At 40.1% G+C, this 143,469-nt stretch overlaps 3 protein-coding genes across 4 annotated transcripts; 2 read left to right on the top strand and 1 right to left on the bottom strand.

Annotated features, from left to right (window-relative positions):
• The first annotated feature begins 44,154 nt into the window (after nucleotides 1-44,154).
• Nucleotides 44,155-100,838, top strand: MORC4 (MORC family CW-type zinc finger 4). Of its 2 annotated transcripts, none has more exons than XM_063083398.1 (17): nucleotides 44,155-44,508; nucleotides 44,627-44,699; nucleotides 49,968-50,100; nucleotides 55,631-55,848; nucleotides 56,633-56,780; nucleotides 59,184-59,316; nucleotides 59,675-59,803; nucleotides 66,386-66,505; nucleotides 68,084-68,184; nucleotides 77,334-77,432; nucleotides 83,319-83,447; nucleotides 87,733-87,801; nucleotides 88,194-88,245; nucleotides 89,592-89,767; nucleotides 98,266-98,959; nucleotides 99,268-99,513; nucleotides 99,861-100,838. In XM_063083398.1, exons 1-17 carry the CDS (start codon nucleotides 44,383-44,385, stop codon nucleotides 99,939-99,941), a joined length of 2,727 nt encoding a protein of 908 aa, XP_062939468.1. In that variant the 5' UTR covers nucleotides 44,155-44,382; the 3' UTR covers nucleotides 99,942-100,838. The 2 variants fall into 2 exon arrangements, with proteins under 2 accessions (XP_062939468.1, XP_062939467.1); XM_063083397.1 differs by having other exon boundaries at nucleotides 99,268-99,551.
• An 11,751-nt stretch (nucleotides 100,839-112,589) lies between these two features.
• On the bottom strand, nucleotides 112,590-113,282 carry CLDN2 (claudin 2). The gene has a single exon (XM_063085121.1). It carries the CDS (start codon nucleotides 113,280-113,282, stop codon nucleotides 112,590-112,592), a length of 693 nt encoding a protein of 230 aa, XP_062941191.1.
• A 22,501-nt stretch (nucleotides 113,283-135,783) lies between these two features.
• On the top strand, nucleotides 135,784-138,434 carry RIPPLY1 (ripply transcriptional repressor 1). The gene is made up of 4 exons (XM_063084856.1): nucleotides 135,784-135,929; nucleotides 136,841-136,916; nucleotides 137,555-137,619; nucleotides 138,182-138,434. Exons 1-4 carry the CDS (start codon nucleotides 135,784-135,786, stop codon nucleotides 138,432-138,434), a joined length of 540 nt encoding a protein of 179 aa, XP_062940926.1.
• The last annotated feature ends 5,035 nt before the right edge of the window (nucleotides 138,435-143,469 follow it).

Raw genomic sequence — 143,469 nt, 5'->3', positions numbered from 1 at the left:
AATAAATGTCTGTTGCTTATAAATTGCCCAGTCTGTGGTATTTTGTTATAGCACAACAAAGGGACTAAGGCAAAACCCAATGTCTGGGCTTCTCAGGGACAGTTTCTGTCAATTAATTTTTTTCCTTTGAATGGCCATACTTTTTCGTTTCTTTGCATGATTTGTGATTTTGTTGTTGTTGAAAACTGGACATTCAAATATGTGGTAATTCTGGAAATCAGACTTTCTTCCCATTCTCCAGGGTTTGTTGTCCTTGATTTTTAAGGCTTAGCTTGTGTTGAACCAGTGTTTTGACTAAGATTTCCTTGAATGCTAGGAGCTAAAAAACAAAAAACAAAAAAACCCAAACCAAAAATAAACCTTTCCCAGTCGTAATGGATTGGCTCTGTGCTGGACCCTTCTTTAACACTTAGCTAGGCCATTTACAACTCTACCTCAGCCTTCACTTTTAACTTGCACAGCCACAGTCTTGTCAGGTAAGTGTGGTCCTGTCCTTGGCATGTGCATGGCTTTCCAAATTCCCCAGTATGCAAGAGTGCTTTTGACTGCCATTATTCCCAAAGAAACTCCCTGCTTTTTCCTCCCAGGCCTCAGGTGGTCTATTGTATGAGTAAATCATAATCTTTTGTCCTACGTGGCTGCAAGTTTTTCAATTACTTACAATGTTTACAGGCAATTCCTACCATTTTTTCACTCTGCGTGTGTTTTGATATAGGCAAAACAGGGATGAGTGCCTTGCATCAGTCCTTCAGGTAGCCCCCAGGCAGGTTAGAATAGACAAATATGATAATTTGTGAATAAGGTCTTCTCTGTTCCTTCTGGAATGAGGGACTAGGGTTCCACATTGAGAATATTGGCTGCTGCCTTCAAGACTGCTGTTGAGACAGAAAGGGGATAGGGCAAAAATAAGTAAAAACACCAGAAAGGATTCCTAGCATTTTAGTTATCTTTTTCTTGATTCAGTCTTCGATTGGTTGATATAAACTTTTGACCACTTTCCAGAGTTCTGACAGAGTTCCTTCTGACAGGTATGTGTTGGGCTTTGTTTGTTTGTTTGTTTAATGTTTCTGTGGATAGGCAGGTGTTTGGAGCTACTCACTCCACCAATTTGCTCACGTGTGAATGATTCCCTTTAATGTTTCTTGAATTGTTGATTGACTGGTAATATATTCTTTGAGCTCTAGTAGGTCTGTAAAAGTTTTTATTTCACTCTCATTTTGAAAGATATTTTGTTTAGGTATAAGCTGACAGTGCATTTCTCTCAGTACTTTAAATATGTTGCTCCTCCCTCTTCTAGCTTGCATTGTTTTCAGTGAGAAATCTGTCATCCTTATCTTTGTTCTTCCCTAAGTAATGTGTCTCTGTGTGTAATGTGTTCTCTGGCTACTTCTAAGATTTTCCTTTTATCACTGTTATTAAGCAATTTAAGATATGCTTTGGTGTATCTTGAGATTCATTGAGCTTTTAGGATTTGTGGATTTATAGATTTCATTATATAAGTTGTCCCACATAGTCCAATGATGCTCTATTAATTTTTTTCAGTCTTTTTTTCCTCTGTGTTTCACTAAGGATTTTTCTTTTGCTATGTCTTCAAATTCACTAATCTTTCTTCTCTGATATCTAATCTGAGTTAATCCCATCTAGGTATTTTTCATCTCAGAAATTGTATTTTTCTGATGAACTTTACTTTGGGTCTTCCATATCTCTTCTTAACATGTTCATACTTTCCTCTACCTTTCTGAAATTTGAAGAACAGCTATTTTAGCTGTTTTAATGTCTGTGCCTAGTAATTCTATCATATGTTTCTTTAGTGTGTCTTTCCTTTTTTTCACTTTTATCCTCATTATGGATTGTATTTTTACGCTTCTTCTCATGCCTGGTAGTTTCTTATTGGATGTCAGCCATTATGAATATTTTGTTGATGAGTGATGGATTTTTTAAATTTCTTTAATTTTTTTGAGTTTTGTCTAGGGTGTTATTAAATTACTTGGAAGTCATGTGGTACTTTTGAAGCTTGCTTTTAACCTTTGTTAGGTAGGACTGGAGCAGTTTTTAGTCTAGAGCTAGTTTGTCCACACTACTGAGATAATACCTTTGTGGTTCCTGATGCCCTGGAATTATGGAGTTTTCCACTCTGGCTAGTGGGAATGCAAACTATTCCTTGCCCCAACTGAGCTCTGAGGATTGCTCTTCCTACTCCTTGCCACTTTTTCTTCTATCCCCCCAGCTTCAGGTAATTTCCTAACATGCATAATTGGTGTTTAGCTAGAGATTAAAGGGAAACTCTCAGCAGATCTCCAGAGTGCTCAGGCTTGGGATTTTTTTCTCTCTCTTACTCTGTTTCTGTCTCTCTCTCTCTCTCTCTCCCCCTTCCTCCTTCCTACCCTGTCCTCTTTCCCCTCTACCTCCTCCTCCTCTTTCTCTCCCTCCCCCCCCAATCTTCTGCTCTCTCATCTTCAGTAGAGATGTGATTTTCACATCCTAGGTGTCTTGGTCTCCTTGAATTCTCTGTATCCTCAACTCAGGGATACTACCAGGCAGTAAGCTGGGGATATTTAGGGCTCACCTCTTTTTTCCCTATTGTCTTGGAGATAACTCTCCTGCACTGCCTAATGTTCAATGTCTGAAAACCATTCTTTTGTATATTTTGTCCAGTTTTACAGTTTAAGGTGGAAAGGTAAATCTGGCCAGAAGCCCATTGCCTGGTCTATTGGTTTTTATTTCGTTTTGTTTTTACATTAACTTTGCTTAAATTATTCCAAAAATTCTGTGGCCACTTTTGATCAAGTTCTTTCTATTTTTAAAGTACCAATCTTATAAACTAATAACTGAACTCTTTACCAGTTAAGAGGATTTACAGGGCAATATTTCCTAGTTTTCTAGGGGTGCTATAACAAAATATCACTGACTGGGTGGCTTAAACAACAGAAATTTATTTTCTCACAATCCTGGTGGCTAGAAGTCTGAGATCAAGGTGTTGTTAGTATTGGTTTCTTCTGAGGCCACTTTCCTTGGCTTGTAGATGACCACCTTCTCCCTGTGTCTTCACATGGTCTTCCCTCTGTACCTTTCTGTTTCAAATTTCCTCTTATTTAAAGGACATCATCATATTGGAATAAGGCCCACCTAAACCTCTTCTCAACTTAATTACGTCTATAAAGATTCTACCTCCAAATAATCACATTCTGAGGTTCTGGGGGTTAGGACTTCAACATACACCTTTGGGGAGGACACAGTTTAGACCATAATAGGCAATAGCATAATGCCCAACCTAAAGTGACTTAAACAATAAATGCATTTATTATTTCTTGTAATAAGAAGCAGAGATGTGTGATGGTTCCTGGGTTGGTGCAGCAGTTCAATGGATGTCATCAGATATTCAGGTGCTCTCTATCTTTAAGTTTTGCCATCCTCAGTGTATCAGTGATGTCTTCCTTCATGATCACAAAATTGTTACAGTAGTTCCACCGATCACACGCAGATATGATCACTTTCAGCAAAAAAAAAGAGTTATTTCCTCCAAAACACCAGTGTTTTCACAACTCACTTTTGGCATTATCTTGTTATTTCATCCCATGTTCCTATCCTGGAGGAGAACATTCCCTCATCCCCTAAATTAAATCCAGAGAGTTTTAATCAGCAGAACTCACTAGTACCCAAGGTCACTACAGCCAAGCGGGTGGCTAGTGCAACCATCTCTGCTGCAGTCACTGCCACCACCAGCACCACCAGATAGCAACAATCATTGTGCAAGCAGTCTGCCACCACTGGAACCACTGCTGCCATGCAGGCAACCCACCAAAGCCGCCACCACCACAACCACCGCCAACACAAGTGTAGCCTGCTACCACAGCAGCAGCCATAGCAGCCACTGCAGCTGTGCAAGCAGGGAGCCAACGACTCATCTGAATTGACACAAGAAGACCACCAGCAGAGTCCAGGGAAAGAGAGTAATAGAAGAAGCAACTGCTCTTCCACATGACTAAACATCAACATAAGGATATTAAAAATATGAAAAAAAAAGAAAATATGAGTCCACCAAAGGAATATAATAACTCTCAAGAGCCAAATCCCATAGAACAGGAAACACTTGAAATGACTGAAAAGGAATTCTGTGTAAAAATCTTAAGGCAATTCAATAAGATACAAGAAGACATAGTTAGATGACACAATAAACTGAGTAGAACTATCCAGGGTATGAAGGAGGAAATCCACAAAGAGATTAATACTTTAAAAAAGAATGTAGCAGAACTCATGGAACTGAAGGAGTCATTCAACAAAATAATAATAAAAAAAAAACCCACAACAGAAGGCTTAAGCAACAGGATAGAGCAAGCAGAAGAAAGAATTTCTGATCTTGAAGACAATCTCTTTGAAATAACTCAGGCATACCAAAAAAAAAAAAAAAAGAAAGAAAGAAAGAAAGAAAGAAAGAAAGAAAAGAAAAGTAAAAAGAATTATAAAAATGAAGATAATCTAAGAGAATAGCAGATAACCTTCAGTGTACAAACATCCAAATCATAGGTATTCCTGAAGGAGAGGAGAAAGGAAAAGGCACTGAACATATTCAATGAAATAATAGCAAGAAACTCGCCAGGTATAGGGACAGACATGTACCTTCAGATTTAAGAGTCACAAAGAACCCCAAGCATTTTCAATCCAAAAACATCCTCTCTGAGAAACACTGTAGTCAAACTATTCAAAGTAAAAGACAGAGAGTATTAAAAACAAAAAGAGAAAAGCATCAAGTCACATATAATGGAGTCCCCATCAAGCTAACATCAAACTTCTACACAGAAACTCTACAAGCCAGAAGAAAATGGGAAGATGTATTCAAAATACTGAAAGAAAAAACTGCCAGCCAAGAATACTATATCCAGTATAGCTATCATTCAGAAATGAAGGAGAAATAGTATATTTCCAAGACAAACAAAAACTATGACAGTTCACCACCACACGACCATCCCTACAAAAAATCATCAAAGGAGTCCTGCATCTGGAATCCAAAAACTGACAATGACTTCCATGAATACACAAGAAAGAACAAAACCCATAAAAGAACAAAAATGCAAATGAGAAACAAAGAAATTGTATTTTACCACTTCAAAAACCAAAAACACTGAAGAAAAATAATAAAGGATGAAGAAAGAAATATGAGATATTCAGACATCCAAATGAAAACTGGTAAAATGCTAGAAGTAACACAATACTTTTCAGTAACAGCCCTAAATATAAATTGACGAAATTCCCTGCTCAAAAGATACAGACTGGCTAATCAGATTAAAAAGCTAAACTCTATATATGCTGTTTACAAGAGACACACCTCACCTGTAAAGACACACAGACTTAAGAGTGAAGGGATGGAAAAAGATATACCACACAAATAGAAATCAAAAATGAGCAGGAATAGCTATTCTTACATCAGATAAAATAGTCTTGAAATCAAAAACTATAAAAAGAGACAAAGAAGGCCACTGTATAATGATAAAGGGATTTATCCAACAAGAAGACATAACAATCATAAATATATATGCTCCCAACATTGGAGCACCCAGATATATAAAGCAAACACTATGAGACCTAAGGAAAGAGATAGAACCCAATCCTATATTAGTAGGGGACCTAACCCCCCCCAACATTGGACAGATCATCTAGGCAACAAGTCAATAGAGAAACACAGAATTTAAATAACACTTTAGACCAACCGGACTTGGCAGATATCTACAGAACATTTCATCCAACAACTACAGAATACACATACTTCTCACCAGTTCATGGAACATTCTCCAGGACAGACCACATGTTAGGTCACAAATCAAGCCTCAAACAATTTTTAAAAATTGAAATCATTTCAAGTATCTTTTTAGACCACAATGGATTAAAACTAGAAATCAACAAAAAGCAAAACTCTTAAAAAATATACAAACACATAGAAACTAAACAGCATGCTCCTGAACAACATATGGGTCCAAGCACAATTTAAACAGGAAATTAAAAAAATTCTCAAAGCTAATGAAAATAATGAAACATCATACCAAAACATGAGGAATGCTGCAAAAGCAGTTCTAAGAGGGAAGTTTAGTGCATTAAATGTTTACATGAAAAGAATAGATAGTTTTCAAATTAACAACCTAACACTACCCCTCAAAGAATTAGAAAAACAAGAATACAATCCCAAATGTAATAGAAAGAAATAATCAAGATCAGAGCAGAACTAAATGAAATAGAAACCCAAAAACAATACAAAAGATCAATCAAACAAAAAGTTGGTTTTTCAAGAAGATAAATAAAACAGACAAATCGTCAGACAGACTGCCTAAAAAAAGAAGAGAGAAGACCCAAATAACAAAAATTAGAGCTGAAAAAGGAGACATAACAACCAATACCACAGAAATACAAAGAATCATTAGAGTCTGTTATGAACAACTATATGCCAACAAATTTGAAAGCCTGGAGGAAATGGATAAATTTCTGGACAAATACAAACTACCAAGACTAAAACAAGAAGAAATAAAAAACCTGAACAGACCAATAACAAGCAAATAGATTGAAGCAGTAATCAGAAGTCTTCCAACAAAGGAAAGCCCAGGATCAGATACTTTACTGCTGAATTCTACCAAACATTTAAAGAGGAATTAATACCAATTCTTTTCAGACTATTCCAAAAAATTGAAACAGAGGACATCCTCCCCAACTAATCTATGAGGCCAGTATAACCCTGAAACCAAAGACAGACAAAGATTCAACAAAAAAAGAAAACAACAGGCTAATATCCTTGATGAACATGGATGCAAAAATCTTTAACAAAATATTAGCAAACAGAATACAGCAACATATCAAAAAATATATACACCATGATCAAGTGGGATTCATCCCAGGGATGCAAAGATGGTTCAACATATGCAAATCAATAAATGTGATACAGAACATCAACACAACCAAGGACAAAAACCATATGATTATCTCAATAGATGCAGAAAAAGCATTTGACAAAATTCAACATCCCTTCATGTTAAAGACTCTCAGTAAATTAGGTACAGAAGGGAAGTATCTCAACATAATAAAAGCCATACATGACAAACCCTCTGCCAATATCATCCTGAATGGGGAAAAGTTGAAAGGTTTTCCCTTGAGAACAGGAACAAGACAAGGATGCCCACTCTTACCACTCCTATTCAACATAGTACCTAGCCAGAGCAATCAGGCCAGACAAAGAAATAAAGGGCGTGCAGTTTGAAAAAGATGAAATCAAACTATCCCTTTTTGCAGATGATGTGATACTATATATAGAACAGCCCAAAATATCTACAAAAAAACTCTTAGAGTTGATAAATGACTTTAGTAAACTTGCAGTATACAAAATCAGCAGCATTTTTATACTCCAACAATGAACTAGCAGAAAAATAAATCAAGGAAGCAAGCCCATTTACAATAGTCACCAAAAAAATAAAATACCTAGGAATCAATTTAACCAAGTAGGTGAAAGATCTCTACAATGAAAACTACAAACCACTGTTGAAGGAAATTAAAGAAGACATGAAAAGCTGGAAAGATGTTCCTTGCTCATGGATTAGAAGAATTAACATTGTGAAAATGTCCATACTTCCCAAATTGATCTACAAATTCAATGCAATCCCCATCAAAATACCATTGACATTCTTCACAGAAATAGAACAGTCTTCACAGAAATAGAAAAAACAATCCTAATGTTCAAATGGAATAACAAAAGACCCTGACTAGCCAAAGCAATACTGAGCAAAAAATAAATAAATAAATAAATAAATAAGTAAATCTGGAAGGATAATACTACCTGACTTCAAACTATACTACAAAGCTATAGTTACCAAAACAGCATGCTGCTGGCATAAAAACAGACACTTGGACCAATGGGAACAGCAAGAGAACCCAGAAATCAACCCACAAACTGACAGCCAACTGATCTTCAACAAAGGCAACAAAAACATACACTGGGGAAAAGACTGCTCTTCAATAAATCATGCTGGGAAAACTGGACATCCACATGTAAAAGAATGAAACTAGACCTGTACCTCTCACCATATACCAAAATCAACTCAAAATGACTTAAAGACTTAAATTTAAGACCTGAAACTATAAAGCTCCTAAAAGAAAACGAAGGGGAAACACTTCAGGAAGTAGAACTGTGCAAAGATTTTATGAATAAAACCCCCAAAGCACAGGCAACAAAAATAAAAGTAAACAAATGAGATTATATCAAACTAAAAAGTTTCAGCACAGAAAAAGAAGCAATTAACAGAGCAAAAAGACAACATACAGAACAGGGGAAATTATTTGCAAACTGTGCGTCTGACAAAGGATTAATATCCAGAATATACAAGGAATTCAAACAATAGTAAAAAAATAACAATAAATAACCTGATTAAAAAATGGGCAAAGGAACTGAATAGGCATCTCTCAAGGATAGATATACAAATGGCCAACAGATACTTGAAAAAATTGCTCAACATCACTCAACATCAGGGAAATGCAAATCAAAACCACATTAAGATACTATCTCACTCCAGTTAGACTGGCTATCATCCAAAAGATGGAGAATAACAAATGCTGGTGTGGATGTGGAGAAAGGGGAACCTTCCTACACTGTTGGTGGGACTGTAAATTGGTGCAGCCATTATGGAAAATGGTATAGAGATTCCTTAAACAACTTCAGATGGAATTGCCATATGATCCAGCAATTCCACTGCTGGGTATATACCCAAAGGAATGGAAATTATCATGTCTAAGAGATACTTGCACTCCTATGTTTATTGCAGCTCTATTTACAATGGCCAAGAGTTGGAACCAATGGAAATGTCCATCAACAGATGACTGAATAAGGAAAATGTGGTATATATGCACAATGGAATATTACTCAGCTATAATAAATAATGAAATATTGCCATTTGCAGCTACATGGACAAACTTAGAGAAAATCATATTAAGTGAAATAAGCCAGGCACAGAAAGAGAAATACTGTATGTTCTCACTCATAAGTAGGAGCTAAAATAATAAACATATAAAAGAAAGAAAGAAAGAAAGATATAACATTCACAGTCATTCATTGAACTTTCAAAAGGACAACTGAGTTTACAAGAAGTGGGAAGGGAGGAATGAGTAATGGGCCACAAATAGCAATGATAGTGTATATTATTGAATATAACAATCATTCTGATGTGAGCATCACATATTGCACACGAGTATTGATGTTCAATTCTGTACCCCACAGATATGTACAATCAACTTTGTTACAATAAAAATAAAATTAAAAAAAGATTAAGATGTTGATGCTATCTTTTACAAAGCATACCAACAGGCTATTGAAATTATCTTCAATGAAAGGTTTAGGGCCATTTGTAGCTCCCAAAGTGTAGGTCACTTTTCTGAGTAAGAAATTGAAAGCTTGGGGCTGCCTCCAAAGACTGAGTCTATGGTGGGGATCAACCCTGTGGTCATGGCAACTTGTCAATGTTCCAACTAGAAGTGAGACCCAGAGGAAAGGATAATGAACAGAATGCACGCTAAAGTGGCTGATTAATGGAAAAACCCAAGGTCTTCTAGCAGAAAATATACACGCTATCTTCAGAGGAGTAAACATTTTGCTTGAAGAATAGCATAAATGAGTATTGATTAAAGGTATATTATACTCTGTGCAAAGACAGTAGAAATAACTGATTATACCTCAGGAATGCTAGTCCCATAGTTTTGAGAGTTTTACAAGATAATATTAGCCATTTGAGGAGGGAAAGAACTATAGGCATAGGACCTAAATTGGAGCTGAAGATGGCTAAGGGCATCAGAGTCAATTGTGAAACTTCTACTCTCTCATTCATGAAGAACATTGCCAACAGAACGGCTTCCGTGGAAGCCACTCAAAGCCTAACACACGTAGAGTTGGTAGCTGTAACCTCCTTACTATCCCTTGAATACCCAAACGGAGAACATGAAATATATTCCCAAAAAGACAAATATTACTCTTAGCCAGAAGAACAAGAAGGAAAGGGTTTCCCTTGCAGGAGAACTGGAAGTAGCTTTTCTACACCATGCAGCTCATCCTGCCTTCTCCCTAACAGGTGCGTTAAATCTATGTCTTGATTCTTGGAGCCACCTTTCTTCTAGGGAATTTTTCCCCTTTGGAGTCATTATCTTTTCTTTCATTTCTCCACAGGCTCCTCCTGCTCTTAAATCTCTCTGTTTTCCTTTTCTGAGTGCCTACCTTTTCTTTGCTTCAGTCTTTGACTCAAATTATTTGTTATCTGTTTCATGTAGTTCTTTCATTGAAGATGGAAAGGGTTTTTAATCCACATAGATGGAATATGGGATGAAGGAAAGCCACCTTCATCAGTTTAGCATCACTCCTATGAGTTATTATGCTAAAAGAGTCCCAGTCTCTGTAGTCTGTTTACAATTGTGTTTCAAATAGCCCCCTTCTACTATTCTAATTTCTACGTATTTGTGACTTCAAGCCCACCCAACACACACACCATTTTATGGAAGGATCAATTAAATCAAGAGAATACAAAGATTTTACTATTGCTAAAGTATAATGGGAATTTTTATGTTGGCTGCAGCCAGTACAATGAGTTCCCTGTCTACCCTCCACATACTAGCTTCCATTCATAAACTATGAGAGGTTTTTTTATTTTAATTTTTATTTATTTATTATTATTTTTTATTCTTGGGAGAGAAACCAAAAGAAATGAAGCAAGAGGACAGAGGTGATGATATAGGATGTGTCTGCAGCCCTGTGGACTGAGTGACCCCTTGTGGTTAAAAAAGGGTGAGAGAGCCATAAACTGCAGGGAGCATTCAAGAATGTTTCTGAAACACTGGGCACAGCAGGTTAGTTTTAGATCCCAGGCAACACAGCGTGTCACAGAGTAGAAAGCCCTTTTCTTTTTCTTCTTCATGGGACCCCGTATAGGTCTGATACTCTAAATATTGGGCATTTTAGAAGCACGCTACAAAATTTTAATGACAGAAGCTGAAGCAGATGTAAACAAATGGAAGAATTAACCAAGTTCGTGGATTGAAGAATTCAATATTGTGAAGATGTCAGCTCTATCCAAATTGATGTATAGATATAATATAGTCCAATCAAAATGTTCTTTTTTTTTTGGTTGAAATTGACAAGCTGACTCTAAAATTTATAAAATAATGCAGAGTCAAGAATAGCCAGTACCATACTAAAGTAGAAGAACAAAGGGAAGATTAACACTATCGGATAGCAATACTTATAAAATTACATTAATAAAGACAGTGTGGTCACACACATATGGACATTTCATTTCTAATAAAAATAACACTACAGAGCAGTGAGAAAAGGAATTCTTTTAAATTAATTGTGCTGAGTCAATGGAAGGAATGATAAAAGAAATGAATCTTGTCCCCAATCTCCCACCTATACAGAAATAATTTCAAGGTGGATTTTAGATCTAAATGTTAAAGGTATAACAATAAAGTTTGTAGATCATAACATTATTGAATACATTCATGACTTTGGAGTAACAAATATTTCTTACATAGGACACAAAATCATAACACTAATCATTAAAGGAAAAGACTAATAAATTGGAATATATTAAAATTAAGAACTTCTGACAATTTATTTATACCATTAAGAGAGTGAAAAGGCAAGCCACAGAGTAGAAGATGTTTGCAAAATATGTAATTAACAAAGGACTTAAATACAAAGTGAAGAACTCCTATGAATCAGTAAGAAAAAAAATGGAAAACTATAGAAAATGGGCAAAAGACTTGAAGGGCACTTGGTAAAAGAAAATATACAAATGGCCATTACACATATCAAAAGGTGTGCAATGTCATTACTCATCAGGGAAGTTCAAATTAAAAACACAATGACAAACCACCACACACCCACCAAAATGCCAAAATTGAAGTGACAACAGCAAACGATGATGTACAGCAATAGGAAGTCTTACATATTACTTGTAAAAATGTAAATTGGTACACCCAATTTGGGAAAACTTTTGTCAGTCTCTACTAAAAGTGAACATGTGAATATTCTCAATGTATATAAAAAAGGCTTATCAGTACAGTCATATTTCAGTAACATGATGTGTAAAATATATGGGAATAATCTTTTGGGGATAAAGTACTTTAAAAAGCCAGTAGGGTGAGGGAAAGATTCTAACGAAGCATGGCTTCTAAGAGTAGATTGTTGTTCTCTTGCTTCTGGTCGCCATGTGATGTACTTGTACCTGCTGGCTGCCTGCCGCTTTCTACCATGAGTACAAGCAGCCTAAGGCCCGTGCCAGATGCAGCTGTCCCAGAATCAATAAACAGGTGATGTCCAGCAGGGGAGGTGGGAGCTCTGTGGGGACCACACGGCCGCTGTGTGATCCAGCAGCCCAGCCTAGTTCATGCAGAGTGGGGAGACGTGCAGCAGGGGAGGCAGAAGCTTTGCAGAGACCACACCGCTGCTGCACAATTCAGCAGCCCGGCCCAATGCATACGGAGCAGAAAGACGTCCAGCAGGGGAGGCGGAAGCTTCATAGAGACCACACATACTGTGGGGGGACTGCCGCCACATGACCCAGCAGCAGGTAGGCTTCACTGCTGCCACCTGGCTCCATCCCAAGCCTGGCCCAGTATGCACAGAGCAGGGAGACATCCAGCAGGGGAAGGGGAAGCTCCACAGAGACCACACACTCTGCGGTGCCTCCACGCATCCCAGCAACCTGGCCCAGTGCATGCAGAACAGGGAGATGTCCAGCAGGGGAGGTAGAAGCTCGGCAGAGACCACACACCCTGTGGTACCACCCTGTGACCCAGCAGCCCAGCCGAGTCCAAGCTGACCAGAGAGGTGGCTCCCTGGAGAGGCCCAAGACCCGAGGCAACCACAAACGCAAGGCACTAGTGGCCAACTGAGTAGTCACTGAGGTAGCCATACCAAATTGGCAACCACAGTAACATCTTAGTCAGACAATAGTGTCAAACCTGTGGACTGTGAAACTCCCTGCCACAATTAATAAACATCAAAGATACCAGAAATACGAAAAATCAAGAAAGCACACCACCAAAGGGTAATAACTCTCAAGTTCCCATAGAACAAAAAGCTCTTGAAATGTCTGACAAGGAATTTTGAGTGATAATTCTAAGGAAACTGAATGAGATACAAGAAAACTCAGCTAGACAACATTATGAAATGAGGAAAAGTATACAGGACCTGAAAGAAGAAATGTACAAGGAAATCAATGCCCTGAAAAAAAATGTAGCAGAGCTTGCTGAACTGAAGAATTTATTTAGTGAAATGAAAAACACAATGGAGACTTTAACCAGCAGGCTTGTGGAAGTTGAAGAGAGAACCTCTGAAGGTGAAGATGGGCTGTTTGAAATAACACAGGCAGACAAAAAAAGAAAAAGAAAAAAGAATCAAAGGCATTGAAGAAGATCTGAGAGAGATATCAAACAACCTTAAGTGCTCAAATATACAAGTCATGGGTATTCCAGAAGGGGAGGAAAAAGGAGATTGCAATGAAAACATATTCAAAAAAATAGTGGCAGAAAACTTCCCAGGTATAGGAAAAATCACAGATTTCAGATCCAGGAAGATCAAAGATCACCAAACGTATTCAACCCAAAAAGGTCTTCTCCAAGACATGTTATAGTCAAATTGGCAAAACTCAAAGACAAAGAGGGAATCTTAAAAGCTGCAAAAGAGAAGTGTCAAATCACCTATAAGGGAGCCCCAATCAGACTAACATCAGACTTTTCATCACAAACACTAAAAGCCAGAAAGAAATTGGAGGATATATTCAAAATACAAAAAGACAGAGATTGCCAGCCAACAATACTCTACGCTGCAAGGCTATCCTTCCAAAATGAAGGGCAAATAGTATATTTCTCAGACAAACAAAAACTGCGGGAGTTCAGCACCACATGACCACCCTTACAAGAAATTCTCAAGGGAGTACTGGGTTTCATACCTGAAAAATAACTACCACTGCCATAAAAACCCAAGAAAAATCAAAACCCACTAGTATAATAAAAATGGCATTCATGAAGAGAAAACAAACAAACAAAAAGGCTATCTACAACCCAAGGAACCAACAAATACAGAAAAGAAACAATACATCAGAAAGCAAGGAAAAAAAGACACCTAAGACAACCAAACAATAAACAATGAAATGCTAGGAATAAATCAACACTTTTCAGTAACAACTCTTAATATAAAAGGCTTAAATTCCCCAATCAAAAGACACAGACTGGCTCACTGGATTAAAAAGGAGGACCCAACTATATGCTGCCTTCAAGAGACCCACCTCAGCCATAAAGACTCACATAGACTAAGAGTGAAAGGATGGAAAAAGATTTACCATGCAAACAGAAAAGAAAAATGAGATCGAGTAGCTATTCTTATATCTGATAAAATAGACTTTAAACTAAAAACCATAAAAAGAGACAATGAGGGACACTACGTAATGATAAAGGATTGATCCATCAAGAACACATAACAATCATAAATATATATGCACCCAATGTTGGAGCAGCCAGATTTATAAATCAAACTCTATTAGACCTAAAGAAGGAATTAGACACTAATACCATAAGAGCAGGGGACCTGAACACCCCACTGTCAATATTGGACAGATCATCTAGGCAAAGAATCAGCAGAGAAACACAAGAGCTAAACAACGTTATAGACCAATTGGACTTGGCACATATCTACAGAACATTCCATCCAGCAACCTCAGAATATTCATTCTTCTCATCAGCACATGGATCATTCTCCAGGATAGATCACATATTAGGTCACAAATCAAGTCTCAACAAATTCCAAAAAATTGGAATTATCCCATGAATTTTTTCAGACCACAATGGATTAAAATTAGAAATCAATAACAAACAAAATTCTGTAAACTATACAAACACATGGAAATTAAACAGCATTCTACTTAATGATGTATGGGTCCAAGAAGAAATCAAGCAGGAAATCAAAAAATTTATTGAAACTAATGAAAACAATGATACATCATACCAAAACCTGTGGGATACTGCAAAAGCAGTACAAAGGGGGAAATTTATTGCATTAAATGCCACCTCAGAAGAATGGAAAGATGGCAAGTGAACAACCTAACACTTCCCCTTAAAGAACTAGAAAAACAAGAACAATCCAAACCTAAAGTCAGCAGATGGAAAGAAATCATTAAGATCAGAACAGAACTTAATGAAATTGAAACCCAAAAAACAAGACAAAAGATCAATGAATCAAAAAGTTGGTTTTTTGAAAAGATAAATAAAATTGACAAGCCGTTAGCATGGCTAACAAGAAAAAGGAGAGAGAAGATTCAAATAACAAAAATTAGAAATGAAAAAGGTGATATTACAACTGATTCATCTGAAATACAAGGAATCATTCGAGACTACTGTAAACAACTATATGCCAACAAATTTGAAAATCTGGAGGAAATGGATAAATTTCTAGACTCACGCAAGGTCCCAAAACTGAGCCAGAAGATGTAGAAAATCTGAACAGACCAATAACAATAAAGGAGATTGAAGCTGTTATCAGAAGGCTCCCAACAAAGAAAAGCCTAGGACCAGATGGATTCACAGCAGAATTTTACCAAACATTCAAAGAGGAATTGACACCCATTCTTTACAAACTATTCCAAAAGATTGAAACGGACGCAATTCTCCCAAACTCATTCTGTGAAGCAAACATCATCCTGAAACCAAAACCAGGTAAAGATATAACCAAAAAAGAAAACTACAGGCCGATATCCTTGATGAATCTAGATGCAAAATCCTCACTAAAATACTAGCAAACAATACAGCAAAACATACATAAAATTATAAACCACGATCAAGTGGGATTCACCCCAGGGATGCAAGGTTGGTACAACATACGCAAAGCAATAAATGTGATACACCATATTAATAAAATCAAACACAAGGACCATATGATCATCTCTATAGATGCTGAAAAAGCATTTGATAAAATTCAACACTCATTCATGACAAAGACCCTCTATAAGTTAGGTATAGATGGAAAGTATCTCAACATAATTAAAGCCATGTATGATAAACCTACTGCCAATATCATCCTGAATGGGGAAAAGCTGAAATCTTTTCCTTTAATAACAGGAACTAGACAAGGATGCCCACGCTCACCACTCCTATTCAACATAGTGTTGGACGTACTAGCCAGAGCAATCAGAGAAGAGAAGGAAATAAAGGGCATCCAGATTGGAAAAGATGAAATCAAACTGTCCCTGTTTGCAGATGACATGATCCTATATATCGAACAGCCTAAAGCCTCTACAAAAAAACTCTTGGAGTTGATAAGTGATTTCAGCAAAGTAGTAGGATACAAAATCAACACACAAAAATCAGTAGCATATCTATTCTCCAATAGTGAACATGCAGAAAGGGAAATCAAGAAAGCTGGCCCATTTACAATAGCCACCAAAAAAATAAAATACTTAAGAATTGAGTTAACCAAGGATGTGAAAAATCTCTATAATGAGAACTACAAACCACTGCTGAGAGAAATTAGAGAGGATACAAGAAGATGGAAAGATATCCCATGCTCTTGGATTGGAAGAATCAACATAGAGAAAATGTCCATACTACCCAAAGTGATATACAAATTCAATGCAATCTCCATCAAAATTCCAATGACATTTTTCTCAGAAATGCAAAGAACTATCCAGACATTTATATGGAATAACAAAAGACCATGCATAGCCAAAGCAATGCTGAGCAAGAAAAATAAAGCTGGAGGCATAACATTACCTGACTTTAAACTATACTACAAAGCTATAATAACCAAAACAGTATGGTCTTGGCATAAAAACAGACACACCGATCAATGGAATAGAATAGAGATTCCAGAAATCAACCCACACACCTACAGCCATCTGATCTTTGACAAATGCACCAAGCCTATACACTGGGGAAGAGACTGCCTCTTCAACAAATGGTGCTGGGAGAACTGGATATCAATATGCAGGAGAATGACACTAGAACCATACCTTTTACCATACACTAAAGTCAACTCAAAATGGATTAAAGAATTAAATATACATCCTGAAACAATAAAACTTCTTAAAGAAAACATAGGAGAAACACTTCAGGAAGTAGGACTGGGCACAGACTTCACGAATATGACCCCCAAAGCACGGGCAACCAAAGGAAAAATAAACAAATGGAATTATATCAAACTAAAAAGCTTCTGTACAGCAAAAGAAACAATTAACAGAGTTAAAAGACCACCAACAGAGTGGGAGAAAATATTTGCAAAATATACATCTGACAAAGGATTAATATCCAGAATATACAAGGAACTCAAACAACTTTACAAAAAAAAAAAAAAAAAAAAAAGCAAGCAACCCAATTAAAAAATGTGCAAAAGAGCTAAATAGGCATTTCTCAAAGGAAGATATACAAATGGCCAACAGACATATGAAAAAAATTCTCACCATCACTCAGCATTCAGGAAATGCAAATCAAAACCATACTGAGATACCTCTCACCCCAGTTAGGATGGCTAAAATCCAAAAGACTCTGAACAACAAATGCTGGCAAGGTTGTGGTAGAAAAGGAACTCTCATACATTGTTGGTGGTACTGTAAAATAGTGCAGCCTTTATGGAAAATGGTATGGAGGTTCCTCAAACAATTGCAGATAGATCTACCATATGACCCAGCTTTACCACTGCTGGGAATATACCCAGAGAAATGGAAATCATCAAGTCGAAGGTATACCTGTTCCCCAATGTTTATCGCAGCACTCTTTACAATAGCCAAGAGTTGGAACCAACCCAAATGTCCATCAGTGGATACAGAAAATGTGGTACATCTACACAATGGAATACTACTCAGCTATAAAAACGAATGAAATACTGCCATTTGCAACGACATGGATGGACCTAGAGAGAATTATATTAAGTGAAACAAGTCAGGCACAGAAAGAGAAATACCACATGTTCTCACTTATTGGTGGGAGCTAAAAATAAATAAATAAATTCACACACACACACACACACACACACACACACACACACACACACACACACACACACACAAACCGGGTGGGGTGAAGAACAGATAACAATTGCAATTCCTTTAAGTTGATATGACAAGCAAACAGAAAGGACATTGTTTGGAGGGAGGGGGGAGAGGGAGGAGGGAGGGAGATTTCAGTGATGGGCCACAATAATCAACCACATTGTATATCGACAAAATAAAATAAAATAAAATAATAAAATAAAATAAAAAAAGAAGAAAAGAAAAAAATAAAACATCGTTCAGTGGTTTCCCATTGTCATTGGATAAAATCTAAAGTCATTAATACTGCCTATAAGGCCCTTCAAGATTTAATTACGCTCTGTTACCCAGCTGCATGCAAAAAAAAAAAAAAAAAAAGAGTAGATTGTTGCTTCTTGACTGATCACTAGGCTTTTCTTTTGCAAAATGGGGTGCCAAGATGAAGCTAAGAGTTGGCTGTCTCTGGATAATTGGAGTAATCTCGAAAAATAGATTCTATGAAAAAAGGAGAAAGGATTATTATATGAGTGAGAATTCATCACTGAAAAAGAGATGTTTGACAACTATCTTTATGAGTTCCATAAAAATTTATAATACAAACTCTTTCCCTGGCTTGCATCTATTTAGAGGATGCGCTGGTGGACCTGGAGGAAGAGCAAGGACTGCCCATGGGGATTCCATCACTTATTGGTAGTTATTATTATTATGCCAACCATATTTTAACAAGTATTATAATCCTGTTATTACTGAAAGTTAAGAGCCTATAGCTTGAAAGTGGCCCTTCTCCCTTAGAGGCTCCAGCCTTGAAATTGTCCTGGGAAAATATCACAGTATCTGTCCTTCCAGCTTTCAGCTGGTGGAGCAAAGGCAGTTTTTGAGAATCAAAGAAGTTCAGGAATAACACAAGACTTACAAATCAAGGAGACTCACTTTCAAAGTATCAGAAAAAATGTACTGTTCGGGGAAGTGCAGAGGCTGTAAATTCAACCAAAAACAGTTTTAATGACCAGATTAATTATATACGGCTGGCTGGTTAGCTCACTTGGTTAAAGCGTGATGCTGATAAAAACCAACTGACATTAAACACGTGCCAAAGGGAAAAAAAAGGCCATTTGACAACAGCAGTTCACTGTGTGCTTGAAAAGTAGCCAAGTAGAACTCAAGGGGGACAATTCTGAGTCCAAGGTTGTTGTAAGGTGTGATTATAACACAGTGTGATTGTGGAAAGATTAGAGTAAGTTTACAGAGTAATAGTGAAGTGGAGGAAAGGGACAGTGCATAGGCGGAAAACACAAGGAAAGAAAAAGATGCCTTATAAATATCATGTATTATAAGATTCTATTTTCCTTTCTGTAGGAAAAAGTAAAAATAGCTCTGAAAAATTGCTGATAAAGTACACAAGTAACCATGACTTTGTATTTAAACTTATACACGCTTTAAAATGTGGTGTAGGGGAGACTCAGATGCCTACTTATTCCCAAGGAATGCCAGGCTCATTACGGCAAACAACCAAACAACTTTTCAAGACCCAAATATGATCTGCCACTTAACTTTCTGTTCGGTTGTGTTTTCCATTTTTAAATAACAATTGTGCATGTGTGGGAGGGCAAGCATTGAATTAATACAAGTTGCCTCTCTTATAAACCAGGAAAGATAATATTTATTTCATTTTGACACATATATCTGTAGTCATATCACATTGGTATGACTTGTTCCATTAGCCTCAGGATCATTTTGACATCAACCAAACTTATTTAGTGAAACGGTTTTTTGAGATGTATTTCACATTTAAAAAATTCACCCATTTAGAGTGGACAATTTAATGTTTTTTAGTATACCCACTGGGTTGAGCATCTATCACCACAATGGATAGAACCTTTTCATCTTCCCTAAAAGGGGCCCTATACCCATTAGCAGTCACTTCACTTTTTCTTCCATTATAACCACTCACCGCTGAGCTACCACTAATGTACTTTCTGTCACTATAAATTTGCCTATTCTGGATATTTCATATAAATGGAATCATACAATATGAGGCCTTTTATGTCTGGCTTCTTTCTCTTAGAATATTTTCAAGGTTTATCTATGCTATAGTATATATCAATATTTCATTTCTTTTTATAGCTAAATAATATTCCATTTATAGATATACCACATTTTGTTATCCAATCATTAGTTTATGGACCTTTGTTTGTTTCCATTTTTGGCTGCTATGAACATTTATGTACAAGTTTTTGTGTGCACATATGTTTTTATTTCTCTTGGGTATATAGTTAGGAGTAGAATTGCTGGATCAAATGATAACCCTATGTTTAACTTTTTGGGGAACTGCCAAACTCCTTACAAATGTGGCTGCACCATTTTATATTCTTATTCACAATTGACAGTTTCAATATCTCCACATCCTCATCAATTCTTGTCAATGTCTGTCTTTTTTATTATAGTCAAGAAGACCTTCACACCTAGTGGGTGTGAAGTGATATCTCATTGTGGTTTTGACTTACATTTTCTTAATAACTAATGGCATCACCCACCTTTTCATGTGCTTACTGGCCATTTGTATATCTTATTTGGAGAACTATCTACTCAAAGCCTTTGACCATTTTTAAAGTGGGCCATCTTTTTATTACTGAATTGTAAAAGTTCTTTATATATTCTGGATACAACATTCTTATAGATATATAGTTTGCAAAAATTTTCTCCCATTCTGTGGTTTTCTTTTGACTTTTTTAGTGTCCTTTGAAGAAAAAACGTTTTAATGTTAATGATGTTCAATTTGTCTATTTTTTCTTTTGTCAGTTGTGCTTGTAGTGCTGTATCTAAACATTTCCTAACCCAAGGTCATGAATGTTTACTCCTATGTTTTCTGGAAAGAGCTTCATAGTTTTATCTTTTTACATTTAGATCTTAGCTCCATTTTGAGATAATTTTTGTGTATGATGTGAGGTAGGGGTCCAAATTTATTCTTTTTTTTTTTTCTTCAAACATTGAAAGGATAGTTTTAATAATTCACAGACAAATCTTCCAGTTCAAGAAAATCTGGTATTACTTGATACTACATTTATCAAACTTACTGACCATTGCCTAGTCTTCCAATTTATATTCTCTCTGTAAAGAACTGAGTTACAGACAAAACATTTCTTTTCTGTGACTCAACTTTAGTATTCTACCTCAAAAACTCTATTGAGGCTTCCTTCTTAAAAGTCTACTATATTTGGCATGTTCTGAGAACATGTAAGCTTTTTCTAAGTTAGAACCTATTAAAATTTTAAATGTATACAAGTTTCTAAAACTACAGCTTTTTATGTAACTTAACATTCATAATAATTTACTAAAGTTATGTGCCTGTAGAACATATCTTCATATATTCATGTTTCAGATAGGTCAAGTTAATCCACCTAACCTAGTATTATCTAATCAATTCATTTCTGTAAAAAATAGTAAGCATGTGCAAAGATTTATTCAAATTAATACTGAGGGAACCAGCAAGATGATAATGCTGATTCAATGAGACATTGAATTTAAAATAGTCAGTGAAATAAAAGGTATGCTGAAATAAAACGCTAAGTTAGACATAAAACTGGTAGTGTCCTAAATAGCAATAAAACCACTGTCTTTGGGGTCATCTTTTCCACTAGACACTATTACTTTGCATTTGCATCAGAAAAAAGTCATTTGCAACTTAATCTTCAACAATTAACATCTAACTTTACAGAATCTGGGTCCTAATTAATAATAAATAGTAAATAATAGGTACAAATTACATTTCCTTTGCGCATCAGATGACCCTTAGGAAGGTTTGTTAGGCAATGCTCTAGAACAGGGGTCAGCAGACAGAGCCACATAGTAAATATTATTTCACTGAATATCGTTCCTATGAATGTGAATATCCAGCTGTCCCAGAACCACTTGTTGAAAAGATTAGTCTTTCCGCATTGAATTCTCTTGGTGTTCTTGTCAAAAACCAATTGACCATAAATGTAAGGATTTATTATTTATGGGCTCTCAGTTCTATTCCACTGATCTATCTGTCTATCTTTACACCAGTACCACACAGTATTACTGTAGAAGAAGCTCCATGTATTTTTGTCAAAATATAAACTGCATTAGCTTTTCTAAAGCTCCAGGTAAAGTAATAAATAACTAATGTTTTATAACTATTATCTTAATTATACATTTTAATAAGACTATGCTTTTAAAATTTATTTTTATACATTAAATAGCATTAAAATTTAAGTGTTAAGAATAACTACATAGAGTGTATGTTAAAGTTAATGAAATATTACATATGAGAGAAAAATCACAATAAATGAGGAAAAATTGAAAAGCTTTCTTAAAAGAATAAGAAAAATAATACTATATTTCCCTATCCTGTTCACCATTCTATGTCTCTGTTTCTTTCACTGTCTTCCTTCTCATCAAATCTTCAATACTTCCTTCTCATCCTCAATCCCAGCTAGTGATATTGCTTTCTATTTCACTAAGAAAACAGAAACATTCAGAAGAGAGCTGCCAGTTAAAGGAACATTTATAAAGCAATTATCCACATAATGACCACCCAGAACAAGAAATAAAACACCTTAATAACCCCACTCTCCATTCCTCTGCCCCACTGATAACATTCCTCCCCACATCCTAGAATTAACTGTATCAGTCCGTTTTGTGTTCCTATAATAGAATACCTGAGACTGGGTAATTTATAAAGAACAGAGATTTATTTGGCTTATGATTCTGGGACAGCTGCATCTGGCACAGGCCTCAGGCTGCTTCTACTCATGGCAGAAAGCAGCAGGCAGCAAGCAGGTTCAAGCAGATCACATGGAGAGACGAAGCAACAGAGAGAGGGGAGGTTCCAGGGTCTTTTATACAACCAGCTCTCACGGGAACTAATAGAATGAGAACTAACTCATTAAACCCCCTCCCCCAGGGACAGCACTAATCCATTCACGAGGGATCTGCCCCCATGACTCAAACAGCTTCCAGCACTGTCACACTGGGGATCAGATTTCTGCATGAGTTTTAGTGGGTACAACACATCCGAACTCTATCAGTTAACACCTATCCTGACTATTATGATAATCATTTCTTTGCTTTTCTTTATAGCTTTATCTTCCATATAAGCATCTCTAAAAAACACAGTTTTGTTTTACAGATGTTTGAACTTTATATACTGGTAATTTTCTATGTGTATTATATTGTGACTATGTACTTTCACTCCATATATTTCATAAGATTCCCCCATGTTGTTGCAGATAGCTGTAGTTGATTCATTTTTATTGTTGTACAGTATACCACTGTATGAATATACCAAGGTTTTTTCATTGTAGCTTTGATGGACATTCTGGCTGTTTCCAGTTCTTGATAGTTATAAAACAGTGCTGCCATGAATATTCTTGTAGATGTTTCCTAGTGTACATAAGCACTTGAATTCTGTTTGAATGATTTCAGAGCTGGTAGCTTGACAGTCCCCTGGGTCCAAGTTAACTATGGGCTTTGGTTTGTATTCAGAAGGTTGAAAAGGAAATTTTCCATCTGCCACCTGGGATGAGAGTGGGAGGTGAGAAGAACAAAGGGGGAGGTAAATCTGCTATGACCTTTTGCTTCCCTCTATTCTGCCCTGCTCTTCACCATAGCACAGTCTTGACACCCTGAGGACCAGGATTAGCCACCTCTTATTGTATGGGAGGTAGTGTGTATGTCAGTTAACTGTGCAGAATACCTAGAATTAGAAAATTTGAGTACAGTTCCCTTCTCCAACTCTTCCCACCTGTGTGACCTTGAGCACAACTTAGTTAACCTAAGTCTCAGTTTTCCCATCTTAAAATGGAAATAATATTAATTATTTAAATTGGGTTGTTGTAGGATTAGATGAGTTGGGACCTGCCATATGCCCAACATAGCCCTTGGCCATGGTTAATGTGCTATTTCTACTTCTAACATGGATTAAACAGAATGTACTAAACAGTGAACTTATCAAAAAGTATTTTTGAGATCTTTGACTTTTATGTACTTCTCTTTGATTACTTTGAAGAGCAGAGATTGACAGATAAGTAATTCTGTTTAGTTGATGTCAGCATTAATAGAACTAATGATACCTTTTTTGGTCAGGACCCGTCTGGCTATCTGTTGTGAAATGGGTAGACTTGCACATATGGGTCATGGTTTGTAGGAGTCAGCCTTATTTTCGGTTGGTTGAGTATGGATTCTTTGCACTATTTTTTCAGTTACTAATTTCTGTATAACAAAGAGCCCCAAAACATAGTGTGAAAATAACCATTTATTTGCTCATTATGTTGTGGCTCAGAAATTCAGGCAGGGCTCAGAAGGCTGTAACTGCTCCACATTGTGTCAGCTGGGGCAGCTCAATTGAGGCTGATGGATCCAAGATGGCCCCACTCACTTGTCTGGGATCTTGGTTCCAGCTTATAGGTGGTGTGCCTTAGTTGTCTTTCATATAGCTTTTTTTTTTTTTTTTTTTTGGCAGGAAAGCTCCCAAAAGGGCAAAAACAGAAGCTACTGAGTTCTCTTTTGGCCCAGTCTCAGAAATTACACAACCTCACTTCTACTGCATTCTATTTGTCAAAAACAGTCACAAGGCCAGCCCAGATTCAAGGACAAGGAAAATAGACACTTCTGTTTAATGGGAAGAGCAGCAACATCACATTGCACATTGGCTTGTAGGATGGGAGGGATTGCTGTGGTCATTTTGGGGAGCAATATACTATAGATAGTTTATAAGCCTTTGGACCCAGAACTCAGTTACCTTCGTTAGGGATGCATATGGCTATATCTCCAGTTGCTAGTCTCAGGTGAGAAGGAAGCAAAACCATCATCAAGTTTGTTTTGGGCAAGAATGTGTGGGAGAGATGAAGAAACCAGTGAAGGAGACTGAGAAGATACCTCCTGGGAGGGTGGAGGAGACCCAGGGAAGTATGGAGATCTGGAAACTAAGTGGATAAGTGTTTTAAGGAGGAGGAAGCAATCAACTATGAGACAAATGCTGCTGAGGAGTTGAGTGTAATGATTACTTTGTTTGTGGAAGGAACTGTAAGAAACTGATAAAAAGTAGTTGTCCTTGGGAACAGGGGCTGGAGGAGGGAGTAGGGAATGCTTTCACTTATCATAACCTACTTCCTCTGTTTGAGCTTTCTAATCTTGTAAATGAATTATATTTTTTCCCAGTATGAATTATCTCGGAGGTAAAATTACAGGTGTTTTTTTAAAAAATCTTTTTTAAAGGGTCCCTTAACACCAACTTTTCTCACTTTCCAACTAAAATTAGACAATAAGAAAATTCAAGCGTAAGAGTGCACAGGTCAGTTAATGTTTCTATGAATTCCTTGCCAATTTTTCTCTTGAGTGTCATTTATAATTTAAAATGAAGCAGACAGAAATCTCTGACATGGAAGTTCAATGAAGTTTTCAGCTTTTAGTTAATGTTTTAAGGTCTCTGAAGTAAAGTAAACACAGTGAAGTCATTCATGGATGAATCTAGGAGAAGGGAGAATTGGTCTGTTTGAATGCATAATTCTTAAAGCTATGATTATCCTCAGGTTGAATTTCTTCTCAAGAGAGGATGACCTTGCCTCTGCACAGCATCCCACTGTGAAATGTGGTTTGAGCCTTCAGAGTGTCAAATCTAGTTTCATTAGCATTGGATCCCAAGTCAGGGTGCTACACTATGAGATAGCTCTGCAGAAATTAGAAAGCGCTGCAGACATGACTCTTGACCCCTTTGGGCCCTTGGCACTCTGCTGCTCCTCCCCTTCTCCCCACATCCATCAGTGGAAGGCCCCAGAGCAAGGCCTATTTCTGCACACCAGGCCCTCACCAGCCTATAACTTCCTCTTCTTCTACCCACAGCTCCTGACTTCCAAATGCTCTGTACCTTGTCCTCTGCCTCACCCCCATCATTGCCTCAGCTAGACCTGCCTGCCATATGAGCATCCCCACCTAGCTATGCCTTACCTTCTCACCAATGCCCCATCACCTACCCCACAGCCCTGCTGACAGGGCTCTAGCCTGCTCCAACCCAGGACTTGGCAGGGCTTTAGCTTCTGCTCACCCTACCCCACAGATCAGCCAAGGTGGCCATCCCTGACTGAGATCCATACACACACACACACATACACACATGTACACAAATACAAACATACACAGCCTATGTATATACATGCACATATGCCTACATATATAGATATAACAAATACACACACAATGCTATGGTCTGAATGTTTGTGTCCCTCAAAGATTCAGAAATGTTAAAACCTAATCACCAAGGTGATGTTATTAGAAGGCAGGGCCTTCGGGAGATGATTAGGTCATGAAGGTGGAGCCCTCATAAATGAGATTAGGCCTTATTTAAAAGGCCTGTGGAGGCTTATTATCCCCTTTGCCCTTCCACCATGTGAAGACACATAGAAGGCACCATCTATGAGGAACAGTCCCTCACCAGACACCAAATCTGTTGGCATCTTGATGTTGGACTTCCCAGTCTCCAGAACTGTCAGCAATAAATTTCTGTTGTTTATAAATTACCCAGTCTAAGATGTTTTGTTAAAGCAGACTGAACGGACTAAGACACATGTGTATGCACAGACAAACACAGAGATATGTGCACTTCAGTTGGGGCCGTCCTTAGGCCAGCACAGTACATTCATATAAACACATGCATACATATACAGATATATGCATAAACATACACACACATACATATATGCATATGCATACACACACATGGAGAGGCCACTCTCAGGCCCAGTGAGAGCACCAGCTAGCCATAGAGAGACTGTGTGTGACTCTGATGTTATTTAGACATGATGAAGGATTCCAAATTGCCCACCACGGCATCATGGAGGTCAAGTGGTAATTTTATTTATTTATTTTTGTTTATTTTATGTTTTTATTTTGTGTGTGTGTTTTTAACTGAAGCATAATTGATTATACATATTTGTGGGGTACAGAATTGACTATCAGTATTTGTATATAATATGTGATGATCAAATCAGGATAGTTGGCATATTTGTCATTACAAAAAGTACTCATTCTTTGTGTCCATTAACCAATTTCTCCCTAAACTCCCTCCCCTTCCCCCTTTCCCCGCAATAACCAAAATTCTGTTCTCCTTCTGACAGTTCAACATATTATTTTTCTTTCTTTCTTTCTTTCTCTTTCTTTCCTTCCTTCCTTCTTTGTTTATATTTAGCTTCTTGCCAAGTATTTTCCATATATCACCTCCTTTTATTCTCACAGTAACCCAATGAGAGGGGCCATAAACACCATGCTATGTTGCCTTCCTGTTGCCTTCCTCCTCAACACAACACAGGTGGCCTTACCACCTTTTGGTTTCCAAAATACTTTCATATGCACTACTTCAACTTAATTTTGAGTCTCACAATAACACCATGAAGTAGGAAAGTGGTATTGTCATTCCTATTTTGCATCTGAAAGTCACACAGGTTAAGGAACTTTCTTAAGTCTATAGCAACTAAGAAATATAAGCCAGATCTTAGCCCTCAATTTGCATACTCCAGTTCCAGTACATTTATTGTTGTGAGGCACCCTACCACACGAAATGCACTTACACGCCACTCGTGCAGAAAAGGGCAGTTTATTCACTCCAGCTGGCCAGCGACCATCTCCCAAGGAGCAACCAAGGAAAAGCAGCCTTGGGCCTTAGTCTTGTAGGGTTTTTAAAGGCAAGAACTACATCCCCTTGGCACACGGGTTTGTCCAGGTGCACAAAGCAAGCTAGGGAGCTAGGTCACAGGGGCCAAGAATGAGCCATTCGAGCAATCAAGCATACAACTTTTCATTGTGTATGTTCCTGTTCCCATGTAATAATTCACTGCGTATGGCTCCAGTTTCTATGCAATTGTTTTTGTTTCTATAAGAAGGTCAACGGTTTCTCATGCAGAAGGGGGGGTAGTCTGCATGTCAGGCAGGGGGCAAAATGGAGTTACTTAAGCAATTCTACAGGAGCAGATAGCGTACATTATGAGGGTGTAGGGAGCACTATTTCATTATATACTTATTCTTTTGTTCATTTATAATAGATTTATGTTCCTATCACTTTCCAGAGACTGTACCAGGTACTATGAAAACAAAAGCTGAATGTGGCACAGCCTTGACTTTGAAATAACTGGCATTCTAGAGGGGATGAAAGACCAGCAGAGAAATAGATCATACTATCATATGCTGGATGCTGGGACAGAGACTTGGAAAAACTGGGTAGAATAACTGGTTCTGCTGAAGGAGCCAGCATCAAATGGAGGCCACGTGCCACAAACAACTCCAAGGCCATGCTTTGGCCATGGCGCTAGACTGTCTACTTGTCTGGATGCAGAAGATGGTAGTGAGGCTGGCTGGCCTCTGAAAAACTGTGAAGTCAGCCATGTTCATCTACCTTTTCCATCTGCAAGGTATGAAAGGCAGAAGTCATTAATTGAAGTATAGTTTCTAAGCCAATGCAATATAAACTCATCAATTATTTAGGGACCAATAGGATTTGTCTTTGTCACAGATAGCTAAATTATTATAGGCAAGAAACTACATAATGTAATGGGTCCCTTAAAACTGGTTGTGTGGTTCCCTAGTTATTTTAAAAAGTGAGTTACAGGTGAGAAAATTCAATCCCAAATAAGATCAAATGTTACCATTTGCATGGGGGTCTTATGGGGGGGTTTTTGTTTGTTTTTTACTTTTAATTTTTAGATGCCTTTTAACTTTACTTTTTCTGTTTCTCTCTCTCAACATTTTATTACAGAAATTTTCAAACATGCCCAAGGGTAGAGAGAATAATATAATCTATACCCATCACCTAGTTTCAACAATTATCAACTAATCTTCTTTCATTTATATGTTGGTACAGCCACACATTTTTTTCTTAAGTGTTTTAAAGCAACTACAGTGTTATTTTTGAGAAAGGTTTGAAGGGGTGTGAAATTAGAATGAGAAAGTGTATGTCCTTTTAAAGTGTATGTCCTTTTAAGTGTAGCCCTAATTAAATTGCCAGCATAATTTTTTTTAATTTCATTTTTAGTAAAATCTCTCTGTGGAATTAGCTCAGCTAGCAACACACAGCTCAGCTGGAAAAGGTGTCTTTTGGCCCTTCTTCTTTTAAAAGAGTCTGCCAGAACAAACAAAATGGAAAAGTTTTTTGATTGAATGCTTCAGATAAGAACAAAGCACAATGCAGAAACAGATAAAGAAGAGTTTGGGCTAAATTCTACATAAATGATACCATTGTTGTTACTCTTGTGGAACTTCGGTATATTTGGGTTTTAGGATAGCCTGATTGTCCTTTCTGTCATTGGAGCTATGATTTCACTTGTATCCTTGTCCCCTATTTTCAGAAGAGCTGCTTCTTAGTGGATAGACTTAAGATATCATGGAATTCACTGTGATGAATTATAAGGTAAAAAGTTATGAATACCTTACTGGAGTGTAGTTATCAGGCAACTACCACCAGCATTAGAAATGGGAGATCATTTCAAATTCAGATCATTTTATTCCCAAAGATATAAGTTTCAATGTTACTTTTACAATAGGAACAACTTAAATGTGAATAAAAGCAGAATAGTAAAGGAAATCAGAGTGTAGCTATATAAGATGGAATGTTATAAAAACGCAGTTTATCAGAAGTTGCTTATTTTATCACATTACATGATAAGAGCAGTATATAATAGTATACGTCCAGGATGAGCTCAATTATGTAAAAAGTGCATGGAAACAAATAAATAAATACACAAAAAAAACCGGGGGGGGGGGGGAGGAGGGAAGAAGACACAACAATTACAATTCCTTGAAGTTGATACAACAAGCAAACAGAAAGGACATTGTTGGGAGGGAGGAGGCAGAGGGAGGTTTTTTAATGGGCCACAATAATCAACCACACTGTATATTGACAAAATAAAATAAAATTTGTAAGGAAAAAAAAAAGTGCACAGAAACAAAATTAAAAGGTAATATACCAAAGGTTAACAGTGGTTGCTTCTGAGTGGTAGCGTTATGAGTGATTCTTCTTCTGTTTCTTTTGTACTTTTCTGTCTTTTTCAAATTTTCTACAGTGAGCACGTAATTACATGTATAATCAGAAAAACATTTTTTCTAAATAAAAGGGAGAAGCAAGTCTCATAATCCCAGTGCCTAGGAGCAGATCAGCAATCTGTTTTGAATGTTTCCAAGGCAGTGAACCAGGCAAGAGTAAGAAGGATGATTTCAGAGTCCCCAGGGGAGACTTGTGTAGTTAGTTCCTAGGAAACCAGAAGTTTTAGCCACTCAAAACACATGTAAGTTTTTTTGGTGTGAATCAAAACCTTCCATTAGACATAATTGCAGCAGCAGCTGTTACACAACCTGAATAAACTATTTTCGGTGTGAACCAAAATTTTAACAACATAGAAACTCTATTAACTATTTCATGGTCACATATGTGTAAACCTCATCCACCACTGGCCAGGTGTAGCTGCCTTAATATAGGGGAAATTGCTGATACTCTGGTGGAACTGGCAGTAAAGGCTTAGCCAAGAATTAAGACAGCTCTCCTAAATGCTGCTTTTTCTTCTGTATCTTATTCTTATAAAAGAAAAAAAAAGGCAACTTGAAAATGGATTTTAAAATATACTGGGTTAAAAAAATGTCATCTTGTAATAAGAATAACAAAAGTATATAGATAAAGATATATTCTCATTTCTTCTGGTTCCATCCACTTGGGATAACCAATATTACCCTGATGTGTATCCTTACTTTTTTCTATGCTCATATACTATGTACAAATACACATATACACACACTCACACAAACACACAGTTTCTCTTCCCCTTTTTTCCTTACAAAACCGAAGTGATATTTACACCCAAACTTATCTGATCATAGAATTGCCTTGAGTATTTGTTAAAATGCAGATTCCTGGGCCCCATTATAGGCTTACTGAATCTGAGTTTTCAAAGAACTTTAGTGAATCCTATAATCAGAAGAGTTTGACAAGTGCTGCTCTACACATTATTCTGCAACTTGCTTTTATCTCTTAACAATATACCATGGTTCCTTTTCAGGTTAATGCCTATACATAAAAGTCATCATCTTTTGGTAAATGTAGGGAAAGATTAACAGATTCAATTACAAAAAAGTGAATTCTTTTGCAAAAGACACCATAAACAAAGTTAAAAGACAAAAGACAGACTAAGAGAAAATATCTACAACACATATAATAATATTCTTAACATACAAAGAAATCTTACATATTGAAAAGTAAAAGGAAAATGGGCACTATTGTAAGTAGGAAGCACTCTGAGATGGTGTTAGTGAGCAGGATGTTAATTAGGAAGTAGCCTTTGGAGCAACAACTATAAAAGAGAGAAGGAAGCAAAAGTGGTCAGAGGGAGAAGTTGATCTGTGACACAGGCCCAAAGATAGTCTCAGCTAGAATGGCCCTCCAGAGTTGCCCCGCGTTACTTTCTTTCAAGGCTATCATGAGTGTGGCTGTAGTATGTCCGTCCATTTTCGGCTTACACCCATACACCAGGGCAATCTATCCATGAACTAAGTTCAGGCTTTTCCTCCTTTTTCAGATGACCACAGGGGATGTTCCCATATACCATAAGTATGAGCTTAGGAAGAGATTCTGATGAAATAGTGGTGGATGACATGGGGTCTGGGTCACCTATTCTCATAGCTACTTATGTATTCTGGTTTTGCTTGGGCTGGATTTATCTCTTCCTTATAATAGCTATTGTTAGGCTCATTTGACTTAAGGATTTGATGGGTCTGACAGAACCCAGCTCACGATGAGCAGTTGTGGCCACATGCTCACTTGGTGTCCTATCGTCAGCTTGTTCCATTTATACCAGGATCGAAAAGCATACCAGAAGTTGCTTTTCAAAGGCATATAATTCTCTTCTGAAGATGGCATGGCCTTGCTCCAAAACCCCAAGGGTCTGTATTGTGATTATTCCATGGGGTTTGCTATAAACTCCATGTAGCATCTTTTCCTACTACCTTTAATACAGCAGGGTATTCTGGTCATATGGGCCAATCAGCAAGGCTGCTTGCCCTGTAGTCTAGTCCTGCTGCAGAGTGCTTCCTGCTTTGAACCCCACTCAAAGCTGTCAGTCATTCACATCATCCAGTGTATGGATCAGAGCAGTATCCCCAAGCTCTGTCTCCAGAGCCTAAAGAGGCCTACCAGATGTTGCACTTTCCTTCTTTATGGTGAGAGGTGCAAGGTGCAATAACTTGTCTTTTCACTTGGATGGGATTGCTTGATGTGCCCCTAACCAATGCATACCTAAAAAAATGAACTGATATGTTAGGTCCCTTAATCTTTATAAAGTTTATCTCCCATGTTGTAAGTGATTGTGTACAAGGGTACTTCAAAAAGTTCACGGAAAAATAGAATTAAAACATAATACAGATCTTTCCATGCACTTTTTGAAGTACCCTCACATTGCCAAGGCTACCAATGTTCAAGCCACTTCTTGCTCATCTAGTCTGATTAACATGATTTCTTTGCTACAGTGGATCGATATGATGTTCTGTGCGATATCCAGGTCTTCTCAGACTATATTATGACAGAAGGCAAGAGATGTAACATAGCCATGTGGCAAAAGTACAAGTGTATATTTTTCTCTGTCCCATGTAAATCTGAACTTTTTTTGATCTGCTTTTCTGAAAAATATGGAAAAGAATACATTCGCTGAATTAATGGCTGCATATCATATACCTGAGGTTGTGTTAATCTACTCTAGCAAATATACCACATCTAGCACACTGGCAGAAATTAGGACCAATTGCTTGGCTGAGTTTACAGTAGTTTGTGATTTTCCAAGATCTCTTTTTTCCCAGTGGTCAGTTTGGTGAATTAAACACAGATATGACAAGGTTTAACACCCCTGCATGCTTGCATCTTCAAGAATGACACTAATTTCCACATCTCCCTGCCAAATACGATAATATTTTTTCCCAACATTTCATTATGGAAAATTTTCAAACTTACAAAAAGTTGAAAGAACTGTACAGTGAACATCCATATAGACACTAACTAGACTATAAAATTTGCATTTTATTATACAGTCATGCATCACTTAATAATGGGGATACACTGCGAGATATGCATTGTTATTGCATTGTCTAACATCATTTTGTAAACATCCTAGAGTGTGCTTACACAAACCTAGATGGTGTAGCCTACTACACACCTAGCTATATGGTACAGGCTATTGCTCCTAGTCCACAAACCTGTACAGCATGTTACTGTACTGAGTACTGTAGGCAATTGTAACACAGTGGTATGCATGTATTTAAACACATCTAAACATAGAAAAGGTACAGTTAAAATATAGTATAAAATATTAAAAATGGTACACCTGTATAGGGCACTTATAGTGAGTGGAGCTTGCAGGACTGTAAGTTGCTCTGGATGTCAGTGAGTGAGTGGGGAGCGAATGTGAAGGCCCAGGACATAACTGTACTCCACTGTAGACTTATAAACACTGTACTCTTAGGCGACACTAAGTTTATTAAAAAAATTTTTTCTTTCTTCAATAATAACTTAACCTCAGCTCACTGTAACTTTTTTACTTTATAAATGTTTTAATTTTTTAAAACTTTTTGATCTTTTATAATAACAGCTTAAAACACAAACACATTGTACAGCTGTACCAAAATATTTTCTTTCTTTATATCCTCATTCTATAAACTTTTTTCTTTCTTTAAAGTTTATTATTATTATCATTATTATTATTATTTTACTTTTTAAACTTTTTCATTAAAAACTAGGACACAAACACACACATTGCCCTAGTCCTCTACAGGGTCAGGATCATCAATATCACTGGCTTCCACGTCAAGGTCTTGTCCCACTGGCAGCACAGTAGGCTTGTTTACACCAGCATCACCACAAACATGTGAGTAATGCGTTGAGCTATGACATTAGGATGGCTACGGTGTTACTACGTTATAGGAATTTTTCAGCTCCATTATAATCTTATGGGACCACTGTCATATATACAGTTTGTTATTGACCAAAATGTCGATATGCAGCTTCATTGCATACTTCTAAAATTTTCTATCCAGGTCCGGCCTGTGGCTCACTCGGGAGAGTGTGGTGCTGCAGATAACACCAAGGCCACGGGTTCGGATCCCATATAGGGATGGCCGGTTAGCTCACTGGGTGAGCATGGTGTTGACAACACCAAGTCAAGGGTTTAGATCCCCTTACCGGTCATCTTTTAAAAAAAATAATAAATAAAATAAAAAATAAAAATAAATAAAAATAAAATAAAATCTTCTATCCATCCATCAACCCATCTAATTTTTTGATGCATTTCAAAGTTGCAGACATCAGGACACTTGCCTTGAAAGACTTCAGCATGGATATCATTATAAAGATCAATGTTTGTTCACAGTTCTTTTTTTAGGTAAAATTTTTATACAATGAAGTACATAAATATTAAGTGTGCCATTTGATGACTTTTGACAAATGCATACAATCCATGTATCATACCATTTAAGTGTCTCCCCCCCAGCAAAAAAAAAAAACCCACACAAACGCCTGGGACGAAACTGCCTATGTGAGCTAACTTATCTCATCCTTTATGCACAAGTTAGTCACGTGCCTTCTTCCGTCTGTACACCATGTACCCAGGCAAGACATCTCCCTGACTTACTGCTGAAGGCTGGCACCCGAGGTTAGCTGGCACCAAGAGGAAGGACTCCCAGGGAAAGTCAGCTTCTGGTGAGCTAACAACGCACTCCTGCCTGGTCTGGAGCACACCCTCCCCCACCATTGGTGACCCCTTCCCATCCACTGAGGTAGCTGCAGTTTCCCTCTCCTTCCACCTGAGATGCTCTGAGATCTTTGTCAGGAAGGAGCCAGGAGGTGGCCCACCCAGATTTGTCAAGATGTGAACACAGAAACCACCGAGCACACATGCCCTGTGCTCAGCCAAGGCCCAAGTCCCACTCAGTGGATCCACTCGGGGCCCTGGTAAGACCCTAGGAAGACAAAGAAAAAGTGTTTCTTTAAAAACAAAACAACCCCAGGCAGGAGAGTGGCTTCCTTTAGGAAGTCTTCTGCTTAGCACTGAGCTGGAGGAAAGAAGCCTGAAGGCCTGGGAGCTCAGCTTGGCCTCTGTGGTGGTTTCCTACCAACTGGGAAAAGGGAAGGAGACCCGCAGGCCTGGGTGGGGTGCAGGGGCACTGGGAGGGAGACAGAGAAGGTTCATTCAACACTTTGTTCCTGTCATCTCCCTCCCACTGGCAGGTACACAGGGTAAGCCCTGGCTCCTCTCTCCCACAAGCTTTTGCAACCCCCCCACCCCCCGTTTTCAGGGCACACCTTTGCCCACCCCCACTTAGGCCTGAGCCTCCGGCCCTGATGTGCCCTCCTGGGCCTCTCCTACAAAGCTCCCTTGTCCGTGGTGTCTCCTATCCAGGCCCTCAGCTAGCCCTACGGTGCCCAGCCCCCTCCTTCCCCACAGGGGATGATGTGAGGGTTCCACGTCTTCGTCATGCCTAAGTGATGCCTTTCCCTGCTCCCCTCGCTATAAAACAGCCTGACTCATTGAGCTCCCTAGATTTATTTAGATCTCTAATTGATCTGCCAGCTGGGGAATATATTTCCTCCACCTCTGCCCTTTATTTTTTGAGATCTGTTTGCCTTCTCTGAGTCTTCACAACTGGAACTGAAATTAGACCTGTAAAACACACCATGCCAGTGGCTACAATGAAACTGGTTTAAATCTCTGTTCAAAATGCTTATTCATATTATATTTTGAATGTTCTGATTTGTGTACCAAAGATTTTCCCAGGAGCAATGATTCATTAGAGGAATAAGTATTCAGTGCAAATCAAGTTAGATCAGCCACAGGTCCCATTCGAAGTCACTGGTCAGAACAGATAAATCCAACGAGTAAAGTGGAAAGGGATTTCCTTCTAACTGGGAAACATGCCTTTATATATCCTCTCCATAAACATGTTTTTGTCTTCCTTTATATCTTATATGTAGTAAGGAAAAAGTAGCGAGAAGATGGGAAGGTTGAAAAAGCAAATTAAACAAGTTTGCAAAGTCTAGGCCAGTGGTTTGCAAACCCAAGCCTGTATCAGCATCATCTGGGGTGGGACCTGAGAATTTGTTTTTCTAGCATGTTCTCAGGTGGTGCTGATGCTTTTGGCCTGGGGACCACACCTTGAGAACCACTCCTTTAGGGGCTGTGCTGAGTAGGCTTGAAGGTCAGGGGCTCTGGTCCTGGAAGGACTGGCACAGAGACAGGGACTGCATTGCATGACCTGGAGGAGGCTCTAGGTTGGGTGAGGCCGCCTGTGGGCAGAGCTCAGCTACCTGCTCCTGGGGCCCCACAGTTGCTGAAGAGCACCGGTTCCCCCCAAGGCCTCCTGGGAAAAGCCCCATCTCTCCTGGGGTTGTCTGCCTCCTGCTGCCATGCCTCCCCCTTCTCAGGTGGGGAGGGTGTGGTGGAGGGAACTGAGGCACCATAAACCCCAGAGCACGTTGCCCGAGATGAGCCCCGAGCCAACCCTGAGCGTGTGTCACAGTCACCTGGGGAAGCACACAGATTGCTGGGACACCCCAGAGATTCTGATCAGCAGGTCTGGGGTGGCGGTGGCTGGGAAGGGGCATTCCCAACAAGGTCCCAGGTGATGCCGACTGATGCTTCTTGGCAAAGGGAATAAAAGGGCTTCTGTGTTCTTATGTTCTTATGACTGAGCACAGAGAACTTGGCCACTGAAAGAGATGCAGACCAGGGAGCAGCCTGACCACAGATTGGGAGCGTATTTGGCACCAGATTAAAAATTCTGAATGACCTGATTTTTCTTAAGGATTAGCAAGAAAAGTATCAAATTATATACAAGGGTATTTCAAAAAGTTCATGGAAAAACAGAACTAAAAGATAATACAAATCTTTTCATGACTTTTGGAACATCCCTCACACAGAATTTATTTGTTCTAAAATATTTTTGAAATTAATCACCGGATGATGTTGTTTAGTTCAGCTACTTCAGGGAAGGGAGAAGGGATGCGAACCAACATTTACTGAGCTGTACTAGGCACTTTACCTATGTTATCTCCTTGGCTTTTTGCAACAAGCATACGAAGTAGACAATTAAAGGAAAAAAGACATTCCCATTTTTTCAGATGAAGAAACAGCCTCAGAGAGCTTAAGTGTCCCGCCTAAGGTCCAACAGCTTGTGAGAGCTGGACCTAGGATTTCAACACAGCCCTTTCTACTATACCCTGCTCATGAATGCATAAGAGACACATCCTTATTAAAGAGCGGAGGAAAGGAGGGGAGAGCACGATAGAAACCAAATGTCCACCATGGAGAGAAAGAGAGTAATGAGAAAGGAGGCTGATAGGTTGGGGCTAGATGATAAAGGGCCTTGAAAGTCACCTAAGGAATGTGCGCTGTGTCATAGTCAATGAGGAGACACTGCAAACAATTCAGAAGGGGCGGGACATTCAATGGGATGTAGCTTTTGAGGAAGGGGGTGGTGGTAGGAGCAGAGGGGATGGCTGGTGACATCACAGAGCCCTGGGACTGGAAGGGGTCCTAGAGCTCATCCCAGTTGCTCTTCTTACATGTGAGAAAACTGAGATTCAGAGGGGGGAGGTAACCTGCTGATGCTGTGGGGACTGCCTGGCTGTGCCCCTCCCATTTAGTACTGAAGCACTCATGTCCCCAGCAGTAGAGTGCTGGTGGCCAGCAGTGCACAGCTGAATCCCTCTCCAGGAATGGCCCTTGCTGAAGAGAGCCACCACACCTAAGGTCATGCACCCTGCCCAAGTGGTGGCCTGCCTCCAATGGCGGCTCGATGCAGGAACATAAATGCCTGGCCCCTTGCCGCAATTCAGGACATCTCTGAGCTTCCCAGGGGATCTGCTGAGGCCTTTGTTGTGGCTGCATGGCAGTTCCACTTCCGCCTCTGCCCAGTCCTGCTTTCTGCGCTGCCCTGCAGGTGCTGGTCCTCAGACTGCTCCCAATAAACCCCTGCCCACAAAGCTCTGTTTCACAGTCTGCTTCCCTGGGAACGTGGCCTGTGACACTTCCCCAAGGTCACAGGCCTATTCAGGGAGGAGTCAACATGGGAACTGGTGCCTTCTGACTCTCCACCTTCCTACCACACCTGGCTGACTTCCCACCCTGACACCTCTTAGGCTCTCTGCCTGTCACATCCATCCAGGAACTTGGGACAAATGACCTTAGAGAACGGGTCAAAGGGTGCTGGGAGAAACAAAACACACACACACACACATAGAGCACCCTGCATGGTAATGATTACATGCGTCTGTCAAACAATCAGAGCTAGCAAGGAAATGCCCCATGCCTCTGTGGCTCCTCCAGGGCTCTTCCCTTCCCAGGGTGAATAGCGAAGGGAACTCTGCCTGGACCAGGAGAAGGGACAGCTTGAAATAAAAAAGATAATGTAGATGGCTCATTGCTGCAAACCCGAGGCACTGGACCAGGGGGAGGCTGGCCCTGAGGTCTAAAGCTCTGCCTGAAGACAGAGGCGCGCTAGGGATTCGCAGAGGGCTCCATCACACCTGCTGAAGCAAGTGCCAGCTCCTCAGTTTGCAGCAACCTGGGGTTTTACAACTGGCACCCATGCTGTGCCACCTGACAGAATCTGGTCACTGGAATCCTCCTTCACAAATGTACCAGCTCCTGCTGAAGCTTATTTGGTGGTGAAGTATGTGGAACCCCACGTTATGGCCTTTTCATGGCCCTGCGGAGCCACGGTGACGGGATTTGTATGGATTCATTTGCTGCTTTTGTTTTTTGCTGTGCAGTGGCGTCGAGGCCTGGAGCAGGCCAAGCCCTGGACTTTCAGCAGCTCCCTTGGCCCCTCAGCATTGCCTCTGTCCTGGGGATTTGGGGAGGGGCTGAGAGGGGCCTCTGGCCCCGGCTGTCAATCAGGAGGCCAAACACTTGGGAGGGTGCAAAGCTTCTGTTTAAACACCAAATCCCACAAGTAGTGAACCTGCCAATACATAGTGTGGCAGTCACAGTGCCCAGCAGCGGGTAGAGGAGACACGGACCCCACTAACACACCTAAGAAGACAGGAGATGGGCATTTCTGGAAGTTCCAAGTCTTGAATCAAATAAGAGAGGGGCCCTAACAAGGTTTTCAAAATGCTGTGCTTAGGGAGGAAAAAATGGCGGTGGGCCACTCTGTAAGGAAGTGGGTTCTCGTTAAAACATCTCCAGCATAAACATTTATTGTTCCCATCTATTTTTTCCCTAGGGAGACCATGTTCCTTTCACTATTTTTATAACTGCACTTTAGGATCCTTTGGCTGCTTCTCTGATCTTGCCAGTCATGATGATTACTGCATCCATCTGACTGTATGTGGTTAAACTCAGCCATAGGGTCTCTATCGTTTCAGAGCCCTACAATCCCCACTGCTACAGTGAGCCTAGTTGTAAGAGCCTCTCACTCTGTCAAGCCTAACCTGCAGAGAGCCACCACTGAATTTCTTAGTGGTATTGGTGACCCTCTCATTAGCATATCCCTTGTGGTCTTGGTAAGTGGTGTATCCTGTGCCTTTCTGTTCGAATTTTCCAGGCTTGTTTGGTATGTCTACTCCAACATGCTCACTTCTGAATCTTTTCATCCCTTCTTCTATTGCCACAGCAATGCTGGCATCTAAACCACATTTAGCATGGATTATCACTATTTTGTAATTCTAGGAATCATCTAGTAGTGAGTTTGCACCATCTCCTGTAATCCTTGCCAAAGTCTTAAATCCTACATTCCAGGAGAGTGCACCTATATTGATAAACCCTTCATCATTCAACCTTATAGTCCAGTTCCCTTGATCAAGCTCTCAGAATCCAATTCCATGTGAACCCTTTTAGCTTCTGCCAATCCATGCTGGCTAAGTCCTGCTTCTTGGGGTATAATCACTCTCCTCCCTAAACAGGCCTAGCATGTTCATGCTGTGCCTTAGCCCTTGTTATAGGCTTAGTGACCAAGAGGTGAGAGGAGTGCACATGTTGTCTTGTGTGGGAGAAGCTTTGCATGTCACCAAGAAAGGGAGTGGGACAGGGTGAGGGGCTATCAGTAGGGAAGGTTGGCCAATGCTACAGGCTTAGCAGGTTTAGGGAAATCTGGTGATTCAAGATTTTGGGGGCATCAATCTAAATACCCCCAAACAATTACATCAGGGTCCTATTCTTTCCCAAGCAGCATCCTGATTTTAACATAGCAGACCTATCTCCATTGGGAGTTTAATCTTCTTTGGAGCTCAATAAACACCAGATTCCATTGGTCTTATAGCTATTACTTTTTCCATGTTTCTCAAGCACTCGATACATCACACCAGATAATACATTCCCTTCTACTGGTATATCATCCCAATTCACCACCTGTGGAAGTTTTAACAATAATAGCACTGCCACCTTGTGGCAGGGGGCTATCTATGCTTCACCTACCCCCTGTGATGTGGTCCTCATTGACAACTAAGCAGTGGGTGATCTAGCTCCCAAATATGATCTTAATGCTGGCTTTCTTGGATCACTCCCGGTTTCAAGGTTCACAGTTTGAGTTTCCCAAGAAACACAGAACAGAGCTTAGTGTGCAGGGTGCTTATTAAGAGGTGTTCTTGGGATTAATACTTGTGGAGCAAAGACGGTGTGGGCAGAGGGGGAGGTTGAGCTGCAATGCAGGCCCCAAAACAATATTGGCCAACCCCACAGAGAGATCTGGAGTTAGAATGACCCTTCAGAATTGTCCCAAGTTGGGCTGAGACAGGCCTTTATACCCTGACTTTGGTCAGTCGCTATGGGCTGCCCCATAATACTGTGTGACTGTATTAGTCCGCTTTTGTTTCTTATAACAAAATACATAGAACTGGGTATTTTATAAAGAAAAATGAAATTTATTGCTTACAGTTTCTGAGGCTGGGAAGTCCAAAGTCCATCTGGTGGTGGAGACAGTGATGGCAGAGGCAGAGAGAGCAGAAAGAGAGACAGATTCTCCTTTTCTTTCAAAGCCCTCAGAACCACACCCCTGACCACCATTTTTAATCCATTCACTAGGGCATGGTCCTACAATCCAATCAACTCTTCAGTGCTCCACCTTGAAGACTCCACCTCCTCCTATCATAATAGGATTCCCCACCCTCTTAACAGTCACAGTGGGGGCTAAGTTTCTAGTACATAAAATTTGGAGGACACAATTCAAGCATCAATAAGTTTTGGTGGGTTATAATTCAATCCACTACCTGACCCTAAATTAGGTGGAGAGTACCTGAGGTAATTCCTGAAGGGGTAACAGCTGATGGTAGTTTGTGACTATTTCTCCCAGCAACTCAGCCAAATCCTTTACTGAAATGGGAGATGGGCTGGCACATCATTGTATCCACCCCAGGCACCAACTCTTTACTCTAAAAACTGTCAATTAAAAAAGTTAAGCATTTATCCTGTCCTTCCTACATGAATTGTACTTCAGCGTAACCATATAGCCATGGTTCATGAGGGTAAGTACTCTCCAGAAGGACCCAGTTAGTAAATTAGAAGAAATGATAGGATTAGATTATCATAATTTTGCAGGCATAATAAAATATTTTGTCGGACAATGAGCATCAGTTGATAAGACCATAAAGTAAAAGGTCGATGGGAAAAATTATAGTGAAAGCTTCAGGCTGCCCCCACCTGAACCCACTGAGGAATATGAACATCTCTAAGTGTTGTACGGTATGTATCTGCTGATGCGACGCAATAGGAACTCTATGGCTCCATCTATAAGCATTACTGATTTAAAAACATTGTACTGGAATCTAATTAAGCCTTTAGAGCCAATTTATGGTTTTTTACAGTTAAGTTTCACTTATTCCTGTAACAAAAGGAGCAAGTTAAGTGACAACATGAATAAGCGAACAGACAAATGAGGATGTAGAGCATTCAACAGTACAACTCACTCGGTTTCTTTAACAGCTTAATACCATGAAGTAAAAAAATAAAAATAAAAAAGAGGGGGGACTTTTAGAGTAAAATAGATTTAAGAGAAATAACCAAGTGCAATGTGTGCATCTTGTTTGAATCTAGATTTAAACAAACCAACTGTAAAAGGACATTTTTGAGACAATTGAAAAAATCAGAATATGTCCTGGGTATTAGAGGACACCAAAAAATTATTATAAATTTTGTTTGGTGTAAAAGTGGCATGGTGGTTGTTTGTTAGACCATGTCCATGTTTTAAGAGAACACTGAAGTTTATAAGGTAAAATGACATGATGTTTGAGATTTACTCTAAAATGCTCACAGAAATGAAAAAAAAAAAAAGAAAAGAAAAGAAAAGAAAAGGATATCTGAAGTGGGTGTCTTAGTTCAGGCTGCTATAACAAAGTACCACAGACTAGGTGATTCATAAGCAACAGAAATTTGTATCTCAGTTCTGGAGACTGGAAGTCCAAAATCAGGGTGCCAGCATGGTGGGGTTCTGGTGAGGGTCCTCTTCCAGGCTGCAGACTGCTGACTTCTTGTGTCCTCATGTGGAGGAAAGAGGACAAGAGAGCTCTCTAGGATACCTTCTATAAGGACACTAATTCCATCACAAGGGCTCTACCCTCCTGACTACCTTCCAAAGGCCCCATCTTCTCATACCATCACTTTGGGGGTTAAGATTTTAACATATGAATTTCGGTGGGACACAAATGTTCAGTCCATTGAAGCAGGTGTGGGAGTCAATAAGTTTCTGCATCTGAGTAATCAGTATATGGGGATTCATTATATTGTTCTCTATACATTTGTGTATTTTTAAAAATTAAAACAAAAAGAGATAACAAAAAAAGACAAGACAAATGCAAAGAACCCATGGGGAAAAATGATTCTCAAGGGATATAAAACAGGCATTTATAAAAAAGGAGATGCAATAAACATTTGAAAAGATATTCAGCCTTACTGGTAATCAGGGTTATGCAAATTAAAACAATAAGGAGATACTATTTTTATCCAAAAGACTGGCAAAAAGTTAAAAGATTGGGAACATCTAGTACTGTGAATGTGGCAAAATAACTGGCTGTTGCTGTAAAGGCAAATCACCTCCATCTTACAGTATTTATTAAGATTAAACCACACACATGCTATTAGACACAGCAGTCCCACTTTTGGCAATTTATCCCATAGTAATAATAGTACTAGAAACTAATAGCCTGTACATGAGGGTGTCTGAGGCAGTACTTTTTGTATTGTCGAGAAATAAAAACAATTGAAGACAACCTAAATTATCACAGAGGAATGGTCAAATAAATTATGGTTCATCCATACCATGGAACATCATATTTTTTAAATTAATCTTTTTTCTATAATCAGCATATGTTTATAGTACAACAGTTAGAAAATACAGACAAGAAAAAAAGGAAAAAATTCATAATCCCAGACCAAGAGATGCTATCAATATGAAGTGTTTTTCATTGTGGGTACATTTGGATGGATGGATGCATATATATGCATGTGTATGCACGCATATGTATGTATATATGCACACACATATGCTTGTTTTTCCCCCCCAAAAAGTCTCACACGTTACACAGTATGTTGTAACCTCTTGTGTTTCCTTAATTCCCTCATGAATATTTTTCCACATCAATTTTCATCTACAAGCATGGCCTTTAAGAACTGCATAGTATTTCATTTTATGGATACTCCATAACTTAACCAATCTCCTATTTGGCGGTATCTAAGTGAATCCGATTTCTTCTTTTATAAACAGCCTCCCTGCACACTTGTAAGGAGACAGTTTGCCATCCACCTTCTAAAAAGTTCTGGATGCTTCTGGAAGAATTTGAGGCCGAGTAGTCAGAACGCTCTCTTATCACGCGAGTCTGCTATCTTCCCAGATAACAAAACTAGTCATTAGAACTTGAAAGACTTGTCTTATCCTGCCCGTTAGTCATGCAGCCTAAGTGGGACTTGCTTCCAGAAATCTCGTACACCCGCTCCCTCCTCTTGCCTCACTCCTGCCCCTCCCCCGGCGCCCCCTTCCCCCACCCCCCGGCGCTTTCCCGCTCGGCAGCCTGGCCTATGGCAAACGCCAAGAATTAATTAGGGGCGGGGATCAAGGAGCGGTTCTCAGGAGGTCGCCATATTTCTGTACGGCCCTGAGGCAGCCTCGGCAGTCGGTGGGTCGGGAGAGGTGCTGACAGGGCGGGGCCGCCGCTCCGCTCGGCCGGCCTCACCCCTCCCGCCCGGGACAGGTGGCTGGAGCGCGCCCCGCCTCCGCCAGCTGCGAGTGGGAGCGAGGGAGGGCCAGTCCGGGACGCCGCCGCCAGCTGCGAGTGGGAGTGAGTGAGGACTGGTCCGCGACGGCCGGGCGAGGGGTCCGGCGGCAGCAAATGAGTATCGTGGCGGCCAAAAAAATGCTCCTGTACCGAGGGGCCCCGGCGGGCCCTGGCGCGCCGGGCTGCGGGCTGGCCCGGCCGGGGGGCGGCCCTCAGGCCTTCGGGATCCGCCTGAGCACGGTAGGTCGGGGGCACGAGGGGGCGGACGCGCGCTCGGGCCCTGGGGCTGCGGGGGGCGCGCGGGGAGGGCCCGGTGGGCCGAGGCCTCACGCGGGACGGGACCTTCTCTCGCCCCCAGATGAGCCCCCGCTACCTACAGAGCAACTCCAGCAGCCACACGCGACCCTTCAGTGCCATCGCGGAGCTGCTAGGTGAGTGGCGAGGGCGGGCCCGGCCGCGGTCGCCCGAGGCAGCGGTGCCAGCGTGGTGCCGCGGACGCGAGAGGAATGTGCCGAGCCGCGTCGGGCGGGCCGGGGCTGGGGTCGGGGCCTCGAGACCGGCCCCGGCTCGGCAGGCGGAGAAGGGGGGACGACTCTCTCGCAGGGGACGGGGTTCCGCGAATAACGCTGAGGAAACAAGGTGTGTCCGAAGGGTTAAGACTCCCGTGTAGTTTTTCTCTCCGGCTCTTGATGTTCCGGGCGCTTTAGGATAGCTCAGTTAATAATCAGAAGGAGATGCTTAAAAACATCGGGCCTCGAGGCAAGTGGGTTCCATAGGGGCTGGTGACTTACGGAGGACGCCAAGCTGGCAAAGGAGCATTGCAGAGGAACGGGTAGGGTCATGGGGAAAGGTCTGGAAAACGGAGTTTTTTAACTTTTGATACACGAACGTCTAGGAATGATGGGACATCTCTTAAGAGATGACACGAGTGCATTTGGCTCCCTGTGACTGCGGAGGGCTGGGTCCGTGGTCCACGAGCGCCCTCACACCGCTGGAATGAATACTGAGGACTTAACCTCTCGCTCTACCGGTGTTTGCTTTTAAAGCGTTTTCGGTTGATCCTTTGAAGCCCTGTATACCAGTTTTTGCAGCAGTGTGCTAAATACTGTGTGAAAAGCGAAGGAGAAAAGCAGTCTTGCACAAAGTGCGCCAGTATACACAGCACGTTATAACTGCTTCGAAAATTGAAAGACGGGAGAGAGATTTATGGGGCAAGGTATCTCAAAACAAAATCTTGAAAATGGTTTCAAAGCTCTCCAGATGAGCCCCAACCTCCGTTTAATCTGTCGCGGTGGCCATGCCCTGAGAGTTTGGGCAAGAAGTCTGTGGGCAGCAGGAGACAGTCGGGAGAGTTATTTGTAAGGGTGGTAGAGAATTTTGATGATTAATTTGACTTTAACACCTAGTGTTTTACAATATGTATGACTTAATTAGAAGGCACAGGAAAAAAGTGGCATTGATGTGTTTTGAGTGCTAGAGAACAGGGTTTGTATCTTTAAGATTTGGCACTGTACCTCAAGTCAACCTCTGCAGAGTGGAATAAGATCTCTGTGCATGTAACTTACCAAAAAAGACAAAAAGAGGGAAAATTAACAATTTACGTAATGGGAGATGGGAAACATATGTGTTGTTCCCTCACAATTGCACTATGCAAAGCCATCTGTATCCATGGTGTAGTGTGCGTACTGTACTTCATAGGTGATTTAATGAATTTTCAGTTTATAATTTTGAATATATATGATTTTTGTCTTAAGCATTAACTTAAAGGACCTAAGCCTGGTCCAAGAAATCCAGTGTGAGTATGAGTATGTATGTATGTTATACACATACCCATACCTGCATGTATACATATATGCAAACAGATTTAAAAACTAAATCACAACTATTTGTGATAATAATAATAATAGGAAAAAAGGAGAACAGAATGATAGCTGGTAATGCAAATCATTTCATTTTGGATTTTCCTTGAACAGTTTTCTCCACTTATGTATTAATTTTCTAATGAATCTTTCATTCAACAAATATTTATTGAGCACCCACTGTGCGCAAGGCCACTGTGGTACATACAAAAATGAATACAACACAGATTTACTCTTCTAGTATGGGAGATAGAACATGCAGAGAAGGTTTATGCTTTGTATAACAACAAAAAAGAAAGTGATATAACAGAAAAGATATACACAAGTGCTGTGGGAGTTCAGAGGAAGGAGGAATGACTTCCAGTTTATCAGGAAGAGGAGGGTTAGGAAAGGCTTTGTGGAGGAGGGGACACTCGAGCTGAGATTTGAAGGACTGGGACATGTGGAAATGGGGAGGAGAGGGTATTCCAGGCAAAAGGAAAAATTTCATGAACAAAGACATGAAGAATACTGAGTTACTGAGTTTAATTAGAGCATAGAGTTCACAAATAGTAAATAACAGTAGGTCCTTAGAGAGTTTACAAAGAGCTTTCACAAATACCTTTTTAACTTTACTCTTTGAGGTAAACAGTATTTTTTTTTTTTCATCCTACAGATGAGGAAACAGGTTCAGAAAATTTAATTGACTTTTCCATTACATGTCTAGTAAGTAGCAAATCCAGGATTCAAACAGAGGTCTTTTTACTCCAAGTACCAAGTAGGAAATGAGGTTAGAAAGGTGAGCTGGGACCAGGATGTGACTGGGAGGCTCCAGTATTTGGCCTTTTAGTCTGAAATCTTCTAAGCAGGGGAATGTCATGATCAGAGCTGTGCTTAAGAAAAGTTGATCTTGCAGCAGTGTATAAAATGGATTGGAGAAGAGTGAGCTATGGATTTGAAAGACTAGTTAAGAGATTATTGCAGTAATTCAGATTAGAGGAAATAAACTCTGTAAGAGAATGACAATGGGGACAGAAAAAGCAAGATGTGAGTGAGAGAGCCCAGAGATGTATAGGGCAAGGAAGAGGGAGGGTTAAAAATTGACTTCTGAATTTTAAACTTATGGTCATTTGAATGCTGACACTGTGTGTATGGAACAGAGGAAGAACAGGCTGGTGACAGAAGGGGATGATCTTACCTTTAGATACTTGCAGGATGTCTCTAGGGCAATATCTCTGCCTTGGTGACCTTGCATAGGCCATCCTCCTGGAGCAAGAGAGGATGGGAGCTTCATGATCCTACTGAAACATTAAGGGATAGGAACAGGAAAGATTTCACTCATTGTCCTACCTGTTCACAGGCCAGGTGAGCCAGGCTATGGGAGAAGATAGATTACCTGGGATCTGATAGCATATACTACATGTTGGTAAATTTTTGGAAGGTTAAGCAGCAGAAGTAAGATTGAAACCAGCCATCAGATTGGTGCCTTATATAAATTATAAGTTCATTTGTCTAGGCTGATATTGTTATTATTATTATTATTATTATTTCATTTGGTGAGGTCGAGCAAAAGACCAGGTAAAACCAAAAGTAAGTGCAAAGTTGTGCTTGCTGGGGCTGCGCAGCCCACCCATCTTTCTTTCCCTGCTGCTCCAGCTGACCCTGGCATACTGTGTGCCCCGCCCCCACCCACCATATTCCATGAGCTTCCAGCCAAAGGTGTAAAATGTCTAGCTGTTTCTGGCAGTTACCTTGAAACTCCTGAAGTGCCTGTGTTAAAATTCTTTGGTGTGTACCTGTAAAAAAAGTACCCAGTAAAGTTTGGGCAAAACTTGTAGTAAAGAGGAAAAGAGTTAAAGTGATTTTGCAAGAGGTCTGCAGTCTGGTTCACTGAATGTAGTGTTGTATAAATATATAATTGGAATTGATATTTGTTATGTGTTTGAATTGTGAATGTTCATAAGGTATTAGAAAAAATTCTTCTATGTGCAAAGTTTTCAACGTATATATGATGTCCAGTTGATTGACAAATTATATCAGTCTCAATGGCTTTGGCTGTCTGCCAACAGGAGTGACTGACAAGTCCCAACACAATTCATAGCGTGCTTGCCTAGTAAAGTTCTTGAAACAATGTAGGCAGCTATACAATGCTGAATCTTTCTGTCAGTTAAAGAAAAAAAACCCCAAAACCAAACAAACAAACAAAAAAACTGCTGCCTCTTACAAAGCAAAAAACTATATTTCTGATAAAGCTGCCATTGCATGCCAAACTTGTAACTCCTGCCAAAAGTTAGTTCACTTGTCTTGCCATATTACATGGGCTAAGGACCCATCTGGTCCTTAAAAATTGACTCTATCAGACCTCTTAACCCCCTTCTGGGGCTACTGGTGATGCCTTACTGCTGGTAAGACTTTTTCAGGTTACAGTCAGTGACAGTTTTATCAACGACTTTGGTAGCATTATTGTGGCCCTTGAAATTAATCTGTGCCTTGTTTTGTTTGATGGACGTTCCACACATCCAAGTGGTTGTAACTGATACTATTAACTGTATTGTAAAAATGGGTGTTTTGAATCTGTGTAATACTTCTCTTGACTATAAGGGATGTTCCCAGTGGAGAAATGCCACTATTTGATCAGTGGTAATGGGACGAGTATACAAGGGTACTTCAAAAAGTTCGTGGAAAGATTCTTGTTATCTTTCAATTCTATTTTTCCACGAACTTTTTGAAGAAGGTTCTTACAACTAGGACCCCACCTGGCTTTCTCAGCCCAGCCCATGTGGTATCAGTAAAACAGTACAGGATACCAGGGAAAAAAAGGGAAGGGAGCAGGAAGGAAGGTCTCTGTCTTATTTAAAGAGCTAGTAGAGACAGAAAAGATTTAAGAAACCTATCCAACAGATTGCACAGACCGCCCTTCCACTTAGGCCAGTGAGTCCTAATGAAACTTTTGAGTCACACGTCAGTGACTGACATCTATATAAGCTGGTGCCTGTGGCAAAAAAATGTGGCCACTAGGCAATGGCACCCCCCTGGGGTTGTGAGCATGGTGCATATGTTAGAATATGGCTATATTTGATGTCTTTGGAGGCTTAAATAATTAACCCATTCTGAAAATGTAACTCAAGAGGAATCATGAAACTTTCCATATACTTTTTCTACTTCAATTCTGTGTGTTTTCCATTTCATGAGGGATGGACAGCCTCACCTTTAAGACTATTAGAAAATACCTAAGCAGAATCACTCCTCTATAAGCATGCTTGCTACCATCACTGGGATCTAGGCAGGCAATTAAATATTTTGATTTTAACCTCTGACTCTTTCAGTGCCTCTTAGGCTATAAACAAGGAAGGTGATAATATCTGTGTTCTTTAACACAGGAGGTGATGCAAAAAAGTAGAAAATAAAATTATCACGAATAAACTGTTATGTGTGTAATATGCATCTATACTTACCAGAATTGCTGGTTCACCTTTTCTCTGTAGCCACCCTTTACTATTTGTGTTCATGAGCAGTAAAGCAGCTGAAAGACAAGAAGTAGTAAGACAAAAACAGAGCAAAATGCTTTGTACATAGAAGTAGTTACTTTTCCCACAGACCCTGAAGAATAAAGGGAGAAAGGTGGATTGCAGACCAGTCATTATATGAAATCTAGAAATCAGCTTTGTAACTCCATCTGCTATCATATCTGTTCTCTATAATTCAGTAGGTACACTATCATCAATGCTTCCTATTTTCCTTCTGGGACATCCAAATGAGGGGAGTAAAGGACAGTTTCCATGTCTTGGAGGTACCAAACTAGGGATTTTGATAGAATATTGGAAAAGGGGATCTAATATCACAGATTTCTACCTTTTGCAGATAATGCTGTAGATCCAGATGTATCTGCCAGAACAGTCTTTATAGATGTTGAAGAGGTCAAGAATAAATCTTGTTTGACCTTTACTGATGATGGATGTGGGATGACACCTCATAAACTACACCGAATGCTCAGGTAAAAATGTCTTCATTCTCTTTCTCTTATCTTAAGCTAATGAACTCTATTTAAGGATTAATAATTTTCTTTAACATCTTACTTTCTCTTTATTCATTCAACAAATGCTTATTAAGCATCTCTTCTGTGCCAGGACACTGGTTATGAAACAGGCACTGTTCCTGCCCTCATAGAACTTATAGTGTAGCTGGCAATTTAGATGATTAAGCAAGTAATTATAATGAAAAGTGATAGCATAGGGCCGGCCCGTGGCTCACTCGGGAGAGTGCGGTGCTGATAACACCAAGGCCCCGGGTTTGGATCCCATATACGGATGGCCGGTTCGCTCACTGGCTGAGCGTGGTGCTGACAACACCGAGTCAAGGGTTAAGATCCCCTTACCGGTCATCTTAAAAAAAAAAAAAAAGTGATAGCATAATGATAAGAAAGTAAAGGATGCATGAGATGAGTCTGCAGGGGAACCCAATCTGATCCCGGAGGTTAGGAAGAGCCTTCTAGATGAAATGATATTTAAGCTGAGATCTAAGGGCAAGTAGACTTTAACCAGATAAAGGGACACAGCAAGGGATGAGAGTTCAGGCAGAGAACAGCAAGTGGAAAGACCTGGAGGCCTTCACTGGTCTGAGATGGTCTCCAATTTATATTAACCTTCAACTCACTCTTAAATCTGAAGTACTGGTGTTGGGATGATTTGTGGATTAGAACCCTGATGGCACCCAGGTATAACCAAGCTCCATGAAATATAAATAGAAGGCATTCACACACACAGTCTTTGAAGGTTTTGCCGTAGAATTGCAAAGTTTGGAAATTCTCTTTTCTAACTGTTGACTTTAGGAGATAAAACTGATGCTATAAGTTAAAGGATAGGGCTGGCTTTCTACCTTCCTTTTGAAGCTATTGCCACTCTCAGTTCATTTAATTACTTTAAAAGGTTTGTGCTTGATAATATGTTTGTACTTTATTATCTTCACATATCAGACAGTGGAAGATGAGTGTTTCCTCAACTCCTTCCTTCTCTTTTCTTTTGTAGCAGATGAGGTCAATTACTCTCCATGTGGCTTCCTGAACTACAGTGTGTGAAGCACGAGTAACAATGGAGGGGTGTTGTGGAGGAGGGAAAGGGCTCAGAACTATAAAAATGGAAAACAAATTCATTTGGTTGTAGTTCTCTTTGAAGGCATTCTAAATCAATAACCCTGTTTGTAGGGAAATCCTTTTGATTCATCAAAGAAACAAAAATGAGAATTGGACAAAATAAGCAGTTATGTTTTACTACTCAGCAGTCTGTATACCTGGTGTCTCAGACCCTCCTAATTAGAAGAATATTTGCAGAAAGCTTCTAGAAGTGAGACAAGAATGTGACCAGTATGTTAGTGAAGGTAGAAAGTCAACCCTATCCTTTAACTTATAGCATCAGTTTTATCTCCTAAAGTTAATATTATATATTATATATTAAGAAAAATAAAATTTTAGATGGGATGGAACCAAAATATTTATATGTCTAGATCTGTATGCATTAATTTTTTCCCCTAAAATTGCTTATCTTCTTAAAGACTCCTTCCCACTACACCTTTTGACATGGTTGTCAAATAGTGGGCCCAGCAAATCTGATCACCTTCTGTTTTGTCAGTGGAATTACATCTGTGAAAGATGGTGGTTCTAGTTATAAGGTAGGAGGGAGGAAAAGGATGGTCGCAAAATAATTGCAACAATTTTTGTTCTAGATTCCTTCATTTATTCATTCAATAAATTCTTACTGAGCACCTATGTGCAAGGCACTAGAGATGAAGTGGTGAACCAGACAGACATGATCCTTGTTCTCAAAGGGATGACAGTTTAGTGGGAAAAAAAAGAATTGACTATTAATATAACTAAATAGGCTATTCTACCCAGTGGTAAGTGCTAAGAAGGAAGAGTACAGTTTCTTTGAGAGCGTATGGTAGAGGGCTCTAATCTAGTCTAGGGAATCAAAAAAAGGCTACTCTGAAGAAATGATATTTGAGCTGAAATATGAAGGATGAGTATGATCCATTCAAAATTTTTTCCCTCCACAAGGAGCAAAACAGAAATTTCCTATCATGTCAAATATGTTTCCCACTAATTTGAGCTGGGCAATTATTCCTCATATTTAAAACTTAATTTTAGAGGACTATTTTAATGAGTCCTTAAAGTAGTATATATACTGGATTTTGTGATTGTATCTTAAACTTGAATCAGCTAGAAGATACCATTTATTTAAAAGAGATAATTGAATCTGATCCTAACATCTAGCCAAGGATTCCACTTATCATAATTTGTTTTTAAATAATTGAACTTTTGAGGTAGCTTTGCAAATTATTATTAAGTATATTAATTATTCTGTTTTTCGTTTGGGGGCACACTACTTTTGTATTTGGAAAAAATAATAGACGTAATTATGCAAAACTATTAAGCCTACGGAAATTCTATTTGACCTATAACTTTTGTTGTTATCCTGTCCACATCTTCCAACTCTTTATGCTACTCTGCCTATTTTTAGGCAAAATAGTTGTGTAACTGTACCAACAGTTTCTTCCATAAACATAGAATCCAATGAAAATCAAATTAACAGGGAAATGCCTGTCATTAAATTCTTTCAAAGTTTATGATTTATTCTCTTTAGCTTCTGGGTATAGTGTGTGACTCAGCTAGTCTATATATTCAGCTGTCTTTTTCAGCAAGGTGGAAAACCTCTTTCAAAGGCCAAGGATTAGGAACACAGAGCCACAAATTGAAGGTGTTTGCTACCTGTGATCAGAAATGCATTTCCTAGTAGGTCTGTTCCTCTGAAGCGGAGCCAGAGAATAACAGTATTCTTAGCAGTCTTTCTTTCTTTTATATGACATATTACATCACCAATATATCTAGGAAACAACAGTGCCTGCCCTTGTATGTCCATGGATTTTGTTAAGGTTTTGTTTCATTGGTCAGAGTCCCAATTTAAGTTTACCTGTCTAGATTCTTGACATTTTAAGGTACTCAAGAGCAAGCTGCTGTATTCTTGGATTCTACTCAAAGAGCTAGTATCCAAGCCACCTTGGTGTGTAAACAGCATTGTCTCTTACATGAGAGGCTAGAACAAGACTGAATTAGCGAAGATAAACCACCTAAGCCAAGACAGCTCTGTGGAAAATTATTGAGTTGTACCACACTATAAAAAATTCGTTTCTACAATTCTGTTATTATGTGTGGTGAGGGCATTTATACTAGGTAATTATTTGATTGGTATCCAGCATCTATTCTGCAAATTTGCAGTAAAATAGAATATCTAGCATGGGAACTTATAAAAGAGCATATGGGAAGAGTTAAGTGAAACAACAACAGAAAATCCAGAGCTTCCAGCTCCTCTCTTCTCATTATTCCTACGCTTTTCCATTCTGGTGCTGGCCGCGTCCTACTATGTATCTTTTCAACCTTATGTAGTTATTTGGTGTCCCCAAAATAAGTAACACAATGAAGGTTTATACTTACAATGGGAAGAAGAGGTGATAGATGTCAAAAGAGGCTAGGACATTAAGGGAGTAATATAATCTTCCTATTTTCACCACTTTTCTTTGACCACCTAATTGAAGCTTTTGTGGTATTAGAGAAAGTTTAAGTCTAAATAACCATACAAATTTATTTCACGTAGTAGGTAAGATTACTATTTGTGAAGAGCCCTGAGTTTTAGATGTGACATTAGATCTGATGTAGGGGTAGGGAATAGCACATGACAATTATCGGAATGACATCTGGAGTTAGTTTAAAATTAAAGTTTGAATACTACTTTATACTTAATATATACTATATATTGTTTTGCATACAGTATATAATTTAATCCTCATAACAACCCCGTCTTTTCTAGCCAATTCTTCCACAAGAGGAATGGGAATGCCTGATTCTTACCAATTTATAAGTCTATTTCCTGGAATACTAGAGCCCATAGGCAGCACAAACTCAATGTTCTTTTGTTTTTTTCAAAGGACTACTGCCCTAGAAATTAGCTTTCTCTGTCATTAGATTTATTTGTATGATACACAAAGCTCCTATAAAGTGTGTACTCTAGAAGGACATACAGTATTATTGTATAACACCTTGAAATAGAAAATTAAAAGGTGGTCCTCTTTCTTTGAGAGTAAACACAAAACCACAGCCTTCAGGAAGTGGAAATCAAGCACTTCAGCCCTCCCTGCTCAAAAGAGTAAAAGCCAAGACGAGGCTGCTCAGTCATAGCCTACATAGTGTCTATATTATTGATGTTTGAGAAGCATCTAGTTTGCAATATATGAAATCCTTCCTTAGACTGTAAACTATGAGGGCAAGAATCATGTCTCTCTCTCTCTTTTTTTTTTTTTTTTTTTAAAGATGACCAGTAAGGGGATCTTAACCCTTGACTTGGTGTTGTCAGCACCACGCTCACCCAGTGAGCTAACCAGCCATCCCTATATAGGATCCGAACCCATGGCCTTGGTGTTATCAGCACCACACTCTCCCAAGTGAGCCATGGGCTGGTCCCAGAATCATGTCTCTTTTAATAACAGTTGTGTCTCCAGAGCTTAGCACAATGCATGACATATAGTAGGTGCTCAGTAAATATTTGCTAAGTGAATGGTAGTGTACAACATTATAAGATTAGTCAATCTGGAGGGAAACAATTCTTAAAATTAGTTTTATTTGTGGTGAGGGAATATATAAGAGGCAGGTAATCATTTTTTAGATTTCATACCTTTAATTTTTTTAGGTTCTGTTATTTTGGTGTGTATATGGATGGAAAATATAAGAAAGGGAAAGGTTCTAGCTCCCAGATTAAGCTGATCATAAGGAGCTACAGAGATTGTTGAGGTGACTCAGTTAAAAGCCCTTAGTAGAACAAGAGAGACTTTATACTGCAGCTGTTTGCTGATATTCCAAGGCAGAACTAACTATTTTTATCCCTTGGCACTATTCCATTGAACTATCCCAGCAGATGGAGCTGAGGGTAAGAATTGGAAGGGTTATCCTTTGGGTATAGAGTTGAAATTGTCAGGATACATGATCCCTGACTTTCAGGTTTCTAGAAGGTGATATAACCAGGTTAGAAGATGCCTAATCTAGTACCTCTGACCAGTGCCACTATCTGTTCCTTTTTTACCCTCTCTAGATAACTACCCTTTTCACCTTACCCTAACTTTACTTCTAGCCATCAGAGCCATTTTATCTAGACAAGGAAAGCAGCTGTACAAGGCCTTCTCCACCTCTCTGTTAGCCAGTGAAAAGGGGCCTTTTTACAGTTACAAAGTGTGACTATAACGTAGTGGAACTGTTTATGTATACACAAACCACACAGGAAAATCAGTCCCATTACCCCATAGTAATTTCCTAAGTTTTTAACTTAATAGTTTTGCCCAGAAATACCAAAAGGAACGAAAAAGGAGGAACTTTTTACAAGTGTTCTTCATCTGTAAGCCAAACATTCTGCCTATCACCTATCTTAGGATGCTTTTTACCTTTCTGATTTCTTTTTTCTGATTTCTTTTTTCTTGTGTAATTACAGCTTTGGCTTTACAGATAAAGTAATAAAGAAGAGCCAGTGTCCCATCGGAGTCTTTGGTAATGGTTTCAAGTCCGGCTCCATGCGGCTAGGAAAGGACGCTCTTGTCTTCACCAAGAATGGGGGTACTCTCACTGTTGGACTCCTATCACAGACCTATCTGGAATGTGTCCAGGCCCAGGCAGTTATTGTACCAATTGTTCCATTCAACCAGCAAAACAATATCCTTTTGGAAATGGAGAATGTTGATTAAAAATTAGTCTACTCTGACTATTTTAATAGGAACCTCTTTCTTCAGGTTAAATCCAGCTATCAAAAGAGATATTCAAATGTCTTAAATTTAACTAGAATTTCCTTCTATTAAATCTTTTAAAAATATAAGTAGACCATTGATAGAAGCTTAGAAATGTTTTAGCTATATTGAAATTTTCATTGTTATGCGATTTGATCTTAGTACAAGGGTATTTCAAAAAGTTCGTGGAAAGATTCATAGCATCTTTTAATTCTGTTTTTCCACAAACTTTTTTAAGTACCCTCATATGCTCTCCCCACCTCCCACCACCCCACGGTAAAGTTCCCAGGGCCTTTTCCTTTTTTCCCCTAAGGGTAGCTACATTTGCATTCATACTCCTAGAGACATACTGTTTTATCAGCTTATCTGTCCCTATACCTGGACAAGCTATTATTTCTGTTAAACACCAGGTTGTTTTGACCAGAGCAGTATAGCAGTAAGGTTTGAAATCATTGCTTCCAGAGAGTTAAAAAATTCAGACTTTGGTCTTTTTCTTAAATATAGGACTTATATCTTTGAAGCTATATTCTGCAGAGGTAACTGGTTTTGGTGTTTGTCTCTACAACTTTTCTGTATTTTTCCCCTTTCCTTTCTTCTGTAGCAGTAATGCCCATGCTTTATGTCTATATATTTGTCTAAACATTGAACCCAAAAGGGTGCCTTCTCAATAGCACCTAAGATGTTAATTTTTCTTTGACTATATTTTGTTTTACAAAAAATGATTATTACTGAGGATTCCTTGCCCAGCCTAGAAGCCATCTTGAACTATTCAGTTTTCAACAGCGAAAATGACCTGCTGTCCCAGTTTGATGCCATCCCGGGCAAAAAAGGCACTCGTGTTCTCATTTGGAACATCCGCAGGTATAGTATTCCCCGGGTGATAGATTCTAATAGACAAAGGTAGTATGATGAAGCACCTTTTAGTAAGTCTTTGTAGAGAAGCAGAGTAGATCAATTTTGATGCATATTTCTATCTAATTGCATACCTTTCCATAATTTTCTCTTAGAACCATAGTTCTATTTGAGATAGTGGTTCTTGTTGGTAAAATGTGGCACATTTACATGCATAGAAACATGCATATCTTGAGGCTATTGCCACAAATAATCAAGACAGTTCAACATTATTCTAAGATCCTCAGAATCCTTTGTAAGTATCTATTTGATACTCATGGGCATTGTTTTCAGATTGGTAAATGAAAGTTGTTTTACCTATTTGACAATGAAAATGAAGTATGAGAAAGAGAAATAGTAACAAAGTACATGGTCTTTAAAAAATAAGGACCTCTATTAGTGCTTTCAGAGTAGTTGTATTAGAAGTAGAAAAAAATTTAAGCAGATATATCTGTTGAGGCTGGCTTAAGATTATATCTTTGGAACTAATAAAACAATCTAGAAATACTACATGATATGTCATTTCTTTAAAGTTGACATGTCAAATGCAATTCATTTAAGGGTGTATTAAAACCTAAACTCTAAAACTTAAAAACCTTTAATATAAAGTAGAAGTATTTCTGGTATATTTAATAGACAGAATATCAGATATATTCATTCTTTTCTCCTTAGATCAAGTATTTTGTCTCATTTCTTAGCTGGTTAAGACTTCTATAAAAAAGTGCTGGTTGACAGAGTGTACTTACAATTAAAAAGAAAAATAGTAAGGAGGGCTCACATATGGCAGTTTAGATCTTCCCTTTGTCCTACTGGGAAAACCTCAAGTAATATAATTTGTATTACAAAGGATCATTTTCCTGAGGTATTTCCAGTGATTTACATTTTTTTCTTTGTACATCATTTCTCAGTTATTTGGTCCTAGTTGTTATATACGTAAAGGATTGCATGTACAAACAAATTTGAGAAAAGCTGGCTTGAATAAAGTTTACCTTGTTGCTTTGCTCCAGGACTTCTCAGAGATTTTAATATGCTAATGTGCATTGAAAATATTTCAGACGGCAATATAGTATGCAGTTTTTCACAATTTTTAAAAATGTTTCTCCAGGGGCTGGCCAGTTAGCTCACTCAGTAGAGCGTGGTGCTGATAACACCAAGGTCAAGGGTTTGGATCCATAACCATCAGCTATACCTACCTCCTCCCCCACCGCCCTGCTCCAAACAAAATTGTTTCTCCAGACCTCTTTTCCTTAGATGGAGAAGGTGAGGGACAGGAAAAATAGGGAACCTCCTCAGGTTATATGTGTTAGGGTGGGGTGGGGTAGTGAGAATCAGGATTATTCTGGAAAATCCAGTACTAAATTGCTATTACTGTGACAGAGGCTTTATACAGGATACATATAGTGGCTCTGATCCAGCCCTGAAAAAGGAGTTACATTTTCAACATAGCATCCCTGAGCTTATGGAGCCTGAAGTATGAGGGAGGCATCACTAGAGCTTGAGGTGACTCTGAAGGCTGAGAATTGTTTCTCAATTTTATTTGGTCATACAACTTTTATTTTTTTGTTTATTGTTTAAGAATATCTTTAGGGACTACTGTGCCCCAGAACAAATTTTGGGAACTATTGTTCTGATATATGTTTTCTCGATAACCCATCATTTGTTTTCAGTTTTTTTCAAGGAACAAAGATGGGTCTTTTTACCTTTTTTTCCTGGCAGTGGTTAGTGATGTAGCACAGGGTGTTAAAGTGGACCAAATCTAAGTGGTCCCAGAAAATTATGGGAAGAAGAAAGGTCCTTATGAAAGTCATTTTAGTACTATTATTTTTAAATAATAATTCCGTAAATGGTATTCAACAGGACTAGTAAATATACCTATTTTTATAGCAGTCTTTTTTTTCTTCTAAGAAATAGGATTAATTCTGGGGAAATCTTGGTATCTCATTAGTCCTTATACTAATTGCTGAAGTTAGTAAAAGTAGGTTTTGATTCATCTGTTCATTTAGTTGGGCAAAATGATGTTGACTGACTTATCTAACAGTATCCAGAAAGTTGGGATCTATTTTAAGATCTTGCTTTGAGGATAGCTAACATCCATTTGATTTATCAGATTACAGACATTCCACGTTCCCTTTCATTTCCTTATGAACTTGGCATCACCACCTCTATGAAACATAGTAGATTTGTTTAGACTAGAAATTCACTTAATTATATATGGTCCTTGAACCAAGTTGTTTGTAGTTACTTTGGTAGTTAGGGAAAGAAATAGATATCTGAGTTTTGGCTCATATTGTTTCTTTTCTCTTGGGTTCCTAGTGCATTTTTTGTCCTTTGGAGCCAGTTTTTGTTAGATTGGTACTTGTCTCTTTTACCCAGAAATAAAGATGGGAAGTCGGAGTTGGACTTTGATACAGATCAGTATGACATCCTGGTTTCAGACTTTGACACAGAAGAAAAAGAGACTGGTGGTGTTACCTCTGAGCTACCAGAAACAGAGTATTCTTTACGGGTAAGTAAGAATGGTTTTTCTTCAACGGTGAGAGGTAAGATTTCCTATAATATGAAAATAATATAGAACATAAATCTTGTTTTAGTTAAAGATCTTTAGTTATATAGAACTTATTTTAGTTATATAAAGATTACAGCCTTTTAGACCTGTGCTGAGATTCCTTTTCACTGTCTCCACTGAAACAGTTTAGCTGATATAGTCAGCAGTACTTTAGTGTGGTAGTTGACATAGTATAACAAGGTATAGAAAGTGAGCCAAATCTTTGCTCAGAATAATCATCAGATGCTAGCAGTGTTTTATGGGGATGTCAGTAGAATTGGCAATACCACATAATAACTTTCCCTTTACTGTTCCATAGGCATTTTGTGGTATTCTATATATGAAGCCACGAATGAAAATTTTTCTGCGTCAAAAGAAGGTGACTACCCAGATGATTGCCAAGAGCCTGGCCAATACAGGATATGATATATATAAACCTACCTTCACAGTATCCTTACAACTGCATGAAGTTGACCTCTTCATTTCAGGATTAAATTTTCAGGTTGAGACAGAAAAACAAAAACTTTCCGTTTCTAATTAAATGATGTGTTATAGTGCAAATCCTATTATGGTGTACTCTAAGGAAGTATTTCTTGAATGCCAATCTACATACCAGTTTTATCAGAAATCACCTGGAAACTGTTAAAATAATACAGGGTCCTGAGATTTTAGAGATTCTGGTTCACTAGATTCTGAAATCTTTTTTTTTTTTTTTTAAATAAGAAATATTTATGTATTTTTAAATCCTCAGCTGATTTGAATGAACAGCCAGGTTTGAGAATCTCTGCCATAAGGAATAGTCCACATTGTTTTGTACTGGAATTTTGATATATATTACATTGATTGAAATAAGCAAAATGTTGACTAGAACTTGTTAATCTTTTGGATATAGTGTGATTTTTGTTGTAACAGGTCCAAACTTATATTGATTGAAGTTAGGAGAGTGGAAATTAAAGGTTGATTTTCTAGGGTGAGATGAATCTTCAACAAATTTGACATGTATTTCCTGGTACTTTTCATAATGGCAGTCACTCAGAGGAGCAGTTACTTGTTTTCACTTCTACCCCACAATGCGTTGGGAACAGATTTCAGATACTAGAGAAAAAATTGTAAGATGAATTATGGAAATTAGGTCTATCTTTATTAATGGATTTTTTTGGGGGGAAAAAAAGTCTTTGAAAGATTGAGAACACATAATAAGTTATGAAAAATTGCTCTTTTAATTATTTTCAGTAACTAAGCATCACTCTTGGCCCAAGAAACAAGTTTATATTCTATTTGCTTTATCAATGTTGTTATCTAGCTTGCTTTGTCTTTCTTTCTCTGACTAAAAATTAGAAATTTTTGTTTCCTTTTTAAAAAGCCATATAGTTTTTACTTATAAGCAGATCAGTTTTCTCCTTCTTGGGAACACGTACCTTATCTACCAGGAAACTTTTTTTTTTAAAGCCCTGAACAAACCCAACTTAATAAAGCCAGAGTTAGCACTGTTAGCATGTGTAGGGAAATTAATATCACTATGTAGGTTAGTATATTAGTGCTATAGGTTTAACAGAGCCAGTCTAAAGAAGAGCTTTCTGACTACTTTTAGGATATACCACATTTCTGTCTCCACTTCCTTCTTTTATGGGTGTCCATCAGAGCAACTCCTATACATATATTCTATTTATACCTCAGCTGTTCTCAACTCCTCTTCCTATTAAACCAGTTACCTTCCGATATTACAGTTTACACTAAACAGATTCACTATAGGCATGAATACAGTGAAACTCCTAATAAAATTTCCCACAAGGTCACTGAGGAACAAGATCATCAATGCTAACTTATTTATTCCTCAATCATCAAAGGCCTCTTCTTTCCTCTATGTTCTTTCTCCTTATACTAATTTGGAGAGTCTCCTACCCCAGTATACATCCACCTCATAATTTAGAACTTTAAAAGTGTACAACAGAAAGAAAAATTGGCCACTCTTAATATTTAAAATGTTCATTTTATGATATGGGATTTTTGCTTGTTTGGGGGAGTTTTATCTTGTTTTTGTGTTGGAATAAGGTCTTATTTGAGGTTTGATGTGAGTTTCTAGAGTCAAAAACATTGTATGTTTTGAGCCAAATAGAAGTATGTTAGGTTCCCCCTTGCATCATGTCGTTGCATTATACATGACCCATTTTTTTCATATGGTTTTGATGCAAGTAGCTGTCATTTAGTGGGGTCAATGGAGATCATTTTTGAATAAGTAGCAAAAATGAGTTTTCATTCAATTCATTTAGACATGAAGGTTTCTTAGTATTTGTTTTAACGAAACTCAGTTTTTGTTTCCCCTTTATCTTTCTCACTCTGTTATCTTGGCTTTTAAATCAAATAAAACTTATTAAAAACTCATCATTATTCATGTCTTACTTATAATAATTCTTTTAATTTCATCTATCCATCCAAGCTTAGTAACTTCTTCCTATGAAATATGTTACTACAGGACTGTTCATTGTTCTTTACCTTTAAAAGTGATTCTGTCCCTATTGCTTCTGCTTTCATTGTGTTTTGTATGGTTATCAGGACTTACCTTATTGCTTAAAATTGTGTGGATTTGTATTATGCCATTTAAAACTTATCAGAGCCTATGAGCGCTAGCAGCAAACTGAGCAACTAGCAAGGGTTAAGAAATGTTTTGTGATTATTTATGAATTTTTTTAAATTTTATTTTATTTTGTCAGTAAACAATGTGGTTGATTATTGTGGCCAATTACCGAAACCTCCCTCCCTCCTCCCTCTCCCCCCTCTCTCCCAACAATGTCCTTTCTGTATACTTGTTGTATCGACTTCAAGGAATTGTAATTGTTGTATCTTCTCCCCCCCCCCCCCGGGGGTATTTGTGTATTTATTTATTTATTTTTAGCTCTCACAAATAAGTGAGAACATGCGATATTTCTTTTTCTGTGCCTAACTTGTTTCACTTAATATAATTCTCTCTAGGTCTGTCCATGTCGTTGCAAATGGCAGTATTACATTCTTGTGTTTGATTTTATTAATATGGTGTATCACATTTATTGATTTGCGTATGTTGAACCAACCTTGCATCCCTGGGATGAATCCCACTTGATCGTGGTGAATAATTTTACATATGTGTTGTTGTATTCTGTTTGCTAGTATTTTAGTGAGGATTTTTGCATCTAGATTCATCAAGGATATCGTCCTGTAGTTTTCTTTTTTGGTTGTATCTTTACCTGGTTTTGGTATCAGGATGATGTTTGCTTCACAGAATGAGTTTGGGAGATTTGCGTCCGTTTCAATCTTTTGGAATAGTTTGTAAAGAATCGGTGTCAATTCCTCTTTGAATGTTTGGTAAAATTCTGCTGTGAATCCCTCTGGTCTTAGGCTTTTCTTTGTTGGGAGCCTTCTGATAACAGCTTCAATCTCCTTAATTGTTATTGGTCTGTTCAGATTTTCTACGTCTTCATGGCTCAGTTTTGGGAGTTTGTATGTGTCCAGAAATTTATCCATTTCCTCCAGATTTTCAAATTTGTTGGTGTATAGTTGTTTATAGTAGTCTCGAATGATTCCTTGTATTTCAGATGAATCAATTGTAATATCACCTTTTTCATTTGTAATTTTTGTTATTTGAATCTTCTCTCTTCTTTTTTTTGTTAGCCATGCTAACGGTTTGTCAGTTTTATTTATCTTTTCAAAAAACCAACTTTTTGATTCATTGATCTTTTGTCTTGTTTTTTGGGTTTCAATTTCATTCAGTTCTGCTCTGATCTTAATGATTTCTTTCCATCTGCTAACTTTAGGTTTGGATTGTTCTTGTTTTTCTAGTTCTTTAAGGTGAAGTGTTAGGTTGTTCACTTGCCATCTTTCCATTCTTCTGAAGTGAGCATTTAATGCAATAAATTTCCCCCTCAATACTGCTTTTGCAGTATCCCACAGGTTTTGGTATGATGTATCATTGTTTTCATTAGTTTCAATAAATTTTTTGATTTCCTGCTTGATTTCTTCTTGGACCCATACATCATTAAGTAGAAAGCTGTTTAATTTCCATGTGTTTGTATAGTTTCCAGAATTTTGTTTGTTATTGATTTCTAATTTTAATCCATTGTCGTTTGAAAAAATACATGGGATAATTCCAATTTTTTTGAATTTGTTGAGACTTGATTTGTGACCTAATATGTGATCTATCCTGGAGAATGATCCATGTGCTGATGAGAAGAATGAATATTCTGAGGTTGCTGGATGGAATGTTCCGTAGATATGTGCCAAGTCCAATTGGTCTATAATGTTGTTTAGCTCTTGTGTTTCTCTGCTGATTCTTTGCCTAGATGATCTGTCCAATATTGCCAGTGGGGTGTTCAGGTCCCCTGCTCTTATGGTATTAGTGTCTATTTCCTTTTTTAAGTCTAATAGATTTTACTTTATAAATCTGGCTGCTCCGACATTGGGTGCATATATATTTATGATTGTTATGACTTCTTGATGGATCAATCTTTTTATCATTATGTAGTGGCCCTCATTGTCTCTTTTTATGGTTTTTAGTTTAAAGTCTATTTTATCAGATATAAGAATAGCTACTCCCGCTCCTTTTTCTTTTCTGTTTGCATGGTAAATCTTTTTCCATCCTTTCACTCTTAGTCTATGTGAGTCTTTATGGGTGAGGTGGGTCTCTTGAAGGCAGCATATAGTTGGGTCCTCCTTTTTAATCCAGTGAGCCAGTCTGTGTCTTTTGATTGGGGAATTTAATCCTTTTACATTAAGAGTTGTTATTGGAAGGTATTGCTTTACTCCTAGCATTTTATTGATTTTTGTTTCAATGTCTTAAGTGTCTTTTGTTTCTTTCTTTCTGATTTACTGTTTGTTTTCTGTATTTATTGGTTCCTTGGGTTGTAGATAAACTTTTTTTTTTTTCTCTTCATTGTTGCCATTTTTATTTTACTACTGGGTTTTGATTTTTCTTGGGTTTTTATGGCAGTGGTAGTTATTTTTCAGGTATGAAACCCAGTACTCCCTTGAGAATTTCTTGTAAGGGTGGTCGTGTGGTAGTGAACGTCCGCAGTTTTTGTTTGTCTGAGAAATATACTATTTGCCCTTCATTTCGGAAGGATAGCCTTGCAGGGTAGAATATTCTTGGCTGACAATCTCTGTCTTTTAGTATTTTGAATATATCCTCCCATTTCTTTCTGGCTTTTAGGGTTTGTGATGAAAAGTCTGATGTTAGTCTGATTGGGGCTCCCTTATAGGTGATTTGATGCTTCTCTCTTACAGGTTTTAAGATTCTCTCTTTGTCTTTGAGTTTTGCCAATTTGACTGTAACATGTCTTGGAGAAGACCTTTTTGGGTTGAATACATTTGGGGATCTTTGAGCTTCCTGATTCTGAAGATAAGTGTCTTTTCCTATACCTGGGAGTTTTCTGCCACTATTTTGTTGAATATGTTTTCATTGCAATCTCCTTTTTCCTCCCCTTCTAGAATACCCATGACTCGGATATTTGAGCGCTTAAGGTTGTCTGATATCTCTCTTAGATTTTCTTCTTCTTCAATGTGTTTAATTCTTTTTTCTTTTTTCTTTTTTTTTTTCTTTTGTCTGCCTGTTTTATTTCAAACAACCCATCTTCAAGGTCAGAAATTCTCTCTTCTGCTTCTGCAAGCCTGCTGGTTATATACTCTCTGTTGTGTTTTTTATTTCATTGAATTAATTCTTCAGCTCAGCTAGCTCTGCTACGTTCTTTTTCAGGGCATTGATTTCTTTGTACATTTTTCTTTCAGGTCCTATATCCTTTTCCTCATTTCATCTTGTCTAGCTGAGTTTTCTTGTATCTCATTTAGTCCTTAGAATTATCACTCAAAATTCCTTGTCATACATTTCAAGGGCTTCTCATTCTATAAGATGTAGAGCTTGAAAGTTATTACCCTTTGGTGGTGTACTTTCTTTATTTTTCATATTTCTGGTATCTTTCTTTTGATGTTTAGTCATTGTGGCAGGGGATTTCACAGTCCACAGGTTTGACACTATTGTCTGGCTAGGATGCTCCTGGGGCTGCCAATTTGGTATGGCTGCCTCAGTGTCTGCTTGGTTGCCCTCTAGTGCCTTGCGTGCGTTGTTGCCTCAGGTCTTGGGCTTCTCTAGGGAGGCACCTCTCTGGTCAGCATGCACTCAGCCACGCTGGGGATGGAGTCAGGTGGCCTCTGCGAGGCCCACCTGCTGGGTTACACACTGGTACCACAGGGAGCGTGGTCTCCAGAGAATTTCCACTTTTCCAGCTGGGCACTTCTCTGATCCGCACACACTTGGCTGAGCTGGGGATGGAGTTGGGAGGCAGTGGCGAGGCCTACCTGCTGGGGCACGCGTTGGCACTGCAGGGCATGTGGTCTCTGCAGAACTTCCACTTCTCCAGCTGGGCGCCTCTCTGATCCGCACGCACTCAGCCGGGCTGGGGATAGAGTCGGGTGGTGGCAGAGAGGCCTACCTGCTGGGTTGCACGCTGGCACTGTGGGGCATGTGGTCTCCGTGGAACTTCATTATTTATGAATTTTTTAATCACTGATGGCATGTTGGTATATTTTTGTACAGTATTTTTATGCATGTATTTATATATGCACACACATATATATATTTCTTTTTTAAAATAGTGCTTATTATAATCTGAGCATTTCCTAGTGTTCTCAAATATTTTTCAAGGACATAATTTTAAGAGCTGCATGATAGATTATGTGGATATACCAATACTTAATCATTCCCTTATTGTTGAACATTTAAATTATTTATGTTGTTCTGCTATTATAACTAATTTAAAAATCTCTGTAATTCATAAACCTTTGTGGGCTTCCCTGACTATTTCTCTAGGATAAATTCCCAAAAGGAGAATTACTTGGTCAAACGTTAAGAATATTCTTTAAACTATTGCTACAGATTTTTAAAATATTTTCTTAGAAAGGTTGTATCAGTGTACATACAATGGTGTTTGGTGTTTTTTGCTATACTATATTGCAAAATGTCCACTAAAGCCCCTGCTGTTTGTCTCCTTAATGATTTTCTTCTCAGAATAAGCAGGTGAGAATCACTTTTGGGTTCTCTTGCAAGAATAGTAACCAGTTTGGAGTAATGATGTATCATAACAACCGACTTATAAAGTCCTTTGAGAAGGTGGGATGCCAGGTGAAGGTGAGTGGTTAATGTTTCTTTGTCATAGAAGGCTGAAAAGAGTAGGAAGATAATTTAAAATTTGCAGAGGAGATAAACTAAAGAATTTTACTCCATCTTATGATGATTGTTGAATTCCAATCCTGGAATTCTGTGTTACCCATGAGCAGTTTTGTGTTGAAAAACTCTCTCATTCTTCACAGATGGTAATCATCCCAGGAAATTTACTGAATGTATTTTCTAGGTAGCTGTTAATAATAGGTAGAATTAGAACACCAGCAACTTTGCCATGTATATTAGCTTATTAGTGTTTTAGATAGCTCTTTCCATTTTCTTGGAGAGACAGTAAGGCATAGTGGAAGGTGCATAAAATTTGGTAGTTGAAGGCTGGGATTTGGGTACTTGATTTCCCATTTACAAGCTGTATAACCTTGGATGCATTTTTTAATTTCTTAGCCTGGATTTTTTTTACCTGTAAAATGGAAGCAACAATAAAAATCTCATCTGCTTTTCCTACCTCACAGCTTACAGGGTTGAGAGATTTAAATGGGGTAAATTATGTGAAAATATTTTGTAAACCAAACTATACTAATGTTACCATCATTTTTAATGTTGTAATGATAATTTAAAGTAGTAATTTCCACAAGTATCCCTTTCATTCCTATTTTACAGGTAAGATTTCTAAAGCACAAAGAATGATAAGCCACTTTATATTACATAGTAGGACAGAATTATATGAGGCCTAGGATAGCTAATTTTCAGCCTATCTTTTTTTTTGACCAGTAAGGGGATCTTAACCCTTGACTTGGTATTGTCAGCACCACGCTCTCCCAAGTGAGCCATGGGCTGGCCGTAGCCTATCTTCTTTATCCCCGTTATAACATCTTTAGACAACTCATGTTTGTGTGCCAGTCCAATTACACCTTGACTCAGTTCCTTCTATTAAAGAATAAAAAAGATTTTAAATCCAAAATACTCTAACATAAACTTGTAATTAATAGTCACTGCATGTCTGATTCTCTTTAGTAGTTGTTTGGTGGCCTATATACAAGGGTACTTCAAAAAGTTCATGGAAAGATTCATATTATCTTTTCATTCTATTTTTCCACGAACTTTTTGAATTACCCTCATATGGAAAAAAATGCTTATTTTAATATATAGCATGTGATGATCACATAGCATCCTTAAAATTTTTTTAGATGAAGTTTTATTTCAGTTCCTTAGAAAAGTAATATATAATCTTGATTTATCAGCAGTGTAATTCTTTATGCAAATGAAATCTTATGGCAATTCTGGAATATAAAACAGATGAATGTGGAGGTAGTGTGAGTAAAGTAGAGATAGCTATTAATCCCTGAAGAATCCTAAGGATCTGTGGATTATAGTTTGAAAATCTCTGTCCAAGAATTTGTCAGTTTTCAGTTCAATGTAATACTTGCAGTCTGTTGAAGTACATTTTAAGTGTTTCTCTAGATCTGGATGGCCTTTCCTTGCCCATGAACATTATGTAACCTTTCTATTATTGTTTGGAATCAAAAGGAAATGCCTTCAGGCAGTCAACAGTAATGTAAGTGTTGAAATTAATATTTTTCTTCTAAGCCAACTCGTGGAGAAGGTGTGGGAGTAATTGGAGTCATTGAGTGCAATTTCCTAAAACCTGCCTACAACAAACAAGACTTTGAGTACACCAAGGAGTACCGGTGAGTAACTCCCAACTTGAGGTCCTTCTGATAGTTTGTTCAGATATGATTGAATTCTCTGAAACCTCTAAAACTGTAAGCACAATAAGCTAACTGAGAATTACTTCAAATCTATTTTCCAAGATTAGGGATAAAATGATTTTATTTCTAAATTAAAGCTTACTGATACTTGATATATGGAGTCCAGTTGAGATAAACTTTACCTTTATAAGTTATGGAAAGAGCATAGGAGTCATTTGTAAAATACTTCTGAAGAAATGAAGAGCTCTGGAATTGATCTTAATGGAAAGAGATGAGTGGATCTGAAGTTATTGAGTACATTGGGAATAAAAAAGCAGTTTGAAGTTTGTTCCAAAAATTTTTCTTGAAGCCAGTGAACAGATTTAGAGGAAAGTGTTGGAATAGTGAGAAAAATGTATGCTTTCATGGAAGCATCTGGATTTAATAGGAAAGACAAACAGGTAAGAATCAGAAAGGAACTTGACATTAAGGCCGAACCAGTAGGGATGTTTTTAGGAGACAGAGAAAAGAGTTGTTCAAGCTAAGTAAGAATAGTTTTTTTAAAAACTTTTGGGGAGGGATGAATTATTCATTCCTTCTTTAATCAAGTATTATGAGAAATCTCCTATGTGCCAGATACTAGGGACATAAGGATGAAAAATAAGAATCGACACCTATAAACAAGTGTGATGAGATATATGCAGATAAGAAACTTACATACCTGGCTTACGGTCAAGATGGCAGAATAGACGGTCCCCAGAAATCTTTCCCACTCTTTCCCACAAATCAACCAATTTACAGCTATTAAAAAGCAACAACAGCCAAGCTGGGGCTGCTACAGCTCAGGGGAAGAGAAGGAGAGACCTATGCAGTTCATGAAGGCAGGAGAAGCCACGAAAAGAGAAAGAAAGGATCGCTTCTACCATTTTGAACCCTGGCTACTTTAACGCTGGAGCTGTTGAGTGCACGGAGCAAGAGCTGGCAAAAGCCGCAGGTGTGCCCTTTGTATGAAGTTGCTTGGAGGCAGCAGGGCAGAAGAGGTTATTGGTGGCCCTAGGCCAGCAAGACAACTGGCAGGGTTCCTGTGGACCCACACAGGAGAGAGGAGCCACTCAGGCCAGTGAGTCATCACGAGGGACCAGCACATAGCCCGTCCCATGGGAAGTGTTTGGAGTGTGGGTGGTGGGGGAGACAGGCCCACCAGGGGAACATTGGGTCACAGCATGGACAGCTTATCTGTCCTCCAATCAGTAAAGACCTGCTCAGTGGAGACTGGTCAGGAATACAAATCTGCAAGGGATGCAGTTTGCTGAAGAGTCTCAGGCCCAGACCAGAGCTTCCACACAACCCAGGTGTACTAGATCTCACAAGGCCCAAAAGTACATACAGAGTCAACAATTAATACCTGAGCTGTACAAAAAGCCTTCCCCAGAGAATCAGCAGCAAAGCAGCAATTTAGCTCAACCACAGGGCTCAAGTGCTGGTTCCCACAGGAAGTTCCCCCATTTTAGAAGTAAGCAAAGGACAACAAATTAGTTCCAGTGCAGAGTTTAAGTGGTGGGAACAGCAAATAATCCAACACAGAACTGAAAGAAAAAACAAAATACCCACATACCAGAGACAAAATTTGACATCAACTAATAAAGGTGTCACATCACTGAAGAACACCTATAAAACCTAGAAGGACCGGAAGCCCCCTGGGCTTTCAAGCCAGGGATAGGTGAGGGCTGGGGGCCTAAGCCATGTCCTACAACATCTGCAACCAGCCCAGTGATGACCACCAAGCTGCCACAGGAAGCACTCCAGTCTCCCGAGCTAGGGCAATGTAGGGCTGAGGGCCTCGGCCACATCCCCCTAACATCCACAACTAGCCCAGTGGCGACCACTGAGCTGCTGCAGGAAGTGCCCCAGGCTCCTGAGCCAGGGCAGTGAGGGGCCAAGGGTCTTGGCCACACCCCCCCGACACCCACAACCAGCCCAGCAATGACCACCAAGCTGCCACCAGAAACACCCCAGGTTCCCGAGCCATGGTGGTGGGGGGCTGAGGGCTTCAGCTACACACCCCTAACATCTGCAGTCAGCCCAGCAATTACCACCGAGTCACTGCTGGAAGCCTCTTGGTCTTCTGAGTTGGGGTAGTGGGAAGCCGAGGGCTTCAGCCACTTCCCCCTGACATTTGCATTCAGCCCAGTGACAACCAAGCCTCCACTGGAAGCCCCCTGGTCTCCCCTGCAGGAATTAGGGATGTGCCACATACTTCAACCACACCCCCCCTTCCCCCACCCTATTTCCTTACCGTTTCCCCTCTCCCCCTCCCCCCCAACAGCTCCACAACATCTTAGAATGTAAAAAAATGATAATAAACTTAAAGAAATTTACATACCTATAAAACAATTGTTTTAATAGGGGATATATGCAAAATGGGGAGAGCCTTTAAATATTCATAAATAAGTCAAGGAAGGCTTCACAAAGCAGATTATATTTGAGCTCAAACTTGAAGGAAAAGGTTGAGTTTTCTAGGTGGACAGATAGGGGAAGGACACTCTAAGAAGAGGAAGTATATGCAAGGACACAAAAGGGGAAGGGAAATTTCTGGGAGTATGGAGAAATAAGGCATGAGGACATTTGGTGTCATTTTCCTTGAATACTCACTAGCAAATTTTTTATTAGAATGGGAGAAAAGTAATTTCTCAAGTCTCTTTTGTTTTGTGCCCAAAACTATAATAAAGTTAATTGAATGTTATATCTTAATTTATCTGGAACCATAAGAATTTTAGGTTTAGTGTTTGACAAAGAGAGAACTGTTTGGATGGCAACCCCAAATTCAGGGTAATTGGTTCATGGTCACTTAAGCTACTCAGTGGTTTTGGCAACTACCTGCCCTCAGCCTAAGTAAAACGGTCATTTATTTTTTTTTTATTTTTTATTTTTTTAAAGATGACCGGTAAGGGGATCTTAACCCTTGACTTGGTGTTGGCAGCACCACGCTCAGCCAGTGAGCGAACCGGCCATCCGTATATGGGATCCGAACCCGGGGCCTTGGTGTTATCAGCACCGCACTCTCCCGAGTGAGCCATGGGCCGGCCCTAAAACGGTCATTTAAATGTGAGTCTGACCCATAATGGAGATTTTTGACCAGGACTTTACTCAAGAGTGAAAGTTTAAGTATGACATTGGTTTGACAAGTCATAGAGCCAAGTCATTTTGTTGTTTTCGTTGTTGTTTTGTGAAAGGAATACTGAATTTCTGATGATCACATAAATAGTTAAAATTTATGAAATTCAAGTATTAGATATTAAAATTATATAACATCTTTCTATATAATCTTTGCCACCCCCCACCCCCCCCCCCAAATCTACCTTTTAAATTTTAGGGGCATTAGAACCTTGGTTTCTGATGTCTAGTTTTGTTATAATGAGTTTGAGATGATTGCGGAGATATTCTATAGACCATAGATTTATTCAGTTAAACACATAGGATTTCTGGCTTAAGTAGTGTAATATCTTCTACACATTTTATTAAAAACAGAGAACTAGTATACTATCCTGTAATCTTTTGAAAATAATAAATTTGCATAACTCTTGTTTCAATTCCGGCATTACTGCCCTTTTTTACTCAATTTATTTTATATAAAACTAAAAGGTATTTAGGGATTTGAGAGAGGGATTAGAGAAGGTTATCTATCACAAACTCATCCTACTACTATTATAGATATAAAAACTGGAAATGATAAAAGAGATAATAGCCATCATACTGCTGGAGAATGTCTATAAATAAATCACCTGTAATATGACTGTTAACAGTTGTGAATATCCAGTACCAGCTGCAATTATCAGAGCTCAAAATTAAAACTTTTTAAAAGTGAACTTCAGCTTCAGAACTGCAGTCAACACTTATTAACACAGCACTCCACTGGTACGTAACACAGTGGCTAGGCTTTGTGGAATTTTCCGTAGAAATTCAAGACATGGTTGCTGTCTTTAAGGAGCTTACAGTCTATTTGTAGTAACAGATTGTCACATATATAAAACAATTGAGAGAGCAATAAAATGGCTGTTGATCAATCAAAACCTAAGTGGTAAGGTATAAGGAAAATGCGCTGATAGACAGGAAAGCTTTTAGGTGGAAAGTATGACTTAAAATGTGGCTAAAGAATACAAGATTTAGAAAAGAGATGGAAGGAAATTCCAGGATGGAATTGTAGCATGAGCAAAGGTAGTGACAGGAATTCAGAATGCTAAGAACATGGAGAGTGTGGATAATGGGATGTAACTGGAGTGAAGGGAAACCAAGATAGATGGAAAAAAGTAGGGTCATATCCTAGAGCCAGGGGGTGGCAAACTTTTTCTGAAAAGGGCCAGAAAGTAAATATTTTAGGCTTTGTGGACCATGTGGTATATGTCACAACTACTCAATTCTGTTGTAGTACGAAAACAGCCATAGACAGTACGTAAGGGAATGAGAGTGGCTGTGTCCAATACAATTTTGTTTACAAAAACAGGCAGTGGGCTAGATTTGGTCCCTGGGCTGTAGTTTGCTGACCCTTGTCCTAGAAACACCATTTCCTAACTATTTGCTGAGCTACAATAACGAACTCACAGGGGAGTCATGAGATTAACATTTTGAGGGAAATACAGTGATACTCAAATTCTGTAAGTGAGAAACAGGAATTGTCTTCTACTGCTGTCATAACAAATTACTGCAAACTTAGCGGCTTAAAACAATACTAATTTATCATCTTGGAGTTCTGTGGGTTAGAAGTCTGACACAGATCTCAGCAGGCAAAAATCAAGGTATTGGTAGGTTGTATTCCTTTCTGGGGGCTCTCAGGGAGAAACTGTTTCCTTGCCTTTCCCAACTTTTAGAGGCTGCCATCATTCCTTGGCCCATGGCCCATGGATTGAGTCCTGCTTTTGTCATCACATCTCTTTCTCTGATTCTGACTCTTCTGCCTCACTCTTCTACTTTTAAGGAACCTTGTGATTACATTGGCTAATTCAGGATAATCTTTCTGTCTTAAGTTCAGCTGATGAGTAACCTTAACTCCATCTATAACCTGAATTGCCCCTTGCTATGTAACCTAATGTATTCACAGGTTTCAGGGATTAGAACATAGACATCTTTGGAGGACCATTATTCTGTCTGCCAGTCTGCCCTCTTGTTCCCTAAGAATCACTTACATCTTACATGCAAAATATGTTCACCCCATCCCAACATCCCCAGAAGTCTCAACCCATTATGGCATCAAATCAGAGTCTAAAATTTCACCTTAATGTCACTGGGTCAAAAGTCCCAAATCCCATTATCTAAGTCACACATGGGTGATACTCTGAGTATGACACATCTTGGAGCAAATTCCTCTCCAATTGTGGATATGTCCTTTTTGTTTCTTTTTGTTTGTTTTGTTTTTTCGCACCTAAAATTCAGTGGTGGTATAGGAATAGGACACCAATTATATATATTCCAGGTCAAATGGGGGAGAAAATGGAAGGAAAAAAGAAGTTACAGGTCTCAAACAATTTCAAAATCCAGCTAGGCAAATCCCATTACACTTCAAGGCCTGGGAATAATTTTCTGGGGCTTGCAGCTCTGCCCTCTGGGCTTACAGCTCCACCCTTGAAGTCATCTTTCCATTTTCATGAAGGGCAGCATGTGTTTGCAGCTGAGTAGTTTCATCAGCCTGTTTCCTGACTGTAGAATTTTGAGGGCCCAGCAGTCTTTCACTTTATATTCTTTCCATTTCAGTCCAAGCTAGACGTTTTTGTGTTAATGTGCCATTCTAAAGAAGCTTGTGAGTCTCCCATGTGTCGTGGATATTCACCCCATTCAACAAGAGGCTCTTGACAGGTTTTTGCTATAGATAATCCTATTTTTATTCTTGGCTTCAGCTAAGATGGCTATGGAGACCTGTGAGTCACATGGTTAATCTTTTTATTTTAATTATTGGTTATGAATATTCATGAATACAGAGCTAATTGTCACCCCTCGTGCCCAACATATGAAGGCCAGATTCATACTGGCAGCAAAGATACTTCCATATTTTTAGGTTTTTGTTCCAGCCGCATCCCATTTTCTGGTGCCAAAATCTGCTATGATCCTTTTGATTACATCATATCTTTGTAAATCTGAGTTTAATTCATTTACACTTAAAGTGATCACTGATAGGGAGAGACTTTGTCATTTTGCTGTTTGTTTTCTATATGCCTTATAGCTTTTTCGACTCATTTCTTACATTGCTGTCTTCCTTTGTGGATTTTTTTTTTTTTTTTTTTTTTTTGTGGTTGGCCAGTATGAGGATCCAAACCCTTGAACTTGGTGTTATAATACCATGCTGTAACCAACTGAGCTTATTGGCCAGCCCTCTAATTTCAATTTGTACCAGCTTGACTTCAATGACATATAAAAATTCTGCTCCAACTCCATCACCACCCCTCTTAGTTGTTGATGTTACAAAATTACATCTTTACACATTGCATGTCCAAAGCATGAACAAGTAATTTTTAATGCATTAGTCTCTTAAATTATGTAGAAAACAAAATGTGGAATTATAAACCAAAGTTACAATAATACTAGCTTTTAGATGCATAATTTTTTTCTTTTAAATGTATTCTCTTAAATCATGTGGAAAACAAAAAGTGGAGTTACAGACTCCAAGGATCCCTCGTATGTGATGAGTTGAGTCTCTTTTGCTGCTTTCAGGATTCTCTCTGTCTTTTGCTTTTGACAGTTTGATTATAATGTGTCTTGGTGTGGGTTCCTCTGAGTTCATCCTACTTATAGATTGTGGAGCTTCTTGGATGTTTATATTCATGTCTTTTATCAAATTTGGGAAGTTCTCAGCCATTATTTCTTCAAATATTCTCTCTTTCCCTTTTCTTTCTGGAATTCTGCAGTGCATATGTTGCACCACTAATGGTGTCCCACCAGTCCCTTAGACTTTGTTCATTTTTCTTCAATTTTTATTCTTTTTGTTCCTCACATTCAATAATTTCCATTCCCTATTTTCAAGTTCACTGATTCTTTCTTCTGCCTGATCAAATCTGCCCTTGAATCCCGGTAGTAAATTTTTCATTTCAGTTTCTGTACTTTTCAGCTCTAGACTTTCTTTTTGCTTTCTTTGTAGGTTTTCTAACTCTTTATTGATATTTCCATTTTGTTCATGCATCATTTTCTTGACTTTCTCTACCCTTCCTTTAGTTCCTTTATCATCTTTAAGACAGTTGTTTTAAAGTCTTTGTCTAATAGATCTGTCATCAGGTCTTTTTCAGGGATGTTTTTTTTCCTTCTTCTTTTGAATAGTCAATACTTTCCTGTTTCCTTGTATTCACTGTGATTTTTTTTGTTGAAAACTGGACATTTGAATCTAGTAATGTAGTAAATCTGGAAATCAGATTCTCCATCTTTCCCAGGGCTTGCTGTTTTTTGTTTTTGTTTTCGTTTCTTTGGTGTAGGCTGTCTCTGTACTGAGGATCAGCCAGAGATGTAAACTTAAGGTCCTTTTTTTTCTGAGCCTGAGTCTTTCCCTGGGCGTTCACAGTGACTTTCTAATTTTCCCCATATGTGATTGCTTTTGAATGTTCTAGTCTTTATCTGGCTTTCAAAAGGGGAAAAAGAAAAATGAAGGAAGAAAAAGAAGGTGCTATCCAGTCCCCTGGATGGCACTTCAGTTGCAGAAGGAGAGGCTTGCAACAGTGCGTGCTGCCTGCATTGTTTCTGCCCTTCTGTGATCAGAAGCAGCAATCAGTGATTAGAGCACAGATCCCTGATATTTGGAGGACAGCATTCTTTTTGCCCACCCTGGCTTCTACAAACTCCTGGAACACATGCAGGGCTGCCTGCCACAAGGCTAGGGGTGAGGGATGTGTAGCTGCTACTGTGCTAAGAACTGAAATTGATCAAAATTAACCACCATTTACCATTCAAGCTGTTCCTTGAAAGTTGCAACCTTCAATAGACTCCAGAGATCCAAAATAGTTACATCAGGCAGATTCTGCAAAGTGCAGTTGTTGTCTAGGTGAGGAACCAGATTCCACTGCTTCCAATTCTACCATCTTCCCAGAAGCCTAATTTACTTCTTTTTAAAGTAGATTTTATGTGGATTTTTAAAGAGGAAGCAAGGACTTCATCTGTGACTTGAGGGAAGGATATAAACATAGAGGTAGGAACATTGGTATGTTGGAGGGGATTAAGAGTTAATTTAATATTCTCTGTGTAGTGAGAATCCAATTTAATATGAGTAAGATGGAGGTAAAAAAAAAAGTGTTCCTCTTAAAAAGAGAAGAGGGCTGCAAAAACCTTGAGGAATGACTCAGGGGGGTTAAGTGATTTTAAAAGTTTTAAATTCTAAATTTGCAGCATTCCAGGTGTGTATAGCTCTACATTAAGTTGTAATCCTGGGTTGTAGAATTAAACAGGAATTAGTAATTAGAAAGTTGGCAGTTTTTAAAAGTAAAATTAAGGTTTTGACTTTTGCAAGTTATATTTGCTGTTGACTCTGGGTCTGCTGTTATTCATTTGAGAAGAGAGATAAAGGAGAAAGAGCAAGAGCCAGAACTCAGATATAACCTCCAATAATAGCTGTATAGTAGAATATTAAAGGGGGATTATTGCCCATTGGTGCTATGACTGCTATGATCAGCATTTGGGTGAAGAAAAATTGTACAGAAATATAAAAGTTAATATTTGATTGTTTTATAATAGATAGAGTACAGTATTTGATTATCTGACTTTCACTTTGATTCCAAATTATTTACTTGTAGTCATCTGACAATCAAATAACTCCCTGTCAACTTATTAGGATTTGGCTTTGTCTTAGCTCTGCAGTTTGGTCCTCTATCATAGTCTCTAATGTCAATTTATTTATCCCTTCCATGATTCTATAAGCCCTGAAAATTTGTAGAACTCTACATTTTAAGACTTATGACCATTTTACCTTTTTAACTAAAGTGACTATTCAACATTACAACTTTGTCATTTTGACATGTTGTTTGCAAAGGCAGTGGATTCCTGAGTTTCTTAAAGTGTAGATGTTCAAAGCTGTGCAGAATATTCTAAACTGTGGGCTTCTGCTAAATGGAGCCTCTCAAAAATTGAAAAATTATTCAACAAGTGCTGAATCTTGGCATACTACTTCTTGCATTTTCTTTCAGGTTGACAATAAATGCCCTTGCCCAGAAGCTCAATGCTTACTGGAAGGAAAAGACATCTCAAGAGAATTTTGTGACCTCAGCCATAGCTAGGCCAATACCGTGAGTAATAAATATAGAATATGAAAGTATTAGGGGTAATGTCCATAGATCAAATGGAAGGAACAAGGGTAGGATGGTGCTTTTCACATAAGAAAGTTTAATTAAATAAAACTAGGAAATCACAGGTACTAATTGCATTATTCTCTAAACCTCTTCATTATGGTTTAACATTTGTGTGGTTTGGATCATAAATGTGAAGCATGTAGTACTGTCAGTTTAGTACAGCAAGTGTGATATATGAAAGATGATGGCACTCCTGGCTTGAAAGTCTAGATCTGCTTCTTAATAATTGGGTGAGTTTGGGTAAGTCAGTCATTTCACCTGAGTATATTGAACTAGGTGACATAACATTTTTAGCACAGTGCCTGGCATGTAGTAGGTATTCAGACATGTTAGCAAACTTCCCTTCTCTTTATTCCCAGTACACCCATTTTTGAGAGTAGAAATAGAAAACAAAGCATATTAGATAAAAGTAGAATTTATTGAAGGATCTAAGACAGGGAATTACACAGAACAGGATGAAATGCCTCAGTAAGTCAGGAAAGGAGCATAATACAGAGGACAGAAGGACACGTATACAGTCAGTTACACCACCATCAAGACAAAGATTAGAGTGTTGTAAGTTCAGTTTGGGGTAGGTACCTGTGTTTATTTAAAATGAATGGGCCAGCCCATGGCTCACTTGGGAGTGTGTGGTGCTGATAACACCCAGGCCACGGGTTCGGATCCCTATATAGGGATTGCCGGTTAGCTCACTTGAGAGAGCATGGTGCTGACAACACCAAAGTCAAGGGATAGGATCCCCTTACCAGTCATCTTATTTATTTATTTATTTATTTATTTATTTATTTATTTATTTATTTATTTATTTATTTATTTATTTATTTATTTATTTATTTATTTATTTATTTATTTATTTATTTATTTATTTATTTATTTATTTATTTATTTATTTATTTATTTATTTATTTATTTATTTATTTATTTATTTATTTATTTATTTATTTATTTATTTATTTATTTATTTATTTATTTATTTATTTATTTATTTATTTATTTATTTATTTATTTATTTATTTATTTATTTATTTATTTATTTATTTATTTATTTATTTATTTATTTATTTATTTATTTATTTATTTATTTATTTATTTATTTATTTATTTATTTATTTATTTATTTATTTATTTATTTATTTATTTATTTATTTATTTATTTATTTATTTATTTATTTATTTATTTATTTATTTATTTATTTATTTATTTATTTATTTATTTATTTATTTATTTATTTATTTATTTATTTATTTATTTATTTATTTATTTATTTATTTATTTATTTATTTATTTATTTATTTATTTATTTATTTATTTATTTATTTATTTATTTATTTATTTATTTATTTATTTATTTATTTATTTATTTATTTATTTATTTATTTATTTATTTATTTATTTATTTATTTATTTATTTATTTATTTATTTATTTATTTATTTATTTATTTATTTATTTATTTATTTATTTATTTATTTATTTATTTATTTATTTATTTATTTATTTATTTATTTATTTATTTATTTATTTATTTATTTATTTATTTATTTATTTATTTATTTATTTATTTATTTATTTATTTATTTATTTATTTATTTATTTATTTATTTATTTATTTATTTATTTATTTATTTATTTATTTATTTATTTATTTATTTATTTATTTATTTATTTATTTATTTATTTATTTATTTATTTATTTATTTATTTATTTATTTATTTATTTATTTATTTATTTATTTATTTATTTATTTATTTATTTATTTATTTATTTATTTATTTATTTATTTATTTATTTATTTATTTATTTATTTATTTATTTATTTATTTATTTATTTATTTATTTATTTATTTATTTATTTATTTATTTATTTATTTATTTATTTATTTATTTATTTATTTATTTATTTATTTATTTATTTATTTATTTATTTATTTATTTATTTATTTATTTATTTATTTATTTATTTATTTATTTATTTATTTATTTATTTATTTATTTATTTATTTATTTATTTATTTATTTATTTATTTATTTATTTATTTATTTATTTATTTATTTATTTATTTATTTATTTATTTATTTATTTATTTATTTATTTATTTATTTATTTATTTATTTATTTATTTATTTATTTATTTATTTATTTATTTATTTATTTATTTATTTATTTATTTATTTATTTATTTATTTATTTATTTATTTATTTATTTATTTATTTATTTATTTATTTATTTATTTATTTATTTATTTATTTATTTATTTATTTATTTATTTATTTATTTATTTATTTATTTATTTATTTATTTATTTATTTATTTATTTATTTATTTATTTATTTATTTATTTATTTATTTATTTATTTATTTATTTATTTATTTATTTATTTATTTATTTATTTATTTATTTATTTATTTATTTATTTATTTATTTATTTATTTATTTATTTATTTATTTATTTATTTATTTATTTATTTATTTATTTATTTATTTATTTATTTATTTATTTATTTATTTATTTATTTATTTATTTATTTATTTATTTATTTATTTATTTATTTATTTATTTATTTATTTATTTATTTATTTATTTATTTATTTATTTATTTATTTATTTATTTATTTATTTATTTATTTATTTATTTATTTATTTATTTATTTATTTATTTATTTATTTATTTATTTATTTATTTATTTATTTATTTATTTATTTATTTATTTATTTATTTATTTATTTATTTATTTATTTATTTATTTATTTATTTATTTATTTATTTATTTATTTATTTATTTATTTATTTATTTATTTATTTATTTATTTATTTATTTATTTATTTATTTATTTATTTATTTATTTATTTATTTATTTATTTATTTATTTATTTATTTATTTATTTATTTATTTATTTATTTATTTATTTATTTATTTATTTATTTATTTATTTATTTATTTATTTATTTATTTATTTATTTATTTATTTATTTATTTATTTATTTATTTATTTATTTATTTATTTATTTATTTATTTATTTATTTATTTATTTATTTATTTATTTATTTATTTATTTATTTATTTATTTATTTATTTATTTATTTATTTATTTATTTATTTATTTATTTATTTATTTATTTATTTATTTATTTATTTATTTATTTATTTATTTATTTATTTATTTATTTATTTATTTATTTATTTATTTATTTATTTATTTATTTATTTATTTATTTATTTATTTATTTATTTATTTATTTATTTATTTATTTTAAAAGATGACCGGTAAGGGGATCTCAACCCTTGGCTTGGTGTTGTCAGCACCACGCTCAGCCAGTGAGCAAACCGGCCATCCCTATATAGGATCCGAACCCGTGGCCTTGGTGTTATCAGCACCACACTCTACCGAGTGAGCCACGGGCTGGCCTCTTACCAGTCATCTTAAAAAAAAAAAAAAAAAAAAAAGGAAATCAGACAAATATATAAAATATTGTTTCAAATGCAACCTGGTGGCTGTATGTGTATCATGATGTTCTTATTTTAAAATTTTTACTTTAGGGGCCAGCCCGTGGCTCACTCGGGAGAGTGCGGTGCTGATAACACCAAGGCCCCAGGTTCAGATCCCATATACGGATGGCCGGTTCGCTCACTGGCTGAGCGTGGTGCTGACAACACCAAGTCAAGGGTTAAGATCCCCTTACCGGTCATCTTTAAAAAAAAAAAAAAAAAATTTTTTACTTTATGTCTATCCTCTATGGTTTTCAAAGAAATGCAAATTAATATAAGATGCCATTTTATTTGTCTTTCAAATTAGTAATGATTAATGCAGTGAAACCAATGTTCATATACTGCTGGAAAGTATGTGTGCTGGAGGCAGAATTATAATAATTTTTTTAATCTTTTTTTTTTTTTTTTTGATGACTGGCCAGTATGGGGATCCAACCCTAAACCTTGGTGTTATCAGCACCACACTCTAACCAACTGAGCTAACTGGTCAGCAGTTATTATTTATTGAGTATTTACTTATATGCCAGGCACTATTCTAAGTTCTTTACATGTACTAATTTATTTAATCATCACAACAACCCTATGAGATAGATATTATTATTTCTTCTTTATAGATGTAGAGACTGATATAGCAAGAACTTAAGTAACTTGCCCAAGATTAGATGAGTAGAAAATGATAGAACCAAGGTTCAAATATAGGCAGTCAGGCCCCCCAAACCTAAGTACTTAACCACTACACTCTTCTGGAGGGATATAGTGAGGAGAGTATATTACAATCCCCTTAACTACATATTTATTGCAAGCATGAGCTAAAAGCCTCTCCTACCTGTCTGGGATTGAAGGATCTACCATGGTCTGCATATAACCTGTAGCAGAGAGTTGCTGCCTCCAACTGTGCTTGTCCCCGAGAGAGTAATAGCGGCTTGATTCTGCAAGAGACTCTTTTGTGCATATGCATATAGAACCAAAGCTAATATGACCTTTCCTCTCCCCTCCCACTACTGCTGAAACTGCTTTTTGCTGGCTCTGGCTCTAAATAAAACAGCAGCTCTCTGGAAATATATAGACACCAGAGGTCAGGCCTGAGCTTAGAGCTTGGAGATTGCAAGGCTGGAGCAGTCTGGAGCTAGGAGATAGGAAGCTACAGATCTAAAAATCTGTACAAACTTAGTTAAAATAGAGTTTTAAAAAAGAAGAAGACGTTATATTTGAGTGGTAGAATTATGAGTACCTTTTATTTTCTTCTTTAAATTTTTCTGTTTTCTAGTTTTTCCATATGAGCTTATATTACTTTTACTAGAAAAAAGCACTATTTAAAATATGAAAATTATTGACCTAAGAGATATAGAAGAACCATACCACTCTTGAAATACCTAGTATAAGAGCAGTATAAATGTAACATATGCAAAACCGACTCTAAGCTAAATTACATGTTGGTGAAATCTGCCCAAGGTGCCCCTCTCCCCTCTTTGTGTGTCTTTTCTCCAGCTTCTCCACTTCCCACTCCTGCCTGCCTTGCACTCCTTAGGTACTGATACTTCTATCATATACAGACCACCTTTTGTCACAAAGAAATTCTTTTCTTCTAAGGTATAGGTGACCAGATTATGCTTCTTGGGAGGGCTGGGAGTGGGTATGCATTTTAAGAGTTGAAATCTGGAAGAATTTTATCTTAATAATTTATCCCAATTGCTGGTCTGGAGCCACCATTTCTGGTTATGAAAATTAATCAAATTTATATTACTTTTTAAGATTAACTTTGGAAATATCAACCTAAAAAAATTTTGATTAAAATATTATAAACAAAGGTTTTTTTTTGAAAGAGGAAAAGAAGAGGAATAGGGAATCTCTGCAGGGAAATGGGGGGGAGGCATTTTGATGACAACACTTCAATTACTCCCATAAATGAATCTTAAACCCATTACATGATTGGACAGAAGCAAATAAAATGATTCTATAGGTTTTATTTCATGGTAATATCGTAATATATATAAAATGATTTCCAAGTAAGTAAATCTTAGAGTTAAAATTATCTTGTTTGCTTAGAACAAGAGATTCTAATATAAATATTATTGACCCCCATAAATAATGGTAGCTCAGCATGTTAATACTTGTTATTATTTTTCATATCTATATCTGGTATAGTTCTATTATTGTTTCATCTATGAAGTTCAAAATATATACATTTTATACACCTAGACTATAACATTTCTAACATATTTTGTATATAAAATTAGATTCTTTCATTTTTAGGACATGCCTTTCTAACATAAGACAAAGCTCAGATCTAGGATACACATGGTCACGCTTCTATTTTCTTTCATTCAGGAAGATCCCTGACCAGACATGGGTGCAGTGTGATGAGTGTCTTAAATGGAGGAAGCTTCCTGGCAAGGTTGATCCGTCTACCTTACCTGCAAGATGGTTTTGTTACTATAATTCTCATCCAAAGTACAGGTAAGGTTCCAGGACTCACAATTATGCCCAAGATAAATCCTGAGTCTTTATATTCTTTTTTTTTTATTATTGGTTATGAATATTCATAAGATACAAAGCTGACTGTCACCCTTCATGCCCAAGATGTGAAGGCCAGATCCATACTGGCAGCATGCACCTTACCAAAAATTGTGTTTGTACCCCATGTCCCCCACCCAATTATCTCCCACCTCCCTCCCCTTTCCCCCCTACTCTGCTTTGTATCCCAAGGTATGTTCTCTCCCTCTGCAAGTCTAATGCACTACTATGGACTTTCTTTCCTTCTTTCTCTCTTAGCTCCCACTTACAAGTGAGTACATGTGGCATTTATCCCTCTGTGCTGTGCTTATTTCTCTCAGTATAAGTTTCTCCAGGCTCATCCATGTTGTTGCAAATGGGAGAATTTTATTCTTTTTTATGGCAGAGTAGTATTCCATCGTGTATATATACCACAGTTTCCTTATCCAATCATCCATTGATGGACATTTGGGCTGGTTCCAACTCTTAGCTATTGTAAAGAATGCTGCAATGAACATTGGAGAACAGATTATACCTTCAACTTGATGATTTTCATTCCTCTGGGTATATACCCAGAAGTGGGATTGCTGGATCGTATGGAAGATCTATCTGCAATTATTTGAGGAACGTCCATACCATTTTCCATAGAGGCTGCACCATTTTGCAGTTCCACCAACAATGTATGAGAGACCCTTTTTCTCTGCCACCTCACTAGCATTTATCATTCACAGTCTTTTGGTTATTAGCCATCCTAACTAGGGTGAGATGGTATCTCAGTGTGGTTTTGATTTGTGTTTCCCGAATGCTGAGTGATGTTGAGCATTTTTTCATGTGTCTGATGGCCATTCGAATATCTTCCTTTGAGAAATGCCTATTTAGCTCTTTTGCCCATTTTTTAATTGGGTTATTTGGTTTTTGTTGTAAAGTTGTTTCAGTTCCTTGTATATTCTGGATATTAATCCTTTGTCAGATGTATATTTTGCAAATATTTTCTCCCACTCTGTTGGTTGTCTTTTAACACTGTTAATTGTTTCTTTTGCTGTGCAGAAGCTCTTTAGTTTGATATAATCCCATTTGTTTATTTTTCCTTTGGTTGCCCATGCTTTTGGGGTCGTATTCATGAAGTCTGTGTCCAGTCCTATTTCCTAAAGTGTTTCTCCTATGTTTTCTCTAAGAAGTTTTATTGTTTCAGGGTGTATATTTAATTCTTTAATCCATTTTGAGTTGACTTTAGTGTATGGTGAAAGGTATGGGTCTAGTTTCATTCTCCTGCATATTGATATCCAGTTCTCCCAGCACCATTTGCTAAAGAGGCAGTCTCTTCCCCAGTGTATAGGCTTGGTGCCTTTGTCAAAGATCATATGGCTGTAGGTGTGTGGGTTGATTTCTGGATTCTGGTTACAATAGGTTTGTAGTATAATTTGAAGTCGGGTAGTATTATGCTACCAGCTTTATTTTGTTTGCTCAGGATTGCTTTGGCTTTTCAGGGTCTTTTGTTGTTGCACATGAAAGTTAAGATTGTTTTTTCCATTTCTGTGAAGAATGTCAGTAGTATTTTGATGGGTATTGCATTGAATTTGTAGATCGCTTTGGGTAGTATAGACATTTTCACAATGTTAATTCTTCCAATCCAAGAGCGTGGAATATCTTTCCATCTTTTTGTGTCTTTAATTTATTTCAGTAGTGCTTTGTAATTCTTGCTGTAGAGATCTTTCACCTCCTTGGTTAAATTGATCCTCAGGTATTTTTTTGTGACAATTGTAAATGGGCTTGCTTACTTTATTTTTCTTTCTGTTAATTCATTATTTGAGCATATAAATGCAACTGCTTTTTAGGAATTTATTTTGTATCCTGCAATATTACTGAAGTTATTAACCAGCTCTAGGAGTTTTTTGATAGGTTTTTCTATATACAGTATCATGTCATCTACAAATAGAACCAGTTTGACTTCATCTTTTCCAATCTGGATTCCCTTTATTTCTTTCTCTTGCCTGATTGCTCTGGCTAGTACCTTCAGCACTATATTAAATAGAAGTGGTGAGAGTGGGCATCCTTGTCTTGTTCCTGTTCTTAAAGGAAAGGGCCTCAGTTTTCCCCATTCACAATGATACTGGCAGTGGGCTTGTCATAGTTGGCTTTTATAGTGTTGAGATACTTTCCTTCTAGACCTAATTTGTTGAGAGCCTTTATTATGAAGGGATGTTGAATTTTATCAAATGCTTTTTCAGCATCTATTGAGATAATCATATGGTCTTTGTCCTTGAGTTTGTTGATGTGATGTCTCACATTTATTGACTTTCCTTGAATTGTTTTTTTTTTTTTTTTTTTTTTTTTTCTAAAGATGACCGGTAAGGGGATCTCAACCCTTGACTTGGTGTTGTCAGCACCACGCTCAGCCAGTGAGCGAACCGGCCATCCGTATATGGGATCCGAACCCGGGGCCTTGGTGTTATTAGCACCGCACTCTCCCGAGTGAGCCACGGGCCGGCCCCTTTCCTTGAATTGTTGAACCATCCTTGCCTCCCTGGGATGAATCCCACTTGATCATGGTGTATAATTTTTTTGATGTGTTGCTGTATTCTGATTGCTAGTATTTTGTTGAGGATTTTTGCATCTGTGTTCATCAAGGATATTGGCCTGTAATTTTCTTTTTTTGTTGTGTCTTTATCTGGTTTGGTATTAAAGTTATGTTGGCCTCATAGAATGAGTTTGATAGAGTAGCTTCTGCTTCAGTCTTTTGGAATAGTTTGAAGAGAACTGGTATTAACTCCTCTTTAAAAGTTTGATAGAATTTGACTGTAAAGCCATCCAGACCTGGACTTTTCTTTGTTGGAAGATTGCTGATTACTGCTTCAATCTTGTTGCTTGTTATTGGTCTATTCAGGTTTTCTATCTCTTCTGAGTCTCTGTATTCTAAAAGACTTTATCTCAAGGCCACACTCCTCAGTCAGGCATTCAAGACCATGTGCTAACTCACCCCACCTTAACTATCTAGCCTTATTTTTCACTGTACCTTAAAACAAACCCTATACCTTAGCCAGGCCTGTGGCTTGACTATTCCACATACATGCTGGAATAAGCATACTTCTCCTCCATGACATTGATAGTGTCATTTTTCTTGCTTGCAATGACCTGTGTTCCATCTGCCTATCTAAATCATAGTCATCTGGGGGACCTAAGTCTTGTGTGAAGCTTTTCCTGTTGACAATAGTTTACAGTGATTTTATTCTGACTTCCTGTGGTATTTGTTTCATGACATTTGTTCACATACTGTTTTCTATTTTTTGGATATTTTTCATATGTTTATGTTTTGGCTCTTCAAGAGGTTCTAAATTCTTTCAGAAAAAGGGCTTTACACTCACTGGCTGAGCGTGGTGCTCACAGAAAAAGGGCTTTACAGTCCAGGTTGAGTCGAGGGTTTTCTTCATATACCTCCCATAGGGAATCAGTGTCATAGTACCTGTTGTAGATTCAATGCTATTTGTTTACATGTTTGTTCCTAATGTACTATATGTTCCTTGCAGTATCTAGCATCTAAATAGTGCCTGGCATATCCATGGATGTTAAATTCAATTTAACAAATATTTCTTGTTTTAATTAATTCAGTAATCCATAGGTTCATAAGTCAATTTGCTTCAATTCTATTTGCTGGTTGTGACTTTCTTAAAATTATTTTTTTGCAGGATAAATACTCATAGAAAAAGGGTGCTAAAATGGATTATGCTTTTTAGAGAAAAATGTCTAAAATGGAAGAAATTAAATAAATGAAGTCTAGGTCTATAATGTGTAAGCATTCTCTCATAGTCTCCAGATGTGCCTAAGCACCCTTTCATAGAGAGTAAATGAGACTGTGTGGTTAGAATATGGGACTGAGTGCTTAGAAATCTCAGTTTTGAATATTCTATCTCCTATCTATTTACACATAGTCCAGGCAACATAGCTTTCTAGGCCAATATAACCCTCTTATAAAATGGGTATACATAGTTTCATACTATAATTAGTATTTGTTTGTTTGTTTCTAGATTTACTTTTGATCTTCAAATAAATTTTCTAGTACTCCTTTCAGTTTTTACTCCGAAAATTCTTTCTCATGCTTTACATATAGCAAGGTTTTGTAATGTGTGTGGGATCTGAACTACACAGTGTTAGAGGGTTGTTAATCTGCCTAGTCATACTTGTAAGGAAAGTAAAGGGTAAAAGCGAAGGATATATTTTGCTTCCAAAAGATGATTTCTTCTCTATACTGCAGGAGATGCTCTGTTCCAGAGGAACAAGAACTCATTGACGAAGACCTGTACTTGGGCAAAGCTAAGAAACAGTTGAGTATACATGAGGTGGTGTTCTGTATCATGGAGTAGAGGAGCCTGACCCTTCCTAATAGGACAGGAGAGTTTTGAGAAGAGAGATTTTTTTTTTCTTGGTTCTAAATGATTTCCCTCCTTATCTCTCTGCTCTCCCAATTCTTTATTCCTTTTAACCATCTCCTGAATATCTCATCTAGTGATTATCTTTAGTCTCTTTCTCTCTTTGGTGGGTCATTTGAAATCTCTTTTCTGTAGCATAATTCAGGAAAGCACCCTTAGTTACTCAATGAGGCTCACACTATTTCTAATTTGGAGGGAATATTATAACCTAAATCTATAATTGGTAATCCATTTTTAACTGAAAAGTTTTATGAGTGAACTAAATAGCGCTTTTATCTTCTCCTAGAGATCAAACTGTCGAGAAAAAGAAGGTACCTATGGAAAATGAGAATCATCAGGTGAGATACAGTCCACCCCCTTTCTTTCTCACACACAGTTTTCCCCAACAGAGGACATAGGCTGAAGGAAGCAGCAATCTTGAAAGTTGCATAGAAATAATCATTTCTTCTGGTGATCTTTTTTCCATTGGATCTTTTGGTTTTGCTTTGATCTGCTGTTACTGATGTTCAGATCACCAAAAGATTTGGATTTAGTACTGACTCTGGACAGTGTGAATGTCACATTCAGTGTCACAGAATATTCAGGGTTATATTCCATACTCATACAGGCTGTTCCTTTTGAGTGTTTGGTTTTCCTGTCTCCTTTCTTCCAGGATTCAGGGGTGATTCCTTCCTCTTTCCTCTTGGGAAGAAGGGGTGGTTCTTTGTGCCCCTCCCTGATCCCTGCTTTCAGGCTGGCTGGCTTTGTAAAGACTCTGCTGTTTTGAATTTTCAGGAGCACTTTCTCTCGGACATGGTTGCCCAGCTCCGGACGCTGAAGGGTGCAATAAGGTTGGCCGTCCTTTCAGGGACACTCCTTTCCTGACAGCCACCATAGCACCCATATATCTTCCCCACCGAACCTTGTCTTTCTGCATGATTTCCCTCTTGACCCTCTTTCCCAGAGAGTTCTGCTAGTCGCATGTTAGATTCATCTTCCACCCACTCAATCAGAATAGGTCAGACTGGTGAGGATAGAGGCAATTTAATACTAATTCTTCTGATATCCTGCCAAGACCTAGGCATATGAATAATCAGGTTTCATATCCTAACGTCTTGGGTTGATAGTCTTATATAGAGATTGGGAGATTTTCCTAGGACTGCCCTGTCCTCATTCAGTTTACCTCCTCTTTATATTCCTTCGCCTTAATCATTCATACTATCGTCATAATCTGTCTCTCCCACAAGATCCAAGGTGCATGTATTTGTGTGTGTGCACTATGAATATATGTTGGTCCTTGCATGCATATCTCCAAAACCGACACAGACACTTGCTGCAATGCTTTTTCCCTTCACCCCTACCCTCATCACAGATCTCAGAGGAGTAAAAACCCAGCCTTCAACTGGGTCACAAGAGAGAATTAGACAGTGATTAGGGGGCTTGGGTTTATGTTGTGGGTGGGATCACTCTAGGAGCCAATAAGTGAGTTGGGGGAGGTCTGTTTGGTGTCCAGCTAATAAGGTTGATGACAAAAGTGCCTGGGATCAGTGTTCTAGTGTACATTACTGTGCGCTGTTTGTTTTGTGTAGGAAACAGTTTCTTTTCATTTGGCTAAGCATTCTTTCCTAGCATCAGAAGGATTGACTCATCCTTTGGTATTTGGTTTGAATTTGGGATTTTTATGAATAATTTCTTTCTTTCCTAGGTATTCAGTGATCCACTGAAGATCCCTACTGTTCAGGATATGGCAGGATTGAATAATAAGACAGTTGGATATGAGGGAATTGATAGCCCTAGCCTGCTTCCATCTGTTGGAGAAGAAAGCAGGTCACCTTCTCTTCAACTAAAGCCTCTGGATTCCAGTGTTTTTCAGTTTTCCAGGTAACTAAAAAAACATAGTCTTTTGCCAATAGTAAGCCTCAGGATCTATTTTCCTGTAGAGTTAGTTGTTATGTTTTATTGTGTTTATGTTTTTCCTAAAGCCTAACATGAAATTCAGAAGGAGAAACACGATTTCAGTTTTTCAACACTACAACTGCTATGTGAAGTCTGTATATTTTTTGAGGTGATCATTTGCTGATCCTCTTTTTTATGTATTATGTATTCACATTATATTGGGAATTGTGCAAGTAAAATAATGGACATGATGACTCTTTGAAAAGCATAAAGTATTATACAAACAAGGTAATGGTACATAGATAAGCATTGTTTGTTTCCTTAAGTTTATGGATATTGGAGTCCTCTGGGGCCTTATAAAGCTAGCACATGTTGACTGCATGTTAAAATAACTATTAGAAGTTTGTGCCATTAGGTAAGCCTTATCGTTCATTGTTTCCTAGAGTAAATTATAAGTTTAGTCCCAGGCTTTACTTACTCAACTTCTAGCACTTCATTATTGTTATTTTGCTCGTCTTCATAACAGGATGGAGCATTACTATTCCTTTTTCTTAAATATCAGGAGTGTTTGGAGCACTGAAAGATGTGACTGCCCCTAAACTGCCATGTGACTGAATTCAGTGCTCCTAATTGTGACTCCTTGCTTTTTTCTCTCTACTGCGCTTCTCACTCTGGCAAGGCCAAACCATAGGGTAGGCACAGAGTTGCTTTCCAATAATAGAAACTTCTACAGTCATTGGTAATGTGACTATTATATAGTGGGATGTGAACTTTTCAGTGACCCTTATCAGTTTGGGTGTCTTCTTAACATATTGTAGGATAGAGGCAATGGAATACATAATAGAGTAAAATGAATCCTGGTTAATTTTTTTCCTCCGGTGTTACTGATTCTTCCCCTGTTTTCTTGCTTCTTAGATTGGTCTTTTCAGCCTCTCATCTAGATAAACATCTCTATAAGTGTGCAAGTCCCCTATTCAGTGATTCTTCCACAGTTAAGCCCCATAGATATTGGAAGAACTCCATGACTTCCTGAGCATAAACAAAAAGTCTCAAGAGAATTAAGCTTTTAGGAGCAAAACTAATAAAATTCTGAAAGAGTTTGTTAAGAATTTGCATGAAAGCATCTAGAACAGTGCCTTGGAATATAGTAGGTACTCGGTAAGTAATGTTTGAAGCTGAGACATATGAGGGTACTTCAAAAGTTTGTGGAAAGATTCATATTATCTTTTAATTCTATTTTTTCACGAACTTTTTGAATTTCCCTCATATCGAAGGAGCAGTTTCTAAGACTGAATTTCATAGGAAGAGGGTAAAAAATATAATCCAGCCTTAGTCTCAGGAGCATCAGCCTAATTCTACCCTGTTTCTGTCCATACTTTTCCAACTCCCATTGTGGGTTAGGAGGGGAGTGCACAGTAAGTGCTATGTTTTTGAAGAGTATTGTTACCTCTCTACCTTGGCCTCCTGGAGATGCTCATATATCACCACTACCCCTGGAGTATCAGGTGTCATTGCTCTTGAAGGCTATGCTTTCCCTACTATGACCACTTTTCTTTTTTTCCCATTGTTTCTTTTGTAACTCTAGTGGTTTTGGTAACCTCAAGGGGATTACAAATGCTAATTTATGTATGTATTTTATGAGTGCAGTACAATAGTACATCCATTGGGTGGCATACTTAATCAGTCTTTATTGAGATTTTTGTATGAGTTTTTATGGAATACTATATCCAGAGTGAGGTTTTGGCTGTAGAGGACAGGTAAGGTACTTTGACCATTCATGTGTAATTTAAATTTATTGAGAATAAGATTCTTTCAAGAGAAGAGATACATGATAAGAGAAACGTGATGATTGATGCTGCTAATGTCACATATGTAATGTAAGGTCAGTAAATGATGATTGTGCCATTTCATGCTACATGTATAGGGGGATTCAAATTGTTTGGGGAGAATCTCCCTTTTATGGGGGAAAATGGAGGCGCTCAAGAGTTTAATAAAATATACAGGGATTCTACTAAAATATTATTAATGGAATAATAGGTTTAATCAAGAGTTGCTAAGTCTCCTTTGTTATTATCAAAACCTGAAGCTCATAAGGTCCTTGAGTCGTGTAGTTGAACTTACTAACTCTAGATAAAATAAAGCCTACACTATCCAAGAAAACTTCAGGAAATTCTAGTGGGATAGGTTAACAAAGGCTCCAGAGGTGTCATTGTAAAAGCTTCGTGAGTCTCACAAATCTAACAAGAGAAGCAGAAGACCTGCAATAAAGAATAGGTTAAACCAGTATGTAAGCAGGCATAACCTTTTGAGGAAGAGAGCTTATTTCTGTTTAAGGAAGTAATCTTTTTCTGTTCATTTATTCTGTCTATATTTGAGTGCTTACTGTATAAAAGGCACTGTTCTAGGGTAGTGATGGGATCAAAGATGAAGGAGCTTAGAGTAGTCAATTTGATATGTAAGTATCCCCAACACATGCTAGTTTCCTTATGAGTGGTACAAAATAAGGTCTAAAGTAGCTATAAGCATATGGACAAAGGCAATAATTAGTGGCTGTAATTTATTTAAGTAATTAGATATTTTGAGTAAGCTACATGTCAGAGGCTAATTAGTTCATGTTTTAAAAGGATGACAAAAAAAATTTGAAGTACAGTATAATGGTAGAGGGAGAGGAGGAGAGACATTTCAATATATTTAGAAGAATATTTGAAACAGCAAACAAGGGATAGAAATAGAAGAACAATTTTGCAAATGAATAAGATTGATTCAGGGGCCAGTATTAACATTTAGAAATATCTGAGAGAGTAATTTTCAGAATGGAGAAATGAGGAGCGCAGTAGACTCTTTTATCAACAAATAATTTTTTAACTTGAAAAGATTATTTTTTTAAAAAATCATTCAGGAGTTTCTGGCAATTGTCCTATGAGCATACAGCAAATGGAGAAGTATTTTTTCAAGAAAATCTACTAAATCTCAGGAAGAACAGCAAGAATCTGTCATTTGAACCACAACCTGCTCCCATCCCCCTCCAAGCTCTGTTTTATGAAAACTACTCCAAGGAGCTCTAATTCAGTGGGCGTAGTCAAGATGATGGGGGTTTCCTCTTCTCCTAGATCCCTGTCTAATATGGCTTCACCTGGGAGGGGCAGGCTTCTGGCTTTTCTCATCTCCCCCAATTCTGTCTTGTAGAAGCTCTATTCCAGGCAGACCCAAAAGGACTGGGTCTCTCTTCTCTCACCCAGCTTTCTTTTCCCCCACCCATCCCCCACTTGTAGGGTGGAAGCACTCACACAGGTACAACAAGCCAACAATAGTGGGTCCCTATTGCTCCAGCCTGAGCTTGCTCATAGGTCATAGGTTCATGCTGGAAGGAGCAAGCCAAAAACCACCCCAGCACCCTCTCATAAAGAAGATTTTTTACTTTGGGCGAAGTAGGCCACTGTCCCTGCCTCCAGCTCTTGCACAATATTGCAGAGCTTAGAGAGAGAGAGGCAGGCCTTAAGATGAAAAACTCCATAGCTCTACCTGAAGTAACTGACTTTATGCGGAACAGGGCATGGAGAATTTCATGCCTAAGGGCATTGTCAAAAATAATGGAGATCTTGATGGAGAGCAGTTAAGACGGCACTCATAACTCCATGATACAAGTTGCAACAAGCAAAATGGCCAAACAACTGGAAGTTTGGTAGCAGAGAGAATCAGAGAAAGACAGTCAAGAAGAACCCCCCTGAGATCATAGTCAGTCCTGGGTGTCAGGAAGGCTTTATATAAGCACAAAGCTGCACTCACTCAGAAGCAATCAGAATAGGACATAAGATGGGCTTGAAAGCAGTCACCAAGCTGCACAGAGCTCAAACAGCAAAGATCAGGAGGCTCACTGGCACTAGGGGCTTAAGCAAAACCTGTGACCAACCACTCACTGACTGAACAATATGCTACCCTGATCCAGAGACAACTCCTAGGAAGCCAGGCTTAAGAATAAAATCACACACATCCCTGGCAACCTGGAAGACTGTGGGCATGCTTAAGGCTGTGCCCTCTTGACGGTGATTGAGGAGGGGAAATCTAAGTTGCTAATACCTGGCTGAATGTGGGGCAGAAACAAAAGCTCCTTGAACTTTAATAGTAGCCTCCAAGCCACACACATATCCAATGATAAAGGGTAAAACTCTAACTGGCTAAGGGGGCTTAAGCACAAATTTGACCAATAAATGGCCTATGCTGAACCAGGGATGAACCCTAAGTTGCCAGGTAAAAGATTAAAATCAAGAAAAAAAAATCCGAGCACATCAGAGGCTGCACACTGCAGGGGAAATAGACTTCATGGTGTCAGCTCAGCCAAGTCACTAAATAAACAACCAAACAACAACAATATCAATCCTCCAGGGAGGGGGAGTAAGTGTCCAGAATTGCTATATATTATGTAAAATGTCCAGTTGTCAACAAAATATGAGTTGTGCACAGAAACAAGAAAGTGTGATCTGTACATAGGGAGAAGAGAAAAAAAGGAGAAACAAACAAAAAAAAAACAGGCAATAGAAAATGCTCTTGAAGAGACCTATATGTTGGATTTAGCAGGCAAAAACTTCAAAGCAGCCATTTTAAATATGTTCAAAGAGCTAAAGGAAACCATGTTTAAAGAATTAAAGAAGATATGTCAATGTTTCATCAAGTAGAGAATATCAATAAAGGGACTGAAATTATATGTACATAAAAGGAATTCTGGAGTTGAAAAGGACAATAACTGACATGAAAAATTTTCTAAAGGGGCTCGACAGCACATTAGAGTTGGAAGAAGAATCAGCAGACTTGAAGATAGATCAATTATAGATTATACAATCGGATGAACAGAGAGGAAATAAATAAAGAAAAATGAACAGAGCCTCAGAGAAATGTGGGATACCATTAAGTGCATGAACATAAGCACAATAGGAGTGCAAGAAGGAGAGGAGAGAAAGATAAAAAAAGGTAGAAAAAATATTCAAAGAAATAATGGCTGAAGTTTTCCAAAATTTGATGAACAACATTAATCTACGCATCTTAGAAGCTCAGTGAAGTCAGAATAAATGGAAAGAGATTCACAGCCAGACACATCATAGTGAAAATATTAAAAGCCAAAGGCAAAGAGAAAATCTTGAAAGAGTCATCCTGTACAAGAAAATCCGCTTAAGATTAGCAGCTGACTTCTCATCAAAACAATGGACACTAGAAGTGGGATGACATTCAGAGTACTAAATGAAAGACTGCGAACCAAGAATCTTAAATCTAGTAAAACTGTCTTTAGGAAATGAAGGTAAAATAAATACATTTTCAGATAAACAAAAGCTGAAGGAATTTGTTGCTAGCAGACCTGGTTTACAAGAAATACTAAAGAGAGTTCTTCAGGGTGAAAGCAAGTGATACGAGACAGTAATCTGAATTCACATGAAAAAGCAAAGAGTACTGGTAAAGGTAACTGTAATTAATTATAAAGGACACTATCATGACATATTTCTTTCTTTTCTTAACCAATTTAAAGAATAATTACATAAAACAACATATTTGTATATAATTGCATGTACATATATCATTTTATCATTGGGCAAATGTAAAATATTTGACAATAATGGCACAAATAAGCAAAGTTGTATTGGAGTAAGAAAATGACACCAGGTAGTAACTCAGATGCAGAGTCAGAAATGAAGAAAATAAAAAATGGTAAATAGGAAGGTTAATACAACAAACACGAAAAGTATGTACTTGCTCTGCTTTCTTCTCTTGGTTTCCTCAAAAGACATAACATTGTATAAAGTAATAATTATAATAATGTATTGCTAGCTTTGTAAATGTTGTACTGGAAAATATCCAAATAGCATAAAAGATGGAACATTAAAGAGGAACAAGGAAACAAAGAAGGTATGACATATATAGAAAGTAAAAAACTAAATAGCATACATAAATTCTACCATATCAGTAACATTAAATGTGACTGGATTAAACAATCCAATCAAAAGACAGATATTATCAGATTGGATTTTTTAAAAATATCCAAATATATTGTCTACAGGAGACACACTTTAGATTCAAAGATACAAATAGGTTGAAAGTAAAAGGATGAAAAAAGATATACCATGCAAACAGCAATCATAAGAGAGCTGGAGTGGTTATACTAATATCTGACAAAATAGACTTAAAACAGAAAATGTTACTAGACATAAAGAGGGACATTTCATAATGATCAAGTCCATCAGAAAAATATAATAACTAAACTCATATACAAACCAAACTACAGAGCCCTCGATATATACAAAGCAAAAGCAAACAGAATTGAAGAGAGAAATAGATAATTCAACAGTAATAGTTGGAGACTTCAGTACCCCACTTTAATTAATGGACCCAACAACTAGGTGGAAGATCAACAAGGAAATAGAAGACTTGAAGAACATTTAAGCGAACTGGATCTGACATATGTACAGAAAACTCCACCCAACAAAGCACAATACATATTCTTCTCAAGTACACATGGAACGTTCTACAGGATAGACTATACATTAGGTCATAAAATAAGCCTCAATGGGTTTAAAAGGATTGATAGCATGCAAAGGATGCTCTCCAACCACAATGGAGTTAAATTAGAGATCAACAACAGCAGGAAATTTGGGGAATTCACAAATCCACGGAAATTAAATTAATGAGATCTTAACTTGAGTGTTGATCGTATATAAAAATTGCTGACAATTGGTGGTGGTGTGACACAAATAGGAAACACAGGAGAGGGAGCAGGTTTGAAGGTGAAAATTAAAGGTCAATTTTATACATACTGAGTTTGAGATACCAGTAGGATCTCCAGGAAGAAATGTGTGACAGGTAGTTGGAAATTTAATACTGGAGATCAGGGCTTGGGAGAATATGGGAGTTATTTCCCAGAGGTTGTAGCCAAGAGGTTGTATGAGATTACCAAAGAGAAGAAATGTAGGTACAGAAGAGAAGATAGTTAAGGACAGAACCCTTAGAGGTGGGAAAATGAAGAGAAGGCAAATAATATGACTTTAATTGCCTTTCATAAAACTCTGTTGCTATCTAGTATTACGTATCTTTTCTTCATACCTGCCAATGATTGTTTTACTGTCTTCTTCAGTACCACAGCTAAATGGACCACTTGTAGTGCTCCTTACACATGTTTAAAGGTGGATACATATATTCTTACCTAGCCCCTAAATCCTTTTGCTTTTTCCCCAAGGCTAACACAAGATCTGCTAAGATGGCAGACCAGTTTTATTTCTGAAGAACATACGGGGCATTATAAGAAGCTAAGGTTTGAGATGTCTTACAGATATTCTCAGGAATTGCAGAGAAATATGGGCAACGTTGAGGTTCTATGAGGTGGTTCATAACATGCCTGACTCTCAATGAAAATTTGGAAGTTGATTTTTACCTTGAAATCTCATGGTTATTCGGAGAGGGCAGTATAGTTATAAGGATAACAATGGGGTTCCCATCCTGCTGCATGGTGTAAAATTGCCTATGGATTTCCCTGGTGCCAGTTTTGTTAGTTCCTTCAATCATTAGTGCATATAGCAGCCAAAAATGGAAGGTTATTTGAGTCCATCATCCTAGGCTTTCCTGAAGAACTGAGGGAGTGCCTGCTTGTGCCTGAGCAAGGGGAGTTCTTTGGGGCAAGTGACTTGAATTGGCTGATTGACTTTCTTTGTTTCTGATGAGGGCCCTGTGTTTTAATTAACTTTTACAAGTGAATAATGGGCAATAGCCACAATCCAGTTGGCTGGTAAAGGAATTGTTTGGTGTTCTGTTGCCATATAAAAAATGTGCGAAAGTCTTTGAAACTAGATGGTTTTGTGACACTTTAAAATTAACGAGCTGGCTCTATTCTCTGCATACTCCACTAGGCTTTTATGACCTTTTTATTCCGTGCTCGTGTTAGGGTATTTTGTGTGTGTATTTTTTGCTTGTCTTCCTTTTCTTGCACATTTTGGAAACTTCTAAGTCAGGCTGGTTTCAATCCTACTTTCAGAATTCTTACCGAGGTCAACCTAGTCCTATTATGTCCAGATGCAGACCCTTCACACCTTTCTTTTTTTTCTTTCTTTTTTTTTTTTTTCTTAAAGATGACCGGTAAGGGAATCTTAACCTTGACTTGGTATTGTCAGCACCATGCTCTCCCAAGTGAGCTAACAGGCCATCCCTATATAGGGATCTGAACCCGTGGCCTTGGTGTTATCAGCACCACACTCTCCCAAGTGAGCCACGGGCCAGCCCTTCATTCACACCTTTCAACTTCACCTCTCCCTTATCAATTGCTACCTCAGCCAATTGCATAAGTGAAGGGGTCGAGGCCTGGAGGGTAAAGTTGTATTCCTAACTTGGAATGACCTGTGGGTAACATAAAGAGGCAGTTTTAATATGGGAAGTTTGAGGAGGGGCTTCATAGGATAAGAATATACTTAGCCTGTATTGTGACAGCTTACATTAATTTCCCCTTCTTGCAGTAAGTACAAATGGATCCTAGGTGAGGAACCTGTGGAGAAACGAAGACGGCTCCGGAATGAGATGACAACACCTCCTTTAGATTATTCCATGCCTGGCCCTAACAGGAGGGTAGAGCCAACCACTGCCTACTCAGAAGGGGAGAGCAGTCATGATAAATCCAATTCTGAGAGAAGTACACCACCATACCTTCTCCCAGAATACCCAGAAGGAAGCAAGAATACAGGTCAGAATAGGGAGGTTTCAGTTCTGTATCCGGGGACCCAAGACCAACGCCAGGGGTCTCTGCTTCCTGAAGAATTGGAAGATCAGATGCCAAGATTGGTAGCAGAAGAATCTAACAGAGGTAGCACAAGCATAAACAAAGAAGAAGTGAGCAAGGGACCTTTTGTAGCTGTTGTTGGTGTTGCGAAAGGTGTTAAAGATTCAGGAGCTCCCATTCAGCTGATACCTTTTAACAGAGAGGAGCTTGCTGAGAGAAGAAAAGCAGTTGAATCCTGGAACCCAGCGCCGTATTCTTCTGTGGCCTCTGCTCCTATCCCTGCTGCAGCCAATGGGGAGAAAGGAAGAGGCTATGAGGAGAGTGGCAGTCGTAATACACCAAAGATGAAGAACCAGAGAGACCTGGAAGAATTGAAGAGAACCACAGAAAAATTGGAACGTGTTTTGGCTGAAAGGAATTTGTTCCAGCAAAAGGTTAGGGCAACACCTTACCACTAGGAATAAGAGATCATTGTAACCAAGGGACTGGGGTGTTGGTGCTCTGATTATTTTATGTTCTGAGGCCTTTAAACAAAATATGTCATTGAAGTATTCTGTGGTATGTCTCAGACTGAGTGAACCATAATGGGTTTCCCTCCTGTGTTTCGGGATTGAAAAGGTCCATAACTAGAAGAATCTGTATAGTGGAATCACAGGGTAAATATATTAGGGACAATTTTTGGCACATTCTTTAGCTTTCAGTAGTATGTGGGGTCATTGAATGTCTGTTTCTTGGACTGCAGGTGAAGGAGCTAGAACAGGAGAGGAATCACTGGCATTCTGAATTCAAGAAAGTCCAACATGAATTGGTGACCTACAGTACCCAAGAGACGGAGGGCTTGTACTGGAGCAAAAAACACATGGGTTACCGCCAAGCTGAATTCCAGATTCTGAAAGCTGAGCTGGAAAGAACCAAAGAGGAAAAGCAAGAATTAAAAGAGAAACTGAAGGAGACAGAGACACACCTGGAAGTGCTGCAGAAGGCTCAGGTCTCCTACCGGACCCCAGAGGGAGATGACCTAGAAAGGTTAATTACTAGGGTTTAGTTATCAGCTTGTGAGTGCTAATGGGAAGCATCCCTTAGGACCCCCAGTTACTGTTCATAGACAAGGGAGGAAGCCTTTATTCATCGGCCACCAAAGATTGAGTAATTACTTCTTAGAAAGCTGCAGCCAGTCTCCCTGTGCTTGGTGGCTTTGTGCTTTCTTCTTTCTTTCTAGCTAATGGAAACATAATTGTTGAAAAATGTAGGCCCGTTTTGAAGGGGCTCCATTTTATTTTGTTGGCTAATGACTTCATGTCATCTCTTCTCCTGCCCCCTCACTCCATCATACAGGGCTTTGGCAAAGCTTACCCGGCTGCGTATCCACGTCAGCTATCTCCTTACTTCTGTCCTCCCTCACTTGGAGCTTCGTGAGATCGGGTATGACTCAGAACAAGTGGATGGGATCCTGTACACAGTGCTGGAGGCAAATCACATACTGGATTGAGCACCAGACTATATATTCTCTGCCCTTCCCTTCTCTTTTCAGCCTGTCTACTTTTTGTACTCGTTTCTACCATCTCAACCCTCCTCTTCTCTGCTCCTCTCTTCCCATCCCCCTACCTCTCTCTCTCTCTCTCTCTCTCTCTCTCTCTCTCTCCCTCCCTCTCTCCCTCTCTCTCTCTCTCTCTCTCTCTCTCTCTCTCTCTCTCTCTCTCTCTCTCTCTCTCTCTCTCTCTCACCTTTATGCCTTATATAGAGAATCTTTGTGTAAATCCTGGCTCTTAATCAGTCTGCTTCTTACTCAGTTTTGGTGTGGAGAAAGAGGCCAGTTAAATAGGCTTTCATGAGTCCAAAAGTGGAAAAAGCAATAGTCACCAAGCTAGGTAACCTGAAAGCTTTAATTTTCATGACAGATACTTGGCCTATTTCATATCCTTTCTGAATGGTTTGTATTCATTTAGCTTAAATCAGTCAGCATATACTGGGTCCAGTGTACCAGGTGTTTGGGGACAAGCTAAGAATTATAACTCATGGTTTCAACCTGCATGGATCTAAAAATCTAGTTGGAAACACAAGACACACACCAAGTTAACTATACACAGAAGTGTATGATATGTACAAGTGAGTGGTACAAACACGACATAGAAGATCTGGGGGAAGAAGTTCAAAGAAGGCATCACACCAGTGGGACCTAAACTAAGATTTAAAGAATGAGCATGACCACGTTGTTAATGACGGTTGTTACTTAGGTGGTAGGACTATGGTTGATATTATTTTCTTCTTTCTATCTTCCTACCTTTTTCAAATTTTCTATAAAAAACTTGTTATTCTTACATTGCAAAAAATAAATGTTTTTAAAAACAGTGAGTAGACTTGGATTTGGATATTAAATGAGAGACTGAAAATATAAGGTAATGTTATGTTTATAATTTATGTTAAATTTAGCATTACCTCTGGAAGAACAACATAAACAAAGGCATGGAAAAATTTAGAATGTAAAAAATGTGTTTGGTAGGCGCGATGGGTTAATCTAAAGGGAACTAAGGTTAAATCATGACCCACCAACCCACCGACCCCTGTAGTATTTGCATTTTAGTAGGGGATTCTTAAAAAACCTTCAAGGCTCAAATTTTTAAAACATATCTCATGAAGCTGTGGAATTTCAAGTAGTGGGGAAAGTATTTTGGAACGAGGAAATCTATGTGATGTCTCTCAGAATACACCTTTCTACTCCTCAGGCTAGTGTTGAGTGAGGGGCAGACCTCATAGTATCAGAAAGAGCAAAACTTATACTCTTGTAAAAGAAGACATTTTATTTATTCATTGCTTTATTATATTTATATAGCACATACTCTCCAAAGAGTTCAAGGTACTCTTCAAAAGACGTTGAACAATGAACACATAAAGTATACCAACAGTGAAAAATAGTCAGTAGAGGAGAAACAATAAAAGAAAGGTGGGATCAAACAATGGCAAAAGCATTGACTAGTCCAGAGGAAAGGTTTTGAGTAGTCTTTCTATTTCTCCTCTTCGGAATTATTTCAGAAGAGTTTTCTAAACTTACTTTATCACCTTTGAAAGCAGGCCCATCATAGATATTCTACTGTAACTGTAGAGAATAAGGGGAGGCCAGAGTCAGGCTTCACCATTAGAATGAGTACTTAAAGCTGTCCCCTGCCTCCTTACCCTCCACCTCACCTCAGCTCTAGCTTGCCGCATGATTAATTCTCATGTGAGACATTTGTATTATGATAGCCAAGGCCCCAGTTGTCTACATTTTGGTATTACTGAGGGAAGGGGAGCACATTCAGCCATTCTCTCAGTGGTACTTGTTCATGAGATGGGGGCTGGGAGGTGGTGGGACTTTTTGCACAGATACGGATAATATGGATGGGAGTCTGGTGGAAGAAAAAAGTCAGCAATGAAGGTTCAGTCTGTGCGAGCATTTGTTAGGTGAGCACGGGGGCAGAATAGGAAGGAGGACAGGCAATTGGGCTTTAAAGTGAAGAGGTGGAAAATTTTAACTCATCTTTGCTAGTGCTTACTCTCAGCCCATTCTCTGGTCCCTGGTCCTGACCCCACACTGCTTTTTCCAGCAAAAGTTACCTGTGTGAGTCCATTCACTTCAATACCCAAGCTACCTCTTTGTTACTTATTTACTATGAAGCCATACCAGCATGAGATCCCTTTAACTAGTGTTAAATGCCACTGTGGAGAGATTGAAAAGTGTCTCCCAGACTTACCAGAGTTTTTGAATCTAGTGCAGAGGCAAAAGACATTGAAAATAAAAAAAGTGGGTGCCTCCTCATGGCTTTCTTGTTAGGTTAACATAATCAATTCTCCTTTCAAATGTCTCACATTTGCTCTTTCACTTCATTTCCATGACCAACATTTAGGTCCTTATTACCTCATGCCTTGATAATTGAAATAGATTCTTAGCTGGCCTCCCTTATCTCCTATTCTCATTCCTCAGTTCTCCCTACTCAATGTCACTAAATTATTTTTTTAACAACTTCATCAGGCCATGCCTCTGCTCAAAGACTTGCTAGTGCTCCCAACTACCCACACAATGCAATACAAATTCCTTAGCATGGCCCTCAAAGTCCTTTGTAAACTGAATTCAACCACTCTCCATATTCATCTTTTAACACTCCAAACAGAAACCGCATTCCATCCAAACAGCCACTTTTCAGTTTCTGAATATGCCTTAAGATTTTCTCCTCCACCTTTGGTATTCCATTCCCATTGCCTAGAATGTTCTCCCTCATTATTTTTCCTTTGGCTGAAATACCAACTTTTTTTTTTTTTTTTTTCAATTTCAAATTCCTCTGATTAACCCAACTAGACATGATGTTTCTCTTTGAACATTTAAGTTTTATGTCATTTGTAAGACTCTTATCACAAACTTCCTTCTCCTATCTTTCCTGTTAAAAAGCTCCAGATTCAAATATTCAACTGCCTACTCGACATTTACACTTACATATCTCACAAGCATTTCAAATAAAACGTTAAAAATAAACAGTGACATATCCCGGGACTGTTCCTCCCCACCCCCGGTCGTCTTCGGCTTAGAAAATGGCACCTCCACCCACCCAGTTTCTCAAGCTACAAACCTGGAAGTCATCCTTAATTTTCCTCTTCTCTCGCCCCCCACATCCAGTCTGTCTACAAGCCTGTCAGTTCTATCTCCATAATACATCTTTACCCTACTCTTACCATAGCTAACAGTCCAAACTGCCGTCATCCCCCATGGATTACCACAACTAACTGGAGTCCTTGCTTCTGCTCTTGTTTCCATAACAGTCTTATCACTTTAGATAGAGTGGTTTTTAAAAATACAGATCAGATCATGTGACTCCCCTATTTACAGCCCTTAAGTGACTTCTCATTGCATTCAACAAAATCCAGACCCCTTACAATATCCTACGAGACCCCTGCCTACTTCTGCTTTGTCTCATGCGGCTCTTCATATACCACTGTTTCCCTTGCTCACTGTGGTCTTCGCACTGAAACATGTGAAGCTCTTACTTACCTCAGAGCCTTTACCAATACTGCTCCCTTTCCTGGAATGTTCATATCTTCAGTCTTAACATGGCTGGCTATTCCTCATTCTTCAGATCTTGGTGTAAGTGTCACTTCCTCAGGCCTTCCCTGGCAGCCTTTTTTCTATATCTACCCTATTATTCTCTCCTGTTTTGTTCAGTTCATGGCACTTCTCACAATTTATAATTACATATTTGGTCATTTACTTTCATTCAACAAATATTTATTGGGTACCCACTATGTGCTGTGTGATATACTGTGGTAAACACAATATACATGATCTCTGTCTGCCTCCCTCACAAGTTCCATTTCCAGTTACTCTCCAGAAAGGGCACACTAACTTCCTCTTCTATGAGCTGTGCTTGAGTGTCTCTTCTCACCGTGGCCGACTGCAGGGAAGGGCTATGCTTGTTTCTGGCAACCACGGTACCTTAGAGCTTATCATAGCGCCTAGGATATAGTAGGAAATCAATAAATGATTGTTAATGAATGAACTAATGATGGGAACCCTGTTTTCTTCATACCTCCTCCCCCTCAAGGACTTAAAACAGTGCCTCGTTTATAGAAGGGGTTAGATCAACGCAATGTGAGTGAGGTAGATAATAATCCTGGACATTAAACTTTGAAAACGAAAGACTGGGACAATCTGCTACAGGATATGGTGGGGGGGGTGGGGGGTGGGGGGGGGGTGGGGGGGGTGACCAGTGTGAGCTGGAGTTGCCTAGTGTTTCTCTTTACCTGATCTTCAGTATGAATAATTAGAAAGGCTACCGAAGGAGAAAAGGAATATGAGTGTTCTTTACCACAGACATTCCGAGTATTTATCAGAGAGGCTCCCAAGCATGAAATTTTTAAATACTGAGAACAATAGAATATAACTAAAATGCTATAGAGACCAGAACTTAAAAGTGACAGCTAAAAAGAGAAAAAAAAAAATTCTGAGGAGCTTTCTGTCCAGTTTTACAAATACTGATGATAGTTTTATTTCAAGAGAAGGGAGAGGAGCTGTCTACAAGCAGAGTAGGCAGACCAAGTCTCAAGAAAACAAGTTCTGGGAACATTTTAGGGGGTCAGTACATGCTTGTTGGATGAACAAATGGACACGTTGGAAGAGGACTAGGCCAGAGACCTTGTGGCTCCAGGGGACAGGGAGATTTGCTTTCCCATGTCCAGTGATTGCAAATTATCTGGGCTACAATTGAGAGGCAGAGACTTAATTGGCCGGCTCTTAGTTCCCAAGGACAATCTTCAGATAGAACATCTTTCAGAATTCTGTACTATGTATTAAAACCCCTTTCTGTAGTACTCTATTAGGTGTGAAACATGGGGGTCTACTTAGGAATGCTGGGTATAAGCTCAGGTTAAGCCAAGTATAATTTCCCCAAAAGAATGATGTATGCTCATGACAAGGACGTTCCTAATTCATGACTTATATTGGGTAGAGAGGACGTTCGGCAGCCATACTTTCTTAATCAAAAGTCAAGGCATGTGTTTCGATAATAAACTAGATAATTGAAAGAAGAACTGACTTAGATAGTCTTATGTATATGAAAGCTTTAGTCATTAAGTGAGACAAATGGCATTCATTTTCTAATGGAAAATAAAATCTGAAGAAGAAATTTGTTATTTGCCTCCATTCCTAAACCCAAAGTTTTGATGTGAATCACGAGATCCCCAACCCATTTTTAGATAATATAGTGTAAATACTTTGGGTGCTTTCTACATGCCAAACACATTCTATACATCTGCCCATTGTGTCCTCAGGGTCAGACAAGATGACCTTAGGCAGGAACTCAGGAAAGTGTTCCCAAGAGGTCTGGTTTTCCAGATGGGCCCTAGAAGCCTGGAAAGACAGAAAGGTGGAGGCATGTTAAGAGGGTTTTCTGGGTGTAGGGAATAGTGTAAGCAAAGTCACAAGTGGGTGAGGGGATGTGTAAATACAGGAACACCCAAGAGGGTTTGAGTAGATTATCCAGTTTGGAGCATAAGTGACAGAATGGACCAAGAGCATGCTGCCAAAGAGGATCTATGCTAAATATGCTTAATAAGGAGGCTTTTGGAAGCTATGAATTATGAAAATGTCCGTACATTTAGGAAGGTAACCCCAGTGCAGTTCCCTTGGACTGAGCTTTTCTTTAGTAGTCATGGTTCTGTTCCACCTCAGATTTTCACACATTTGGATAAAGGTAAAAGACTATCACCATCCTTTTCCTCCTTTTCCCCTCCGACTTCTCAAGTCTGCTTTTCTCCTGGCTTCTGTTAACAGAATTTTATGAGTAGAAGACTACACAAGGTCTTCATGGTATTTAGACTTTTAGGAAGAATCTTGAGAAGTTTTGGCCTGGGGAAGACTATTCCCTTGTTAATGTAGATTCAGATCTATAGAACAAAATACTCTTTGTCATCTGCTTCAATCCCCCAGTGACACACAGATTTTGGTGTGACTTTGACCCTACCCTTTAGGTTACCAATATGTGCAGATGATAGCAGTTAACCATTTGTTAGGACATACTATATGCCATGACCACGCTTACAGGAAGATTTCATCCCCATTTCACAGATGAGGAAACTAAATTGAAGTGATTTTCCCAAGGCCACGCAGGCAAACAGTGTAGAGGAAAAACCCAAACCTAGATTTGTCTGACTCCAGAGCCCAAGCTCTTTGCCCATTACAACATACTATCTTGGAGAGGATTAGTCTTGTCTTCTTCCTTTTGATAAGAAAATGCTAAAGCCCTCCCACACTAATAGGAATTTCCAAGGAAGAAAGTTCCACAATCCCACACAATGTTTAACTGCCCTCATGATCAGGAAATTGTTCACTTATGTAATGAATATCCCTTCAAACAATGTAGAAATTCATTTCCTCTTGACTGGGTTTTTCACTCAGGGCTGTAGCTTGGCAGTCTTCCTGATATCAAAACAGCCATCAAGATCCTATTCGTACACTCCAGGAGGTCTTGGACTTGGCCTCTGCCCGTGGTGTTCTCACTGGTTCCTTTGAAACCCCCCTCCCCAGACAGTGCTGAGTTGGGCAAGTCTCTTGGAGAGTAAGAAAGTGACACTTAAGAACATATTGGTTTATTATTACACACAGGGAGTAAAATTAACCATACAAGGTACCCCTGGAATTGCCAGTGGGAGGATGGCACCACCTTTCTCATCCTGTCTGCCTTTTTCTTTTTTTTTTTTTTTTTGTCGTTTTTTCGTGACCGGCACTCAGCCAATGAGTGCACCGGTCAGTCCTATATAGGATCCGAACCCGCGGCGGGAGCGTCGCCGCACTGCCAGCGCAGCACTCTACCAAGTGCGCCACGGGCTCGGCCCATGCCTTTTTCTTGATTTCTATCTCGTTCCCATTTTTGAAGCTGTTGAATCATTTAGTTGAAGAGTGAGTGTGCTACTCTGAGAAGTCCCCTGTTCCCCCAAATTCCAGTGTCCATGGTCTCTGAATTGCTGTTCTATTTTTGAAACGCATTGGTCTCAGAGAAATAGCTCTTTTTTGCTAAAATGAGAAGTTCAAATTCTGGTGTTAATGGGTGATTTGCATCTGAATGTGTTTCTCTTCCCAGAAAATACACTTGCTTTTTAACCAAAGCATGCCTTTAAACCAAGGGAGTTGAATCTTCTCAACATCTTCAGATATCCTTTGTGGGGGGTGTTGGTGTTGCATCCCATTGTGTAATTCCAGAAATAAATTCAGATGTAGAAGCTGCAAGGAGCATCTTCTCTTTGTACTTCTGGTGTGACTGGCCTTTCTCCTGAGCAACCCACACAGACCTTTGTCAACTATCAGACTCTGAAAGTGTTGTTGGAGAGTAGGAGGTACCATTCAAATGCTGGGTTGCCTGCCACACTAGTCGTTCTCATGTGCCATCTAATTTCACAACCTATGTACTCTCTACTATCATTCAAAAATCATGTGAGTGTTCTCAATGTTACCTCCACAAAGTTTTAAGTGTTTGCAAACAGGAAGTTCTTCAAAGCCCTCCTAGGAGGTGACTTGTAAAGTGGTGGGGGTGTCATTCTGAAGGAATGGGACTTCAGGGATGACAGGAAAGCAGTAGCTGTCTCCTAAAAGGGACTTGGTGATGTGCCCTTATATGGTGGCTTCCTGTTTTTTCAAATCCTTGTCTTTTAGAGCAGTGAGGCCTAGAGCAGGGGGTTGTAGGTGAGAGTTGACTAGGAATTCCTGAGCTGCAATTCTCAGGAAAGTGGTGGGTTGCAGGTGGAAGGGGGTGGTCAAATTACAGCTTTTGTATCACTGTGCCTGATAACAGCCTGTTAATATTTTATCAGTGATCACATCACAGCATATAGTGAGCTGCCACTTAGAGCAGAAGAAAGAGATAACCTGCTGTACTTCCTGTTTGAGGTTCTTTACCCCCTTGAGATAACAGAATTTCTCATCAAAGCTGGGAGCCGCTTGGGCAGGGAGATCAATCTGGGCAAAGGCCAGACTTCAGCCAGCTGAGGAGGAGCACGCACACTTCCCAGCCTTGGGGCCTCTCTGTCCCAGAGTGGGCAGCTGCAGGCAAAAAAAGAGTCCCCTGTCCATGGGCTCAGGGCTGAGTGGGAGGCAACGGCTGACCCACAAGGCCTCATTTGTCTTCCTTTAGCACTGGGCTCATACTCTCACCTCTCTCCCTTCTCCCACGCCTGTGTTTCTCCCCTGGTCCAGAGCCAAAAGGCCCCTGGCTACCTGGGTGGGCGCTGCCTCTGCCTCCCCCAGCAATTTCCGGAGACCTGCCCAAGGGAAGGAAATGAGGGAGGAGAGGCTGAGCCTCAGGATCACTCCCTCTCTTAGAGCCATGTAGAAGTCCTTTGAGGCAAACTCTAAAGGATTCTAGGTTAGCCGGACAGTACACTCATTTCCTCCTTAGCACTGCTCTCCACCCCATTTCTTAATTTCCCATAGTCCTTCAGCTGCAGGGAGCACTTTCTTTCAATCATTTTTCCCCAGAAGCTCAAGTAGTGTTAGGCCTTCATTTCGTATGGATTGAATTTAAGGGGACTTAACATAACTACTTTTCTCAGCCCCTGACACCCCGATCTTATGTCACTTTTTTCCCATCTCTCACTGGACAATCCATATTCTGCCTCCACAGTTAGGTGTGCATGTTTTATCTTCCTTAAATCAGCTGTCAACTCCTACAAAGGCACAGAATTTACCTTGTTCGCCCTTGCCACCCTCAAAGCCCTTAACATACTGCCTGACACAGAATAAGAATTCAGTTAGCATGGCCTGGCTGGCTGGCAGCTGGCTGGGTGAATGGCTGTTTGGCTGACTGAATGAAGGTTTTCTCGGAAAGCTGGAGCTCTCCTTTCAACTAAGAAGCCAGGTTCAGTCTTTCCACCACCATTAATGATCACACAGCAGTGGGTCACTAGGGCCCCAAGGGGGAGAAAACGTGAGTCACATTATTATCAGAAGAATGAGGGAGGGCAGAAACATCTCTGCTTGTGCAAGGGTCAGAGCCTTGATGCTGGGGCATAAACACAATGACCTTCACTATCCCCTAGGTCTATGGCTCATCTAAATTACTTTATGATGGAAGGCAACGGGGTGAGCTGAAAGATGTTTGACTTGGACCCAGACTCAGGAAAATTTCTAGGAAACTATTTAGAGCAAGGCTTTTCTTGCTTAACCAGACAAAGGGAACAATTGCTCTTTGTCAGGTCTGTCTTGGTTGTCCTAGCTGAGAATGAACTTGTAACTCCTTCCATTGAATCTTCCCAAATTAACAAAGGTAGGCCAGCTTCATTCTAAGGTGAAGGGAAGCTCTGTGTTCTATTTCCCTCAAAGGTCCTTATATTCCAGTGGCAGACAGGGACAGGAAGGCAGCAGGAATTTGAAGAGCAATGCCCTCATACGCCTTTGGAGACCAGAATCCCGGACCTACATTGCTGTGGGAAGAGTTTCCAAGCCTGTGTTCAGACTCTGACACTCTGTGACTTGAGGGATTTTACCTACCTCCCTGGGCCTCCTGTAGAAGGTCTGCTTCACTGGGATACATGGAGGATGCAGTGAAATCGGTGTATCTGGAAGTGCTCTGGCTGCAAGTTGTGGGTTATCAGAGCTTGTACCAGGCTGCTGTCTACTCAGCACAGCAGAGTCAGCAAGGCAACCCCGTCTTCCAACCTCCCGTGGCCCCCAGTCAGGGGCTCTGGGGTTCCTGGTGCCAGACCAGAGACATGACCTCTTGCTAAGCTTCCGTCCAGAGAGCCCTTTCTCCACCCTTATTCCTGCCTGTTGCCATTCCCACTAAATGGTCTTGGATGCTGGGGTTCTAGCCTCTGCACCAAAAAAGGCCCACTTCAGAAGTGCAAGGGCAGTGTCTGATATAACAGGCTTTTATGTGCTGAGGCCCTCTAGGTCCAGGGGCTGGTTAAGCTGAATTTGGTAGGGCCCCATTACTATTAGCGTTGCCGCAGTTGATACCCTTTTGAATCAGGTTCTGTTAATTCCCAGTGAGGTTTGAACATGGCCAAATCATTGGCTTCCCAAACTCCCAAACCTCCAGAATTAAAGGAATTGGAACTGAGGTGTTGTGTTTTTTTCAAATGGGAGCCTGGCATCCCCCTGATAGGACTGCTAGTTGAGCTCAGGCTGGCCAGCTTGGGGAGTTTTGGCAGGCTCTTCCTATTGGCTGTGAATATTGTCAGATCAGCAGGGTCCTATTTGAGGAGGTAGGAGACTGGGGCACTAATACCAGCTGTGTGGCCCTGGGATAATATCTTTACTTTGGGCCTTAGTTTCCCCATCTGTCAAATGAAGATGATCAGATCTATTTCACCTTCCTCATAATGGTGGTTCAAAGAACCAAAGGAATAAACACTTTATTTAGTAAATAACTTATAAAACAATTGTAAAAAGGGAGGAACCCTGGGTAAGATGAAGAGGTTAGAGTTTCTTTGGGTAATAGGGCTGTCATGCTTTCTAATTGTTTCCAGTAAATTCCAGAATTTTCTTTCCACCCTGTGTGCCAGCATCCACCCTCCCTTCCCCTTAGCCAATTCCCTCCAATCAGACCTGCCCTGTCTGGGCCCCTTTTAATCAATAAAACAGTTACTCAATCAACAAGTGTTTATTGATCACCTATTGTGTGCTCAGCACTGTTACAGATAGTCTGGGGGATACAGAGAGGTCTAAGATATGGCCCCCTGCCCTCTAAGAGTTTACAATATACTTGTGAGATCAGACACACGCACAAGAAAGATAACTATAAATCAAAACTTGTGAATGATAAGCATCGAGAAGCAATTTATACATTGAGGGCTGGATGAGGGAAGGGTAGGAGAGAAACGGAGTGGTCAGAGAAGGCTCGATGAAGAAGGTGGTGCTGAGCAAGTTCTCCAAGCATGGGGCAAGGGATCTTGGCTAAGAGAAGAGGGCCTTCCAGGTTGGGAGAACAGCTTGAACAGAGGCAAGAAGGTGGAAATGTGAAAGGTGTGTTAGAAACAATGAATGGGCCCCTTCTACTGGGGCTGAGGTTTAGGATGGTGTACTGGAGTTTTTCAGGAAGTGGTCATGCTTTGGTTGGTGAGGGAAAATGTCTTTGGTTAATAATAACCCCCACTCCTAGTCCAGGGAAATGGAGCATTTTCAGACCTTGGAGGTGGAATTCTCTGCCTGGGAACCATTCTCTACTCTCCCCCCTCAACTGCAATCCCAGGCAGCAGCTCAGCTATCACTCACGTTGTGAACACAGCACTTGTGGCATGGATGTGGCATGCTGGAGCCCTCGAATGCCCTCCAACAACTCTGGAATATCTTTTGTTGAATGGTAGGGAGGATACGAGGGGTGACAGGGGTCCATCTGGTGCTGTGGTCTTTCAGAGGCTCTGTAGTACTCTGTGGGTAACCCCCGGGGGGGTTGATATCAGCCTTTTGGGCTGATTTTCCATTAGCCTGAAGACTCTTGGGGGGGCTGCCTCTCTCAGGCACAGCAGAAATAACCACTGGAGCCACCATGCATGTTCACCCAGCTTCTTAGATACCAAAGTTGTTATTCTTTCTTGGCCAGCATTGAGGAGCAGTATCTTCCTCAGTTCCCAACAGCCCCCCCACTGTCATCCCCCAGCCAAGGCCATCTCTAGACAAACTGGTTTACTGTTCCTAAAGAAACCATTGTCTAGGGCCCTTAGCCTTGTGGCTTACACAGGAGGCCAGGTTAGATGCCCCAGAAGGAGGCAGGGGCTTCAGCAAAAGTTGGGACCACAGCTTCTGAGGCAGTTCTGCCGCCTTGCGCTTTCCACCATATCTTCTCTCCTTGTGCTTTCCTCTAGCCGCAGGATCGATCCCCAACCCGCAAGTGTGAGAGAATTCTGGGAAATTCCCTGGGAAAAGGTTTTGGTCCCAGGCTGCCTTCTCTTCCTCTCATCCTGCACCCAATTGTTTTCTGTTCCCTGGACACCATGGGATGGCTTTATTTCAGTTCATGCAGAAACCAGTCTGGACACTGTGGAGTCATAACAAGAGTAGGATGGAGGTTCCAGAGCCCATTACTGGCCAATCAGTTTCTTTGGAAGAAGGCTTGAGAAGGAGGAGAGAGCCATGCCCATAAAAGCCACTACTCCTCCATCTCTCCTTCCCCCAGCAATGAGCTAAGAGCCAACCTCAGCCAGAGGGAGAGGGTCTTTGATCACAGAGAGAGTTAGTCAGTGGTTTGTGATTAGTGGGTTTTTGGATGGGTTCCCAGGTAAACCAAAGGGCAGAAGGGAGCCCCTGGGGTCTGGCGAAGGGTAGGGGGTGGGATTTGGAGTTGAGGATTGGGGACTCAAGGCAGGGGACACAAGGTGAGGGAAACAGGCTGGCTTGGCGAGCATCCTTGACAATTCAACCTGCACGCTGTCACACCAGCTCTTGTTTCTGCCTTCACTGGATCCAATGGCCAAAGTAAGTCAATCCTCAGCAGCACCTTCTGACACAATCCAGTGGCAATGTCCCTCACCTGTGGCACTCGGGGGGGGGCGGTGCTGTCCACTGGTTTTCACAGACCCAGCCACCCCCCCCCAGCTGTGGCCCCTGGTTCTTCACACGTACCCTGTCAGGCTGTAGGAGTTGAACTCACTCTTGACTTTGGGTGATTGACCAGGCCTTGGAGAGCTCCTAGTGGCAAGAGGCTGGGCCTGATAGGCATCATAGTAGCTGGAGCGATTTCCCTGGGATAGGCAGGAAAAACAGAGGATGATTCCAGCTATCAGGGAGAACAGGGAAGAAATAATGCCCAAATAAAGAGCCTCTCCAATCTCAAATTTCATGCTGTCAGGCACCAGTGGGGAATAGAAGTCCCTCAGGATCCCGTGAAGATTCCAGGCAACAGGGATGAAGCCCAGGAGGCCTCCAAGGATGAAGAAGACTCCGCCTACTACCGCCACTCTGTCTTTGGCTCGGGATTCCTGGCAGAAGACTGTGCATCTCATGCCCACCACAGAGATAATGCAGGCCAGTGAGGACAGTGCACTGGACGTCACCATCATGGCCTGGGCAGCTTGGATGTCGGCAGGCAGGCCGAGAAGAGTGCTGTAGATGTCACACTGGGTGATGCCTGTGCTGTGTGTGGCACACTCCATCCAGAGGCCCTTGGAGAAGCCAACTGCTGTCACAATGCTAGCACCAACATAAGAACTTGTTCGCCAGCTGGGGAGCAGCATGGCAACCATCGTGCCCAACAGCCCCAGAAGGCCTAGGATGTAGCCCACAAGTTGGAGGCCAAGAGAGGCCATGGCAGACCTCTCAACAGAAGCGTCTTCAGGGCCTGCACCCTCGCCTCCTTGCTGCAGCTCTTGCTCTTGGATCCCAGCCTCTAATCCCTCATGTCAGAGTACCTCTGCCAGGCTGACTTCTCTCCTTCTTACAAGTGTCTGTGGGCGGCCACAAGCAGGCTCAAGAAGGTATCTAGAAGACCTTAAAAAAATCCATAAACTAGATTAAATATTGACCAGAAGCTTATGAGAAACCAGAAAATGCTGGATGCCTTTTGACCTTTGTTATCTTTAGAAATAACACTTGAGAAAGGAAAAAAAAAAAACTTTGAAAGTGGAGCCAACATGTCATCTCCTCCTGCGTAGGCACATGCCTAAGGTTGGCAGCCAGACAAAGCCAGGGGTCAGACAGGTAGCTGCTTTCCGAGAAGGTGGTGATGGCAGTGGTGGTTGTGGGCAGGAAACTCCTGGGATGGGCAGATTAACTCCACTGTTAACTCCACTGCTACTCTCCAAGGCCTGCTGTTTAACACATTGCCAAGCAAAAGCACCACAGGGCCCCTCCATTATAGACTGAGGCCAAACTCCAGGGGACTGGATCAGGAAGAACAGGTCCTAGAATATAGCTTTGAACTCCAGCTTGTTAGAGGCCTCTTGAATCTCCAAGGGCCTAGAAAGTAGTGGTCTAGCCCTGGATCATCCTGCCCATGGTGATAATCAACTCCAAGACCAATTAGGATAGGCCACAAAGCCTTCTGTCCACACTATGTGAGTTCAGGTCTTCCTAGCCCTGCTCAAATCCCTTTCTCAGGCTAGGCTAAGGCCTCCTGCATGTATAACACACCACTTCCTGTCTGGCCTCTTAATTGATGCCCCCCAGCCCTAATAGATGCCCATCATCAGCCTCTCAGGACTCTGGAGAAAAGGTTGTTCCATGGCCTGGAGTGAGCCCCTGAAATTTTCTGGGATATCTGTTAGGGGCACAAGAGTAGACAGAGGAAAGGGAAGCTTCTCTAGAATAGAAGGCTTTGTAAGAGGCAGGCAACCAAGCCAGTCCTTTGGAATCTCAGAGCTGTATAGGATTATGCAGTGTTTAGGGAGCCCCCACTCTTGCCAAGGTTCAGAACACTAAAGGTCAAGGGCACAACCTTCTCCCTATTCTCTACAAGACCCTCCAGCCCACTAGTTTTTCAACCCATCATAATCTGGCTATTCCATTTTAGCCTTCTTTAAGATTTCTCTTTCCCTACTCATCTCTTTAATGTGAGAATTCCTTAAAAGTCCATCCTTTACTCAATGAACACTCTGTCCCTGAACAAACTTGTCCACCCCCATGACTTAACCAAGGGTCCACCCACTGCACTCCCAAATCTGTATTTCCAGCATAGACCCTCCTGAGCTTCAAGACTGGCAGAGCAATCACCTAGTCAAAACATCCACATGGAAATCTCATAGGCACCACAAATTACACGTGTCCAAAAGAGAACTTATCACCTCCCCCATTGCACCTCTCCCCAAACAATTCTTCCCTCAGTTCCCTGTGGTCACTGAATGATTCCTCTATCCATCACCTTGTACCTGATCAAATCTCGGGAGTCATCCTTGATACCTTTTTCTCACTCATCCTATAGTCATTATGTCCTACCAATTCTAACTCTTGAATATACCTCAAATCTATGGCTCCCTTCTCTCCTTCTCCACTGCTAATTCCCTAGTTCAGGGCTTCATCATTGTCTCTCACCTGGACCATGGCAACAACTTCCTAACTGGTCCAACTTCCCATCTTGCCTCCTCCAATTCATTTTCCACACCATTGCCAAGGTGATTTTTCAACACATTAATCTCAAATCACTACTTTATATAAAGCATTCCAATGGCTCCTCATTAGCTAAAGGATAAAGTTCAAACTTGTTTGTACTCCATGACCTCTCAAGCTTCATCTCTTGCCATTTTCTTCCTTGTACTCTATACGCCTGCTAAACTAAATTACTTTCAGCTCCTCAGTCATGACATGTGGTCTTTTGCTTCCAAATCTGAGCACAGGCTGTTCTATGTGGAATGCCCTGCATTCTTTCCTCTGTTTAGTGCCTTCTCATGCTTTAAGACTCAACTCAGATGTTTCTTACTCTAGCCTGGGTCAAGTGCCTCTCCTCTGTCTTACACTATTCTGTGTTTACTTCCATAATAGTAATACTGATAACAATAATCATAGCTACACTTATATAGTTTCTTTTGCGACTATTATAAGCACTTTACATGTGTTAACTATAATCGCAACAACTTTTTTGTGGGAGGTACTAATAATCACTACTGTACAGGTGAGAAAACTGAGGTAGAGACAGTACTTTTTGCACTGTATTGCAATTTCTTACTTTAAATCCTTATTCTTCCCTGCTAGTCTGTGAGCTACTTGATGGCAGAGACTGTATCTTAGTTATCTCTGTATTTCATGTGCCTTGCACAGTGCTTTATCCAGAGCAGGTGTTTGGAAAATGTCTTCTTAATTAATGAATAAAAGTGGTAAAGAGGTTTGAGGGGTTCTACATGACTATGAAATAGGGAATTTTTAAATAAGTAAATGATACTTCAGTATAAGGGTCACGGAAGTGCTGCCCAATGTTGGGAAAGATAGAGAGAGGGAGGGATGGAGGATCAGAGGAAAAAGGGGATAAATAGGGAGAGAGAGAGAGAGTGAGAAAGAGAGAGGAACAGAGACAGACAACAGTGTTTCACCAGTGTATATACATGTACATATACATACATGTACATACACACATACACGGGTACTTAAAAAGTTCATGGAAAGATAGAATTGAAAGATAATACAAATCTTTTCAGGAACTTTTTGAAGTACCCTTGTATATATATGCATATGTTGAATATCTTGTCTCTTCAACCAAATTCTAAGCAATTTGAGGGTGAAAAAACATAAATTAAACTGTTGTGCCTCTGCAGCACATGGTTGATAGTCAATACTATTCGTCAGCATTGGATGTGACAATGCTAATGTTGATGAAAAGCAGTGCAGGGCAGGAGCCAATAAACATTTGATAAGGGGTGAGGAGGGAGAGCCAGTGTGAATCTCAGCTCTGTCACTTAGCTGTGACACTGAGCAAGTCCTTTTCGGGCACTTGTTTTCTTATTGCTAACCTGGGCACAACTGTGCCTATCCTAATCATGACTGCATCTCAGTGAGGGCTTCAGTGCTTCTTGGCAATCCTTCTACTCTTCCCTGGTAGGCATCCTCCTAGTGACTGCTTCAAACATTTGCCACTGTTTTTGAGCTCCTTACCCCACCTCCTCCCTCTGCAGCTATTACCCTAACTTGATTGTTCTCTTTGCAGCCAAGATCTTTAAGCCATTTGATGTTGACGTCTCTACTTCTTCACCTTCCCACACACTGCTCAGCCCTCTGCAATCTGGCTTCTGGCATTAGCCCTCCACTAAAACTGTTCCCACAAAGGTTATTGACTATTTTCTTGTTTCAAAACATAAAACTGTTTTCTCCCTTGTTATCTGTAGCACCATTCCCAGTTTTCCCTGCCCCTCAAAATGATTTTTCTAGGTCTCCTCTATAAGTTATAAGTTTCTAAGTCTCCTTATAAGTTCCTCTTCTGCTCACTCTTTAAATCTGATTGTTCCCCCAGGGTTCATCTAAATTGACTGTTATTCATCACATTCTCCATGGGTGATCTCATCTATTCCATCTCTACGCCAGTGACTCCTGAATCCATCCCTCTGCCTCTGAGTTCTCTCCAGAACTCAAGATTTGTTTATTCAACTGCATTTGGAATGGCCCCACCTGAATGTTTTAATGGCACCTCGAATTCAATATCTGCAAAGCTGAAATAATCTGCTTTTTTCTCTCCCTACCCTCGAACTACACCCTGTAGTGTTCTCTATCTCAGTGGGACCATATCCAATAACCCAAGCCAGTCATCCTTGATTCCTCATCTCTTCTGGACATATAATTAGTTATGAAGTCATATCAGATCTGCCTTCAAAAGATATCATGAATCCATTCATTTCTTTCCATCTCCACTGCCCAAAACTTAGTTCAAACCATGCAACCATCATCTCTTTCCATTTGAATAGGCAACTCAAATTGGTCTATCTAACTTCACTTCTGCCCTGCCCCTGCAATCAATTGTCCATCCAGTAGTCAAGGATCTTTTTAAAGTGGGAATCAAATCACAACTGTCCCCTCATCCTTTGCCATGCTTAAAAAACTTCAGGAGCTCTTAGTTGCTTTCAGGATAAAGTTCAAACTCCCTAGCCCAGGAAACCAGGAAAGCCCTCCATCGTCTGAAGCCTGCTTTTCTTCCCAGCCTTATCTCTCACCTCCAGACTCATGCTTTATGCTCCTACACACACACACACACACACACACACACACACACACACACACACACACACACACACACACACACACACACACACACACACACACACACACACACACACACACACACACACACACACACACACACACACACACACACACACACACACACACACACACACACACGATCCAACCATATCTGAGCACTTGTATTTCTCTGAATTTGCCTTTCTCTCTATTTCCAACCCCTTAATCATGTTATCCTACCATCCACCATTTGCTTGGCTAATTGCTAGTCATCCTTCAGGACTCATCCTCTCCTTCAAACTGTCTCTGGGAACTTCACCTCTTTCCATCAAGTCTAAGTTAAATACTTTTCCTTCGTATCTCCTATCTATATCTGGGCTTTCAGTGAGAGTTGGTGAGCTGCCTTGAGGTTTTCAGGGGGAAGACCTCTTGCCTCCCAGAGGAGCAGCTTCTGTTTCAGCCTTCCTAGGATGGCAGCAGAAGAGCCAAGCTTGAGTTTACCATGAGAATCAACAGTGTCCCTAAGAGGAGAGCCTCTCCCTAGAGAAAGTCCTGACTCAGTAGGAGTAAATAGGAAGGTATTTGGGGGCAGGGTGAAGACAGAGTCAAGAAAATGCCATCACTGACACTTGGAATCTCTAGAGAGTCTGACTTGGCATAGCTGGTCAGGAGGAAGAACAAATTGTTGGAGTTTATTCAAATAGGAGAAATGGCACCATGGGGGCTATTTTTCAGCCAAGGTCAGGAAGACTGGGTAGACAAAATAGCAAGGGGCTGGGTGATGGGCCAGGCTAGATTCTGCTTTTGTTTGTCTGATGAGCAGTAGAGGTGATGGAAGATAGGGTTTAGATAAAGGGTCCTGTCCTGAGAATCAAAAGGCCTAGATTCTTGTCTTAGTTCTGCCTGGAACCTGTGAAGGAAGTTCCCTAACTTCTCTAGGCCCTAGTTTGCTCATCTTTAAGGCTTTGAGTCTCCAATAAGGTAATGAGGACAGGAAGCCAGTTTGACAAATATAGAAAACTGAAAAGATGTTATTAAAAGCAGGCAGCTTTAGAAGAAACCTCTCTTTGAGGGATCCTCCTAGAAGCCAAGCACTGGCTGCTCTGGAGGTACAGAGAACTCTAGGCCTTGCCAGCTGAATTTGTCATCTGGGCATGGGACCAACATACTCCATGGCCCAAGGGCTGGGCAAGAAGGTTTCACTTAGGATCCTTACTTAATCTTCCTTAGGGGAGGGATTGGAGCGGCAGGAGAGGATTAGGAGGGTAAGACTGACAGCCGCTCCTGACTTAACCCCTTCTTACCTGAGCACTCGCCCTGCTGTTCTCCTCATCTCTTCACTCCAAGGGTCTTGTGCATGGTGTCCCTACTTTTGGGAGCACTCTCATAAGACTGAGTGGGACATGACACTTGGGGTTCTCAGGCTCAAGGAAGGGCCGGATGTGGCCTACTTGGGGTGACAGAGGCCACCACAGCCCTCTTCTGTCAGTCAGTCTCATTGCTCCATCCCTTAATCTAATAGTCCCTCAGAATCTCCTCTCTGCCCCTCACCCCCAGTTGCCAAGGGCTCTGGTAGTTGGCAAAACCATTCCTTTGAGGCCCTACTTTCTGGAAAGTTTGTCCTTGGAGCAGTTCATTTTTCTTTTTGCATCAGTTGATTGATGACTACTCAGGGAATTACAACTGGATTTTCTAATTGTTTTAAAAAGGTTATTTTTGTCCTGATCATCACAGTAAAGCATTCTCACTTTAGAATGCTGGAAAACACAGAAAAGCAGAATTTAGGAAACAAAAATGACCTACACTCTCCCCAGCTAGAAGTGCTGCTAATGTTTTGGTTCCAACTTTATTTTCAAAGAGGACCCTGGAAAGAGAATAATGCCTCAGTCCAAAGAAAGAATTTCTAATGACAGACTTGCAGACAACTGGAAACCAGAGTCATTTAAGGGCTTGAAGAAGAGACTTTATGACTTCAGCTGCCTGCCCGAGCCTTCATACTGAGGAAGGCACTGGAAGCCCCTCACAGTTACGCAGAGGGGTAAACTAGATCCTTTCCTACCATTTTTATCCCAGTCTTTTTGCCCCCAAAAACTCCAGCCAGAAATGATCTGATTTGGAGAGTGCTTCCTCTGGTCCCATAGCTTCAAAGACTGGTAGATTCAAGGAGACAAATACCACCAACCCAAGTGCCACCAGCATTTTCCCTCCCATACCCCTCACTCAGAAACCCAAGGTGGCCCAGCCTGGCTTCACCATAGGCTAACTTGATGGCAGCTAGGGAGGAAGAGTGTTCACCTAGGTGAATTCAGAAGGCAGCAACTAAATCAGGATTGAGATACTTACAGAGCAGTTCTTTTGCAGAGCCTTGGAGAAGAGATGCCCCTGGAGAGGGAGGAAAGGATCCTGAGGGAGGGGAGTGAGGTGCAAGGGGCCACAGGCTGTGGTGATAAAGGATTTCTAATTGTTAACCACAGCTTTGCAAAATCCATCTGCAAATCTGAGCCTTGGGTCAGAGACTTATTACAGATCAGAATTAAACCCCTGGAGGCTGGGAAAGATTGAGGTACATAAAAAAAAAAAAAAAAAAGTTTGGTGGGTTTTGTGTTTTTCATGTCAAAAACTCCAGCTGGGCTTTTGTGTGGTGACCTCTATGAGCCCAGGAGAGGCCTTGGGGGGAGGGGGGTTTGGCCCGAGGAGGAATTCAGAACATTCCAGCTTTGGGTGGTGAGAGGAGGGGGCTCTGTTACGCCCATTAGGTGTCCCTGGCTAGCGGCCCTGATGCCCAGCAGGAATTAAGCCTCATAAATACAGCCCTGGTGAGCTAGTGCCCAAGCAGCCCTGCACTGCCTCCAGCCCGCCCACCCTTCTGCCCAGCTTGGCTCTCCAGCAAGCCCCAGCCCTACCCCACCCCTAAGGTTAACCCCCAGGCTCAAGGACAAACACATGTATTGTAGATTCAGACTCTGCACGTTCAAGGAGCAGGTCCTACAAGGTGGAACTGAGGTGGCCATCAGAACGGTGGGCCTCCCCCTTTACCACACACAGCAGCATCATACACCATGTCATTTAAGCCTCTCAAACGTTCTGTGGAGTGGAGTGCAGCCATTGGGTTTCCTCTCCAAATGGGGGGGGGGGGGTTCCCTTTGTTCCTGAGTAGAAAAATACTAGATGCTATTGAAAAGAAATCAGAAAATAAAGTACAAAGAAGAAAATTGAGGTCCTCATGATGCCACCAGCCAGAGATAATCATTGCAAACATTTTTACGTACTGTAGAAGACATCATCGGAAATATTTTTTACAAAATTGAATCATGCTATACCTACAATTCTGTAACCTCCTATCATTTCTAAATAACATATCATAGACCTGTTTCCATGTCAGTGAAGAAACAGATACATCATTTTCTTACGGATGCACTGTATTCTGTCATATAAAATCATGGTTTATTTAACCATTAGCTATTAGACATTTCTTGTTATTTTCATTTTATTATTATTATTATTTATTTATTTATTTTTTGCTATTATAACCTAGCATCTTTACACATAATATGGACAAATTCCTAGGAATAAAATTGCTAGGTCAAAGATTATGCATGCTTTAATGGCTAATACAACATATTACAAAAATAGTGCAGCTATTACTGTTTCCAGATGAGGAAACCTGGGCCCAATGAGATGAAAAGAATGAATTACTCAAATCCCAAGTTGAGCAGTAATAGTTACACGTGGGATCTAGGTCTCTAGATGTCTGGTTCAGTAAACTTTCCAGGGTCCCACATTGACTCCCTCCCAAGGATTCCCATGTAAAAATGACAAGGCCAGTGGCCACTATTCGTTGAACACTTTCTAGGTAAGAGGCACTGTGCTGAGGGTCTTCATATACACCATCTCACCGCGCTAGTGCACAGCAAAGGCAGGCCTGGCCACCAGAACTGGCCAACTCTGGGGCTTGGCTCTCATTCATTATGCACAACTCCCTTTTTCAAGTAATATCAAAGCAAACATATTTGTTGCCTAGGGTGCATTCAGTGAAGAAAATCAGAAATCATCCTCCTTCCCAAGATGGCCCATCCCTGCATTGCAGGTATGAATGGGGGCACTGATCCCCCTGCAGTGCTCCTGAGCAGGGGTCTTTCCAGGGTGCTGCCTCTTGGCAGGCTGGGACAGGCTAAAAGGGCTGCCACAACTGAGCTCAGGTCTGGGGAGTCTTTTAGCATGAAAGCAAGCAAGGCTGGAGGGGTGGGAGGGATACCAGGTAATCCTCTAACCAGCTATGTGACCTTGGGCAAGCCTCTCCATCTTCTTTGTCTGGGCTCCACTCAGCCAACTTCCGAAGGCTGTGCTAATGAATGCGGAAGTATTTCAAGTAGAAAATGGTGGTTGAATGCAAGATATTAGGATTTGTAGAGGGGCACCTTATCAACTTACAGTGATGTGCAATTGAGGATAGGAAAAGGCAGAATTGTAGGGGCAGGTGCCAGGGCGGATGAGGGTACTGTGTTGGCAGGATGTGGTTACCAGATTGGCAATCACTCAAGGACTAGGCTCTAAAGCTATGTTTCCTACAGGTTGGCACTATCAGATCCTGGTGGAATCATGCCAAGTCTATGACTCCTCAGTGTTGAGCCTGGGAGGCTCCTTAGTAGTCATTCTGCTAAGACGCCTGCTGAGATCCAGAGCCTAGATAGGTGGGGCAGTGGAGAGGGGTCAAAGGAGAGAGGAAAGAATAGCAATCTGAAAATATCAGTATCTAGTTAAGAAGAGGAGTGATGGTGGGAGAATCAAGGGAAGAAAATAAGGGTCTGAGAAGAAATGGATTAGGAAAGAGAGTAGGAGAAGAAGCAGAAGAGGGGTATCTGAGGAAGAAAATCTAAGAGAGGTATGTATAAAGCAAGGTCTTGAAGGAGAGAGAGGAGATGGTGCTATGTAAAGAGGAGTCTAGAAAGAGAAATAAGAGAGATTCTAGGGGGAAAGTGGCAGGGATGATAATACTCTGGGAGAAGGGGTTAGAGTCTAGGGCAGAGAGAGACTTAGAGACATTTCATCCCCACCTTTCCACCAAACCAAGAAGTTCTTGTCATAGTCACCAATGACCCCATGTCACCAAATCCAATGGCTACTCAGTCCTTAACTCCCCTGACCTCCACACAGCATTCAATACCCTCGATAACTCAGTCCTTCTTGAAATGCTCTATCCTTTTGGCCTCTGCACGCTCCCTGGTTTTTCTCCTTTCTCTCTGGCTACTTCTTCATTTGTTCCTCCTCCTCTGCTTGACCCTTAAATATGTGCTCCTCAGGAGCCTGACCTAAGTCCTCTCTTCTCACTCTGCATTGCCACTCTGGGAAGTGTCATTTATCCTCCATGGTTTCAGTTACCCTCTGTAATATGATGACTTCCAAATCTTCATCTCTAGCCTGGAGTTCTCTGAGCTTCAGACCTCTATATACAGGCATTTCCATTTGGATAGTTCAAAGGCATCTCAAACATAACATGTCCAAAATTGTAGCCTTGATTTCTCTTTGAATTAAAACCAATCCTCCCTCAGTCTTATTTATTTGAGAAAGCCAATTGTTTAAGCAGGAAACCTCAGAGTGAGCCTTAATTCCACTCTCTTCTCTTTCTCTGACCCTCCACACCCAATCTCATCTTACCTGTGAGTCCTTCCAATTCTACCTCCAAAATATAGTTTTTTCATCCATCCATACACTTCTACTTCCATTACTATCATCTCTCACCTGGACACTGCAATGGCCTCCTGCTTTTTCTGCTTCTACTCTTGACTTTCTCTAGTCCATTCTGCACACAGTAGCTCCTCATGATTTGGCCACCACCTAGCTCTCCAGGCTGATGCCACACTACTCTCCTCCTCACTTGTTATGCTCCCCACTGGCTTCCTTTCAGATTCTCAAAGCTACCCTGCTCTCCCCGACCTCTAGGCCTTTAGAGTGCTATTCTTTCTTTTCTTTCTTTTTTTTTTTTAAAGATGACCGGTAAGGGGATCTCAACCCTTGGCTTGGTGTTGTCAGCACCACGCTCAGCCAGTGAGCAAACCGGCCATCCCTATATAGGATCCGAACCCGTGGCCTTGGTGTTATCAGCACCGCACTCTACCGAGTGAGCCACGGGCCGGCCTGAGTGCTATTCTTTCTGCCTGGAACTCTTTCTGGACCCTGACTCCACCCAGTCTTCAGCTGGCTTTGGAAAACTCCTTATCCCTCAGGTCTCAGCTTAGGCATTGCTTCCCTATTCCTGATGTCCCTTAGTTGTATGTCCCTTCTCTACGCTCTGAAAGTACCTTGTTATCCTTATTAAGCCCCCCCCCACCACCACCACCAATGTCCTGGGTTGTATTTGCTGTTTCTTCTCCCCTACTGGGCTGTGAATGCCTGGAGGGGTTGGCTTTTACTTGCTGTTTTCATCACTTTATTCTAGTCTAATACAGTAATTAGCACATAGTAGGTGCACCATAGAATTGATGGACTTGGACAGAGAAGAGAGTGTGGTGAGAAGAGAAGGGAGAAGAGGAAGGAGGAGAGTGGTGAAGAAACAACCAGTAAGAGGAAACTAAGGCAGTGTAGCAAGACTTTTAAATTATGTAATGATTAATTCTGAGCTTATTCTTCAAATAGTTGGTATTAAAGTTTTTGAGGTGATAGTATTTTTTTTTTTTAAAGATGACCGGTAAGGGGATCTCAACCATTGGTTTGGGGGTGTCAGCACCACGCTCAGCCAGTGAGCCAACTGGCCATCCCTATATAGGATCTGAACCCGTGGCCTTGGTGTTATCAGTATCACACTCTCCCGAGTGAGCCACGGGCTGGCCCAAGGTGATAGTATTTTTTAACACCCTTAATTACAAAATTAAAAGATTAGCAACCACTTGTCAATTCCCCCTCATTTTTTTAAAGTTTGAAATTGTGCACGTTCATGAAATCCCAAAGAGAGGAGAGCTCTGGGAAGAGAACATTCTATGTCAATGGGTCTCAAAATTTTTGGTCTCAGGACTCTTTGTTTTCTTACAGATTATTTAGAAAATTATTCAAATGTTTTTCAACTAGTGAATGGATACACTGTGGTACATTTGTACAATGGAATACTACCTAGTAATACAAAAGAATGTGCTATTGGTACACGCAACTACACAGTGAAGCTCAACGTATTATGCTGAGTGAAGAAGCCAGACTCAAAAGGTTGCTTACTGTATGATTCCATTTATATGACATTCTTGAAATGATAGACTTATAGGGATGGAGGACAGATTCATGCTTGCCAGGGCTGGAGTGGGGACAGAGGCTGACTACAATGATAAGATGTAAGGGAACTATTTTGGGTGATGGAACTCTAATGATTGTTACATAACACCATGCATTTGTCAAAATTTAGGGAGCTTGGGGGCTGGCCTGTGGCTCACTCGGGAGAGTGTGGTGCTGATAACACCAAGTCAAGGGTTAAGATCCACTTACTGGTCTTCTTTAAAAAAAAAACAAAAAACATGAAGCTACATACCAAAAAGAGTGAATTTTATGCATCCTTCCACATTTTGTCACATAGAATATTAAAAAGACATGTATGTAAATTGAAAAGTAAATAAAAGATATTAGTTAAAAAATTATTGAGGACTCCAAAGGGCTTTCACTTTTATGAGCTATTTCTATTGATATTTAACATACTAAAAATTAAAAGTGATACATTTAAAACTATTATTAATTTAAAATCACAATTACAAAACCATTACACGATAAAATAGACTATATTTATGAAAAGTAACTATATTTTCCAAAGCAAAAATAGCAAGAAAAGTGGCATTGTGTTACATTTTTACAAATCTCTTTAGTATTTGACTGAATAAAAGGCAGCTGGATTCTCATATCTGCTCTTGCATATAAGCTGTTGCAATATGTTGTTTTGGTTGAAGTATATGAAGAAAATCCAGCCTCGCAAAGAAGGTAGTTAGAGGAGAGGGGTATTTAATAGCCTTTTTTGGGTAGAATTCTAAGAATGACTTCCAAATGGCCTTCACCTGTGTATAAATTCCCCTTTGAGAGTGGATGGTTGCAGGGCCGGCCCGTGGCTCACTTGGTAGAGTGCGGTGCTGATAACACCAAGGCCACGGGTTTGGATCCTGTATGGGGATGGCCGGTTCGCTCACTGGCTGGGCGTGGTGCTGACAGCACCAAGCCAAGGGTTGAGATCCCCTTACCGGTCATCTTTTTAAAAAAAAAAGAGAGTGGATGGTTGCAATGAAATACCACCCACGTGATTATGTTATAGGGCAAAGGGAAATTATCCAGGTGGGCCTAATCTAATCACTGGAGGCCTTTTTTGGGGAGGAACTAGCAAAAGTGGTGATTGTCAGTAAGTTTTGAAATGTGTGTCATTTATTTTCTCATTCTAAATATTCACTTTTATACCTAAACAAGAAAAAGGGAAGAGGGGGTTCCTAGTGGCAGAAAAGGAAGTCAGAGAGATTCAAAGTGTGAGAAGTATGTGACGTGCCATTGATAGGTTGAAAATGGAGAGGGCCACATGAGAAGGAATGTGTGTAGCTTCCAGGAACAGAGAGCAGCCTTTGGATGACAGCCAGCAAGGCAGTGGGGACCTCAGACCCACACCCTGAAGGAAAGGATTCTGCTAACAACTGAGTAAGCTTGGAAGAGGATTTTCCCCCAGAGGCTCCAGATAAGAGCCCAGCATAGCTGACAACTTGACTTCACCCTCGTGAGACCCTAAGCAGAGAACACAGGTGCACCCACATGGACTTCAGACCTGCATAACCATGAGATAATAAATGAGTGTTGTATTAAGTTGTTAAGTCTGTAGTTAATTTGTTATGGCAGCAATAGAAAACTAATGTATTATGTGGGGATTCTTCTTAATAACTACACCTAAACTTCACAAGTGGTAGTTCCTTAATGTTTATTTGCAATGTCGAATCTGAAACCATATCAATGAAACTTCTATACTGTTATATTAAAATCCATTGGTCTATTTTGCATTTTTAATGAATCTGTTATCCATGCATAATTTTGTAACATCATGCATTAGTCATTTGAAAAATATCAGTCTACCTAGTTATGCAGCTCTTCCAATTGTTGGCTCATTTCATAATTACACAAGGTCAAAAACGTCATATTCATTAATATCACTACTAATCTTTTTTTTTTTTTTTTTTTTCTGGCAGCTGGCCTGTACAGGGATCTGAACCCTTGACCTTGGTGTCATAACAACACACGCTAACCAACTGCGCTAAGTCACTGCTAATCTTATCAAAAAGATCTTTGGGGATATTGGAAAGCTCTCAAGCTCACAATGGCAGATATAGGTTTTCCAAAATTGTGTTTTTTACTTGAAAGTTTAAATGTTATAATTGACAACAAATACTGTCGATTATTTTCCTTGAGATAACAGGATCACTTTGTTTATTTTCAACAAAATACTGGCCAAATACCCAAGTTTGAATAACCATACATTGTCTATCAATTGTTCTTTCAAGTAAAAAACAGTGTTCCATGAAAAATTGGCTAGTTTAGCTTGCAATTCAATTGCACAAGTGCTTTTCCTCATGACAACCATTGTACTTCAGTATGCAGTAGAAGTGCGCTATATATCCTTCCTATTTTGTCACAAGATTATTAAAAAGGCATACTCAAAGGGTTGCTATTGGGCTGGCCAGTTAGCTCAGTCGGTTAGAGTGCAGCCTTATAACATCAAGGTTTAAGGGTTGAATCTGCACACTGGCCAGCTGTCAAAAAAAAAAAAAAAAAGATATTGGATATATAATTTTACTGTTTCATAAGACATTCTTAAGTGAAACTAACACTTCTCCCACCAAGAACACATTGGTGATGAAGAATAACATGAAGACAGTGCAGTGCTGTATTGCTTTTGCTCCTTCAGTGAAAATGTCAACACAGCTAAAAAAGGCAAATAATGTCTTCATATTATCATGAATGTAGTTTTGCCTGAACCCCCTGAATCTTAGGAGCCCCTGGGGTCTTTGGACCACATTTTTAGCGTTGCTGATCTAGGCTGAAGCTGTAAGAGGCCTGGTGAGGGTGGAGATGAAATTTGAATCATGCTTAGAAATGTCATGTCAATGGGGGTTGCAGCTGGGAATGAAGAGGAGCAGGGAATTTCTAGGTTCCTTCACTCAAAGACCTCTGTTGTGTCGCTTCCTACTCCTGACCTGCCTTGTTCCTGAGCCAAGCCAGCAGCTTCCCTCTAAAGATGCTCCCATTCTGGGATCTTGGATGCTCTGTCTTATAAGGCCAAGATACTAACAGAGAATCTTGTTCTGGCCCATGCACCTGTCATGGCTGTTTGCCACCCCATCCTGGAACCCCAAGGTCATGCTGGACTAAATCTGTTAGCCTTCTCAGACCAATCACCCCATGTCAAGCACCATTCCATTCACATGGAATGAGCCCCTGCTGTGTAGCCAGTTCTGTGCCAGGTGCTGATGGGAGAGAGAAGTGACTAAGCCACAGCCCCTCCCCCATCACCTCAATAGAGAGGCTTGCTTCACACCTAAAAAGGTGACTGAAAAGAAAGCTAGCACCGCTGCAAGGGAGGGGAGCTCAGACGAGTGGCCTGTGGAGGGAGGCAGGTGTGAGCATGGCTTGGAGGCTCCCTGGACTAAGTGTGGGTTCAAGGAGGACCTGGAAGGGAGAGGTAAGATCCTTGTCACGGGGGAGAGAGAAGTCATTCTAGACTCGGGCCAGGGGTGGAGACGATCGTGTGCAGGGACAGTGTAGTAACAATCCTGCTGGAAGTGAGGGGGAGAGCTGGATATAGTCAGAGGGGAGGCCGAGTTATAGGGAAAATTTGTGAATGCCTGACTTATTCCTGTCAGTCACAGGTTGCCAGTGCAGGTGTGTGAGCAGGATACAAGCTTGTTTTAGGAAGCCCAATCTGGCCAAGTACACAGAAAACATCTGAAAGTGTGTGGAACACGGAGAGCTAACACCAGTGTACCTATGGTATTTCTTTTCATCCTCACTCCATCCCTGTGAAATGGATACTATTATTTTCATCCCCAGGAAATTAAGGCTCAGAGAGACAGATTAACTTACCCAAGGTCACCTGGATGACAAACTTCCAAGGAGGGATTCCAACCTAGGCCTGCTTCCCAAGCCTATGCTCTGAATGACCACACTATGCTCAATGATGGAGGAACAAAAAGGAATAATTATAGTAACGATAACAGCCAACGTATACTGAGTGCTAAATACACATCAGGCTTTAAGCAAAATCTATGCACTATTTCATTCACTCTTCATTGCAGCCCTGTGAGGTAGGAACCATTATTATCCCACACACCCAAGTCTAACTCTAGAGCCCAAGCTCTTCACTGTAAGGTCTGCTGCAGAAAAACAGGCATTAGATGCTAAGAGCCAACCACTCTATAGCTATTTGATCCTGGGTAATTCATTTCAACTCTCTGTGCCACAGTTTCTGCTTGTCTTTAAATGAGAGCAATAATAGTACCTACCTCATAGGATTTTTGTAAGGAGTAAATGAAATAATAAAGCAGTAAAGTGGTTAGCACAGTGCCTGGAACATAGTGAGCACTCAATTCATGTTAGTTGTTTCTATTGCTGTTGTTATTGTTATTATAAGTTTGTCAGGTATCTGCCACTAGTTACCAGTATCTGTTGCTTACTTAGCCAGTATCGCCAGGACACCAAGACTAAAAAGACAGGAGAAACGACTGCAGTACTGAGACTTCAGCATCACTCCGGCTTCCCCAGGCCTCAGGCCAGGCCGGGAAAGGAGGCTGCCTCAGAGAGGAGGGGCTGGAGAGGCCAGAGAGGCGGCCGCAGAGCCCAGGATGGAACTGGACCGACTGAAGGAAGGAAGAAGGAGCTGGCTGGGAGCGAACTTCCCAAGCACCTTCCCGCCTGCCCTCTTCCTTCCTCGGGGCTTTGTTTTTCTAGGCCTCTGCAGCCCAAATGAGGAGCAAATGGGGAGCTGCGAGAGGCTCTGCCAAGACAGCCCGCACCACATGGGCCACGGCCCTGGCTCAGATGGCGGGCCAAGAGGCCGAGGGTGCAGGGGAGAGCAGAGGCAGCGACAAACTGCTCTCCAGAGGGGACCCCTGTCCCAGGAACCCGAGGGGCTAGGTCCAAGACATGGCACATTTGGGACATTTGGACTTGAGGACAGAGGCCCCAGGCACCATTTGCTATTTTTGCTTTGGGGACAGGCGGAGGGGGAGGGTGGGTGTGGGGTATGTTCTCCATTCCTCCTCTCTCAGACCACACCCTGCCTTGCTTCTTGCCTCCACCTGGCACCCTCAATGGGCATCCAGGCTTCCTGCTGCCACCCCCCGGGGCCCTGGCTCGAGAGGCAGAGGCTGGACAGAAAGAGAAAGATCTCCTTTCCGTAGGTGACAGCAGAACCCACTGCTGGGGCTTTCGACCTGGCACTTCAAGGTCCTCCTATCCATATCCTGCCGGCCTAGGCTTTTGCTGTTCCCCAGGCAGCCCACTCTCCTCCCTGACCCCCAATGGCAGGGCAGTGCAGTGGTTAAAAGCACAGAGATTGCCTGAATCCAAATCTCAGCCTTGTCATTTTGAACTCTGTGACCTTGGGAAAGTTCCTTAACCTCACCTATAAAATAAAGCTGTTAATAGTATCTTCCTCATAGGGTTGTTTGTGGGACGTAAATTAATCCATGCAAGGTGCTTAGAACAATGCCTGGCACATCAATGTTTAACAAATGTTCTCTGCTCTATTATCTGCCTCCGTGCCAGTTCTCCTTGCCAGGATTACATTTCCCCCTCCTCTCTGCCTTCTTAAACCCAGCGTAGCCCAGTCTCCCCCTCCTCCATGAAGTCTTCCTAACATTATCCATTCTTCTGACGTCTGTTTTACTCCCCAGTGAGACCAGAGCCATTTTGAGACCAAAGGACTGTGACATGAACAGCACTGATTAAATGATTCACAGAATAACATCTACATTAACCCCCTCAGTGTTGTCAAATTTCCTGACTGTGACCCACAGTGAGAAATATACTTTACAGCATGATCCAGTACATGCATTTGCATATCTTTATGTGTAGATATAGATATATTCATATGACTAAAGGTTTCACAGCAAAATACATATCCTTCTCGTGTGTGATTTACTCTTATATTTGCTATTCATTTTCTTAAATGCTGGTTGCAACCCACTAAATTGATTCTAAGCCCAAATTTTTTTCTTTTTTTTTAAAGATGACCGGTAAGGGGATCTTAACCCTTGACTTGGTGTTGTCAGCACCACGCTCTCCCAAGTGAGCTAACCGGCCATCCCTATATAGGGATCCAAACCTAAGCCCAAATTTTGAAAAGCACTGCCCCATGAATGACTTTGAGTCTTCCCTCCTCTGTGATCAAGCTGATACAGGGTGGAACTGGAACATTCAGAGGCCCTAAACCCTGAAAATATTACAGAGGAATGTCCTGTAGGAGAATGGAGATAGAGTCAAATCAGGCTGCAATGGAGATGTGCAGAGGCAGGCTAGTCTCAGATGGGGGCTTTGACTGCCACAAAAAGGAGTTTGGACCTTTCCTATAGGCAATTGGGAATCACTGGAAGTTTTTAAGCAGAAGAAGAGCATACTCAGTTCTATGTTTTAGAAAGATCACTGGAACAGCAGTGAGGAGAGTGAATTGGAAAGGCTGAGTCAAGGACAGCAGAATGTTGCAGGAAGCTGTTTCGGGCATCCAGGTAGAGAGGACAGATGAGGCCATAATTGAAGAATGAGTAGGGGGCTTGGTGACTCAGGGTTTTTGCTTGAGTGACTGGGTCAATATAATACTGGTTATGGAGGTGGGTACAGAGGAGGTTTGTGGGGGAGAAAAACAATTCAGTTTTGGAATGAATTGAGATACCTGGGAAAATTTCAGGCTGGAAATATAATTCATTCTTTCATTCATTCAATAAACATTTATGGGACCGACATAGAGAAACTAACATTTTATTTTGCCAAGTAGGAACATTAAAGAAATAAGCTCACATTCACCATTGCCATCATTTTGAAAAAGAGAAAACATTTTACCACCCTCAAAATAGAAAAAGCATAATGTAAGAATGAAGGACGGTCATTAATAATTGAATACATTTAGATTACTGAAAAACTTCTCTAGTGAAGTTTTTCTCATTTTGGTGGGACCCATTGAAAACATCACTGTGTATGTGCCTGATCTGTGGACTGTAATTTGAGAACCACCAATTTGAGGAGTGGGCAGAGGAAGAGAGGTCAACAAAAGAGACCATGAGGAATGGTTCCAGAGGCAGGAGGAAAACCAGGAGAGAGTGATCACGGAGGCCAAAAGAGGAAGGGGAGTTTCAGACACAGGGACTTGGCCAACACTGTCTTTTGCCACCCCGAGTTCAAAGAGGACATCGAATTTGGCAGCTAGGAGGTCATTTGTGACCTTTGGCAATGCGCTTTCACTGGGATGATGGGGCTGGGGCCAAATTGCAGTTGGTTGACGTATGAATGGGAAGCTGGGAAAAGTGGAAGTCTGGAGTATAGACTCCACTTTCAACAATTTGAGGGTGAAGGAAAGAAAAGAGGGAGGCAGGGAGAGATTGAGAGAGGGAGAGAGCAAGTCAGGGGAGCAAGAGAACACATCTGGGAAGGGAGGGTGCTCGTTTTCTGGGATAACAGAGACAGGCATTTTATAATCAGAGGGAAAAGAGCTGGTAGAGAGAAGCTGAACTTCCCTGAAGAGAAGGAGCATAAGGTCTGGAGGAAGGGCCCAGAGAAGGAGGTTGGATGAGGCCAAAGCCCAAGCAAAGGGATTAGCCTTTAACGAGAGGGGCACCTTGTCCCCTGAGAAGGGAGGGCTGGAGAGGAAGGAAGTTGGAGAGGCAGGCCAATTTTTGGGAGGTGGGGCAGGGCACTGAGGTAATTCACGCTTGAAGGCTTCTGTTTTCTCAGGGAAGTAGGAGGAGAGGTTGTTCCGTGCAGGGAGAGGGGCGAGACAGGAACATGGAAGGGAGCTGAAGAAAGTTTGGAATGTGGCCCAGGGAGAAGTGGAGGCTGGGGCTGGGGACTTGACAAGGGATGACTGAGGGGTACCAGGACCCAGCTGAGGTTGACTGAGTCTGTCTTCCTCCTGCTGGTCTTGTCTCCCTCACCAGGCTATAAGCACCTCGAGGCAGGGTTCACAGCTCTTTCCTCTTTCCAGTCTATTCCCTTGCTAGGCAATGCCTGGCAAAGGGTTTGGCCCAGAGGAGGCACCCAGTTCTCTTAGGAAGGTCTAGCAAAGCAGTCGCTGACAAAACCCAGAATCACCATAGGGCTGTTAGGAGAAACAGAGGTACGATTCTAATTGTGTTGATAGGAAGTTCTCCATTTTGGTTGATCCAGACCTTCCTGCTGACCACCTTACTCCTGTTCTGTGCTACATGCAAAAGAAAACAGCCAGGCTCCCACTTCTGCCCTCTGCCCAGCAACCCTTGCAGGCCTTAGATCCTACAGGCTGGCGAGAGGTCAACAAGAGGGGTCAGTGGCTTCATCTCCCACAAGGTGAATGAGCCTGAGGCAGTTCTCAGCAGGTGGCATGACAGAGCACTTGAGTAGAAAGAATGAAGAGCCTTGGAGACAGGGCTGAAGGCCCCCTGGGCTCCTGGAGAGCATGTTAGGAGCTGGGTACAAGGGCACCCTGAGGTCTCCTGCTCAGGGGAGTGGAGGTACAGGGCAGCCCCCCAACATGAAGGGAATGGCTGAAGGAGCACTAGTTCAAGGTGGGAAGTGGCATGATTGTGGCATGGCTGAGTGTGGTTGGGCATGAGCCCTGGGCCCAGGAGGAATGGCTGCCTCTTCTCCTTTTCCCTCCTCCGTGTTTTCAGAGGCCACCTAGAAGACAAAAAGATCCTAGGGTGTGACAATAGTTCTTGTGCTTCCTTATCCTTTGCATGCCATCTCCTTCCAGCCCAGTCTCCTTTCTCAGCCCGGCTCCTTTTCTCAGCCTCACTCATTCTAGCCAGTGATGCAGTATAAGCAACTTCTCATCTCATGAAGGTAAACTTAGCAAGGACTCTCGGAGACTGATAGAAGCTCAGGCTCCCCAGCAGCTCTCTTTCCCACCCCAAGATTTCCCTCTTCGGGATCTAGGATCCAGCCTGCCCTTACAAAATTCAGGGACAGCGTGCTCACCTGAGTCCCAGGCAGCGCATTCCACTGGAATCTTTTACCTCACATCATAAACCTCTGTTTGTTGAGGGCCGGTGCAGTGCCAGGCCAGGCCCTTGGGTTAGGTGGTGGCTGAGCTGTTAGAAAGTTTTCCTTTGATTGAGCCAAAATGTGTCTCTCTGTAGCTTCCACCCATGGGCCTCAGCCCTGCCCTTTGAAGTCACCCAGAATAAGTAATCTCATTGCAGTCTAATCCTCAAATATTTGAAAATGGCTGTCATTTCCCCAATAGTTTTCTCTCCACGGATAAGCATTTTTTAATTTTTTTTTTTTGTTTATGTGTCTTTACTTTTTATTAACCAAATAATATCAGTTCATTGTGGAACTTTCTAGAAAATTCAGAAGGCATAAAGGAAATAAAAACCTACCCTACTCTTACTCACAGGAACAACTGTAACATTTTGTCTTCTAACCAGTCTTTTTTCTCTGCAAATGATAGATTCTACATTTTTTTCTTACCAAAATAGAATCATCCTCTAAGTAATATTTTAGAGGCTTATTTTTTCACTCTTCAGTATATTAGTTTTCCCTCATTCTTCCATCATGCCAGTTTTAATATGGAATTATGTAACTGTTCAATGATTTATTTGACCAGGTTTTTAAAGTGAGACATTTAGGTTGTTTTCAATTTTTCTTTGCTACAAAGAACACAGGGGCTGGAATTTGAAGTGGGGTGGAAGTGGGGGGTAGGTGAACAGAGAAAAGAGGAGCCCTTGAATCAAAGTAGTCATACTATTTTAGCATCTGATTTTTTTTTCACTTTGTGTGTTGATAATTATACTTCCTAGAACATGAGTGTGAGCGCCTGCTTAGTATTCGGTTGCAAGGATTTACCCTAATTAATGTAACTGGCTTCCTATTATTGGACATTGAGGTTGTTTCTAATTTTTGATGATTACAAACCAGGCTCTGATGAACATCCAAGAAGCTAAATTTGTGCCGGTGCTGGACATTGAGGTCAGGAGGAATATTTTCAAGACCTCTAAGGCAGAAGGCGCCTGCCAGAGTTGTAACTGGAAGCTTTTTGGCAAAAGCCCAGAAGGCTGTCTAAGGCTGAGGACTGTGCTCAAACCTCTGGGCTTGCCTGGGGTCAGTACCCATTTACCCAGCCCCCATCACAGAGTGTTCAGGCTGGCAGGGCCCTTTGGGACCACTGAGCCAACACCTTCATCTCACACATGAGGGAACTGAGGCCTGGGCCAGGCGGAACTCTGGCTCCTGAACTGCAAGCTGAGCTCTGAGGTTTGGAATCTGACCTGGAGGCTCTGCAAAATTCTGCCTGCTCTCCTTCCCTGGACCACTTGCTGCTGAGGCTGGAGAGAGCACTTTTACAAATGAACCAGTAAGGGGTAAGGGGTTGAAAAAAGACTTTAGGTTTACCTCACAGTCAACTGGTCCAGCTCTACCCAGAACTCGCTTTCTTCCTAACCCAGGTGATGTGCTTAATGGCGGGCTCCCTGTATCAGGTCCACCTGGCAAATCTATTTGGGAGTTGAGTCGCACTGTCCTTAAAGGGGTCAGCTGTCTCTTTTTGCTGGGAACTGGCTTTGTTAAAGGCCTATCTAGTCCTCTGTCCTTGACAACTCTCTGTGGTTTGGGTGCTAATGAGCTACCCTCCATCCCGCCTTGGGCCTTGCTACTGCCTGCGGAATTTACACAAATGGTGTGCAAATTGCCCCTTCTGTGTTTTCCTTTCTGACTTGGAGGTAAAGCAAACCCCACAGCCCCCACTGACACCCTGTTTATTCAACTGGGAGAGATTTCACACCCAGAAACCCAGCTCTCCCTCCCTGAGCCCCGTCCCTAAATTTTCACACACACACTGCCCCTTGCATGCTCTGAATAATTTATGAGGCTAGGCAGGGCTTATAAAAGGGTCTCCCAGGAAAGGCCAAAAGAGTGCAGAAGGTTCTAAGAAATAGGACACCCCACAGCCTGCCTGGTCTTGGCGCTCTAAGGATGAACCCTGCTGCTCCCGCTGCTGCTGCGCCTGTCCCAGCCCTGGCCCCAGCTCCGGCCCTAGCACAAGCCCCCCTGGCACTTCCTGGCCTGTTAGGCCCATCGCCCCTTCTCTCCTCTGGACAAGGTGTAGATCGGAGTGAAAGGTAAGTGGAACTTGGCCTTTGGCTACCTGAACTCAGGCTTGGGGGAGGGAGTTCCTGCGAGAGGAAGAAAAATGCGTTGTCCCAGGTGTCCCTGTTCTCTATGAAGGGAACACAGCCCTCTTCATCTCTGGCTGGAATATCTCGTCTGGTTTTTGACCTCACTAAACCCTCTGGTTGGCAGGAGGGGACTTGGGGATAGTGGGCATTGCCAGAACTTAAGGTCAAGCAGCCAGGCTCTCCTGGGCCAGGTCACTGAGTCCACTGAGGGGCACAGAAGAGACTGCCCTGAGACCTGGGCTGAACACGACCTAGACTGCAGGGCATGGGGTGAGGGGAAAGAGGGCCAAAGCCTAAAAGAGGCCATTGACTGGGGCACTGTCTTTCTCTTGCCCACACCCCAAGATTCTCATTCGCTTTTTCCCTACCTCTGGAAGTCCAGTGGAGAGGCAGTGGGCCCGGGAATATTTCCAGTGCCTTTCCCCAGCCCAGGAAGATGGTGGGGCTCTAAGCTGTACTTTAGGGAACAGGAGGTAGGAGGGAAGATATTTTCCACCCAGCCCTTGTTCATTTCTCCAAACATTTAACATTCCACAAACATTTACTGAAACACCTACTGTGTACCAGGCATTGTGCTAGGTGTTGAGAATTCAGATAGTCAAACATATCTTTGAGCTTAAGAAGCTCAAAGACAAGTAAACAGGCAATTACAAAACAGTGTGATAAAAGCAATGATAACAATGTTGAAGCAGAGAAGAGGGGCATCTGGCCTGGCCCGGGCTCAGGGGCCTTAGGGAAGGCTTCCTGGAGCAGATGGCCCCTGAGCCAAGCTTTTTGGAGGCCTCTTTTGTTAGCTTAGGGAGCCCAGGTTTCCGTCTCTTCTTCCACTGACTGATCTCTCCTCTTTCTCCTAGAAGAGCTTATCTTTGGAGGCCCTGGCTCTCCTCCACAAGTGACCCCCCAAGGCAGGTGAGGAAGCTGGTGGATTTGGTGAGTCTGCACCCTTGTGATAAATGTTCACATGCACACGCAGCCACACACAGTCACACTGACCAGGTCCCTTCCCAGAGAGCCCCTGACCTCATATCGTCACACCTTTCTGTGAGGTTTCTCTGGCAATTAGAGTTATCAGGCTGTGCTCTAACCAACTGAGCTAACTGGCCAGGCCAAAAGTTCGCTTTTGTTTTGGCTGGCAACAGGGTTCTGTGGCATTGGAAAGATGAGGAGACTGAGGCTGAGAGTGGGGAAGGGATTTGGGCAGGCCCCGCAGCCAGTGCGTAGCTGGGCTGGTGCTTGAATCCCATCTCCGGGCACCTTGCCCCGGGGCTCTCCTACCCACTCTCTGAATCTTTGCTGCTCCAGTAGAACTCTGTCCCTTGGACAGCCTCCAAACAGGTGTTGGAACAGGGGCAGGGAGCAAACAACCCCCAGGACTCTGTCCACATGTTTTTCAACCAGAACCAAGACAGGGCCCCTCGTTTGGGGTGGGTGTGGGGGGCGGCTGGAACCTAGAGACCTCTAAGTTCTCTTCTAGCTCATCTTACCTGCAGGTTTCTGACCTCTGATATGGAGGAGGCAGTTATCTGGCCATGTACTCTGGGTCACATGCTAGCTTTTGCTTTGGACAGGCCACTGGTGGGGCAACAGCTGCTGAGGCCACCAAGGCTGAGTCCCAATTCCATCACCCCGTCAGGTAAGCTTCTGGCACCAAGCTCCAAACTTGACATAGAGCCATTAGCTCTTTCAATTCTCACAACAGTCCTGTGAAGCAGGAGAAAGGAGGCACTGCTGTGATCACTGTTTCACACGGGGGAAACTGAAGCCCAGAGAGGTTGAGGAGCGTGGCCAACATTGCCTTCCCCGGAGGCACTGTCAGTGACCCCTAAGAAAGCCCCTATGGATGGGTCAGTGGAGAAATCCTTAGCAGGAGATGGGAGCCACAGGGCTGGAGAATTTCTTGGCTAGAAGCCTCCTGGGTTGGGGGGGAGGGGAGCTGTCAGCACCAGAATTGATACAAGCTGGGGCTGGACCTCCCTGCCACTGTAGGGCCACTAGGGGTTACCTTCCTGTCTGGAGCCATTTTGTAACAATTCCGAAGGCTGGGTTTCAAACCTCTCCTTCTACCTTTCCCTCTGACCCCATTGCTGCAGCTAAGAGAAGGGGTTTAGGGGTTGGCTTCCTTCTTAGCCCTAGTGGCCCCTCTGCACATATGAGGCCTGTCTCAGTTAGGGGCCATGTTTCTTCTCTGTCCACAGGCTCTTCTGGCCTAAATCCCGCTCCTTTGACTACCTATACAGTGCTGGGGAGATTTTGCTGCATAACTTCCCTGTCCAGGCAACCATCAACCTGTATGAAGACTCAGACAGCGAAGAAGAGGAGGAGGATGAAGAGGAAGACAAAGAAGAGGAGGAGGAAGAGAAGGCAGATGAAAAGGGACCAGAAGGGTGTGTGGGGGTACCAGGGTCCGCACCACACAGGGACACAGCTCATTCCCTTCCCCACCCCTGACCTGTCCAAACTGAAGCAGTTAGTCTGATTGGGATTCAGTATGCCTGGCAAGTTTCCACAGGCATCGACTAGCAAGAAGTCTCCAGGCACAGCTTTCTGGACTGAAGATTGGGTCCTCAAGCTGCCCAGGTCAACCTGGCTTCCCCAACTGGCCTATGTGCCCAGGTCTCTGGCATCTCGTTATCTGGGCAGCTGCTGTGTTGCCAGGTCCTAAAAGCTCTAGGGGGAGAAAGGCCTGCTTTCCGAAGTCCCCAGGAAGCAGAGCAGGACAGGGCATGCCCTTGCAGAAGGGAGCAATCACTCCTTAGGACCCTTTGACTCCCCTGCCTTCCCACATGGCTACCTAGTCTGGTCTCCCCATGGAAAGCCTGACTGCTGGCTTTATTTCCAGGGATACCAACAGCAGATCCAAGCAAGTTGGTGTGCCTTTCTGATGGGTCTTGCAGGGAGGGAATGGGGCATCTAGAGAATCAGCTTGTTCTGGGGAACACCCCCCCAATCTGGCCTGCTATCCATTGAAGTCTGTGTGCTGGCAAGAGATGAATCAGGAGAAAAAATAAACTAGATGATGTTTGCCTTTTTCTTGGAACTGTGCTGATTTCTTAACTGAACTCTGCCCATGTTGTGAAGTCATGGGCAGAGGGTCAGAGACCAGATCAAGGCCAATTTATTGCTCTACCTGAGATCAGTTGACAGATTTCTCTTCATGGGGATGTAGGGCTGAGGACCTAGCATGGGGCCAGGCCCTCTTCATCAACTCGTGAGATCAGGCTTGATTTAAACTTCAAGGACAGTTTGGAAAGGGAGCAAAAAGGCCCCCAAAAGACAGCTTGAAAGTGGGAAGTAGGAATGGGAATTGAGGGGAAGGTGAGAGGCACAGCCTTATATGAGCCTCAGAAATGACTGTGTGCATGTGGGAAGGGGGATTGGGGGGTACAAAGTCCCATCAATTTTATCTCCTCGGTTCCCTTTATATCTACTACAGCTCAGGCCTTCATGCTTGCCCCTGCCCCAGTTACTCTTCAACTAATTTTCTTGCCCCTGGCATGTCCCTTTGCAATGCATCCTCCACACTGGCCACATATCAGACCATGTTATGCCCTTGCCTCCCCAATAGTAGGTCTTTTTTTGGGGGGGGGTCACAGATCCCCTTGAGAACCTATGGCTTCTCTACTCAAAACACGTGTATGCGCACACATAGTGTTATATACTCACAAATCAAGTCCTTAGCCTGCTATTCTAGGCCTTCCAATAGTCTGTTTTTGCCTGTCTCTTCAGGCTCATCTCTCAACACTTGAAATGTACACTACCTGGCCTTGAATGTGGCATGTTTTCTGACACCTCTGTGGCTTTAAAACTCTGGAACACCTTTCCACCTTTGCATGCCTGGTAAACTCCTATTCATCCAATAGGACTAACTCAGACACCCCTCCTGTAGGAAGCCTCCCCAGGCCCCCATACCTCCAGTGCCTCCCCTACCATAGCGTCTGCCCCCCCTCCTATGCAGTTAGATGGGGCTGTGTTTGATATCCTCATATGTGGACTTTGTCACACAGCATGCTGCTTGGCACGAAGGAGGTGCTCAGCAAATGTACAAGGAAAAAGATTCCTGGGTCTTCTTAAAGCAGCTCTTGGTAGAACCACCACTGTTCTCTCACTTTCCAGCTTCCCTGGATCTTTGCTTAGCTACAAAGGGGACAAGGTAACATCGTTTGACTCAAGAGCAAAATGATGGCCATCTTTCTTTCTCTCTTCCCTCAACTTGAGACAGACTCCCTCAGTGCTGAGACCTAGCTGAGACTTCCCTGAATTGGACACAGCTTTGAGCAGGCCACCAAACTCACACACTACTGCCATCTATGGGTCAAAATTTAACCTTGCTCCTTAATTAAGGCTGCCCGGCAGTTGACCTTTGAGCACTTTGATTCCTTTAGTCCATTCTGTATGTACTTGTAAATAAAGTGCAATCTACCATGTGCTACCTGTATGACCTTGGGCAAGTTACTTATCCACTCCAAGCCCAGGCTCCTCATCTGTAAAATGGGGATAATAATGATGCTTTCTCTCTTGGGATTGTTGTGAGGATTCAATGATATAATACAAGAATATTTCAAAAGGTTCGTGGAGAAATAGAATTAAAGATAATATGAATCTTTCCACAAACTTTTTTGAAGTACCCTTGTATATGTAAAGTACTTAGTACAGCCCCTGGCACATGATAAAAGCACACAATAAATGGTAGTAGTCATAGTCATAGTAGTTGTAGTCCGTGCTATTATTGATTTTATGAAAGAAATGAGCTTATAAGCTAGAATCCACTAATGACTGATTTGTCAGTCATTTCCACATGCTCTCCCTGGCACCATTTGATGGTTTAGCAGTCAAAGCATCTTTGTAGTGTTTGCATCCATCAAAAACAAACAACAACAAAAAAACAAATTTAAAAAGGGGGATGAGGGAAGGAGCAATGGAGGGAGGAATAGGTGGAGCACAGAGAATTTTTAGGACAGTAAAACTATTCTGTATGACACTGTCATGGTGAATACACGACATTATGCATCTGGCAAAACCCATAGAACTGCACAACACAAAGAGGGAACCTTAATGTAAAATTAAGTGAATAATAATCTATCAATATTGATTCACAATCGTAACAAATGTACTGCACTAGTGTAATATGTCCATAATAGGAGAAAGTGTGTGAGTGTGTGGCGGGGGGGTAATGGGAACTATCTGTACTTTCTGCTGTATTTGTCTGTGAATCTAAAACTGCTATAAAAAGGAAAAAAAAAAAAGAAACAGAGTCCAAGTGTGACTTTCTGAACCACTCTTTACATTCAAATGGTAGCCCACAGGTTCCTGGTCCTTTTTGCCTACCACAGAGGTTTTACAACTTATTTTTTGTGTGTGCTTTAAAAGGAAAATCCTTCTTTTGAATTGAATGCAGAAACCCAACATATAAATCAAATAAGAATGAAGCTGCCTTGGTGGAAGCCACAACGGGGGACTCAGAATTCCTACCCCGGTTTTCTATCTCTCGTTGACTCTCTCCACCTCCTTCTGTGAGGCAGCTTCAGGGATCCCTAGGTTGTGGGAAGGACAATTTGGAAACCATTGTCCCAAGAGTTAAACGAAGATTGATTTGAAGCCGAAGGGGGATTAATTAGGATTTTAACATGTCCAGTGTTCCGTTTAAAATCCTTGTTTTGGGTCCTAAGCTCCCAGCATTTCATAGTTCAAAAATTGCTCGAGTCCTTATACCGTAGGCTATAGGGATTTAAAATCCTTGGAATCCCAGTATCCTTGGTTTTACAGTATTGTATAGCATAGAATTACAAATCCCTAAATCCCCAGGGACTTAAAGACCCTAAAACCCTTGGAGCAGTAATTCTTAACTCAGAATGAGCTCTTCTTTCTTGTCCCTACCCCTTACTGCCCATGTGCTGTCATTTACTGGGAAGACATTTTGTTTAACTTTCCTCCTAGTGGACTGTCCTGAAATAGTTTCCAATCCTCCTCCCCATCCATGGTTGCTAAGTGATTGGAATTCACCGTTCTGACTAATCAGAGCCCAGCGTGAGTTACTTTGTTATGGGTGTATCCTATCCTGGTAGCAACTTCAACTCCAGTGCACAAATTCAGGAGAAAATCTGTGCACAAAACTCAGAGTTCTTCCTTCATCTCCACCCAGGTGTCCCATCCTAGTGCCCCAACACTTCGCCACCCAGTCAATGACTTCCTCCTGTGTCCCCCCACTCTGTTATCTCCAGCAACAGAGAGAGGGCACATGTGTTGTGGGTGAGGTTGCATTTTAAAGCTGGGCCTTCAAGGATGGGCACAGGTGGAGATACAGAGGGAGAAAACCTGCCAGAAAGAGACAGCAGTATGAATTCCTTCATTAAACAAATATTTATTGAGCACCTACTATGTGCCAGGCATTAATACTACAATGCTTAAGAGCATGGGTTTTGGAAGCAGATGTGCCTGGGTTCAAATTCCTTATCTGCTTCATGCTGGCTTTATCACAGGCCCACTCCCTTTGGGTGTCAAGTTCAGCTCTCTGCTCTTAACCCTCTCACTATAACCTCTGTAGTTCTTTACCACTCCCCCACCCAGCCAGCACACGCTCATTGAACCAGTTGACTATTCTCCTCTGCCTCTGGCCATGGAAAGCCCCCTGCCCTACCCCAGTGGGCGTTACCAACCCCGACTTCTCACACCCTTTCTGCAACCGTATGCACCTGTGTGGTTATCTAGTGGGTGGATGTGCTTTTCCCTTTCCTCCCCAGTCCCCTGTTGTAGAATGGGGGCCAATCCTCCTTCCAAACAAGGATGTCAGGTAGCCTAAGTTCCCTGTATTGACCTGTCAGGAATCTGGTGTTGGTTACTACGTTTTTGGTTTATCCCCAGATAGCAAGCCTTGTAGCAACCTCCCTGCAAGCACAGGAGCCTGGGTATAGAAACCAGGCAAAGGGTGCGTGCTCAGTGAGTGGTAGCCACAACACTCACTCTTTGCCAGGCACTTGCTATTGTAGCTTTACACCATCGTCTCGTTACACCCATTGTCTCATTCCACTTGTTATCTCCTATGGTACTGTAATCACAACAATCCTAGGAGAAAGGCACAATTATTGTCCCCATTTTTGAATGACCGTTAGCAAAGTTTTTATACCTGGGCTCGAGAGCAGGCAGGGAGGTTGCTCCAAGCCTTGCCAGCTGGGGGTAAGCCAAACACAGGACCAGGCCCCTGACAGTTCAATAGAGTGAAGTCAAGCCACCCTTTTACAGCAGGGGACTGGGGAGGAAAAGGGACAAACTGCCCACTCAGTAAACACACAGGCACAGGTGAGGGTGGGTGGGCAGGAGGTGGTGACACTCTCTTGGGTGGAAGAGGGGACTTTCCCTGTCCAGAGGAGACTAGGCAACACGGTGGCTAGGAGGATAAGAGAACAGCTGATAATTTTTGAATTCTAAGTATGGACTGAGTGCATGACTAGGAGCCTTACATGGGTTAACTCCTTTGATAAAACAACCC

This window comes from Cynocephalus volans, chromosome X (genome assembly GCF_027409185.1).
Source record: "Cynocephalus volans isolate mCynVol1 chromosome X, mCynVol1.pri, whole genome shotgun sequence".
Classification (NCBI taxonomy): Eukaryota; Metazoa; Chordata; class Mammalia; order Dermoptera; family Cynocephalidae; genus Cynocephalus; species Cynocephalus volans.
This window is presented reverse-complemented; position numbering and strand designations above follow the sequence as displayed.

What these genes read in the sequence shown, in the direction of transcription:
- CLDN2 (XM_063085121.1), bottom strand. Translation starts at nt 113,282, where the DNA reads ATGGCCTCTCTTGGCCTCCAACTTGTGGGCTACATCCTAGGCCTTCTG.
- RIPPLY1 (XM_063084856.1), top strand. Translation starts at nt 135,784, where the DNA reads ATGAACCCTGCTGCTCCCGCTGCTGCTGCGCCTGTCCCAGCCCTGGCC. An exon ending in TGAGGAAGCTGGTGGATTTG is followed by an intron (nt 136,917 to 137,554) that starts GTGAGTCTGCAC and finishes TGCTTTGGACAG; the next exon opens with GCCACTGGTGGGGCAACAGC. An exon ending in CAATTCCATCACCCCGTCAG is followed by an intron (nt 137,620 to 138,181) that starts GTAAGCTTCTGG and finishes CTCTGTCCACAG; the next exon opens with GCTCTTCTGGCCTAAATCCC.
- MORC4 (XM_063083397.1), top strand. Translation starts at nt 44,383, where the DNA reads ATGAGTATCGTGGCGGCCAAAAAAATGCTCCTGTACCGAGGGGCCCCG. An exon ending in CTCATTTGGAACATCCGCAG is followed by an intron (nt 56,781 to 59,183) that starts GTATAGTATTCC and finishes TCTTTTACCCAG; the next exon opens with AAATAAAGATGGGAAGTCGG. An exon ending in TTGGGCAAAGCTAAGAAACA is followed by an intron (nt 87,802 to 88,193) that starts GTTGAGTATACA and finishes ATCTTCTCCTAG; the next exon opens with AGATCAAACTGTCGAGAAAA.